General features: G+C 38.2%; 1 protein-coding gene and 1 long non-coding RNA gene across 5 annotated transcripts; one reads left to right on the plus strand and one right to left on the minus strand.

Moving 5' to 3' along the window:
- The first annotated feature begins 8,013 nt into the window (after positions 1–8,013).
- On the plus strand, positions 8,014–110,148 carry SYCP2L (synaptonemal complex protein 2 like). Of its 4 annotated transcripts, XM_025444539.3 has the most exons (28): positions 8,014–11,228; positions 11,600–11,624; positions 18,886–18,971; positions 19,075–19,163; positions 21,110–21,144; positions 22,008–22,150; positions 23,887–23,939; positions 24,549–24,594; positions 26,178–26,270; positions 26,370–26,430; positions 40,291–40,436; positions 42,254–42,293; positions 42,855–42,952; positions 43,885–43,942; positions 44,043–44,124; positions 68,296–68,344; positions 70,504–70,651; positions 71,529–71,578; positions 73,767–73,869; positions 74,845–74,918; positions 75,063–75,132; positions 89,221–89,322; positions 90,365–90,471; positions 91,370–91,461; positions 94,292–94,391; positions 94,487–94,545; positions 101,844–101,906; positions 109,613–110,148. In XM_025444539.3, the coding sequence occupies exons 1-27, from the start codon at positions 11,124–11,126 to the stop codon at positions 101,866–101,868; spliced, it is 2,139 nt and encodes a 712-aa protein (XP_025300324.2). In that variant the 5' UTR covers positions 8,014–11,123; the 3' UTR covers positions 101,869–101,906; positions 109,613–110,148. The 4 variants fall into 4 exon arrangements, 3 of the variants coding, with proteins under 3 accessions (XP_025300324.2, XP_025300339.2, XP_048961938.1); XM_025444554.3 differs by lacking the exons at positions 70,504–70,651; positions 71,529–71,578; XR_007408411.1 differs by lacking the exons at positions 91,370–91,461; positions 101,844–101,906; positions 109,613–110,148 and having other exon boundaries at positions 94,487–94,536.
- LOC112658407 (uncharacterized) lies at positions 68,063–90,308 on the minus strand. The gene is made up of 5 exons (XR_003135671.3): positions 90,143–90,308; positions 75,039–75,150; positions 74,405–74,491; positions 73,799–73,881; positions 68,063–68,184 (listed from the first exon to the last, which is right to left on the minus strand). It is a non-coding gene; the product is annotated as an uncharacterized LOC112658407 (long non-coding RNA).
- Positions 110,149–116,474: the final 6,326 nt, after the last annotated feature.

Genomic DNA, 116,474 nt, shown 5'->3' on the forward strand with positions numbered 1-116,474 from the left:
CCCTGCGTGGAGCCTGCTTCTCCCTCTGCCTGTGTCTCTGCCTCTCCTTCTCTCTCTCTCTCTCTCTCTCATTAATAAATAAATAAATAAATCTTTTTTAAAAAGTCCCATTTAAGTTGGGATCTTTTTTTTCTTCTTCCTCCACTACTGTCGCCTCGCCTCTGGAGTTTCAGATTGCGTTTTATTTTCTTTTATTTTTTTTAAAGTCAGAATCATCTGGAATCTGACAACATTCTCTCTCTCTCTCTCTCTCTCTCTCTTTTTAAAGATTTTATTTATTTATGAGAGAGACACAGGCGGAGGGAGAAGCAGGCCCCATGCAGGGAGCCCGACGTGGGACTCGATCCCGGGTCTCCAGGATCACACCCTGGGCCAAAGGCAGACGCTAAACTGCTGAGCGACCCAGGGATCCCCTCGGATTGCGTTTAGATGGAAGGTGTTGAGACGGGCTTTGCCGCGGAGGGCCCTGAGAGCGATCGTCCTTCCCGGGCGCGCTCTGTAGGACCCCGGCCGGTGCGCCCCGGGTCTGGGTGCGTGCGCCCCCCGCAGCTGGCCTTGGGCTTCCACGCTCGGCTCCGTCGTCGCGGTCGCGAGTGTGCGGAAGCCTGTGCTGCTGGTCTTCTGGGGGCGGGGGAGTGTGGTCGGAAGGAACGCCAGAGGTCCCCGCGAGCTCGCGGGCCTGGGGGCACCTGTGCTCCGCGGGGGCTGCGCCAGGGACACGGCCCAGTGGGACTAGAGTCCGGGAAAGCGAACCCGGAGAAGGTGGGGGGGGGGGATGGAGATTACCTAAGGGTTGCTGGACCGGGAGGGGTGGAGGCGGGCTCGGCGGGGCCCGGGCGCGCGAGCAGGTCGCTGACTGCGCTCTCCCTCTCCCTCCTCCTACCCCACTCCCCCCACCCCCCCTCCTGTCTCGGCTCCCTCTGAGCCTCAGTTTCCTTGTCCGCTTAAACAGGGGACTGGGACTCCGCGTTCTCAGTCGCCGTCCACTGGAGACAACGTTTTAAAGATCGTTTTTTATTGCTATTGTCGCGACCATCCCCCCCTTCCTTCTAGGGAAGTTTTCTAGAGCCGGGAGGAGCCCGGTGAGGGGGGCGCGGGATGCTGCGGATTCCCCGGGACCCACACCCAGTCGTCTCCGTCTGCTCATCCGCCTCCTGAGGGTGATCCCCGGGTACCTGGAGGCGTCCAATAAAAGAAATCGTTGGAAATAACCCAAATCGCTCTGTAGCCGCTCTGAGCGGCGGAGGAAGGGCGTTTCCAGATTTTTCTTTCTCTCCGTGCCTTCTTTCTGCAGGGGGGCAGCTTCGGTTGCCAGCCCCGTGCAGACGAGAGGCGCCCCCAAGGCCAATCGCGGTTAGGGGCGGGGGGGGGGGGCGGGATGCTCGGACCTGTATCCTGGCAAACCCGGCCCGGCAGCACCTCCTGGGACCAGTCCCCTCGTTGGACCAAAGGCTTTGGGGGAAAAAGCAGAGGCGCCTCAAACGCACAACCTGGGCTAAATAACCACCCACGCTCGCGGTGCCCTGACCTCCGGGTCAAGGGCGCGGTCGGGTGGGTCCGTGGCGCTGCGGTTCAGGGCCGCCAGCCGCGCGCAGCGGACGCTCGGGGACGGGGATGCCAGCGTCGGGCAGTGCCACGAATTTTCTTCTTTCTCTCGTTTGGAGCTAAATTCTCCTCCCAACCAGAGGCCAAAAGTCCCCGGAGATGAAAGCGACTTGTTCATCCCTCAGCCTCTCCCTCCCCAAAGTTCACTTTTCAGAAAGGTCTTGTAGGTCAGGGTTTTCCATTAAAGTCCCTCTTGCCGTGTCGCCCGGACTGTCGGAGACGAAACCAAGGACCTTCCACTCTGCCCCCCCCCCCCCCCCCCGCAGGTTCATCACGTTAACCGACGGCCAAAGATCCGGCCACTCCCCATCCTTCAGTTGTTTTTTATGCTGTTTGTCTTCCAAACGTTAACATCCTTCACGCTTCCCTCTTACAAATACACATTTCGTTAATTGTGATAAGTTGAGATAATGTAGACTTTAAAATGGTCTAACGTGACTTCGAAAAAAAATTTAAAATCACCTCGGATGCGGCAGAGAAGTTCATTTCGAGGCTTTACTGTAAAGGTTGTTAGAATCTTCCTTGTCTCTATAATCTTGGAATGTTCCTAGAGGGTCTTTACCCTTCAAACATACAAATACAATTCTTGACGCTAAAGCCAAATCAATGAATCATATACCTTTTTTTTTTTTCTAAATGGATTCTGGTGGCCAAAGAAATATCATAGAGTTCCCACCGTACTTAGTTTCAGAAGAAATAAAATCTTTATCCCAAGTTGCTCTAAAATTATGTCCCAGTAAAATATGTTGGTAAAAGAAGCTAATTGAGCGGCACCTGGGAGGCTCAGTTCGTTGAGCATCTGACTCCATCTCAGCGTAGATCTTTTTTTTTTTTTTTAACATTTTATTTATGTATTCAGAGAGAGACAGAGAGGCAGAGACACAGGCAGAGGGAGAAGCGGGCTCAGATCTTGATCTCAGGATTGTGAGTTCAAGCCCCATATTGAAGAGCCTACTTAAAAGAAAGAAAAATAGATTTAAAAAGGGAATCGAAGTGAAAATGCGGAAATAAAAATAAGTAGTGATGTTGTCTTACATTTCTCCAGAAGATTTGAATGCACTAGCAACTCTATAGTTTGGAAGGATATGTTTTCCCCCCAAATTCTGTAAATAATTGAGGATAAAATGCTTTTGCCTATTATTAGGAAAACTGTAACTTTATTATATTGTTTATTCTTATTCTGTAAAATCAAATGCATTTAACCTGTATTTTGATTACTGGTTACCATTCTTCCTTTTTTTTTTTTTTTTTTTCCTGCACTGGTATTTTCATTGATTCAGAACACTTTATATTCACAGCTGGCTCTATCTTGATTGATACTTTGGTCTAATAAAGGCTCATTAATTCAAAAGCAAAGGCTTTGCATTTGCTAGGCTTAGTTGAAAATCGATAAAGTAATGTAAGTATTTTACATCATATTGGCCAGGAAACAGATTTCATGATCTTGAAGCAAGTATCATTTTGAACGACCAGCAGGTGTGTGCACAGACCTGGGCCGACTAGCAGACATTCTGGTTCTACTGGGTCTCGCTTTGATGTAAACAAGTATTTTCTGTAAATGTCTTGCCATGAAATACCCCATAGCTTGTGATTATAACACAAATTAATTTCTACACAAGGAATATTTGGACCTGAGGGGTCGTTTTGTTTGTTTTTAAGAAAACACTAGTCCAGTTTATTTATGGGTTTTTTTTTGGGGGGTGGTGGGTTTTGTTTTTTGTTTTTGTTTTTTGTTTTTTTTTTTTTGCCTCAGTGGTCACCTGAAACAAGCTACTTAGCGGAAAACCTGGCCATTAGTACCCACTCTCGGCGGGTTACAGGAAGGTAGGAAAAAAAAATTAAAAATAAAGAAGTTAGGTAGAAAACAAGCAATGCATGAAAATATTGACTTTTTTTCCCCCAATTTGGTTTGGTTTTTGAGTGTACCGTTATTATTATTATTATTTTCAATCTTTTTGCGAATTCAGAAAGAGTCTCACAATTCCGGATACCAAACTGCTCGGTCCGGGACAGATCCAGGGCTGGCCCGTGTGGGCGTGCAGGGCCCAGAGCCCGCCGCGCAGCTCTAGCGGGTGCGGGGCAGCCAGCGGCTCCCGCGAGGCGGCGAGGAGGGGGTCGCCGGCGTCCGCGGAGGAGATGCTCCGAGGTGCGCGCGCCCAGGTGGCCCGAACACCTGGGGCCTAATGAGGGCTGCGGGGATGTCCGGGGCGGGTGCGCGCTGGTGGGCGCAGCGGGCGCCGCCTGGGAAGCGCGGGAGGCTGAGCCCGGCGCACTGGCCAGGCGCACCCTGGGCCCGGCCTCGGGATGCTGGCGGTGAGTGACCCGGGGTGGGGGTAGGGGTGGGGGGTAGGGGTCGGGGTGGGGGGTCCAGGTCCGGGTGTAGCGGTTCCAGGGGGGCTGCGAGAGCGCACGGTCCGCGGGGGTCCCCCCAGACCCCGCACTGGCTACCTCGGGAAGAGCTGGCGTTGGGGGGGGGGGGGGCTGGAGCCCTGCAACCTTCTTTTTTTTTTAAGTTTTATTATTTATGTTTTTTTTTTTTTAAATTGGTGTTCAATTTGCCAACATATAGAATAACACCTGCAACCTTCTTAGATTTGCTTGGCGTCCGCTAAGGAGCGTTCAGGGAGGCAGCTGAGCAGGATAGAAACCTCTGATCCCTGCTCAGAAAAGAGGAAGCTGGAGAATCCGCATTTAGAAGGCAAGGAGATGGGCACTGGGTGATTGCTATATGTTGGCAAATTGAACTCCAATAAAAATAAATAAATAAAATGAGGACGTGAGCAAGAACAGAAAAAAAAAAAAGAAGGCAATGAGATGGTGCGTCTCGATTTGTTGCTGCTGCTGCTGTTTTCCCAGGCCCTCTTGCTGCGTAGACCCCGCAATGACAGGAACCCACCTGGGCCCCAGAACTGTGGTCCCGATTGCTGGGACTTGGGCTACCTGCACTGTAAGGGAAGGTCCCTCAAAGACAACTCCCCCCACCCCCCCACCCCGGATTTGGAGGTGGAGCCAGTGCCTCTGCTTCTCAACATTCCTTTAACCAAAATCACTATTGGTGAAAAAAATAAGTCTGGATTTGGGTCTTTGAATTCACCTAACTTTTCATATTTGTAAACAATGAGGATAGTACTGTGACATATGCTGGCACTCAAGGATTTTGGTCACGTACATATGGAAGGGACTTGGACTGTGAGCCCAAGGTAGATTAAAAAAAAAAAAAAAAACCCACATACAGAATAACACCCAGTGCTCATCCTGTCAGTCAAGTGCCCCCCTCAGTGCCTGTCACCCATTGAACACCAATAAAAATAAATAATTTTAAAAAAACCTCTTTAGAAGATAATTTGAAGTGTATTTTTTTGCGTATTGTACTTTTAAATAGTTGTTGGGATGAAGTTATTTAATGTAGCAAAATGTGTTGTGAAAACCAAGGTGGCAGACCCAGGGATTACTCTTGAAGAAAGGATGTAACCATCCACTACTTAATGTTTTGTAAATTCTCTTTGGTGGTCGGTGGTGAATATTTGACCCTGGAAGTTGCAGTAAAAGTCCTAGAGAAGTTCATTTAAAACTCACTGAAGTCAGAAACCTATAGCTTGATCTCCTGACTGGGCTTGAAACACACTTGCCAAAACTTCCATTTTATAAACTCTCATTCTAAAAATGGGTCATAAAAAAAAGTAAAAAAAAATAAAAATGGGTCATTAACCCAAAGCTTCCTATTATTAGTTGTCACTATAGTTTGTCTACTTAGTGTGACTGTTACAACGTTGTTGCTTTGCTTCTTGTGTTAGGTGTACTTGTCACAGGGCTAAAGAAGGTGCTTCCTAGTATGTTGCTTAGGCCTATTAATTGTATGAGCAAACAAAACCTTTTTGTTGGGGCTGACGATCTGAAGCTTCGTTTCTTTTATTTTTAAAACGTGAGATGCCCTTCTTTGAGACATTTTCTTAATCTTTTTGTACAGGACGAGGAAGATCCTTTGCAGTCCCTTAAGGAAGACGATGGGAGTGGAATTGCCTTGGATGCTTTCTATGTAAAGATCAAGCGTATTTTGGGGAGGGGAGGGAGGAAGCGGGTATTGTGTGCATGCTCTCTTTCTAGTTCTGTTTGCTGTGCTGTCCTCACAATCCCTCCTCAGTTGCTCAAACCAGAGGCAAAAAAAAAAAAAAAAAAAAAAAAAAAATCTTTGCTGCTTCTCTTTCCCTAATCTACTACATCCAGTTTATCACCATGCCTTCAACTATCCTACCAATATTCTTAGACTAAAGTATCTTGGGCCAGGTACTATCCCAGGTAGACAGTATTGAACAAAACAGATACAATTCCTGCCCACATGGAGCTTACAGCCTGGCACAGAGCCAAAGAAAAAGAAAGGAAGGAGTGGGGAAAAAAGAGGTAGAGGGGATCCTGGTGGAGAGTGGCACTTGCCTTAACTTGAGAAAGTCCTGGAAGACCAGCCTGAAAAGGTGATATGGAAGCTGAGATCAGAGGGTGATGACGAGCCAGCCAGGTAGAGAGTGGTGAGAAGAAGCAGTCTAGGCCTAGAACAGTCAGTGCAAAGGCCCTGAGGCAAGGAGGAATTTGATTTTTTTAAAAAAACTTATTTTTTATTAATTAATTCATACATATATACATACATAATTATCAGTAGGGAAGTCAGGCAAAAGAAGCTGATTGACCAAGTCATGCAGAGCCCTGCAGAGCGGAGCGCAGTGTCTGGAATTATTCTGAGTGCAAGGAAACCAGGTAGAAGCCAGAGCTTCTGAGTCCGAGCATCTGAGCAGGAATCTCTGCGGGGTGATCTCCTGCAAGTTCCTAACCTTTCTCAGCCTTGCTGTTCTCCCCCCACCCCGCACCCCCGCCCCCCCCTGCAGAGAATCTGTCCTTTTAGGATAAGGATCAGCAGTAAAGGTCTGTGGATCACTCAACACCCTTGGCGCCAATAAGGTTCACTTGAAAATGCACTAACTTAAAAATGCTCTGTTCACGTGTTTAATTTCAAATGCTATCTTTCCATTCAAATCACTAATCCTATGTGGAAATTGGGGCCATATACAGCACAATGCCTCCTTGTTAAAATAATAGCCTGTAGGAATGAGCTGAATTTTTTAAAATGAAAAAAAATAATCCTACCTTTATAGTCCAGATATGTAAGGAAGTGTCTCCTCAAATGTATGTATTTAGAAGTACGTCTTGGCTGATGTTCAGGTGGAAAAAAAATCATTATGACAATTTGCATACTTCGGTCTGTAATTGTTTATTTTCTTCTGTTCTGATCATTTATGTTACTTATGGTAGGTTTGCATTTTTTTAGCGTTTTTAGAATTTCTAGCATTACTGAGGAGAAAATCTCTTCTCCCACCCATCTCTGTGGGTCAAGTGCAGTTCTAAGTCAGTGGCTCTCACACTTAGCATGTGTGAGAAGCCCCCCCACCCCAGAACCCCCAGCCCAGGGTCTGATTCCTGCTCCATCCCCAGGTGGTGCCCATGCTGCTGGTGGTCCAGGAACCACATTCTGCAAACTGTCTTAAGCCAACGAGCTCAGTCATTGGCTAATTGATGATTTACTGTTCTAAGGGATATTTCCACATTGAATTATTGATAAGAATAGAACTATTACTATGAAATAAATGTCCTTGGGAGAAAATAATTTGCAAACTTTCAACTTGCCAGCTTCAATCACTCATTATTGACGCATGCCATGATAAAGGATTTCAGAAAATAAAGGAATATCTTCAACAGAGAGCAAGCCACATTCCTCAAAAATACAATCATCTTGTATTCTCTCATCTTGATGAATCAATAAATAAGGCAAGTAAAGTACTGTTGTTTTGTGGGTGGATAAGCAATGTGAAAGTATTTGTAAGGCTTCCCCTCACCCCAAGTTTTGAGATATTGACACACAGCACCGTGTAACTTTGACGGGTACAGTATAGGGATTTGACTTACATGTATTGTGAAATGATCACAGTGAGTTTAATTAACATCCATCATCTCCTAAAGATACAAAATAAGAGAAAAAATTCTTTGATGAGGGGCACCTGGCTGAGGCAGAAAAACTAGAAGTCATGAGTTTGAGTCCTGCTTGGGTGTAGCAGTTACTCAAAACTTACAAAACAAAACAAAAAAACCCCTGTGATGTGAACTCTTAGGATCTGCTCCCTTAATAACTTTCATTGTAAGGCTCTAACTTAGTGTGGTCTATTGCCCAGGAACTGGAGAAAAATGAATTTCCCTATGTTTCCCTGTTACTGAAATGTATTCAGCAATTCTTCATTGATGGCCTCAAAGAAGATGAGCCTTTGCTAATTCAGCAGGGACTGATCCCAAAGATAAGTGTCTTGTTTTCATTTTATGTGGCTTTGGGTGACAAAACCAGTTATCTATTTTGGTAGCTTCTGTTCCTTTGAAATCAGATTTGAAAAAAAGTTGGTAATGATGCTTTATGGCCAAGATCAGTCAAAAATGAAGTTCAGGGGGTGCCTGGTTGGCTCAGTGGTTGAGGGTCTGACTTCAGCTCAAGTCATGATCCCCGGGTCCTGGAATCGAGTCCCTCATCGGGCTCCCCGCAGGGAGCCTGCTTCTCCCTCTACCTGTGTCTCTGCCTCTCTCTGTGTGTCTGTCATGAATAAATAAATAAAATCTTAAGAAAAAAAATGAAGCTCAGTATAGGTTTCCTGATCCATGTGCCAAGCGCTTTGGGAGTGTGCGGAAATGAGTCAGGCCTACCCTCTTCTCCCCTTGACAAGCCAATGCTGTAATCACATGCTTTATTTTAGTGACTTTAACTTGGGACTACAGGAGGAGTAGGGATACTACTATACTGTATACTACCCACCAAAGGCTCCCTAATTATTTAAATAGTAACAAGATTGAATCTGGATAAATGATCAACTACTTCCCCTTGCCACAGCCTGCTTTTCCAACTTGGAAAATCTCCATTGAATCTGAAAAGCCAAAGAGCAGAAACATTTTTTGCTTATTCTAATTCATGCCGTTATGACATTTTATCCTGTTTCCTAGGTGTTAACCGAGGGCAATATGCTGAGGGCCTTGAAAATGGCATCTGGAAGCAGAGCAGTGTTTGTAAAATCTCCTGTTACACCCCTCTTTTCACGATGAGATCTTGCAACCCTTAGATACTCGATTTGTTGGTGAGATGAGGAAAGATAGAGGGGCAGGAGGGTGATCTGGCTGGTTCTAAAACCTTTGATTTTTTTTTTTTTTTTCACCCCCTGGACTCGAGTACCTGAAGTTTGGTAAAACCAGGTTGACTCAGAGAGATCTGTCTGTACCCTTTTTTTTTCTTTTACTGTAAAATGCCTCTAACTATGTGGCACCTCTATGGGGAGACTGCATAAACACCAGGCTTTCCCTAATTCCTCTCGGTGACTTTAAAATCATTTGCAGGGTGGGGATAGAGCTAAGGATTTTGCTTAGACAAACTGTATATATTTCATTTTGCTTGTAGTGCCACCTTACTCCCTCATGTATTTACTCCTGTAGGTAATAGAACTTAGGGAAGAGGAGGTAAAATGATTTTAAAGGAAATGGAACAGGATGTCCCTGGGGGTAACTTAGAACTTTAAACTTATTTTTTTGGTGTGGAGATGAGTTGGGATCTGCCTCAATCTGAATTTTCTATTTAGATTTTAAAATGCCCTTCCAAGATCAAAGAGTCTGATCAGATCTCCATTGGAGTTCTGAAATCAAATAGCATTTTCCGTATTCCATTGGAATTCCAGTTGGTGATAGAAATTTCAGAACCAGAGCTTGAGACATCTTCTTTTTTTTTATTTTTTATTTTTTTATTTTTTTATATATATATTTTTTGAGACATCTTCTAAATCATGTTCTGTTTCATGTAGGTTTTGGTCCAGGAAACTAGGTGGATACTACCAAAGTAGATGGGATACTGGATTCTAAACTTTTAAAGCTGTTTATTTTTGCAGGTCAACACAAAATATACTGAGAAGTTCTTCTCCCTAGAATAAGAATTTCTTATGGAAAGGAATGTATTTAGTCCTGTACCTTAAGTCCCGGAGGATTAAGCAACTTGTTCTAGATTGTATGCATGATGGATAGTACCTGTTACATCTGTAAATAACTATTATGGCTTCTGGTAATCACACAGCCGTGGGGAGCATGTATGATCGTGGCACATAAATAGGTCCAGAGTGTGACTTCCTAGTCCCAAGGCTTGATCAAATAATGTGGCATTGGCCCCACTTCTCCGTATTTGTGCTCAATATATTTTGGAGTGCTGGGAGGGGGATAGGATTTGGGGTGGTAAATAGAATAGTGACCAAAACAAGTACTTAAAAGCATAGAATTCAGAGTATGAATATAGGAAGGGAGGAAGTATTGCCTTAGTGGTGAGTTCTGTTGTATAGAAGATTTTTTTTTTTTTTTTTTCCCCATTACACTGTTGGAGAAGAGTTTGCCTCAGAAAGTGAATAATGCAATCTGGTGCAAATCATTGCCTGATTTGAGATAAAAGAAGCATCACTTGGAACTTAGTAGTGGCCCTCCCACCTTGCTGTGCACTAGAATCACCTAGAGAGCTTTAAGTATTAGAATCCCCTGGAAAGCTTTAATGAGCACTGCGCCTGGGTCCCACCACCAGAGATTCTGATGTACTAGGCCTGTGGTGGGTGCCGGGCAGCAGGGTGTATCAAAGCTTCCCAGGTTTTCCTAATGTGCAGCCCAGGTTGAGGACGGATTGGTTTGTCCGTGGTCTCCAGCTGGTGCTTTGGGTTCTTGGCTCCAAAGTGGATGAAGTTTCCAAGACTCATTCCCATAAGCTTTTTTTTTTTTTTTCCCATTACAAACTCCTCTTACTGAACTAACATTCAATTGATAATTTCAACCTACGCACCCAGGATTTTCTTTTTTATAAGCAAAAATGGTCCAAAGGTGGCCTTTGCTTCTCTGATTAAATATTGTAGCAAGGTTTCTATGAGTTTATTTTGAATCCTACCAATCCTACCAACTTAATATGAACGTGGATATATGTTTCTATAGAAAAACAAATCTCCAATTAGCTGGAAGCTTTTGACCAGAGAAAGGCTTGAGGCATATATACTGTACTAACCAACTTCCAGAGAATTTTCCAAATTCTGCATCTCCTTTGATTCGTTTGTTTTCTGCAGCCTCCCAGATGACAAGACTTGCTCCTGTGTTGAGGCTCATTTACTTGTAATCTTTAATCACTAGCCCCTAGATAGGCCTGCATCAATCTTGGCCAAATCTCTATCTCTTGCTGGTATCTGAGAACTTACTAGCACCAGCCCTGGACCAGTAGGACCTTGATTCTAGAGAGTTCTAGATGGAGGCATTAGAGCCAGGTCTAATTGAGATGTTATAGAAACTGGTCTTTAAAACTATTTTGCTTTAAAAAAAAATAAAAAATAAAAATAAAACTATTTTGCTCCAGTAAAATATTTATGAAACTTTACTGAATAGGCAGTAGTGATACAGTCACAGGTTTCATCAGTGTTTCTTTTCTTGCATACATGGTTTCCTGGTTTGAAAAAACAACACAATTTCTGACCACGGCAGATCCAGCACCCGACACATCCCTGATTGATGTTACAGAAGACTTCTTTGACACAGCCTTGGTAAGGATGGGGGTGGATGCATTACTGAACAGATACCATTGGGTATTTGGAGGAATCTTCAAGTTATTTATACAAAATCTGTGTTTTCTAAGATGTGGGTTTTACTAAGACTCATTTTTTGTTAAACAATGAAATGGAAACTATATATAAGCAATGCTGTAGAAAAATGAGGTTATTTTCATATACATGTTATTCACCTTTCTAAGGGTGATAAGCTGATCATAATAGTGATTGAAGGTCAAATAGGATTTCTCAATTTTTTTCAACTAAAGTCAACTCCTGCCTGTTAGAGAAATATCAGTATTAATCAATTAATCCTATTGGTGATAATAAAAAAAATAATACAAGCTTTACTTTTTTCTTTTTACTAGATTATTTCCAGGAGTAGTAGTAAAGGTAAGTATATTATTTACCACTAATTGATTACTTACTCTTCATTAGAATATTCTGGTATAAATATTTGTGTAAATGACATATAAAAGTAAAACAGATTTCAGTATTTGGGTTTATTGACTATCTCCTATGGCAATGCAGAGTTTTTGTTGTGGGGTATGTCTCAGTTTGCCTGAAGTGCATTTCATTTTAAATATTTTTAATGCAAGTACAGTTGACATACAGTTTCAGGTATGCAGCATAGTAATTTGACAATTATGCATATCACTTAGTGATCTCTTGATAGATGTAGTCCCTCTATCATCATACAACATTATTGCAATATTATTGTTTATATCCTCCAGTCTGAGAAGGCACTCAAGGACCAAAAAACGAAGCAGGCACTCCATACTGTTTACTCAGTTGTATTCAGGGTAATTTACTGATGAGGGAGGGAAAGGGGGATCAAGCAAATATATGATCCCTGAGCTATGCAGCTATTCACTGCCAAGTCTGCACCTTAATCCCCAGCTTTTATAGAGTGAGAGACATGGTGGTCAGGTCACAGGGTAGTTATCTAAAGTGGTGCCATCTGTGTGCCAGAGGATATGTATTTTCTGCAGTTGGATCTGCTGTGCCTCACTTTAGGAAGATCAGAACAACACATCATGCATTCCAGTCAGGCCACACATTATCCTCCCTGGGGCATGGAACACATACCGCAAGGGAGGTCATTGTGAGGATACGAAAAAGACACAAGGCCAAAGAGGGAGTTGGTGTTGTCAGCACTCCTACACCTGTGACTTGTGACAGGAAATTTGTAATTCTTAATCCTCTATTTTGCCCATCCCTCCACCCACCTCGCCTCTGGCAACCACCTTTGTTCTTTAAGAATCTGTTAGTTTTCTTCATTTGTTTGGTTTTCTGGATTTCACATAGAAGTAAAATCAAATGGCTCTGTGTGTGTGTGTGTGTGTCTCTCATGAATAAATAAATTTTTTTTTTAAAGTAAAATCAGAGGAGGCGGGGGGTGGGAGTGAATGGGTGACGGGCACTGGGGGTTATTCTGTATGTTAGTAAATTGAACACCAATAAAAAATAAATAAAAAACAAACAAACAAAAAAAAGTAAAATCAAATGGTATTGTCTTTGATTAATTTCACTTAGCATAATACTCTTGAGGTCCATCCATGTTGTTGTAAATGGCAAGATCTCATTCTTTTTTTATGTTTGAGTAACATTCGATTAGTATATACCATCTCTTCTTGATCTCTCATCTACTGATGGACACTGGAGTTGCTTCCATGTCTTGGCTATTGTAAATAATGCTGCTATAAACATCGGGGTGTGTACATCTTTTCAAATTAGTGTTTTCATTTCCATTGGGTAAATACCTAGTAGTGAAATTACTAGATCATATGGTTTTTTAAATTTTTTGAGGAACCTCCATTCTGTCTTCCACAGTGGCTGCACTAATTAGCATTCCCACCAACAGTCCTCAAGGGTTCCTTTTCCTCCACATCCTCACTAACACTTGTTGTTTCTTGTGTTTCTGGGTTTAGTCATTCTGACAGGCATGAGGGGATGTCTCATTGTGGTTTTGATTTGCATTTCCCTGATGATGAGTGATGTTGAGCTCCTTTTTGTGTGTCGGTTGGCATCTGTATGTCCTATAAACAGAATATTAGAAATATTCTGTTTATGTCTTCTGCCCATTTTTCAGTTGGATTATTTCTTTGATGTTGTATAGTTCTTTACATATTTTGGACACTGACGTTTGCAAATGATATATCCAGTAAAGGATTAGTTTCCTTCACTGTGCAGAAGCTTTTTATTTTGATGAAGTCCCAGTAGTTTATTTTTGCTTTTGTTTTTCTTGCCTCAGGGGATAGATCTAGAAAAATGTTATGGCTGATGTCAGAGACCTTACTACCTTTGCAACCTTCTAGGGTTTGTATAGTTTCAGGTCTCTCATTTTGGTCTTGAATCCATTTTGAGTTTATTTTTGTGTATGATGAAAGAAAGTCATCCAATTTCATTCTTTTGCATGCAGCTGTCTAGTTTTCCAAGCACCATGTATTGAAAATATTAGACTGGGATCCCTGGGTGGCTCAGTGGTTTAGCACCTGCCTTTGGCCCAGGGCGCGATCCTGGAGCCCTGGGATCTTTTCTTTTTTGTTGCTTCATTATTAGCGTATAGAAATGCAGTGGATTTCTGCACATTGATTTTGTTTTCTGTGACTTTACTGAATTCATTTATTCTAGTGTTTTGGTGAGGTCTTTAGGTTTTCTATATAGAGTATTGTCATCTGCAAAGAGTGTGTTTTCATCCTTACCAATTTGGAAGCTTATTATTTCTTTATGTTGTCTAATTGCTGTGGCCAAGACTTCCAGTACCATGTTAAATAAAAGGTGAGAGTGGGCATCCTTGTCTTGTTCCTGACCTTAGGGGGAAAGCTCTCAATGGGTTTCCCCCATTGAGTATGACATCAGCTGTGGGTTTTTCATAAAAAGCCTTTATTATATTAGTGTTCCCTCCAAATCTACTTACTTGAGGGTTTTTATCATAAATAGATGTTGTACTTCGTCAAATGCTTTTTCTACATCTGCTTAAAATGTTTTTTGCTGATGTGCTCTAACCCTTTGATTTGTGAATTGAATCATGCTTGTATCTCAGGAATAAATCTCACTTGATCAGGATGAGTGATTTTTTTTTAATGTATCATCAGTTTCTCTTTGCTAATATTTCTTTGAAGATTTTTGTGTCTGCGTTCATGAGAGAAAATTGGCTTGTTCACGCTTGTGGGTGTATTTGGTATCTTTATCTGGTTTTGGTATCAGGGAAATGTTGCCCTCATAGAATGAAGTTGGAAGTTTTCCTTCCTCTTCTATTTTTTGGAAAAGTTTGGGAAGGATGGGTATAAACTCTTTTTTTTCTTCCCCTTTTAAGTGTGAGTCATTGGCAGGGGGTGGGGAGGAGAGACAGAGGGAGAGAGAGAATCTTAAGCAGGCTCCATGCCCAGTGCAGAGCACATCACCAGGCTCGACCTCACAACCTTAAGATCATGACATGAGCTGAAATCAAGAGTCAGCTGTTTAACCAACTGAGCCACTCAGGCACCCCAGTATTAGTTCTTCTTTAAATGTTTGGTAGATTCTCCCATGAAGCCATCTGGTCCTGGACTTTTGTTTGGCAATTTTTTTTTATCACTGATTCAATTTCATGGCTAGTAAGCAGTCTGTTCAAATTTTCTATTTTTCCTGATTCAGTTTTGAAAGATTGTTTCCAGGAATCTATCCATTTCTTCTAGGTTGTTCAGTTTGTTGGCATATATTTTTTTATAATCTCTTACAATTGTTTGTATTTCTGTGGTGTGAGTTATTTCTCTTTCACTTGTGATTTTATTTGGGTGCACGTGAGTTTTTGTTATTGTTTGTGAGTCCAGCTAGAGGTTTATCAATTTTGTTGATCTTTTCAAAGAATCATAGTTCTTTGATCTGCTCTATTTTTAAGTTTCTTTTTTATTTCTGCTCTAATCTTTATTATTTCTTTCCTTCTGCTGGTTTTCAGTTTGTTTGGGATTTCTTTTTAGCTCCTTTAGGTATAAAGTTATGTTTATTTGAGATTTTTCTTCTTGGTATAGGCCTATATTGCTATAAACTTTCTTCTTAGAACAGTTTTGCTGCATCCCAAAGATTTTGGACCATTATGTTTTAATTTTCATTTGTCTTTATTTCTTCCTGGGTTTATTGGTTGATCCATTCATTGTTCAGTAGCATGTTACTTAATTTCCATGTACTTGTGCTCTTTTTCAGATTTTTTTTCTTGTGGCCAATTTCTTGTTTTCTGACCTTGTGATTAGAAAAAGTGCATGGTAGGACTGCAGTCTCTTTGAATTTGTTGAGAGTGGTTTGCTTTTGTGACCTTATAGGTGATTTATTCTGGAGAATGTTCTGTGTGCATTTGAGAGTGTATTCCACTGTTTTAGGATAAAATGTTCTGAATGTATTTGTTAAGTCTGTTTGGTCCAGTGTGTCATCCAAAGCCACTATTTCCTTATTGATTTTCTGTTTTGATGATCTATCCATTGATGTAAGTGGAATGTTAAGTCCCTTGCTATTATATTACTATCCATTACTTCCCCTATGTTTGTTAACTGATTTATGTATTTGGGTGCTCCTGTGTTGGTTGGATAAATATTTACAGCTGTTACATTTTCTTGCTGGACAGTTCCTTTTATGATTATGTAGTGTCCATCTTGGTCTCTTATTGTAGTCTGTTTGAAAGTCTATTTTTTCCTGTATAAGCATTGTTACCCCAGCTTTTTACACCCATTTGCATGAGAAATGTTTCTACATCCCCACACTTTCAATCTGCTGGTGTCTTTAGGTCTGAAATGAGTCTCTTGTCAGTAGTGTATAAGTAGGTATTGTTTTCTTTTTATCCATTCCATCATCCTATGTCTTTTCATTGGCGTTTCTAGTCCACTTACAAAGTAATTATTGATATGTATTTATTGACATTTTGTTACTTGTTATGGTGGTTTTGTATGTTTTTTCTGTGTTCCTTTCTTGTGCTCTTCTCTCATAATTGTCCTTCTTTAGTGATACGTCAAACATAGAATGGAATCCAAGTGTATCTATTACTAGTTTTTGATTTGTGATTTCCATTAGGTTTGTGTTTAACATCTGCATGCAGTGGTCTATTTTAAGTTAATAGTTGCTGAAAAATAGGCCTATAGCCTTGTGGGGTTTCCCTTATATGTAATGGTATTCCTTTGCTGCTTTTAAAATCCTCTTACTCCTTTTTTGCCATTTTTAGTATTTATGTGTATTGGTGTGGACCTTCTTGCATTCATTTTGTTAGGATTTCTCTGTGCTTCCCGGATTTAGGTGTCTCCTTCTCCAGTTTAGGGAAGTTTTCTGCTCCTTTCTTATCTCCTTCTGGGATCCCTACAATGTCAGTGTTACTATGCTTGATGTTGCTGAGTTCCCTTAACCTATTCTCGTTTTTCATTTGTTGCTGTTCAGCTTGGTTCTTTTCCATTACTCTGTCTTCCAGATCAGTGAGCTCTTCTTTTGTCTCCTCTAATAAGCTATTGATTCCCTCTAGTTTTTTTTTTTTTAACTGAATATTTTTTTTAATATTTTCTATCTTTGTTGATGTTCCCATTCTCATCCACTCTTCTCAAGTCCAGTGAGTATTTCTAGGACCATTACTTTGAATTCTCTCTCATATTGCTTATCTCCACTTCTTTAGCTCTTGTGCTGTGATTTTTGTCCTGTTCTTTCATTTGGGACATTTCCTCATTTTGTCTTTTTCTATGTGTTAGGGAGGATAGCTATATCTCCTAGTTTTGAAAAGGGTTGCCTTGTGTAGAAGAAGTTCAGTGGTTCCTTGTAGTGCCATGTCCGCCGGTCATCAGAACCTCACAAGCTAGGGGTATCTTCTATGTGGGCTTCATATACCTTATTGTTGTGTCTAGCTATGTTTGTTTTCAGCCCAGTCAGCTGCAGTGACCCACTTTGCCTACTGTAGGTACACTGGGCAGGATTTGGTCCATGCAGCATTGATGGGCTTGTAGGTGGGCAGGGTCAGCAGTCAGGCTAGTTGTCTGCAATTATCCTCTCTGTGTGAGTGTATCAGATGACCAGCCTTTATAGCTGTGTGGCTCAGAGGCTTTCACTGATGTGTGGGGTTGGCAGTCAGACGAGATATCAGCAGTCAGCCTCTGTTGCAAGTTCATCTAATGGCAGGATTTTCTCCCTGTGTGACCAGTTAAAAGGCTTGGTTACTAGAACTGTGGGCAAACAGGTATGGTGGGATTATCCCCTCCTCTCTCCAGGGTAGTAGTTGCTTTGGAGTGGTGCAGCTTGCATGGTGTGATAGAGTAGTAGCCACTGTGTAGGGATGGCTGTGGAGGGAGGTGGGTTGGCTGGGGCAGGTCTGTAAGGGTGCATTGGGGGTGGGACACGTGGTGCCAAGATTGGAGGAGAGAATCACTGCTGGCTCCAGCTATGTAGGCTGAGGGAGGGGAAGAGAAATGGTACCCATTAGCATTTTTGTTCTTGGAGAAGTCTCCTAAAGATTCCAGTCTCTCCACCACATATTCTGAAATTAGTAAATAAATCTCTGCAGTGCATGTCCCAGTACTTTTGAAACGGTTTTGTGCCGTGTCTTAGGCCAGATTTTTTATTATGCTGGAGCCTTAAGGGTGGGGATTCTTTCACAGAAGTCATATTCTTTTGAGTTTTGGTGATAAGTCACATGCTTCTTAACTCTTTGTTTCCTGAAGTAAACACTTTCTAAAAAGTCCCCTTTCTGCTACCTGATGGCCGTGTTCCTCTGTCCCTTGTGTAGGGCTGTATTTGTTAGTTTCTCTTGGCTATTTCCATGAAAAGATTGATGTTTGATAGCTGCTGATTAACAGGGTCCATAAATGTCTTTAGGATCCTCTGCTGTCCATCTAGGCTGTGTTGAAATCTTCTCAAGTTTTAAACTGGCAGGCAAGTTGTTGGCACAGCTCCTAGCCGAATTTCTGGATTCCAAAGATCATCCAGCAGGATCAGTGGCTTTTTTGATGGAGGAGGAATGTTTTTCCCTTCCATTTTCTGGTTTGGGTTCTTACAATTTCATGAGTTATATGGGGAGTAAGTATATGACATATGATAAATAATCCATATATCAAATTGCTCATTTGAACCTATCAAAGTAATGTTATGACCTTACCATAAATTTTTGTACTTCTCATAAGTTTGCAAAAACATTTTGTACCTTAACATAATGTACATAAATGAAATAATATAGTTTAATAAGCATAAAGGATAATCACAAATGCTTTTGTTAGCTATATACTGACCTATAATAACTGAAGTTTCTAGAATTCTGCTATTTAATAAAGGCCAATACTTTATTAAAACCCTACTTCTGTTATCATAAGGTCTTAACATTTTTATTTTAAAAAATATGCAACTGTCAGAGACAACAGAAAACTGTGCAGGAGCGACCCTTTGTATATCTCCGTCCCTCAGTCTGGACCAAAAAAAGTAGCTTTACTTGGGATAGAGTCATCACACACAGTTCCACTTTGTGCATGCTGCTCTTTTCTTCAAAGAGGGTCTGTACAATACAAGTGTATTTTGTCCTTGTTTTATTGTCTGGGACTATTTTAATTTCTAAAATGTTTACTGCTTTCATGGCTTTTCCAGACTTCTTCCTGTTTTGTGGGAGTCATTTCCTTATTTCCTTAGCATCACTTTGATTCTTTTAAAATTATGCTTTCAGGGAAAATTCAGATGTTGGATTCCTTCATATTTGCCTTAGGATTTCTGGTGACAGAAAAGACTGTAAATCATTCGGTCAAACAGGAGGTGAGTTGCAAATAACAAAAGTGACAACAGTTGCTCTGAAGACCTTAGAGAGGACTGAGCCTCCCCGTTTCTTCCTGTAAATACTTTCTCCAACTCCAAACAGGCTTTGAAAACTTTGAACTCCCTTTTGCATGCCATGCCTCAGGAAGAGAGAAGACGACTCCCCTTGTTGGAAGGCCCATATCGTCTTATGTACGTGACCTTGTACTTGATTATGGGGTAGTGGAAGGGTAAAACCCCTCTGGATTGTACTACCTTTGTCCTGGTTCTCCGTAGACCTGTTGCCTTCGTGGTTCTCGTCAATGAATGTTTTGTGCACCTACTGTATATAGGCACTGTGCTAAGCGGTGAAGGAGGACTAAGGGAAAAAGCTAGACTTGGTTACATTCTTCTTTTTTAGTAGTATGTTCATCAATTTTGAGAGCTAAAATGCTTTCTTGGGCTCTGAGTTTTTTTTTTTTTTTCTATGAGTGTGAATTAAATACATGAATTAAATTAGTGATTCATGGGAGGATGTTAAGGGTACAGACTCTGGAGCCAGACAGCTGGGCTTCAGATTCTGGTTTTGCCACCTCTCTTTGCTCACCTGTACAATGGAGCCAGCCCTAATCCTTGACTGATAGTTATTATACAGGTTGAATCAAGCAACCCATTGAAAGTGATGAGCAGGTTACCTGGTAGAGAGCAAATGCTCAAAGACTACCAACCTTTCGCTATGCCAGTAGAGTTCGTGTTGCTTTTCAACAATGGGAAAAAAATCAGTGGATTTTTTGTTGTTGTTTTTTGATGACCCAGTTACAATTCTGTAGTTCTTGGGACCTTGAAAATTGGAGGCAAGATGATAATGTGTGGCCATGGAAAGAGCAAAACCAGCATCTTATTTTAAAATTTGAACCTAAATCTGTTACCGTGCCAACCACTAACCAGCATCATTGACCTCATGTGGCATGTCCTCATTCATATGACATGGAACTATAACTGATGAGAGGAAGGCAACCAAGTTTGTCCTATTGTAGGTCTGAATGTAGAGATTGGTGAGCATGGAGCCTGCTGCTCTCATGTTTGCCTGTTTAACTGGTGTTTGCAGGATGTGTTTTTCTACTGAATCTTTACTTAAAAATATTTGGCTGCATTAATTTAATTATTATTCTTAATGTTAGATTTGGAGAACAATTGGCCTGATGTTTTCTCCTAAGTTTTCAAACTAATCCTATGGCCCTGCCTTATTTGTGTGTTCTAGAAAGTCTGGAATGGTCTGAACTCTAGGCCAGATGTGAAGTCAGCAAGCATAAAGTGGTACTATTTTAAGGCTTCATTTTAATAGTAACAAGTCAATCTGTTTATGAGAAACTGAACTACGAGATTACTTGGCCAATCTATTCTTTAAAATGGGAGCTATTTCAGACATTAAAAGACCAAAATCATACTTATTACCTTTTAACTGAAATTATTAAATGAAAATATAATATGGGAGTCTGTTGTTAGATGTACTATGGGTATTACATTATAATAAATGATAAATTTATCAACTTTTAAAACCAGGTCAAAAGCTTGTTAGAAAGACCAAGCACCTACTACATCATTTCTTCCAGGTGCCAACTATTTAAAAAAAAAATCATATGAAAAATATATTCATACAAGTTGGTGAGGTGACAATAAAATTCCAGAATCTTAGCATTTGATAATTTTCAGACTTCAAGTGAATTCACTTTACAGAAGAAGAAATAGAACCTCCAAATATATAACTCTAACTTCTTTTTAGAAGTGCATTTAAATCATTAATTATAAACAATTTTTCCATAAAGATGTATTCTTGACATTTAAGAAATTCTGATGCTGAATTTGAAATAATTTAAGAAATATACATCTTCGAGGACACCTGAGTAGCTCAGTCAGCTAAGTGTCTGCCTTCAGCTCAGGTCAGGATCCCAAGACTCTGGGATCAACTCTGTGTCAGGCTCTCAGTAGGGGGGCTGCTTCTCCCTTTCTCTCTGCCCCTCCATTCCATTTGTGTACTCTCTAATAAGTAAACAAAATCTTAAAAAATATTTACATCTTGGTTTTAAATTTTGATGCCAATATAGTAAAGTCTTATATGTGTTCACTTTAGTAAAATGTAATTTATCTAAATGTTTCAGGAAAGACCTTGCAGGAACAATCTTGACTGTGGGTGGTAAGACATGTTTAGAATTTTAACTATTAGAGTATTGCATATTGGATACTTCAGGGTTTGTGAGTATCTTGGAACTACAGGTAATAAATTGTGGTCAAGTTCAAGATAGGAATTAGCATTTTAAATTTTTTATGCAAAGTTTTAACATAGTGAAAACCTTAAAGAATAATTCATGAATATTCATTTCCTCACCAACCAGCCTAGTCAAACATTTACTTCAAGTCTTTTTTCTATGTAAAATAAGAGTTACACTTGGATTTGGTTTTCATTCAAAAGCATATTTTTCTACTTTTATTCTATGTATTCATAAACAACATACATTGTTTTTTCTTTCCAAATTTTTATTTAAATTCTAGTTGGTTAACATAGTGTAAAATTCGTTTCAGGAGTAGAATTTAGTGATTCATCACTTCATACATTGTTTTGCAAATTTTAAAAGCATTCTAAAAATATCCTCCTGTTGTACATATCTGGCTGCAACTTGCCTTTTACCCTTAAAGTTATTTGAAATGTAAATATGTTGTATGTAGTTTTTATCAGTTGTGAAATACCTCAATTTGTCTTGATTTTATTTTTGTAGTAGAAATATTTTTAAACCTGTTTGAGCTTTTGATGAATGTTTTAATATATCTAAAATATAAAATGCAAAAGTATATCTTAATTGACATATGCTGGCTTATGTAAATTTTCTCCTAATGTTTCTTAAATATTGAATTTAAACAATCTCTAAGATACATCTTATTGCTTATAACTGTAACATGCCATGCTAGTCTTCTAAGATGGAATTTCTTAAAGCAAGGATTCATTTTTATCTTCTGCTTTATGCCCAGCCTAGAATGATCTACCATGTTTTTAATCTCTAGATTATGACCAGCAAGTTGCTCTTTCTGAAGCATTGTGTAGACTGACCTTGAAAAAATCAAGGGGTGGCCTTGTCCATGAGTGGTTTGAAGATGATGTCATTGCTGAAGCTTTCAAAGAAATTAAGGATCGAGAATTTGAGACGGTGAGATTCCTGGTCACCAAAATTCCATTTAATCAATTCTTAGTAAACATCCTCACAGTGTTTTCCTCGACATCAAGCTCAGGGGAGGAATTTTTCTTAAAAATAAAAAATGGTCGAGTAATGAAGTTGCCATTCTTAAGCTTTCTATTTCCCATTTCTATGAAAGGATTTGAGGACCGGATGAACAGAATATCTGTGGGCCAAATAGGGGCTAACAGATAAAATTTCTTTATAGGCAATTTGGACTGGAGACAGAATGATGTGAATAGGATGTATCCAGTCAGAGAAAACATCATGGAGAGGGGGAAGCAATTTTCAATGAACCTCAGATGTAGGGAGAGCTGGAGGAGTAAAGAATGTGCGTTTCAGCCTTGCACAGAGCAGCTCCAGAGAGGAGGGGAGGCTGAAAATGACACGGGGTTTCTAGTTGCAGAGGAGTATTATGGGTAGATGTGTTTTGAGCCACCTGGCTTCTGTATTTTGGAAGAATAATTCCCAATGTCTTGCGTGCAGTCTGGGCTCACGGTGATTGTATCCTCAAGGTGCCAAAAATAGCTTACACCTTTGCTGCATGCTCACCTTCACCCATAAAAGCTAAATTGTTTTTCCTCTTCTTTCAAAAAGTTCCTAAAATGAGGGCTAGGCCCTGGAAAGAGGTAAAATTCTTAATAACCATGCTCATGTAGAACCAAGCCTTTGCAGTCAAAACTGCTCGGCAATTAGAATTGTATTAAATCTGAAAATTTAAATATATTAAAAGTAATACATTTAACTTTGAGCCGACTGCCAGATAGGTAGTAGTTGTTCAATCAGTATTCCAGTTGATCTCAATAGAAAGCTTCAGGTTTGAGTACCACCTCCATGGCTTATATGATGTATATGCATTTTGGTTAGTTGACTTAGGAAACTTTAGTGTCATTATCTGTGAAATGGCAATAAAACCCGCCTTAAAACTGTGAGAACTGAATGAGCGAAACCAAAAGTGCCTGGGATGATGTGGACCCTCAGATGTTAATTTCCTTATTCTTCTGGGTCATTCCCTCATGGGCAGGGACATTTCATGAAAATAGGTAATATTTTTCAAATCCTTTCCCCCACAGAGCCATCGACTTCTTAATTGAACTCCTTTTAAGTTAAGGCTTACATTACTGCTGTCTGTTTAGTGCTGCATAAAGAGGCAGAGTGTAAGCATGGACTAAAGTAGCCAGTCCTCCCTAAGAAAAGGGACAAAAGCCTGAGTCAGTTTATTAACCTTTAGTATTTTGGAGGCAACAGATGTACCTCCCTACTTGCTTCTGGTCGGGAGAACCTAAAAATAATCCTCATTCTCTGCAACTGTATGAGGAGAGAGAAAACAGGAAGGAATGGGAGAACTTCTCATAAGGAAAATTGGCAGAAGGTAATGCACCCAGAATAAACCCAAAGTTGGTAAGTTTATTGGTTTATGGTTGGCTCATGCTGGGCAGATATTAGTAAGCTGGATGCCCAATGGGTCAGAAAACCTATAATCTATGTCACAAGTTATAAATGTAGTTCTTTTCCTCTTAACCCAGCTGAAATGTAACTGTGTGTATAACTTTTAGAGACTTAAAGCATTCTTCAGCTGAAAGTCTCCTAGCGTGGAGGTTCCTTCCAGAATTTGGGTCTGAAGCCACCTCTTTATGACACATGCTGGAAAAAAATAGTACTTAAATAAAACCTATTTTTTTTAAAGTTTGTATTATTTTTTTTTGAAGGATTGTAGACTGTTTCTCAATCACCTAAACAACAGACTTGGTGATGAAAGAAAGTAAGTATTTGGGTGTTATTTTATTGACTAATCTTATTTTGAAAATATCTAATACTAAAAATCTAGGATCTGCTTTATTTCAGGAGAGAATGGAAGATATATAACTTATTGATCACTACTGGATTATCCATTGAATAGAAACATTGGGAGATTAGATCCATTCTCCCTAGTGATTCATTGTATATGTTTAAAAATGATCTCTATCAGTTTTCTTTTTTAGCATATTTACTTATGATCTGGAATATTTGTAACATGTTCTCTGGGAGATTCTATAAAGTGACTTCCTGAAGATATGAGGTCATTGGAGATAGGTAGATTACAGACAAAGTCGTTGATGAGAATTAGCTAAATTCATTTCATTGGAATGTTGCTAAGCAAGGAGGCAGAGAGATAATACCAGTAAACCTGGCTTGTAGACCTGGCCAGATGGAGATTGGAAATCTACTTGGAGTAGCATCCATTTGCAGATTTGAGACTCTCTTCTATACTTTGTGCAAAGAGATTTAATCGCATACCCTAGATATAAATGCTTGTTATGGAATATCTGTAGGTTGTGCTTGGGATCCACCCAAATTATATTTTACTTTTTAATTGTGACATGTTTTGCAGGGTCTTTTCATTTCCATGTATTGCTGCTTTTGCTGATGGGCATGAGGTATGTTTATCTCTGGGGGTCCTGAGAGTGGTATATAATGAAACCCAGAGTTCAGTGTACATAATCACTAGGCCAAACTGCCCTTCCTGCCCAGAAAGGACTTTTAGAAAAGGAAGCTTACTTCTTTTAGAGGCCTCAACGCTGAAGCCTTTCTTTGCCTGTCTTCTCTCTTACCATAATTGGAATGCATGACTAATAAGTTTAAGGGCCCTACTGTTAACTACAAGATTCAGGAATTTAGGATTGATACTGTGTTTGTGAGGTCAAGGATTCTGGCCTTATTTTACCCTATTAATGGGCAGTTCCCTTCTTTCCATCCAACGATGCTCCCCACTTTGTCCACAGAAATTGGGGGCACTCTGTTTTCTCTAGATCATTCTACCTTGTACTTTATAGTCTAAGCATGAGCTGTCCCTTTTCATCATGTTCTTTGGTTTCTAAATGAACAAGGTCAACTACAGCATCTCCATGGGGGAGGGGGAGGTAAAATCTTCAAAGATTTCTGAACCTTGACTCTGCTGAGGTTTCCTGGACCCTGTGTTCAAAATGTCCTCATCAACCATTTCTGTTTTGGGTTTAGAGCCCCTTTCCTGGCCTCTGTGAACTAATAAGCCTTCATCTCTTGACTACACATATCTTCTCCCTGGGACTGATTTTAATAGCCTGATTGATTCCTGTATCTTCCTTCTGGTTATCTGAAGGTTCTAATATCTGGTTGATGGTGGTTTCTTATGTGGACTACTAAATTTCCATCAGCTCCAATCTGGGCCTTTAAACTGGCTTCGAGTATGTACATTATAGGTTAAAACCTTCATTCAGCTCTATAGAGGTTAAAAAATAGGCACATATGATAGAAAGATGTCTAAGAAATGCTGTTTTCAGAAAAGCAAGAGGACAGGTTAAGTCTAGTGTCTTTCCATTGTCAAGGAATAAAAGCTCTTCAATAAACTTCCTGATAGGTCTAGAAAACATCTGGGAGTTAATGTGTCTCTGGGAAAGGTACCTATCGGAAGTTGAAGGCCAGAGAAGGAGACATTTTCTGTTTCTATAAACACAATATTGTTTGAAGCTTTTTTTCTTATTATAAGCACATATTTATTTAGCAATCAATTAAAATGCATGTAATTTGAAATCTTCAAGTCTTAGCTCTACTATAGTGGATATGGCACAGTAGATGGCAAATAATCACTTATATTTCATAATACCTCCTTCTCTAGAAGTTTCTATTCATATGCAGGATATGACTATTATGACTATTAATATATGACTATTTTCTCATGATTCTCTCTAGAGAAAAACAAAAAAGTTTGTGTAGATGGAGTCCTCTGACATTTTTAAACATCTTTTAAGTGTTAAGGATAGTGGTTGTGTGTTTGTTTTTTTTTTTTTCCTTCCAGAAATAGCTTAGTTCTATAAAGTTGAGTCCTTCCTCCTGTTCTGCAGAAATGAGTATGGCAATAAAGATATCCTAAAATATGAAGGTAGTGTTTTTGTAAGGAAAGCAGACATTTTTAGTGGGATAATTACCATCTGACCCTTTAACATGATACATAACTTCAGAATGAATTGTGTTCATATTACAGATGAAAAAACCAGAAGATGAAAAACTAGAGAAATTTTGGATTGATTTCAACCTCGGAAGTCAGAGTATAACTTTTTATATAAACAATACTAAGGTAACTGTGTTTGATTCCTATGTAAACCTAAGTGCTTAGAGATTGTTCATATGCAAGTGTGTTATGTACTCATGAGTGTAACTTTTTTTTTTTTCCAAGAGTGCTCTGTGGGATTCAGTAAGACTTTTGAAGGAAGCAGTGAATAATTTCAGTGTAAGAGGTAAGATGATGATTCTAAACTATCCCACGTTTAGTTCTGATTCTAGAATAGACTTGGTTCTTTGAGGTAGAGGGAGATGGTATAGTGGGTGGAAGGAACACTGTGCTCAGGGCCAGGATGCAGAGGTACAAGGCTGAGGACTCTTTTTGTTTTGTGACTTTAGGATTCAATTACTTGCCTGGTTTTTCATGTGAAAATAGTTATAGTTAAACACTTCAAAATAGAATACCATATGAGACAGCAATTTCATTTGTAGATACATATCCAGAAGTGAAAGTAGACTTGAAGAGATATTGGCATACTGATGTTCATTGCAGTATTATTCACAATCACCAAGAGGTAGAAGCAACCCCAATGTTCATCTATGGGTGAATAAAGAAAAGTGGTATATATGTATGATGGAACACTATTCAGCTTTAAAAAGGAAGGGGAGTCTGACACACGCTACAACATGGTTTGAACCTTCAGGACATCATGCTAGGCACAAAATGACAAATATTTTATGATTCCACTTATGGGGTATCTAGAATAATCAAAATAATAGAGACAGGAAGAGTAGTGGTTATCAGGGGCTATAGGGAGGAGGAAATGGGGAGCTTCTGTTTCATGGGTAGAGTTTCAGCTTTGCAAGATAAAGTTCTGGAGACCTGTTATACAATGATGTGAATATACTTAATGCTGCCTAAATGTATATTTTAAAATGATTAGGGATCCCTGGGTGGCGCAGCGGTTTAGCGCCTGCCTTTGGCCCAGGGCGCGATCCTGGAGACCCGGGATCGAATCCCACGTCGGGCTCCCGGTGCATGGAGCCTGCTTCTCCCTCTGCCTGTGTCTCTGCCTCTCTCTCTCTCTCTCTCTCTCTCTGTGACTATCATAAATAAAAATAAATAAATAAAATGATTAAACATGGTAAATGTTTTATGCCACAATTAAAAAAATGTTATAGTACCTGCCCTTTTCCTCCCAGAAATTTATAGTAATTATTGATGAGTTCATATGGGTATGTCCATCTGTATTTAAATATCAGTCCTCTGACTCCCCTCTTAAAACTGTCACTCAACTTTCTTCTTGCCTTAGTTAGAAATGTTGAAGGGCATGAAATCATGAGTTATCCTTTTTTGAGTGGGTACAAGTAAGTTGTTAGTCTAGTTTGACATTTTAGCTATAACCCTATTAGATCAGAATTCCTGAACTGGGTTGCTTAAAAAAAGAAAAAAGAGGAGGGACTTTTTGAAAGTAACTCAGTATATATAACATTTTTAAGTAATTAGGTTTATGAAAGAATTAAAGGTAAATATTATGTAATTATATGGATATAACACTTCACTTTTTTCCTTCAAAGAATTTAGGTCAGCTTGCATATTTATACCAAAATGATAGAAATAGAAAAATGGAACCACAGACAAAATAAAAGTATCTTTCAGGAAGGCTAATTTAAAGTGGCTACCATGGAGATTCACATGTCATGGTTAGCTTCCTGCAAGCCAGGGTAAAAAGTGAAACATGATCTGTAATATGATTTTCCTCCGATAAGCTCTTGGGAGAACAAATAAATCCTTTTTAGCCTTAAACTCGGACTGTAGTTTCTCCAGTGGGGTTATTTAGAGGAAGGTAATCATTTTGCAGCCCTGAGTTTTCCTTGCTGTGATTTCTTGTGTCCATAAGCTAACTTCAATGTTCTGCTAAAGGATAATTTTTCAAAAAGGAAAATTATGACCCTCAGAACAAACATAAATGTGAGTTGGAAATTTTAACTTATTAATGATGTAATTGGTAAGTTGTGAAACAAGACTTGTTTACTTACAACCCTCCTGACACCAAACATATAGAGGTTTTCTCCTCACATTGATCAATTCTGACACTGCTCAAGTTAGCACATAACCGCAGGTTAGAGCTTAGCCACACAAGACTGCCCCCACTTTAGAGGCTAATATCAAGTTCTGAGTTACCACCTGCACTTCTGACCAACCAGCTACCAATTGGGAGCTCCCACAGCTGCTGCCTCAGGTGAGACAATTAACTATACTGGCCCACGGAACTCAGGGAGATGCTTATTTATGTTCTACTAGTGTATCCTAAAGGCTATAATAAAGCCAGATGAAGAGATACATAAAGCAAGATCCAAAAGGGTCCCAAGCCCAGGAGCTTATGTCCCTGTGGAATTGGGGTGCACAACCCAGCAGAGGGATATGTTCACCAACCCAGAAGCTCTCTGGACCCCATAGTTTAAGGATCTTTATGGAGGTTTTATCATATAGGTATGATGGATTATTAACTCAATCTTTAGCCCAGGTACCTTCCCTGGAGGTCAATCTTCTAATCATGCCTTAGTCTTTCTGGGAGCAGCTCCCATCCTGAAGCTATCTCCTACTGCTGCCCACCCCACCAACCCCCTCAGTCATCTTATTAGCAGACAAAGACTGTCATCATCCTGGATTCCAAGGGAATCTAGCTCTTGTGTCAGGAACCAGGGTCAAAGACCAAAAATCAGAACAAAAGCTGCCCCTAGAACCATTACTTAAAATTATAAGAATTTTTAGGAGCTCTGTGCCAGAAAATGAGGCAAAGACCAGATATAACTTACGGTGTCACAGAAGGGAGGATGTGGAAGCCAGCAGTTACGCAGTCACAGAATTAGAAAGATAGTATACGGTGAGTTGGAAGTGCCTCCAATCTGTAGTAAAGAAAGGAAATTGATAAACATCTCACTAGAAATATTAAAATGCAATTATAAATGTGAACGAGAGTGTTTATGTAGTCATTGCTTGTTACTCTTAAGAAACGTAAAATGTCTTTGCTATTTTCTCCAAGGTGGTATTTTATAAGGACCTCCATGGATTTTCTGACTACGATACTCCTAACATTGCTTTCCAGATCTTAAACTCCTGAAGTGCAAACTTTGCTGATGTAGGGGTTTTCAGTAACCAATCTGCCACTTACTACCCTATGCGTCCTTACTATATCATGTATCTATGAGACTTCATAATTTACAGTATCTAAATGAGGTAGGTGTTACCTGATATTTTTGGAAAAATGGAAGATTGTCTGGCAAACTCTACAAGCAAGACATGAGTCTTGTATGCATAGACCTTCTTGTGAAGGAGTTGGCAACATTTAAGTAGCCTGTGGAGGGCTGGGTGCAGCCCTCAGGCTTTTTCTTCTGACCCTTTAGGTTTGCATTAAGCCGTGCAAACCCAACTATTTACTTTTTCAGATACCCGTTTAGAATTACTCCTATTGCCAAGTTCTAGATTTTACCTGCACTGAATAAATATTGAGTAAGATCAGTATTTGGGGGGATTGCCTCCCCCAAAACTGCCCTTTGAAAGTATGGTGGGAGACACATATTCTTAATTTTAATCATTTTAACCCCAGTGCAGGTAACATATAGTGTTATTGTTTCAAGTGTACAGTATGGTGATGTAGCAATTCTGTACATTACTGAGTACTCATCACAGGCGTATGCTTAGTCCCCTTCACCTACTTTGTCCTTTCCCCCACTCACCTCCCTCTGGTAACCACCAGTTTGTTCTCTATAGTTAGGAGTCTGTGTTTTTGGTTTGCCTCTTTTTTGTTTTCTTAAATTCCACATATGGGTGAATCATGGGGTATTTGTCTTCCTCCAGTTCATTTTGCTTAGCATTATACTTTTTAGATCCATCCATGTTGCAAATGGCAAGATCTCATTCTTTTTTAATGGCTGAATAATAATCCATTTTGTGTGTGTGTGTATACACACACACATTTATACATGCACATATATACACATATACATATATAATACACATATATACACACATGTGTATATAAATAAATTTATGTGTGTGTATATATGTATATATATACATACACACACCCCCCACATCATCTCTATCCACTCATGTTTCAGTGGATATTTGAGCTACTTCCGTAACTTGGCTATTGTAAATAAAGCTACAATAAACCTAGGGTGCATATGTCTTTTTAAATTAATGTTTTTGTAATTTGGGGGTAAATATGCTGTAGTGGCATTATTAGATCATATGATAATTCTATTTTTAACTTTTTGAGGGATCTCTGCACTGTCTTCCCAATGGCTGCACCATTTACGTTCCTACCAACGGTGCAAGAATGTTCATTTTTTTCCCCATATCCTCATGAACCCTTGTGTTTTGTGTTGATTTTAGCCATGCTGACAAGTGTGAGGTGATAGCTCATTGTGATTTTGATTTGCATTTCCCTGATGAGTGATGTTGAGCAGATATTCAATGTCTGTTGGCCATCTGTATGTCTTCTTTGGAGAAATATCTATTAATGTCTCCTGCCCATTTTTAATTGGATTATTTGTTTTTTTAGTGTTGAGCTTTTATCAGTTCTTTATATATTTTGGACACTAACCCTTTATCAGCTTTGTCATTTGCAAATATCTTCTCCCATTCAGTAAGTTGTCTTTCAGTTTAGTTGATTGTTTCCCTCTCTCTGCAAAAGCTTTTTATTTTGCTGTAATTTCAACAGTTGATTTTTGCTTTTATCTTCCTTGCCTTTAGATAGGATACCTATCTAAAAAAAAATGTGGATATGACTGATGTCAGAGACCTTACTGCCTGGGCTCTCTTCTAGGATTATTATGATTTCAGATCTCCTATTTAGGTCTTTTTTTTTAAATAAATTTATTTTTTATTGGTGTTCAATTTACCGACATACAGAATAACACCCAGTGCTCATCCCGTCAAGTGCCCCCCTCAGTGCCCGTCACCCATTCACCCCCACCCCCCCCCCTCCCCTTCCACCACTCCTAGTTCATTTCCTAGAGTTAGGAGTCTTTATGTTCTGTCTCCCTTTCTGATATTTCCCACAAACTTCTTCTCCTTTCCCTTATATTCCCTTTCACTATTATTTATATTCCCCAAATGAATGAGAACATATAATGTTTGTCCTTCTCTGATTGACTTACTTCACTCAGCATAATACCCTCCAGTTCCATCCACGTGGAAGCAAATGGTGGGTATTTGTCGTTCTAATGGCTGAGGAATATTCCATTGTCTACATAAACCACATCTTCTTCATCCATTCATCTTTCGATGGACACCAAGGCTCCTTCCACAGTTTGGCTATTGTGGACATTGCTGCTAGAAACATCGGGGTGCAGGTGTCCTGGCGTTTCATTGCATCTGCATCTTTGGGGTAAGATACCCAGCAGTGCAATTGCTGGGTCGTAGGGCAGGTCTATTTTTAACTCTTTGAGGAACCTCCACACAGTTTTCCAGAGTGGCTGCACCAGTTCACATTCCCACCAACAGTGTAAGAGGGTTCCCTTTTCTCCGCATCCTCTCCAACATTTGTGGTTTCCTGCCTTGTTAATTTTCCCCATTCTCACTGGTGTGAGGTGGTATCTCATTGTGGTTTTGATTTGTATTTCCCTGATGGCAAGTGATGTGGAGCATTTTCTCATGTGCATGTTGGCCATGTCCATGTCTTCCTCTGTGAGATTTCTCTTCGTGTCTTTTGCCCATTTCATGATTGGATTGTTTGTTTCTTTGGTGTTGAGTTTAATAAGTTCTTTATAGATCTTAGAAACTAGCCCTTTATCTGATACGTCATTTACAAATATCTTCTCCCATTCTGTAGGTTGTCTTTTAGTTTTGTTGACTGTATCCTTTGCTGTGCAAAAGCTTCTTATCTTGATGAAGTCCCAATAGTTCATTTTTGCTTTTGTTTCTTTTGCCTTCGTGGATGTATCTTGCAAGAAGTTACTGTGGCTGAGTTCAAAAAGGGTGTTGCCTGTGTTCTCCTCTAGGATTTGGATGGAATCTTGTCTCACATTTAGATCTTTCATCCAGTTTGAGTTTATCTTTGTGTATGGTGCAAGAGAGTGGTCTAGTTTCATTCTTCTGCATGTGGATGTCCAATTTTCCCAGCACCATTTATTGAAGAGACTGTCTTTCTTCCAATGGATAGTCTTTCCTCCTTTATCAAATATTAGTTGACCATAAAGTTCAGGGTCCACTTCTGGGTTCTCTGTTCTGTTCCATTGATCTATATGTCTGTTTTTGTGCCAGTACCACACTGTCTTGATGACCACAGCTTTGTAGTACAACCTGAAATCTGGCATTGTGATGCCCCCAGATATGGTTTTCTTTTTTAAAATTCCCCTGGCTATTCGGGGTCTTTTCTGATTCCACACAAATCTTAAAATAATTTGTTCTAACTCTCTGAAGAAAGTCCATGGTATTTTGATAGGGATTGCATTAAACGTGTATATTGCCCTGGGTAACATTGACATTTACACAATATTAATTCTGCCAATCCATGAGCATGGAATATTTTTCCATCTCTTTGTGTCTTCCTCAATTTCTTTCAGAAGTGTTCTATAGTTTTTAGGGTATAGATCCTTTACCTCTTTGGTTAGGTTTATTCCAAGGTATCTTATGCTTTTGGGTGCAATTGTAAATGGGATTGACTCCTTAATTTCTCTTTCTTCAGTCTCATTGTTAGTGTATAGAAATGCCACTGATTTCTGGGCATTGATTTTGTATCCTGCCACGCTACCGAATTGCTGTATGAGTTCTAGCAATCTTGGGGTGGAGGCTTTTGGGTTTTCTATGTAGAGTGTCATGTCATCAGCGAAGAGGGAGAGTTTGACTTCTTCTTTGCCAATTTGAATGCCTTTAATGTCTTTTTGTTGTCTGATTGCTGAGGCTAGGACTTCCAGTACTATGTTGAATAGCAGTGGTGACAGTGGACATCCCTGTCTTGTTCCTGATCTTAGGGGAAAGGCTCCCAGTGCTTCTCCATTGAGAATGATATTTGCTCTGGGCTTTTTGTAGATGGATTTTAAGATGTTGAGGAATGTTCCCTCTATCCCTACACTCTGAAGAGTTTTGATCAGGAATGGATGCTGTATTTTGTCAAATGCTTTCTCTGCATCTAATGAGAGGATCATATGGTTCTTGGTTTTTCCCTTGCTGATATGATGAATCACATTGATTGTTTTCGAGTGTTGAACCAGCCTTGTGTCCCGGGGATAAATCCTACTTGGTCATGGTGAATAATTTTCTTAATGTACTGTTGGATCCTATTGGCTAGTATCTTGTTGAGAATTTTTGCATCCATTTTCATCAGGGATATTGGTCTGTAATTCTCCTTCTTAGTAGGGTCTTTGTCTGGTTTTGGAATTAAGGTGATGCTGGCCTCATAGAACGAATTTGGAAGTACTCCATCTCTTTCTATCTTTCCAAACAGCTTTAGTAGAATAGGTATGGTTTCTTCTTTAAACATTTGATAGAATTCCCCTGGGAAGCCATCTGGCCCTGGACTCTTTTTGTCTTGGGAGGTTTTTGATGACTGCTTCAATTTCCTCCCTGGTTATTGGCCTGTTCAGGTTTTCTATTTCTTCCTGTTCCAGTTTTGGTAGTTTGTGGCTTTCCAGGAATGCGTCCATTTCTTCTAGATTGCCTAATTTATTGGCGTATAGCTGTTCATAATATGTTTTTAAAATCTTTTGTATTTCCTTGGTGTTGGTAGTGATCTCTCCTTTCTCATTCACGATTTTATTAATTTGAGTCTTCTCTCTCTTCTTTTTAATAAGGCTGGCTAATGGTTTATCTATCTTATTAATTCTTTCAAAGAACCAACTCCTGGTTCTGTTGATCTGTTCCACAGTTCTTCTGGTCTCAATTTCATTGAGTTCTGCTCGAATCTTTATTAACTCTCTTCTTCTGCTGGGTGTAGGATCTATTAGCTGTTTTTTCTCTAGCTCCTTTATGTGTAAGGTTAGCTTTCGTATTTGAGTTCTTTCCAGTTTTTGAATGGATGCTTGTATTGCGATGTATTTCCCCCTTAGGACTGCTTTTGCTGCATCCCAAAGATTTTGAATGGTTGTATCTTCATTCTCATTAGTTTCCACGAATCTTTTTAATTCTTCCTTAATTTCCTGGTTGACCCTTTCATCTTTTAGCGGGATGGTCCTTAACCTCCACCTGTTTGAAGTCCTTCCAAACTTCTTGTTGTGATTTAGTTCTAATTTCAAGGCATTATGGTCTGAGAATATGCAGGGGACGATGCCAATCTTTTTGGTATCAGTTCAGACCCAATTTGTGACCCAGTATGTAGTCTGTTCTGGAGAAAGTTCCATGTACACTTGAGAAGAATGTGTATTCAGTTGAGTTTGGATGTAAAGTTCTGTAGATATCTGTGAAATCCATCTGGTCCAGTGTATCATTTAAAGCTCTCGTTTCTTTGGAGATGTTGTGCTTAGAAGACCTATCGAGTATAGAAAGAGCTACATTGAAGTCACCAAGTATAAGTGTATTATTATCTAAGTATTTCTTCACTTTGGTTATTAATTGATATATTTGGCAGCTCCCACATTCGGGGCATATATATTGAGGATTGTTAAGTCCTCTTGTTGGATAGATCCTTTTAGTATGATACAGTGTCCCTCTTCATCCCTCACTACAGTCTTCAGGGTAAATTTTAGTTTATCTGATATAAGGATGGCTACCCCTGCTTTCTTTTGAGGACCATTTGAATGGTAAATTGTTCTCCAACCTTTTATTTTCAGGCTGTAGATGTCCTTCTGTCTAAAATGAGTCTCTTGTAGACAGCAAATAGATGGGTTCTGCTTTTTTATCCAGTCTGAAACCCTACGCCTTTTGATGGGGTGTTTAAGCCCGTTCTCGTTCAGAGTTACTATTGAAAGGTATGAGTTTAGTGTCATCATATCTATTCAGTCCTTGTTTTTGTGGATTGTTCCACTGAATCCTATTTAGGTCTTGAAACCATTTTGAGTTCATTTTTGTGTGTGATGTAAGCAAGTGGTCCAGTTTCATTCTTTTGCATGTGGCTGTCCAGTCTCCTCGATCTTGTTTGTTGAAGAGACTGTCTTTTTCCCAGTGGATATTAATCATAACCCAAGAGTAATTAACCATATAGTTGTGGGTCCATTTCTGGGTTCTCTCATCTGTTCTCTTGATCTCTGTGTCTGTTTTTGTGCCAATACCATTTTGTTTTGATCACTACAGTTTTGTAATATAACTCGAAGTCTGGAATTATGATGCTTCCAGCTTTGCTTTGCTTTTTTCAAAGCTGCTTTGGGTACTCAGGGTCTCCTGTGGTTGCATAGAAATTTTAGGATTGTTTGTTCTAACTCTGTGAAAAGTGCTATTAGTATTTTGATAGGGATTGCATTAAATCTGTAGCTTGCTTTAGGTAGTATGGACATTTTAACAATATTTGTTCTTCCAATCCATGAACAAGATACGTCTTTCTGTTTCTTTGTGTCGTCCTCAATTTTTTTCATCAGTGTTTTAAATGAACTTGGAAGTTTGCCTGTTTTTGTTTTTAATAGTTTGAGAACACTAGGCATGAACTACTTAAATGTTTGGTAAAATTCACCTGTGAGGCCTTTTGGCCTTGGACTTTTTAGGGAGTGCTTTTTGATTACTGATTCAATTTTTTTTGCTGTTTATTGGTCTGTTCGAGTTTTCTATTTCTTCCTGTTTCAGTTTTGGTAGTTTCTGTTCTAAAATTAGAAATTTATCAATTTATTCCAGGTTGTCCAATTTGTTGACATATCATTTTTCATAATATTCTCTTATAATCGATTTGTATTTTTATGGTGTTGGTTATTTCTCCTTTCTCATTTGTGATTTTATTTGGGTCCTTTCTCTTTTCTTTGTGGTAAGTCTGATCTAGGGGTTTATCAGTTTTCCTAAATCTTGAAATGTACCAGCTACTGGTTTCATTAACCTGTTCTATTGTTTTTGTAGTTTCTATATCATTTATTTCTGCTCTAATCTTTATTTCCTTCATTCTGCTGGCTTTGGGCTTCATTTCTTGTTCTCTCTCTAGTTAGGTATAAAGGGCAGAGGGGACAAAGAGGTGGAAATGGGGGAGGGAGGAGTAGAGGAGTGGAAGGAAGAAGAGGCGGAGAGGAGGAGGAGGGGGGAGGGGGAGTAGGAGGGGTAGGAGTAGGGGATGAATAGGGGGCAGTGGCTGTAGGAATGGGAAAGAATCTGTTGGCACTGTGCTTATGCCAAAGGCAGGGAAGAGAAATGGTGCCAGCTAGCTCCTTTGTTCCCAGAGAGGTATCTCCATGAACACTGCCTTTCAGGAACACACTCTGAGAAGAATTTCCCTCCCCTGGGCTCTGGGCATTTTTCAGATTGCTCTTTCCATGCTACCTGTCCCTCCCCCCCCCCACCACCTCCCCCCCACCCCGCTTGTTTTCCTGCCTCTCTCCAGAAGCAATCCATGCCCTCGGGGCTCTATCCCAGCCAAGCCCACTGACCTTCAAAACTCTAGACTTTAAGCTGTGCTGGTTGCATGACCTCACAAAATTCAGCCTATCTCACTTTCCAAGCCTGTGACTTCAGGGGAAATGGCTTCCTTGGATGCTCCCTTATGTATTATTCCTGTGTGCTCCTCTCTCTTGCCCTTCATAAGACCATGGATCCCTCCCTTCCCCTCCACAGTGCAAGGATCCATGTCTCCCCTAAACCATCCCTCCCTGTTTCCTACCTTCTTCAGTGTGATCTCTTCTTCCCCTTCATTGTGGAGTTTGTTCTGTCCATCTTCAGGCTGACTTGGGGGGGGGGTGGTATTGAGGATGATTGGATAGTTATCTAGTTGTGTTTGCTGGGGTGAGACAAGCCTAAGGTCCTCCTATTCCACCACCATCTTTTGTCAGAAGTGTGTGTTCATAACCTCATTCCTCAGATCCTGGAGGGAAGTACCCAGTGCTCCTCAGGGGCCACACAAGGAGGTCACGGCAGAGTGCAGACAGAGCAAGTCTTTGTTTGAAGATCTATTTTGTCAAAAAGAAGCACTGCTACCCCAGCTTTCTTTTCACATTCATTTGTGTGATAAGTGCTTTTCTACCCCTTCACTTTTAATCTGCATGTGTCCTTAGGTCTAAAACGAATCTCTTGTAGGCAGCATATAGATGGGTCTTGCTGTTTTATTCATTCTGTCGCCCTCTTTTTGATTGGAGTGTTTAGTCCATTTGCATTCAAAGTAATCACTGATAGGTATGTACTTACTGTGATTTTGTTGCTTGTTTTACTGTGGTTTATGTAGTTCTGTGTTCCCTTCTCTTCCTCTTCTCTCTCACAGTTTGCTGGCTCTTTTGAAGCATATGCTTGGATTCCTTTCTCTTTATTTTTTTATAAATCTATTATTGGGTTTCAATTTGTGGTTACCATTAGGTTTATAACATCGTATGCATATAGTAAAGGTAATGGTTACTTATGTTTGAATCCATTCTTTACTCCTCTCCCCTCCTTGTTTTAGGGATATGGCGTCATACTTAACATCCATTTGTTTTGTGAATCTCTTGACTGGCTTTTATAGATGTACTTGATTTTACTAATTTTGTGTTTCCCACTTTTCTTACTCTTACTTATAGTCTTTCCTTTCACTCAGTCGTTAACATTTCTTGTAGGGCTGTTTTAGTGGTCATGAATTCCTTTAACTTTTGTTTCTGGGAAATTCTTTTATCTCTATCTACTCTGAATGATAGCCTTGCTGGATGGAGTATTTTTGGTTGAAAGATTTTTCTTTTAGCACTTTGAATACATCATGCCACTTTCTCTGGCCTGCAGAGTTTCTGCTGAAAAATCAGCTGATAGCCTTATGGGGTTTCCTTTGTATGTAACTGTTTCCCCTTGCTGCTTTTAAAATTCTCTTTATCACCAATTTTTGCCATTTTAATTATGTATCTTGTTGTGGACCTCATTGGGTTGATTTTGTCAGTGACTCTATACCTCTTGGCTCCAGATATGTTTCCTTCCCCAGATTAGGGAAATTTTTAGCAATATTTCTTCAAATAGATTTTGTGCCCCCTTTTCTCTTTTCTCTTTATGGGATCCCTATAATGTGAATGTAGTTACACTTGGTGGTATTGCTGAGTTCCTTTAGTCTATTTCATTTTTTACTATTTTTTTTTTCTCTCCTGTTCAACTTGATTGCTTTCCATTACTCAGTTGTCCAGGTCACTGTTCTATTCTGCTTCTTTTAGCCTACTATTTATTCCATATAGTGTATTTTTCACTTCAGTTACTGAGATCTTCATCTCCAATTGGTTGTATTCTTTTTGTTGATAGTCTCACTGAGGTCTTCCACTCTTTTCTCAAATCCTGGGAGTATCTTTATGATCATTACTTTATCTTTTCTATCAGGAATATTACTTATCTGTTGCATTTAGCTCTTTTGCTATAATCTTATTCTTTCATATGAGACCTATTCCTCTGTAACCTCATTTTGTCTAACTCTCTGTGTCCATTTCTCTGTGTTAGGAAAGTAACTGTGTTTCTGCTCTGGAAAGTAGTGGCCTTATGAAGAAGAGGTCCTGCAGTGCAATGCCCTCTGTTCACGAGACTCTGATACTTCCCGAGTATCCCCTTTATTTGTCGCATGTGTCCTATTGTTGTGGCTAAGCCTTCAGTCCAGGTGTCTGCAATGGCTCTCAGTGCCTGCTGTGGCAGAGTTTGATCCCTGTGTTTTTAGTGGGCCTATCTGAGGCCATCTTGGCCTTGAGTTGAGTCAGACCAGGGGTTTGTAAAATGGCCTAGTACCAAACTGCAGGGCACTTTCCCTATATTTTCATTTTCCTAAAAATGCTTTACTGGTGGGTGGGCCTGCAGTCAGACTAGATGTCTGTTTCCCATCCCCATCATGGGTGGCCCCACAGTGGGATTGGCATATGTGGTTATCTTTCTCTCTCCCTAGAGCAGGAGACACTTTGGACTGGTGGTGGTTCCTGTTGAGGCTGCTTGCACACTGCCAGACTTGTGATACCTCCTTGTGTGGGCTCCAGCCAAAGGAATATTGGAGTGAGCAGGTCTGTGGGAGAATGCAAGGGTGGGATGTGTGGTACCATTGAGTCAGCCACACATTTAGAATTTTATAGTAGCCTGATAAAAAGGTAAAAAATAGATTAATTTCAACATATATTGTGTTCCACCCAATATGTCCTAAATATTAACATTTTAACATATCACTATAAAAAGTGAGATACTCAGCCTTCTCTTTTTGTTGTGAAGTCTTCACAAACTGGTTGATGTGTTTTATGTTTATCGCACATGTCAGTTTGCACTAACCATGTTTTAGGTGTTGAGTGGCCACAGATCCAGACCCAAGTGTGTCTCACTCTTTCTTCTTCTCTTCATTCTCCTCAATTTGTGACCTTTAGTTTTGCTTGTTCTTTCAGGCAGTTTACTCTTTTTTTTTTTCTTCTGCTGCTTGTGACTCAGCTCGTAGTTACTATAGCTTATCCTTGAACTCCTTGTGAATTTTGGTCTAAACTGTTTTCCAAAACCAATTGCTGTTTGGCAGTAGAGAGTTGATCTCCTGGTAGGAGACCCTCAAGGAGGTTGTCATCTGAGATACAGGTGCCTCCTCCTTAAGTGGAGTCTATTGAAATGAAGGAAGATTATTCCATTTTTGCATATGGGGAATAGTGAATTTTATTTTGCATTTTTAGGAGTGAGATCTGAAAGAATGAGAATGAGTGTTGTGTTTAATGAGTAATGTGTTTAAATGTAAAATACCTGCTGCAGGTGAAAGTGTTGTATTAAAATACTCTTTAAAATTCAGATTGCATTCAAGAAGTCAAAACCATCTCCATTGCTTTGCTGCTAAAGTAAGTTACTTCTATCTTTGCAAGATCAACCACATAGTTATATTGTATTTGTATAAACACTCAACAATGTGCATCTAAAAATAATTTCAAAGTAACTTTATTTAATACAGTTTCTTTTCAGCTTATTGCAGAAAAATCTGAACTGCTGACAAATATTTCAGTGCAGTTATTTATACTTACTGAAAAATTTTAAGATTCTTTATGCTGATATGCATTTGTATAACTTTTTTTGTTGTTAGAAACAGAAAATATGAAGATCCTCATCATTTTCCTCAAGAAGCCTATTAATGTTGGCAACAAAGAAGTGATGAAAATAGAAATCCATTTTGATTTGCAATTCAACATATCACAGACTTCCATTAAAGCTTTAGGAGAAGACAAACAGGTGGCAGATTTAGTTCTTCTTGAGTATTTGAAAATGCTTTTTAGTATGTTTTCCTGTCTCTAACTTCCTTGTTGGATTTTGATGTGAACCTTTGCTCAAGTGGATAGCTTGATCTTTGGAATAGCATGTAATGAGAATTGAGAAATCTGGGTTCTAATATCAGTTCTTTTTCATATATCATTGCCTTATGTAGGACCCAAAGCCTCTTTGTGCCTCTAAATGCTTTATTCCATTTATTATGAACAGTTGAAAACTTTCTAGGATAACATAACCACCTTACCACATTCTTGCTGAAGTTTTTTCTTTTTTTCTGAAGTTTTAAGGATACTTGCTGTGGGTTTCTTACCATTTCCTTCTCTCCCTCCACCCCCTCCCCACAGTGACCCTTGAGAATTGAGGAGATTCACTAGAAATAGCCTCTCTTAGGGAGTTTTTTCTGAAGTTATGTCTCCTGGTCTTAGGGTGAAATGGTCTGTGCCTCAGTATCACTGACTATAATGTGTCCTGATATATATATATATAAGAGCACAGTGCCTTCCTCTATCACGTACAGCAAGCAGAGCCAAAGACATCTGTGACAAAAAGATCTAAGATACTGTGGTAGTGGCCATTAGAAGGTTGAACTCTAAGAGGTCAGAGTCCTGAGGGAGGAAGCTGAGGGCAACTTTTGGCCTTGAGTTTTATATGAAGACATCTTAGATACTGTAAAGCCATTTTATATACTCTACTGTGGTAGAGCTTCCAAAGAGCTCTACCACCTCATGAAAAGATCATTTCATGGATGGGAAGTAGAGTAGAATCAATCACTTAATAAAAAAATACCTCTTGTATCATGTTACATATTAATTGGCCCAACATTCATGCTCTATGGGCTGAAGCCCCTCCCCTGGAAGGAGGGCCTCCAGCTCCTCACCAAGTGGGTTCTTGGCTTCGTGGGGCAAAGAATTTCAGAGCAAGCCATTTGAGAAGGGGACAAAGATTTATTAAGTCTAGAAGTAAGAAAGGAGCTACTTCACAGACAAGCGAGTGGTCTCCCCTCCCAGATGAGGAAGAGGACCCCTCTCTGCCCCTGACAAAAGTTTTGTGTTTTTTAAATTTGGGCTTATCATTTATGCTGGGCAGAAATTTTCCCATTTTCTTTGGGTTGTGAGACTACCTACAAGGAGCAATTTTAACAATGGCTTTTTTGCCTTTTACTGCCAGAGGGAGTGGAGTCCTCCATGAGTCAGACCTTATGACTCTTTATGACATGCTGACTTAAGGTTAAGACGTCAGCCTAAAACAAAAATGGCCTTATTTTGCTGAACTTGTCTCCTGAGCCTCCCTGCCTGCCTCAACACTCTAAATCTGCCTTTACTCAATGAAAACCATCAGAATAATATGCCTTTCCACATCTCCCCAAATGAATAAAATGTTTTGGGGGTAGAATTGAGGTTTGCATGTGAATAAGCTGGGGGGCTGTGAGGCCCTTGTGAGGAAGGAGTAGGGTTGAAAGGAACTCGCTGTGGACTCCTCCTGTGGGGTTGTCTAAGAGTGAAGCAAGAGTTGGAAGTTAACAAGGGGTCAGACTTGGGTCAGAAGGAGAGGCTGTGAGGACAGGAGGATGGAGTGAGTGAGAGCAGGGAGGTGGTCAGCCAGGGCTAGTTCTGGAGGGAAGGGGGTTAGAGGTGGAAACACTAACATTATCCTTCAAAGGAGGACAAACAGAAGACTAACTTCTAATTTGTTTGCTATGTTCTGAGTGTTAAGTTTTCTTTAACCAAAATTTTAAGAGTTTACCCTTTTCAAAGTCATGCGGATCTTGGCTTGTATTTCAGATATTGCCCCATCAGACAAGAAGCTTCTCAGAACTTTCTGGTAAGCTGGAAACTTTCTGGTAAGGTTTTATCATTGTTTTTGAAGGGAATTCAGAGGGGCGCCTGGGTGCCTCAGTGGTTGATTTGGCTCAGGTCGTGATCCCGGGGTCCTGGGCTAAAATCTTACTTGGAAGAGGTCATTGAAACCCTGTGGTCCTGTAAGAGTAATAAATACACCATTATATCTAGAGAACGAAGTTGCTGGCCGCCAAGAATCATTTTCTCTACCCAGTACATTGTCTTGTGGATCAATTGGAAATGACAAGGGAGAAAAAAATAATAGGTGTGGCTGGAGGCAGAAGATGAGGGCATGGAAGGGCCTGGCTACCCACAAAGCTGACCCTGCACAGATCCCTTACCTATCAGGAGACATCCAAAGTTGTTCCTCAAAGAGCCCAAAGATTTCGGACGGGAGATTTGATGCAGGATGTAATTACCAGCTTTTATCAGTAGATGGTGATGTACTTGCAGCGTGTGGTCCCAGGAAGAGCAATTGGAGAATGAGTTCACCGTGGTTCTGGTTATTGTTACCAGTGTTAATGCTCTTTTCTCTATTGTATAGACCAAACAGAGGACTCCACCAGGCTGGCGGAGTTAACGAGTGCCGGAGATGACCACAGCCCAATAACTCTCCCCTTAAATGACCAGCCTGAGCCTGTCGTGAGTACGGGATGCTGGGTACAAGATTCTGAACTGTGTCCACCAGGACGCTGGCAGGTGGACGCCACCTCTCCTGGCTTATAGTCTATTTTTTTTTCCCTGCCCAACTATTTCTCCATTTTTTGGGCCATCATCTCCTTTAGATTACTTTTGCCTGACAAGTTTATGTGTTCTCTTCTTTCACACAACTTGGCTTTTCCATGGAACGTGTGACTTGGCTGGCTCTGCCTCATTCCCTCACTTGGAATCCCGGAGAACAAGACAGAAGGAAAAGAATCTAATGTTTGGAGTCAGATCTGGTTTTCACTTACTAGATATAGGAATTTGGGAAAATTAATATCACTCGGTCTGAGGCTTCTCATCTGTAGAATGGGGGTGATAGCTGGTTCATATTGTAGCCCTCTTAGATACTATATGTGCATTTTGTTTTTAATCCTGATAGGGATCCCTGGGTGGCGCAGTGGTTTGGCGCCTGCCTTTGGCCCAGGGCGCGATCCTGGAGACTCGGGATCGAATCCCACGTCGGGCTCCCGGTGCATGGAGCCTGCTTCTCCCTCTGCCTGTGTCTCTGCCTATCTCTCTCTCTCTGTGTGACTATCATAAATAAATAAAAAAAGAAAGAAAGAAAGAATCCTGATATACTGCTTGGCATATGCAGGTCCTCAGACAAGTCCTCACTTTCTTCTACTTAATCACATGGAACTTATACAGAATGATGGTGTTTTTGGTGCTGAGAAATCATCTCCTGAGGACAGACATCAATTTTTTTGGAATAGCCAACAGCCATGAGGAGCCAATTCTAATGAATAAAAAGCCTGGTATCTTAGTATTTGGCAGAAATGCTGAAATGCTTTTATTTGGAAGTGGAAAATAATTCCAAAAGAATTTTAAAAGAGGGACTTCAGAGTCACCATAATTTTTTTTTTCTACAGCAAACAAATACAGCAGATAGTTCACCTGAAAAATTGATACTGGATGACTTACAACAAGGTAAGCTTTTAAAAAAATCTATTGTAAGACTTGAGTAGTATACTTAAATGTTTACTTGGGAAGCTCAACAATTTTTGTTTTTAATTTTCATGACTGGAAGTCACTTCAGAACATGAACATTCTTCAGATTTACAAGAACTGTCAGTAAGAAGTCCGAATCCTAAATTAAATGACAAATCTAGGTATGAAATTTTGAAAATTAATAAACCACGTTGATTGCTATTAATATGACTGGTTAGTGTATAAATGTCTGGACTTTCCATCTTTTGTGCATCTGGCCACACCCCACATGAGGAGAGAACATTGCATACAGTTTTCTGTAGAATGATTTGAGCAGTGCTGGGATGTTCTCCTGACCTGTAGATCTCTACCATTATACCCCCAGTGATCTGTGGGGTGATGTATTTTTCCCCAACCAGGAAACATGTATCACCTGGCATTAATTTCCTGCTTTTCCGTGGAGGCCTATGAAGAATAGGTCATAGGACAAGTAATTTTTTATAGCTTTATTGAAGGAGACAATTGGAATAAAATGTACATAGTTAAAGCATGCAATTTGAGTGTTGACATGTGTCTACACCTAGGCCATCAGCACAGTCGAGATAATGAACATTTCTATCATCTCCAAGATGCTCTTGCCCCTTTGAAATCCTTTTCTCCTGCCTTTTCTCTCATCCACCTGCCCCTTAGAATCACGGATTTGCTTTTTGCCACGATAGATGGGTTTGCAGTCAAAAAAAATCTGATATAAATGGAATAAAAGTATATGCACTTTTTTCTACCAGCTTCGTTCATTCAGCATAATTATTTTAAGATTTATCCATATTGTGTGTATCAATAGTTAATTCTTCTGTATTGCCAAGTAAATACTTCCTTCATGGATATACCACAACTTGTTGATCCATTCACCCGTCAATGGCTATTTGAGTTCCCAGTTTTTTGTTATAAGTAAAGCACTTGAGATCGTGTATAAGTCTTGGTATGGATGCATATTTTCTCTTGAGTAAATACATAGAAGTGGAATGACTGGATCATTCTTGGTATACATTTAACTTCCCCCAAACCCCCAAAACAAAAACACTGCCAAAAGGTTTTCTAAAGTAGTTAAATTATTTAACATTCCCACCAACAGTCGTTGAGAGTTCTAGTTGCTCACATTCTTACTACTACTTGCTAATGTTAGTCTTTTTAATCTTAGCTATGCCAGTGAAAGTATAGTGATATTTCGTTGTGGTTTTTATTTGCATTTCTGTAATGACTAATGGTGTTGAGCATCCTCTCATGTGTTTATATCATTCTACATCTTCAAATCTTTCACTATTAAAAATGGATTATTTGCTTTAAGTGTTCTTTATTCTACACACAAGTCCTTTATTAGATATGTTTTACATGTATTTTCTCCCTGTCTGTGGCTTACTTTTTATTAATTAATTAATTATTTATTTATTTATTTTAAGATTTATTTATTCATGAGAGACAGGCAGAGACACAGGCAGAGGGATAAGCAGGCTCCATGCAGGGAGCCTGATGTGGGACTCAATCCCGGGACTCCAGGATCAGGCATTGGGCCAAAGGCAGGTGCTAAACTGCTGAGCCACCCAGGGATCCCCATTTTTGTCTTTTTTTTTTTTTTTTTTGCTTTCATGCTTATTTTTGTTAGACACCTAATATCCTTTACTAAATGCATTCAATTCCATATATTACTCAATCTTCACCATATCCCTAAGAAATGTATTTTTACCTCCATTTGCTAAAGAAGGACATGAGGACAACAGAACTTACTCAAAGATGTATCCCTAGAAAACATTGGTTTAATTTTTTTATTTATTTATGATAGTCACAGAGAGAGAGAGAGGCAGAGACATAGGCAGAGGGAGAAGCAGGCTCCATGCACCGGGAGCCCGACGTGGGATTCGATTCCGGGTCTCCAGGATCGCGCCCTGGGCCAAAGGCCCGCGCCAAACCGCTGCGCCACCCAGGGATCCCCATTGGTTTAATTTTAACAGTGTCTTTAAAAAATAAAAGTTCTTAATTTTTATTAAGCTCAAGTGATTTGTTTCCAATTGATTTCTTTTTTCGTTTATACTTTATACTTTTTTTTGTGATGTGCTTAAGAAATCTTAGGCAATGGGATTCCTGGGTGGCTCAGCGGTTTAGCGCCTGCCTTCAGCCTGGGGCATGATCCTTGAGTCCCGGGATCGAGTCCCACATCAGGCTCCTGCATGGAAGTCTGCTTCTCCCTCTGCCTGTGTCTCTGCCTCTCTCTCTCTCATGAATGAATAAATAAAATCTTTAAAAAAAAGAAAGAAAGAAAGAAAGAAAGCAATCTCAGGCAAAACTCATGATCAATTTCCCTACATTTCCTTTTTTCCCCTACATTTTCTTCTAGGAGTTTTATAGTTTTAGATCTTATTTCAGTTATGGACCATTTTATGTTAATTTTTATATATTGTGTGAAGTAAGGGTTGAGGGTTTTTTTTTTCCTTCTTTCTCTTCCCACCCTCCCTTCAATTTTCTTTCTTTCATATGGCTGTCCAATTATTTTAGATCATTTATTGCAACAACTATTTTTTCCTGTATTGAATTTTCCTGGAACCTTTGAAGAAATCAATTGACCATATGTATGTCGGTCTGTTTCTGGACCGTGTACATGCCCGCCTTGGAGATACTGCAAATTCAATTCCAGATCATCACAATAAAGGGGATGTTGCAATAAAGCAAGTCAAATGAATTTTTGGCTTCCCAGTGCATACAGAGATTATGATTACATTATTACTGTAATCTATTAAGTATGCAGTAGCATCCTGTTAGGTGCACTGTGTGTGTGTGTATATAGCAATAACCTATTTCTCACTGAGTTTTCAGTGAGTCATTACCTTTTTGTTGGTAGAGGCTCTTGCCTCCATGTTGATGGCTGCTGACTGGTCGGAGGGGTGGTTGCTGAAGTTGGGGTGACCATGGCAATTTCTTCAGATAAGGCAACAAATGAGGTCTTCATATTAATCGACACTTCCTTTCATGAACAATTTCTCTGTAGCATGAGATGCTCTTTAGTAGCAGTTTACTCCCAGTAAAACTTATCTCAAAGTTTGAGTCAATCCTCCCAAACCCTGCCTGCATTATTAAGTTTATGTGATATTCTAAATCCTTTGTTGTCATCTCAACAATCTTCATAACATCTTCAACATGAGTAGATTCCATCTTGGAAAACCACTTTCTTTGCTCATCCATGAGAAGCCACACCTCATCTGTTCAAGTTTTGTCATGAGATTCCAAAAGTTCAGCCCCATATTCAAGCCCCACTTCTAGTCCTCTTGCTATTTCCACCACATCTGCAGTTACTTCTCCACTAGAATCTTGAACCCTTCAAAGTCATCATGAGGGTTGAAATCGATTTCTTCTAAACTCCTCTTAATGTTGTTATTTTAGCCTCTTCCCATGAATCATGAATGTTCTCACTGGCATCTAGTGAATGGTGAATCCTTTATAGAAGTTTTTCAATGGACTTTTCCCAGATCCATCAGAGGAATCAATATCCATGACAGCCATAGCCTTATGAAACATATTCTTATAGTCGATCAAGTCAAAATGACTCCTTGATCCATTGGCTGCAGAATGGATTCTCTTAGAAGTCATGAAACAACATTCATCTTGCTGTTCATCTCCACCAGAGCTCTTGGGTGACCAGGTATATTGTCATCAACAGTTACATGTTAAAAGGAATCTTTTCAGGTCTCAATAGTGGGCATAAAATATTCAGTAAACCACGCTGTGAACAGATGTGTTGTCACCCACACTTTGTCTCATCCACTTTTGACCACCTCTACCCGACCACCTTCCAACTTCCACCTCTGGTAACCACAAAACTGATGTCTTTCCCTATGAATTTGGTGGTGTTTTTTTGAAATACAATTACTATACAGTGTCATGTTAGGTTCAGGAATACGATATAATGATTCAACAATTCTATACATTTCTTAGTGCTCATCAAAATAAGTGTTTTCTTAGTCACCTTTATCTATTGCATTTATCTCCCCACCTCCCTCCCTTCTGCCAACCACCAGTTCTTTATATTTAAGAGTCTGGCTTTTGGTGTCCTTCCTTGTTTCTTAAATTCAACATAGGAGTGAAATCATATGGTATTTGTGTTTCTCTGACTTCTTGCACTTAGCATTGTACCCTCTAGGCCCACCCATGTTGTTACAAATGGCAGGGTTTTTTTTAATGGTTGAATAATACTCCAACCATAAAGTATACGAACTTTATACTTTAGGTATACACCATGTATACATGCTGTGGCACGTACATATACACCACATTTTCCTTATTCATCTATCAATGGACACTTGTGTTGCAGTTTTATGTTGGGCTTTTAAAAACTCCACATATAAGTAAAATCAAATAGTATTTGTCTTTGACTTATTTCACTTAGCATAATAATATGTATATGTGTGTGTGTGTGTGTGTGTGTATATATATATATATATATATATATATGTTTAACTTACCATCCTTGACCTTCAGATAGCATTGTATTGCTTTACACATAAGCCCTTAAACACAACTCCAAGTTTTTGCTACTTTTACCATACAATTTACTTTTACATTTTTTGTTAACCTCTAATTTTATTATTGCTTTTTAAAATAATTATAATTTTAAAACACTTTAGAAATAACAAACCTTACATTGCCTTACCACATATTTACCATTTCTACTGCCCTATCCTTTGTACAGATAGAAATTTTCATCTGCTATCATTTTGCTTTGCATGAAAGATTTAATATTCTGTGAAGATTTCTTGGTGATTAATTCTTACAACTTTTACATATCTGATAAAGTCTGTTTCAACTTTTTGAAAGCTGTTTTCACTGGGTATAGAGTTCTGGGCTAACAGGTCCTCCCCCCCACCCCCCATTAATTTAAAGATCTTGCTTCATTGACTTCTCACTTAATTATTTCTAATGATAAGTTTGGTTTTCTTTAAGGATTTTATTTATTTATTCATAAGAGACACATAGAGAGGCAGAGACATACAGAGGGAGAAGCAGGCTCCCTGCAGGGAACCTGGGACCATATCCCAGGACCCTGGAATCACGACCTGAGCCAAAGGCAGATGTTCAACCACAGAGCTATCCAGGTGCCCTGAGAAGTCTATTTCTTATATTTGTTCCCTTATATGTAAGGTGACTTTTTTCCTTAAGAGTGCTTCTCAGACTTTGTTTTTGTTAATAATTTTAAGCAATTTGATTGTAATGAGACTTGATATAGTTTTGGCTTTTTTTTTTTTTTTTTTTGAGCTTAGGGGTTGTTGAACTTCTTAGAAATGTTGGTTTTTTAGATTTTATTAAATGTGGAAAATTTGAGGATTGCCTGGGTGTCTCAGTAGGCTAAACATCTGCCTTTTGGCTTAGATCATGATCCCAGGGTCCTGGGATCAGCTCCCACATTGGACACCCTGCTCAGCAGGGAGCCTGCTTTCCGATTCCTGCTGCTGCTCCCTCTGCTTGTGTGCATGCATGCATTCTCTCTCTATATATATAAAATATTTTTTAAAAATTTTAAAGAGAAAATTTCAGCCACTATTTCTTCAAAGATTTATTAGTCTTTCCCTCCTGAAGTTTCCAATTATACGTATATTGTATGTGTATAACAGATTTTTTCCTGTTTTAGATAATTTTTACTGTCATATCTTCGAGTTTACCAATTTTTTCTTCTACAGTTTCCAACTGTTCTTAATCCTAATAGTGTACTTGCCACTTCTGAGATTGACATTTCTAGTGTCCTTTTTGAAGTTTTCATCTTTAATGCCTTAACATCTTCAAGCTATCCTCAACCTTCTTCACTGTATGGAATACAGTTATCATAACTGTTTTAATATACTTGTCTGTTAGTTCTATCTCTTGTGACATTTTTTTTATTTCAATCGGTTGGTTTTTCCTTTTCATGATGCATGTTTTTCTGCTTTTTTGCATGCCTAGTAAGTTTTGACAATAAAATTGGTGAGTTTCTATCTGGTTAGTAATTGGATATTTGTGTATTCCAGTAAATTCCTTGTACTTTGTTCTGGGATGTGGCTTAAGTGTTGTAAAGCCAAATGATCCTTTTGAGGTTTACTTGTAAGCCTTGTTAGGTGAGAATAAAGCAGGCTTTAATTTAGGGATAATTTTTCCCCACCACTGATGCAATATTCTTGTGAATACTATACCTAATGCTCCATGAGTTAAAAGGTTTCTCCATGACTAATAAAAACACAAACTATTCCCAGTCCCTTGAGTTCTGGGGATTGTTTTGTTGTCTTTCTTTGAAATTGTTCTTTTCCCAGCCTCAGGTAGTCTTATATGCATGATTGGTACTTCTATTAGTCAGGGCTCTCCAAGGAAATGGAACCAATATGATGAATATATAGGAAGAGAATTATTATGGGGAATTAGCTCACATAATTGTGAAAGTTGAGAAGTCCTACATCTGCCATCTGCAAGCCAGAGGCCCAGGAAAGTCAGTGGTGTAATTGCAATTACAAGAGTCCAAAGGAGGCCTGAGAATCACGTAAATGATTTGATTTGTGTTCCAGCCACTTACTAACCACACATTACTTAACACTTGTGAATTCAGTTTTCTCATCTGTAAAGTGGAACAATTAAATGAGAGGCTTTATATATTTAGCATAGTGCCTGGGTTTTAGTAAGTGTTCAGTGAATGGTACCTTATATTTGATAAGGGAAATCTGCAAAACAGTAATATTAATACCCTTCATGGGGTTGTAAATAATTAAAAGAATTAAGACCTGTGAAGGGCTTAGAACAGTGTTTGCTCTATATGGAGTCAGCAATAAATGTTAGCTATTATTATTGTTACTATTGTTATTAGTACATATGATATGCTTATTACTGTGTACGCTCTTCTGAAGATTTCCTGTGATGACCAGGGTTAGCCACATTTTTGCTGACAGGTATTTAGTGACTTCCTAGTTTTCAGGTGATGCCACTGTTGAACAGTGAACCAGGTGGAACAGGCTGTAAGTTCTGAAAGTACAATGGGAGATATTTAGAATATCAGGTTCAAAGGTGACCATTCAGAATGCAAGCTGATGTTTTTATTCTTTAAAGATTTATATTTAATTGAGAGAGAGAGAGAGAGCACGTGCTCATAGAGAGGGAAAGGGAGGAGGAGAAGCAGACTTCCTGCTGAGCAGGAACCTGACTCAGGACTTGATCAAGGGTCTTGATCGCAAGTGCTCCCTGATTTTTTTTTTCTCTTTTTAACCAAAAATTTCATCTAACTGAAACAAAAAATATTTAATGATTCTGTTACACTTGATAGAAGAAAGGCTCCCTGTGGCTCAAGGACAATGCTTAGCTAACATGGGATTTTGGAAGCAGAAGACCCTTTCTTTGGAGAATCCTGGCAAAGCAGTTGTGAGACTACAATCAGTATCCTTATGTGTACATATTCTTTTCTGTTTGAGGCTTTGACACAAAAAACTTTGTTGATGTTCGTAGGAGTTCTAGGTTACCTGGCCAGCCGTGAACCATGGCTGTTGCTAGTTCATCATTGATGTGACAATAAGAAAAGAGTTTAGCCTTCCCAGACAAGATATGTATTCCTGTCAATGGGACTTCATGTCACCAGCCCTAGTCTATTACTTATCAGCCCTTATAAAAGCTTTATGGGATGTTTGCTGAAAGAGTAGGAGGAAAGAAATATTAAAGAGAATGTTTCAATATATTCATCCAGAATTTTTTGAGTACCTAGCATATGGTAGCAACTAAAGCTGTAATTCTCAAACTTTTTGTTTCAAGATTTTTTTTACACTCTTAAAAAATTAGAGGAACCAGAGAGCTCTTGTTTATGTGGGGGTTATATTGATGTTGTGACTATATGGAAATCTTTAAATGTGATATTTAAAAATACTTTATTAGTTCATATAGTTCATAGAGATAATGAAACTATTGCATGTCAACATAAATAACACTTTTATGAAAAAGAACTAAAATTTTAGTGAGAAGACTTGTATTGATTTACATATATTCAAATATCTTTCATATCTGGCTTAATAGGAAACAGCTGGTTTCTTATATCTGCTTCTGTGTTCAGTTTGGTACTCTAAGGTTGTCATTAAGTACATAATGAAAATCCAACCTTGCCACAGGTATGTTACAGGAAAGGAGAATAGGACCTTCATAGCCTTTTGAGAAAATTGAGTATTCTTATTTGAAATTATATCAAAATTTAACAAGTAGTAATTTCAGAAGTTAGTTGCACTGAGAAATCTGAAGTGATATCCATGAACTTTTTAATTCAAATGTAATTAACATACACTGTTAGTTCCAGGTGTTACAATATAATTCAACAATTCTATACATTACTCTGCATTCATCACAATAAGTGTACTCTTAATCTCCATTACCTATTTCACCCATCTTCCAACTCAGCTCCCCTCTGGCAACTACCAATTTGTTCTCTGTATTTAAGAGTCTAGTCTGTTATCTTTTTTTTTTCTTTGTATCTTAAATTCCACAGGTGAATAAAATCATATGGTATTTGTCTTTCTCTGACTGAATTATTTCATTTAGCATTATACTCTCTAGCTCTATCTTGTTGCAAATGGCAAGATTTTATTCTTTTTTATGGCCGGGTAATATTCTGTTGTATAGATATATACAACAACTTCTTTTATCCATTTGTCTACTGATGGATGTGGGTTACTTCCATTATTTGGCTATTATAAATAATGCTGCAATAAACCTAAATCTTTTAGAATTCGCATTTCCATTTTCTTTGGGCAAAGTGCCCAGTAGTGGAATTTCTGGATCATTTAATAATTTTATTTTTAATTTTTTGAGGAACTTCTTCCATACTGTTTTCTACAGTGACTGTACCAGTTTGAATTCCCGCCAGCAGTGCTGGAAGGGTTCCTTTCTCTCTACATCCTCACCAACAATTGTTTCTTGTGTTTTTCATTTTAGTCATTCTGACAAGCGTAAGGTTTTGATTTGCATTTACCTGATGATGAATGATGTTGAGCATCTTTTCATGTGACCTTTGGTCATCTGTATGTTGCCTTGGAAAAATGTCTATTCAGGTCCTCTGCCAATTTTTTTATCAGATTATTTGGGGTTTTTTGGTGTTGTGTAAGTTCTTTACACATTTCAAATATTAACCCCTTATTAGAAACATCATTTGGAAATATCTCCCATTCAGTATGTTACCTTTTTGTTTTACTAATGGTTTCTGTCACTGTGCAAAAGCTTTTTATTTTGATATAGTCCCAATAGCTTAATTTTGCTTTTGTTTCTTTTGCCTAAGAGAAATATCTAGAAAAATGTTTCTATGGCTGATGTCAAAGCACTGCCTATGTTTTCTTCTAAGAATTTTATAGTTTCAGGTCTCACATTTAGGTCTTCAATGTCTTTCAGGTTTATTTTTGTTTATGGTGTAAGTTTCATTCTTTTGCATATAGGTGTTCAGTTTTCCCAAAATCATTTATTAAGAAACCATCTTTTTCTACTGTATATTCTTGCCTTCTTTGTTGTAGATTAATTGACCACAAAAGCATGGGATTATTTTTGAACTCTCTGTCTTTGATCTAGATCTATACTTGTATGTCAATACCATACTGTTTTGATTACTATTGCTTTGTAGCATATCTTGAAGTCTGGGATTGTGATATCTCCAGTGTTCTTCTTTTTCAAAATAGCTTTGGCTATTTGGGGTCTTTTGTGTTTTCATATGCATTTTAGGATGCTGTTAGTATTTTGATAGGGATTTCATTGAGTCCATAGATTATTTGGTGTAGTAATGGACATCTTAACAGTATTGGTTCTCCCAATCCATGAGCTTGGAATACCTTTCCATTTGTTTCTGTCATCATTGTTTTATAGTTCTCAGAGTACAAGTCTTTAACCTCCTTGATTAAGTTTATTCCTGGGTATTATATTTTTTCTTTGCAGTTATAAGTGGGGTTCTTAAGTTATCTTTCTGCTACTTCATTATTAGTGTATAGAAATACAACAAATTTTTGTATATTAATTTTGTATCCTGTGACCTTACTGAATTCATTTCTCAGTTCTAGTAGTTTTTTGTTAGTCTTTAAAGTTTTCTACATATCATCTGTAAATAGTAAAAGTTTTACTCTTCCCTACCAATTTGGATATCTTTTATTTCTTGTCTGATTGCCATGGCTAGGATTTCTATTAATACATTGAATAGACGTGGTGAGAAGGGACATCCTTGTCTTGTTCCTGGTTTTGGGAAAAGTTCCTGGTTTTTCACCATTGAGTATGTTAGTTGTGGGCTTTTCATATGTGGCCTTTATTATGTTCAGGTATTTTCCCTACTAACCTACTTAAATATTTTGATCATGAATGGATATTGGATTTTATCAAATGCATTTTCTGATTCCGTTGATAGGATCATATGGTTTTTATCTGAAAGGAATGTGATGTATTATGTTGATTTGTAAATATTGTAAATATTAGTAAACATTTGTAAATATTGAACCACCCTCGCAGCCCTGGAATAAATCCCACTTGATCATGGTGAATGATTTTTTGTAATGTGTTGTTGGATTCAATTTGCTAATATTTTGTTAAAGATTTTCACACCTATGTTCATCAAAGCTATTGGCCTGTAGTTTTCCTTTTTTGTATTGTCTTTCGTTTTTATCTGGCTTTGGTACCAGGCTAATATTTGACTTCTGGCATGCATTTGGAATCTTTTACTCCTCTTTATCTTTGGAAATAGTTTGGGAAAAATCAGTATTATCTGAACTTTAAATGTTTGTAGAATTCACCTATGAAGCCATCTGGTCCCAGACTTTTGTTTGTTGGTACTGTTTTTTTGTTTTGTTTTGCTTTGTTTTTATACGACTGGTTTAATTTCATTGTTAGTAATCAGCCTGTTCAAATTTCAATTTCTTCCTGATTCAGTTTTAGGTTATATGTTTCTAGGAAGTTATCCATCGTCCAATTTGTTGGCATATGATTTTTCATAATATTCTCATACTCCTTTGTATTTCTATAGTGTTATTTATTTTTGATTTTTGAATTCTGTTTCTCTTTTTATTTTATTTTCTGTTTTTGATGAGTTCTGGCTAAAGGTTCATCAATTTTGTTGATCTTTTCAAAGAATCAGCTCCTGGTTTCATTGATCTGTCTATTGTTTTTTTTTTTTCTGTCTCTATTTCATTTATTTCTGCTCTAATTATTATTTCCTTCCTTTTGTTGATTTTGGGCTATGTTCATCTTTAACTAGCTCTTATAGTGTAAGGTTAGATTGAGATTTTTTCTTATTTTTTGAGGTATTGCTATAATCTTCACTCTTGGACAGCTTTTTCTGCATCTTAAAGATTTTGGACTGTTGCGTTTTAATTTTCATTTGCCTCCATGTATTTTTTTAATTTCCTTTGACTTTTCAGTTGATGCATTCATTGTCTAGTGGGTTTTTATTTAACCTCCATGTATTAATATTCTTTCCAGATTTTTTCTTGTTATTGATTTCTAGTTTCATATCATTGTAGTGGGAAAAGATGCATAATGATTTCACCCTTTTTGAATTTGTTGAGACTTGTTTTATGGCTTAACATGTGATCTATTCTCAAGAATATGTGCACTTGAAAAGAAGTGCAATCTACGGTTTTAGGATAGAATGTTCTGAATATATATATATGTTAGTTCGATCTGCTGCAGTATGTCACTCAAAGCTACTGTTTCCTTGTTGATTTTCTATCTGGTTGATCTACCCATTAATGTTAGTGGTATGTTAAAGTCCTATACTATTATTGAATTACCGTTGTTGTTTTCCTTTATGGTTGTTATAAGCTACTTTGTGTATTTGAGTGCTCCTATGTTGAGTATATAAGTATTCATAATTATTTTATCTTCTTGTTGGATTGTTCCCTTTGTCATCAAGTAGTGTCCTTTATCGTCCCTTGTTATAGCCTGTTTTACAGTCTATTTGTCTGAAATGAGTATTGCTACCCTAGCTGTGTTTTCATTTCCATTTGCATGATGTTTCTTTGTCTTTTCTCTGATTCTGCATGTGTCTTTAGGTCTGAAGTGAGTCTCTTATAGGCAACATATGACTAGATTGTGTTTTATCCATTCAATTACCTTATGTCTTTTAATGGAAGCATTTAGTCCACTTATATTCAAATTATTGATAATTATGTACTTATTGCCATTTCATTACTTATTTTATGGTCGTTTTGTAGTTCTCTTGTGTTCCTTTCTTCTCTTGTGGTTTGATGGCTTTCTTTAGTGACATGCTTGGATTCCGTTCTCTTTATTTTTAGTATATCTATTACAGGTTTTTAATTTTAGGTACCATTAGGTTTATATATAACATCCTGTGCAAATAGTGGTCTATATTAAGTTCATGGCCACTTAAGTTTTAATGCATTTTAAAAGCACTAAATTTTTACTTCCTCTCCATGGTTTTTGTTTTGTTTGGATTTATTAGAGAAGGCAAGAGAGAGAGAGAAGGAGGGGAGGGCAGGGAGGGGAGGGGTGGGGTGGGACGGGACAGAGGGAGAGAATCTTTAAGCAGACTTCCTGCTGAGTGCAGAGCCTGTTGGCAGGGCTTGATCTCACAACTCATAAATCATGACCTGAGCTGAAACCAAGAGTTGGATGCTCTGTCAACTGAGCCATCCAGGTGCCCCTAAACCATCCCCTTTAATTATTGTATCTTGGTGTGGGCCTTCTTGGGCTGTTTTTATTGGTGTTTCTCTGTGCCTTTTGGATCTAGATGTCTGTTTCCTTCCTAAACTCAGGGAAGTATTTTTTCATCTATTATTTGTTCAAATAAATTTTCTGCCCCCTTTTCTCTCTCTTCCTTCTGAGATCCCTATAATGCAAATGCTATTAAACTTGATCATGTCTCTAAGTTCCCTTAACCTATTCTCACTTTTTATTTTTCTTTTTGTTAGCCAGCTTGATTGCTTTCCATTACTCTGTCTTCCAGTCCACTAATCTGTTCTCTTTTTAAAAAGATTTTATTTGAGAGAGAGATTGAGAGTGAGCACACACAAGCAGGGGAGAGGGGCTTAAGGGAGAGGAAGAAAGAGACTCCCCACTGAGAAGGAAGCCCAACTCAGGGCTCAATCCTAGGACCTTGAGATCATGATTTGAGCCAAAGGCAGACGCTTAACTGACTGAGCCATCCAGGCCCTTCACTGATCTATTCTGCTTTCTCTAGTCTACTATTCCACATAGTATATTTTAATTTCAGTTGGATTCTTCATCTCTGATTGGTTCCTTTTTATTTTCTCTTTATTAGAGGTTTCTTTGATGTAAGATGGCCATGAATGGGCCAATCATAAGAGTCTGTTAGCAGGTACAGATCATAACTGACCCAAATGTATGCAGGGGGAGTTAATATAAAAAGAAAATAAGAGCTTAAAGGAAACAAATCTAACACCATTTTCATTTCTTCACAAACCCAAGGGCAACTTTCTAGCCCATTCTGACCATATATGTGCAAATATCAACTATAGCATCTTGTTAAGAATTTGGGTCCCTGGGTAAAAGTACCTGGAGTCAAATCTTGCGTTTATGTGTAGCCTTGGACACAGTACTAATCACTCCAGACCTTGATGTCTTCATCTGTAATATGGGATAATAGCAGGATCCCTCTCCTAGTGTTGTTGAGAGGACATAACAGGATCACACCCATAAAGTGCTTGTTACAAGTTTTCTGTCACATTTGCACGGCAGGTGAAAATTCTCTTTCCTGTAAATGCTCCCTGATTCTTTCAAGTTGTTTAATTTTTATTAAAATGTAAATGACATACCACATTGATATGCAAATATTGAATCACCCTTCCATCCCAGGAATAAAATCTACTTAATTGTGGTGTATGCTTATTTTTAATGTTTTGTTGGATTTGGTTTGCTAGTAATCTGTTCAGGATTTTTACATCTATATTCATGAGAGATATTTGACTGTAGTTCTCTTTTTTGTGGTGTCTTTATCTGGTTTGGGAGAAGGGTGATATTGGCCTCATAGAATGAATTTGGAAATTTTCCTTCCTTTTCCATTTTTGGAATAGTTTAACAATAGGAATTAACTCCTCTTTTTTTTAAAGATTTTAATTATTTATTCATGAGAGACAGAGAGAGGCAGAGACACAGGTAGAGGGAGAAGCAGGCTGCCCGCAAAGAGCCCGATGCAGGACTCAAACCCGGATCCCAGGATCATGCCTTGAGCTGAAGGCAGATGCTCAACTGCTGAGCCACCCAGGTGTCCCAGAAATTAACTCCTCTTTAAATGCTTGGTAGATTTTGCCTGTGAAGCTGTCTGTCTGGTCTTGGACTTTTTTTTGGAGAGGGAGTGTGGGGGGCATGTTTTGGATTACTGATGCAATTTCATTGCTGGTGATTGATCTGTTCAAATTTTCTATTCCTGCTTTAGTTTTGGTAGATTGTTTTTAGGAATTTATCCATTTCTTCTAGGTTGTCCAATTTGTTAGCATACAGGTTTTCTTTTTTTTTTTTTTTTTAATTTTTTTTTATTTATTTATGATAGGCACACAGTGAGAGAGAGAGAGAGGCAGAGACACAGGCAGAGGGAGAAGCAGGCTCCATGCACCGGGAGCCCGATGTGGGATTCGATCCCGGGTCTCCAGGATCACGCCCTGGGCCAAAGGCAGGCGCCAAACCGCTGCGCCACCCAGGGATCCCAGCATACAGGTTTTCATAATATTCTCTTATAATTGTATTTCTGGGGTGTCAGTTGTTATTTCTCCTCTTTCATTAGCAATTTGGCTTGTGGCCCCCGCCCTCCTTAATGAGTCTTGCTAGAGTTTATCAACTTTATTCATCTTTTTGAAGAAGTTCTTCTGGTATCATAGATCTGTTCTATTGTTGGTTGTTGTTGTTTAGTTTCTGTATCATTTATTTCTGCCCTAACCTTTATTATTTTCTTCTTTTTGCTGGGCTTGGGCTTTGTTGCTTCTTTTTCTATCTCCTTTAGGTGTAAGGTTGGGTCATTTATTTGAGATTTTTCTTCTTGGGATAGGCCTGTATTGCCAAAAACTTTCCTCTTAGGACACTTTGGCTGCATCCCATAGATTCTGGAGAGCAAGGTTTCCATTTTCACTTGGTTTCATGTAATTTTCTATTTCTTCTTTGATTTCTTGGTTGAGCCATTCGTTGTTTAGTAGCATATTATTTAACCTCCATGTATTTGTGTTCTTTCCAGACTTTTTCTTGTGATTGATTTCTAGTTTCATACCACTGTGGTCAGAGAAGCTGCATGGTAGAACTTTTTTTCTTTTTTAAAATTTGTTGAGATTTGTTTTGTGGTCTAATACATGATCTGTTCTGGCAAATGTTCCATAAGCACTTAAAGAGTATGAATTCTGTTTTAGGATGGAGTGTTCTGAATATGTCTGTTAAATCCATCTGGTCCAGTGTGTGGAAATCTATTGCATTTCTATACAATAATAATTAAGCCAGAGAAATAAGAAAACAATCTCATTGACATTTGCACCAAAACCAATAAGATATTGGGGTGCCTGGGTGGTTCAGGTGTCTGCCTTTGGCTCAGGTCATGATCCCAGAGTCCTGGGATCAAGCCCCACTTTGGGCTCCCTGCTCAATGGGGAGCTTGCTTCTCCCTCTCACTGTCCCTCCCTGCCACTCATGTTCTCTCTCTCTCCTCTCAAATCTCTTTAAGAAAGCAATAAGATATTTAGGAATAAACTTAACCAAAGAGGTGAAAAACCTATACTCAAAAAAACAAATCATTAGTGAAAGAAATTCAAGATGAAGCAAAAAAAAAAAAAAAAAAGGAAGGACATTATATGATCATGGGTTGGAAGAAGAAATATTTTTACGTGACTGTATTAGCCAAAACAATCTACAGATTTAATACAATCCCTTCAAAATGCCAATGGCATTTTTCACAGAACTAAAAGAATCCTAAAATTTGTATGGTAACCACAAAAGACTGTAAATAGGCAGAGCAGTCTTGAAAAAGAAAAAAAACTGGAGGAGGTAGCACAATTCCAGATTTCAGTTTATGTTACAAGACAGTAGTAATCAAAATAATATTGGTACTGGTATAAAAATATCCACAGATTAATGGAATAGAACAACACCCAGAAATAAACCCACAATTATGTGGTCAATTAATCTTTGACAAAGGAGAAGTGAATATACAGTGGGAAAAAGTCTCCTCAACAAACGGTGTTGGGAAAACTGGATGGGCAGCCACATGTAAAAGAATGAAACTGGACCACTTTCTTTGACCGTATAGAAAAATAAACTCATAACAGATTCAACTATAAAAATCCTATATAACTATAAAAATCAACTATAAAAATCCTAGAAGACAGTACAGGCACTAATCTGACAGTGGCCATAGCAACATTTTTCTAGATGTGTCTCTGGAGACAAGAGAAATAAAAGCAAAAATAAAAACTATTGGGACTATAGCAAAATCAAAAGCTTCTGCACAGTGAAGGAAACCAACAAAACTAAAAAGCAACTTATGGGAATGGAAGGAGATATTTGCAAATGACCTATCTGACCTATTAGTGTCCAAAATGTATAAAGAACTGATAAAAGCTCAACACTCAAAAAACAAATAATCCAATTAAAAAATGGGCAGAAGGTATAAACAGACATTTCTCCAAAGACAGTATCCAGATGGCAAATAAACACATGACAAGATGCTTATCATCACTCATCATCAGGGAAACACAAGTCAAAACTACAATGAGGTATCACCTCACACCTGTCAGAATGGCTAAAATAAAAAAACAGAAGACACAGCAAATGTTGACAAGGATGTGGAGAAGAAGGAACCCTCTTGCACTGCTGGTGGGAATGCTAAATGGTGCAGCCATTGTGGAAAACCATATAGAGGAGCCTCAAAATGCTAAAAATAGAACTACCCAGGATCCAGCAATAGCACTATTGGGTATTTACTCCCAAAATATAAAAACACCAATTCAAAGGGATATATGCACCCCTATGTTTATAACAACATTATTTATAATAAACTATGGAAGCAGCCCAAGTGTCCATCAATTATGAGCTAATAATTTTCAGATAATTATATTTTTTAAAGTTTTAAAATATACAACATAAAATTATCTCAACCATTTCTAAGTAGCATTGAGTACATTACATTGGTGTGCAATCATCCCCACTAGTCAATCCACAGGACTTTCATATTGCAAAACTGAAACTCTTTACCCATTGTTTTGTATAGTTGACATACAACATTAGTTTCAGGTGTACAACATAGTGATTCAATAATCACATGCATTACAAAATGTTCACCTTGAGTGTACTCATCTGTCACCGTACAAAATTATTACAATATTTTTGACTATTTCCTGTGCTGTACTTTTCATCCCCATGATTGACTTTATAACTAGGAGGTTGTACCATTTCACCTTCTTTACCTATTTTGCCTCCCCCTGCCCCCCGACCAAATACCAATTTGTTTCTGTATTTGGGAGGCTGTTTTGTTATTTTCTGTTCCACATTGAAGTGAAATCATATAATATTTCTGTTTCTTTGATTTATTTCACTTAGAATACTCTCTGGGTCCATCTGTATTGTCACAAATGGCAAGATTCCATCATTTTATGGCTGAGTAATATACATCTTTATCCTTTTATCAGTGGACATTTGGATTGCTTCCATATCTTAGCTATCATAAATAATGCTGCAATAAACATAGGGGCACATGTATCTTTCAAATTAGTGTTTTTGTTTTATTCAGGTGAATACCCAGAAGTGGAATTGCTGGATTGTATGGTATTTCTATTTGTAATTTTTTGAGGAAACTCCATACTGTTTTCCATAGCGGCTGCATCAATTTACATTCCCAACTTCTATCTACATCCTCACTAACCCTTGTTATTTCTTGTTGAGCCTGGCCATTCTGACAGGTGTGAGATGATATCTCATTGTTTTGATTTGCATTTCCCTGATGATTAGTGATGGTCATCTGTATGTCATCTTTGGGAAAATGTCTGTTCAGGTCCTCTACCCATTTTATAATTGTCTTTTTGGTGTTGACTTATATGAGTTCTTTATATATTTTGATTATTGACTCCTTATCAGATAAATCAGCTGCATATACCTTCGCTCATTAAGTCAATTGTCTTTTCCTTTTGTTGATGGTTTTATTTGCTGTGCAGAAGCTTTTTTTTTTCTTTTTTAAAGATTTTTACTTATTTATTCATGACAGAGAGAAAGAGTGGCAGAGACACAGGCAGAGGGAGAAGCAGGCTCCATCCAGGGAGCCAGATATGGAACTTGATTCCGGGTCTCCAGGATCATACCCTGGGCTGAAGGTGGCGCCAAACCGCTGGGCCATCGGAGCTGCCCTTTGCAGAGCTTTTTATTTAGATGTAGTCCCAATGGTTTGTTTTTGCTTTCCTGCCCCCCCCCCCCCCCCCCCCGCCCCGGCTTAAGGAGACAGATCAAGAAAAATATTGCTATAGCCAGCGTCAAATAGTTTACTGCCTATGTTTCCTTCTAGGGCCTTTATGGTTTCAGGTCTTCTATTTATGTCTTTATTCCATTTGAGTTTCTTTTTGTATGGCATAAGAAAGTGGTCCAGTTTCATTGTTTTGCATATAGCTGTCCAGGTTTCTCAACACCATTTATTGAAGAGACTGTCTTTTCTCCATAGTATGTTCTTTTCTCCTTTACTGTAGATTGACCATGTAAGTCTGGGTTTATTTCTGGACTGTCTGTTCCCTTGATGTATGTGTGTATTTGTGTGCCAGTACCATACTGTTTTGATTACTACAGCTGTGTAGTATAGTTTAAAATCTGGGCTTGTGATACCTCTATTTTTCTCCTTAGTTCTCAAGATTTTAGCTATTTGGGATCTTTTGGTTTCCATACAAATTTTAGAATTATTTGTTCTAGTTAAAAAATACCATGGTATTTTGATGGAGATTGCATTGAATCTGTAGATTGCTTTTAATACTATGGAAATATTACTATTATTCCAATTCATGAGCACAGTAGATCTTTCCATTTATTTGTGATATCTTTATTATCTTGCATTAGCGTTATATAGTTTTCAGAGTACAGGTCTTTTACTTCTTTGGTTATAATTATTTTGGGATTTTTTTTTTTTGGTGCAATTGTATATGGGTTGTTTTATTAACTTCCCTACTAGTTCATTATTACTGTATAAAAATGCAATATATCTTTTTATATTTTTGTATCTGCAGCTTTGCTGAATTCATTTAGTAGTTCTAATAGTTTAATAGTTCCAATAGTCTATAGTTTCTATATATAGTATCTTGTCATCTGCAAATAGTGACAGTTTTATTGTTTTTCATTAATTCGTATTTATTTCCTGTCTGATTGCTGCTGCTAGGACTTCTCGTATTATGTTGAATAAAAGTGGTGATGTGAACATCCTTATTTTTGTCTTGTTTCTGATCTTAGAGTAAGAGCTTTCAGTCTTTCACCATTGAGTATGATATTAGCTGTAGGTTTACCATATATAACCTTTATTATGTTGAGGTATGTTCCCTATAAACCTATTTATTGCGAATTTTTATCATAAATGGATATAGAATTTTGTCAAATGTTTCTTCTGTATCTTTTGAGATGATCATATTGCTTTTATCCTTCATTTGGTTAATGTACTGTGTATCACAGTAGTTGATATGTGGATATTGAACCATCTTTACATCCCTGAAATAAATACCACTTGATTGTGGTCAATGATCCTTTTCATGTATTGAATTCAGTTTGCTGATTTATTTTTTAGCATTTTTGCATCTATATTCATCAGGGATATTGGTCTGTTTTTTTTTCTTTTTGTAATGTAACTCTGTACCCATAAAACTATAAAAAACTATATATAAAACCCTATTTCTCCCTCCCCCACCCCCTGGCAATTACCAATTGATTTTCCATCTCTGAATTTGACAACTACATGTATACCATGTAAATGAACTCCTACAGCATTTGTTCTTTTGTGTCTGCTTATTTTACTTATGGCCTCATGCTTCAAGATTCATTCATGTTATAACTTTTGTTAGAATTTCCTTTCTTTTTAAGATTGGGTAATATTCCATTGCATGTTATATGCTACATTTTGTTTATCTTTTTATCCTTTAATGGACACTGAGGTGTCAAGTGTTGCTTCCTTTCAGCTATTGTGAATAATGCTGCTATGAACATGGGTGTTCGAATATCTGTTTGAATTCCTACTTCCAATTATTTTGCATATATTCCAACGTGGAATTGATGTATCATAATGTATCACATGGTAGTCTAGTTAAATTTTTTTGGGAAACTGCCATGCTGTTCTCTATAGCAACTGTATCATTTTACATTCCTACCAATAGTAGAGCACAAAGGTGTGAATTTCTCCACATCCTTGCCAACACTGTTTTCTCATAGCAGCCATGCTAATGCACGTAAGGTGGTATCTGATTGGGGTTTTGAATTGCATTTCCCTAGTAATTAGTGATGTTGAGATTCCTTTCACATACTTATTGACTATTTGCATATCTTCCTTGGAGAAATATCTATTAATTTTTTTTTGCTTATTGTCGTCAAGTTGTAGGAGTCTTTGCATGTTTTGGATATATACTCTTTATCAAATAGAGGATTTGAAAATATTTTATCCCATTCTGTGGGCCGTTTATTCACTCTATTGATTATATCTTTTGATGCACAGAAGTTTTTTATTTGATAAAGTGCAGTTTATTTTTTTTCTTTTGTTGGCTATGTTGTTGGTGTCCTAGTCAAGCAATCACTGCCAGCCAAGTTCGGTGTCTGAAAGTTTTTCTCTTTTCCTTCGAGGAGTTTTATTGCCCCAGTGCTTACATTTTGGTCTTTGATCTATTTTGAGTTTATTTTTCTATTTGTGTAAGATAGGGTCCAACTTCATCCTTTGACATTTGAATTTCCAGGTTTCTCAACACTTGTTGAAGAAATTATTCTTTCCCCCATTGAATGGCATCATTTGGCATCATTGTCAAAAATCATTTGACCATATGTGAAGGGGTTATTTCTGTGTACTCTCTTCTATTGTTTGTCTATGTGTCTCTCTTTATGGCAACACCACACTGTTTTGACTGTCATTTTGTAGTAAGTTTTAAAAGTAGGAAGTTAAAAAATAAATAAATAAATAAAAAAAATAAAAGTAGGAAGTTTAGGATCTTCAACTTTGTTCTTGTTTTTCAAGATTGTTTGGCATTTCTGAATCCCTTGGGATATCATATGACTATTAGGATGGGTTCTCCTCTTTCTGAAAAAAAATTAGGATTTTTATAGGAATTGTATTGAATTTGTAGGTTGCTTTGTATAGTGTTGATATCTTAATAATAGTGTCTTCCAATCCATAAACATGAGCTGCCTTTCTATTTTTCACTTCCTTGAGTATATGCCTAAGTACTTTATTTTTGATGCTATTGTAAATGAAACCGTCGCCTTAATTTCCTTTGCAGATTGTTGGTGTATAGAAACACAACTGACTTTTGTGTGTTCATTTTGCATACTGCAACTTTGTTGCAATTAAGTATTAAAGGACTAATAAGTAAATTCAACAAAATTGAAGGATACAAGATTGATATACAAAAATCAAGTTTCTATATGCTAGCAAAAAAAATTTTTAAGAAGCAACACCATTTATAATAGTATTAAAAACTACATACTTAAGGATTAATTTGGCATCATATTTGTAGGACTTTTACAATGAAAAGTACAGGGTATTGCTGAGAGCTATTATGGAAGATCTAAATAAATGGAGACAGCTACGGTGTTCATGGGATGGCAGATTCAGTTAATATTGGTAAGATGCCAATCCTTCTCAAATTGACCTCTAGGTTTAATACAAACCCAATTCAAATTCCAGCAGAGATTTTTATTTTTGTTTTCAGGAATTGGCAAGCCATTTTTAGATTTCAGATAGGAACCCATAAGTCCAAATTAAATTTCAAAATAAATACAAAATGGCTAATACACTATGTGTTTGAAGACTTAGTATAGAGCTACAGTAATGAAAGGAATGTGTTGTTACCATAAAGGCAGATAAAAAAAAGTGGAACACAGCAGGGAGTCTTCCTATGTATAGATGGACAGCTGGCATGTGACAAAAATGCAAAGACAGTTTAGTAGAGAAATGATCATTTTTTTCCCAACAAATGATGCTAGAACCATTGACTCTCTATATGTGCAACAAAATAATCATCTTAAGTCTATAGTCCATAACATAAAAAAATAACTAAAATGGATTCAAATGTAAAAACCTGTTTGAAAGCATAAGAAAAAAATCCTTGTGACTTTCCATTAAGCAAAGATTTTTTAGATATAACACCAAAATACAGCCCATAAAAAACAAATTAATAAATTGAACTTAATCAAAATTAAAAACTTACACTTTTCAAAAAAAACACAGGAGAATAAAGGGAATGAACCACAGACTTAAAGAAAATATTTGTTTTTGAAGATTTTATTTACTTATTTGAGAGAAAGAGAGAGAGAGGTTGGGAGGGAAAAGGAGAGAGAAGCTGAAGCAGACTCCACACTGAGCATAGAGCCCAACATAAGGTTCAATCCCATGACCACAAGACCTGAGCTGAAACCAAGAGTTGGACACTTAACCAGCTAGGCCACCCAGATGCTCTGAAGAAAATATTTGTAAAGCATATATTTGATAAAGGATTTATACCAAAAATATATTTAAGTACTCTCAAAATTCAGTAACAAAGATACAACTCAATAAAAATATAGGCAAAACGTTTGAATAGCTACTTCACTAAGGAAGATCTGCAGATGATAGGTAAGGACTTATTCAACATCATTAGCTATTAGGGAAATATAAATTATAATAAGATACCACTACTCATGTAGTAGAGTGGCTAAAATGAGAAATACAGACTATATCAAATGTTGGTGATGATGTGGAGCAACTGCAACTTTATACACTGCTGGTAGTTCTTTAAAATGGTAAATAAGCCCATATCTTCTGGCCTGGCTATTCTAATCCCAGCTGTCTACCCAAGAGAAGTAACAAGATGTGTCCATACAAATGAATGTTTATAACAGCTTTATTTGTAATTATCCCAAACTGGAAACAACCCAAATGTCCATCAGTAGATGAGCACATAAACAGATTTTGGTATATCCATATGATGGACTATTACTCAAAAATAAAAACGAATTAACAACTGATATATACAACATGAAATTATCTCCAAATGAAAGAAGCCTGACAAAAAAACAGGAGTACATGTTATATGATTCCATTCATATAAAATACTAGAAAATCCAAACTAATTCATAGAGACAAAGTAGATAAGTGGTTGCCCACATATATGGGTGCATTAACTTTTCATTTATTTTTGTTTTTGTTTTTCATTATGGCAAGAACACTTAACATGAGTTCTATCATCTTAACACATTTTTAAGTGCCAAACATGGTATTGTCAACTGTAGGCACAATGTTAAACAATGGATCTCTAAAACTTACTCATCTTGCATCTTGCAAATGTTGAACAACAACTTTATACATGTTGAACAACTCTATATTTCTCTCTCCAGCCTCTTTTACTCACCTTTCCATTTCCAATGTTTGACTATTTTAGATCTCTCCTATAAGTAGAATCATGCTGTATTTGGCATTGATGGATATTTAAATGGTTTCCATAATTTGGCTATTGTAAAAATGCTTCTTTTGGATATATACCCAGAAGTGAAGTGGGATGCTGCATAATTTGATAGTTCTACTTTTTAATTTCTTTTTGAGCAATTTTTTTCCATGGTGGCTATACCATTTGATATTTCTATAAACAATGTGTAAGCGTGCTAATTTCTCCACATTTTCACCAACACTTGTTATCTTTGGGGGCTTTTAAAAAATACTGTCCTACCATATAGTAATAAGTGAATGTCCAAAGTATCTAAGGAACTCCTACAACTCAACAGCCAAAAAATCAGCCAGATTTTAAAAACCAAGTGAAGGACTTGAATAGACATTTCTCCGAAGACCTACAGGTATATGAAAAATTGCTCAATATTCACGAATTAGTGGGAATACCTTTCTTGTTAAGCTCTCCCTGTTGATTTTAAGGAAAAGCCAGGCAGGAAATACCACTCTGTCACATTACCACACCTAGAGAAGGTCTCAACAAAGGTTGCTTTATTTTAAATTACCAGTTGTTGTCTGGCAGAGAATCTCTGGAAATTGATTGTAAGAGAACCTTGTCGGCAGGATGGGATATTTCCCATTCACTGGGCTCCTGATCAGACAAAGGCACAGAAAGGAAAAAAAAAAAAGTTAAGGCTGGACGATGAGGGAGGGAGAAGGTAGTGTTGGTGAAGTTCTGTTCATTTGACCTGTTTTGTTTTAGGACAGATTCTGCTTCCGAGGGTGAGAGAAAACGAAAAACAAGGATATTGGTAATGAAGTTACTCTTCTTGTTTTAAGGCAGTACTTTCTAAATTATGTGTGTGTCATCTTTAAAATTTGTCACTGCTCTAGTCTTTATTATCTCTAATTAAATTGATCTTAAAGTTATTATAAGAGGAATTATTTCACTTTTAAATGAAAAATTGGTTCTTGCTTTGTTAAAAAAAGATTAAGTAAAAAGAAACGTGTTAAAGACCCTCTCATACCTGAGATTTATCCTGAATAGAACCAGAAGCGTTAATGAGTTGAAAAGAAATTACTTACTCTGAGACAATGATATGTTTTTTTTTTTCATTCCTATGGGCATTCTAGGTTTATAGTCAGTGCATTTTTAATGAACATTAAATGAATTTTTTAAAATTGAGATAATGGGTTTTAAATGAGTTACGGTTCCTTCTGGCTTGCTTTTAGCAATGGTTCTCACTCTCTGCTGCTCAGTCTTGAGTTGGAATCACATCAGGGAAGTTGATGAGACTATTGGAGGCTAGATATGTGCCGCCCTCCAAAGATTCCAACTTAATTGACCTAGGGTGATGCTCAGGCTTTTTTTTTTTTTAAGCCCCTTCTGATGATTCTAATATGCAGCCAAATTTAAGAGCCACTGCTCTAGATTTTTGTTTTGTAGATAACTTTCAATACCTTTTTACATAAATCAAAGAAACGAGCAAAACCTTGCTGCATGTTTTTTTAACTTGTGCGCATAAAATGAAGTAATGTTTGCTCTTAACATGACTTTGGGCTGAACTGTGGAACAAATCTGAGGGCTCACCGAAACTCCTCCCCCACCATAAATGTAAAATGCAAATAGGCCTCACTTATAAGGTACCCTTTAAAAATGACATTCTCTAGAAAAATGTTGAACTGCTAAACATTTTAAAGTAGGAGTAATTGGGTCTTCAACAACAAATTCATTTCAAAAGTAGATCATTCACCATGACCCACCTTAAAAGTTGTGGGTCATGCTGTCATAAACAAGGAGGGTACTGGTTTTCATCTGGATGTAGTGATGGCCTTGGGAGATGACTGTGCATTTTGCTATTCTAGGCACAGGGTGTCTCTTCCAGCTGATGCATTTCATATTTGAGAAGACTATGTGAGAGACTGTCACCACTTAATACATTTGTATTCATAAGAACCCTCCTTGCCTTAAAGTGAGAATGAGCTGTCACCAGCTGAATGGTGGAGTTTCTGTTGAGGCATTGATGATTTAGGACAGGGCCCCCTGGAGGGGCACAACAGAGTTCAAATAGAGGGTTCTTTTAATTAAAATCAAGACAAATTCCACATTGAAATTGAGCATAAACATTATTTGTCACAGCATTTGTAAAAACTAATCCCAAACCAGAAAAACTTAAAAATATATAAGTAATCAGAGTACAGTTAAACCATCAGAAGAGGTTAAATTTACCTTGGTAGTCTGGTCTTAATTTCAGAATACTTCAGGTTTATTTATTTTTTTTTTTTTTTTTTTTTTTTTTTTTTTTTAGAATACTTCAGGTTTAAATAAAAATGATCCCCTTGTTTTATTTTAACTCCTTTCAAATGTAGACAAGGTTGTCATTGCAAAAGTTATCTTTTAAATTCTTTTGTCATTTGGGTTAATATTTCAAAGGTACAGTGTTGACATGATAGTCAGGTGCATCGGCTTTTTTTTTTTTTTTAAAGATTTTATTTATTTATTCACTGAGAGGCAGAGAGAGAGAGAGAGAGAGAGAGAGAGAGGCAGAGACACAGGCAGAGGGAGAAGCAGGCTCCATGCAGGGAGCCCGATGTGGGACCTGATCCTGGGCCTCCAGGATCACACCCCGGGCTGAAGGCAGGCACTAAACCACTGAGCCATCCAGGGATCCCCTGCATCAGCTTTTGAACAAATAACTATGATCTCTTTAGTTGCAATATTTGATGAGAAAGAATTCTTCTTTTTTTAACCATCCTTTACAACAGCAACTTAGTTGAGAATTGACTAAAGATATCTGTTTCTTCTTTTTTCCTCCTCTCTCCTTACTACTGTGCCTTTTTATTATATGAGAGCCCAGGCTTCTAGAAGTTACTTCTCTTTTGTCTAACTTTGTAGTGATATGTTTAGTTGTATGTAAAGAGAGCTAAAACCTTTTTAATAGCACACATTTATAATCTGTGCTTGTAAAAGTTTAATTATAGGAAACACCTCTTCTCGGATAGTAATCAAGATTCGAGTACTAGTACCAGTGAACGATCTTGGACCAGTAACCAAAAAAAGAAATCCCTAAAACCGTATTCTAGTAGGAAAAAGACAAGAACCAGAAATAGTGTAAGACGTAAGTTTGGTACATGTCTTCTTTCAAGTCATTTTTCAGATAAATCAGGTATTTTTCAGTTATGCAATGGAAGGGAGGGTACCAAAGAAAAAATGATTATATGATCCCTCTTCCTGGGTGCAATTACATTAAAAAGGTAAAATGTACATACATAAAACAGTACCAAAGAAAGTGGAATTGACCAATAATTGTTAAATATATAGGTAATATATTTATTTATTTATTTTTAAAGATTTTATTTATTCATGAGAGATACAGAGAGAGGCAGAGACACAGGCAGAGGGAGAAGCAGGCTCCCTGTGGGGAGCCTAATGTGGGACTCAGTCCCAGGACCCCAGCATCATGACCTGAGCCAAAGGCAGATGCTCAACCACTGGGCCACCCAGGTGGTCCTCTATAGGTAATATTTAGATGTTATAGATAATATACATATATCTATATATCTATAAATATATATAGATAATAGATAAATGGAGTGGGAGTTCAGGTAAGAGAATCTAACATGAGGTGGCATCCCAAGGAAAAGCTTCAAGGAGGAGCCAGGTGGGATTTGAGCTAATCTCTGGGAAAGAATAGTACTCAAAAAGATGTGCAGAAGGGGAAGCATTCTAAATTAGATAAAGCTCCAAGGACAAGTTGACATGAGGAGAGGATCAGAGCAGAGTCTGAAGCAGAGAATTCACACTGAGGGCGGAGGCTCAGGAGCAAGGTGGAGAATTAGAAAGGGATCCTAAGAGCTAGACAGTTGAGCAAGCTTCAGGACTTGGAAATTGCTTCCAGCACGGACATGTATAATTGGGGGAGGGAGAAATGAGTCTTTGCACTTCTCAGAAGCAAACTTATCCATAATATACTTCTTTTTTTTTTTTTTTTTTAGTTTTGCTATTTACCCCTCCCAGCAGTGGCAGTGAGCATGAGAAAGACCATGTAAGTAAATTATATCCGGGTGTCCTCTATGGCTTTAAAATGAAACAGGTCAATCTGCTTAGTGTTAAATTTCATTTACTTCTCAAAAAAAACTCCTCCAAGGATTATGAGGATAGCAAACCAGTGGTTTGCTGGTACATAAATCACTGTCAATAGAAACTGCAAGGATTTGTAAACATTTAGTATGCATCTTAGCTGAAGACTTCGGATCTTTCTTCACTGTTCCCAAAGTTGTTGCAAGAGGTTTATTATGAATGATGCTCACATCTGGGCTACGTTCCTGTAAATATATGCTCTTTGAATTTACATCTTAAAATAAACTTCTTGGTTTAATTCGTCTCTCAGTTTTTAGTTTGCTGACATGTTATTTCTAAAGCTTTTTAATGATTTAAACATTTAAATCTTTATTTTGTAAGTGGTTGAAATGACTTCGGGCTTATATAAATATTGAATAAATCCTCAAAGTTTCTTAATTCACTTTGGTTATCCTTGTTTTTTTTTTTTTTAATTTTTATTTATTTATGATAGTCACACACAGAGAGAGAGAGAGAGGCAGAGACACAGGGAGAGGGAGAAGCAGGCTCCATGCACCAGGAGCCCGACGTGGGATTCGATCCCAGGTATCCAGGATCGCGCCCTGGGCCAAAGGCAGGCGCCAAACCGCTGCGCCACCCAGGGATCCCTTATCCTTGTTTTTGAGTTAAAAATAGGAACACGGGTGTTGTCCAGATGAATTCAAAGCCAGATTTTCCTCTAATAGCTGAATCACCCCTCTCAGCAGTTGATTTTTGTCCCTTGTCAAGTGAGATATATAAAGACTTACAGATAGAGTGCCAGGTATATGAGTTTTCTAAGGGGGTGGCTGCTGGAATTTGGAGGGCATCACCCTACTCACCCATGCAGAAATATAGTGTGGTTAGTACTCTAATCCCAGTTTTCTGCCCCTACCTCTGCCCTCTTCTATTCCCTGCCCTCTGCGAATCTAAGGGGCTGTCATGTTCCATACCAACAAAGATAGTTATAGTTTAAACCTGTGAGCCAGAACAAGGACTTAACTATTTGTCGAAGAGTTCAAACTGATTTATCAGTTAGAAATAGATCAGAAGAAAATTTTAAATACAGCTTTTGCTTCAAGGAAACACTAAAGGAACATCAAAACTTTGAGAATCCATGCATTTAAGCTGTGCAACTGGCAGGGAGTCTGTTGATGTTTCAGTGAGAACAGTGCTGACTTTGTACAAATATTAGCCTTCAAAATCCACTCCTCTGTGTTGGAATATAAGAGAATAATTTATCGGGCAAAAGTCAGCAAACTTGGGATCCCTGGGTGGCGCAGCGGTTTGGCGCCTGCCTTTGGCCCAGGGCACGATCCTGGAGACCCGGGATCAAATCCCACGTCGGGCTCCTGGTGCATGGAGCCTGCTTCTCCCTCTGCCTATGTCTCTGCCTCTCTCTCTCTCTCTCTCTCTCTCTCTGTGACTATAATAAAAAAAAAAAGTCAGCAAACTTGTTCTGTAAAGGATCAGATAGTAAATACTGTAAACATTTTAGACACAGAAGATCATAAATATTTTCTGCAGTGACTATTCAACTCTTTCATTGTAGCATGAAAGCAGCCATGGACTAAGTGAATGAGTGTGTTGCATTCCAATAAAACTTTATTAGAAGTCCAGTGAACTGTAGTTTGTGAATTCCTGATTTAGAGCAGTGGTTCTCAAACTGTAGTGATCATCAGAATGACTGACATGGTTTGTTTAAATGCAGACTGCTAGGTTCTGTCCTCATAGTTTCTGACTAAGTAAGAGACGGCTTTGGAATTTGCATTTCTGTCAAGTTCCTGGGCGTCGCTGATGCTCTCTTCTGGTATGGGGGCCCTACTTTGAGGACTTTGATTTCGAGTTATTTTTGAGTTAGAATTGTGAATTGATTGATTCATAATTGAATTAATTGAACCGAATTAATGTGCTTCCAACTTTGGGGTCATGGTCTTAGTGTTTATTTTCAAATGGAGCAAATCCAGTACTTAAACTGCTTGAAAGGATATTAGAAATATACTGGAAGTTTTTGAAAGCTATTTTGAATGGTTATGGATATTAACACTCTTTTATAAATACTATATTTTATTTATTATATATATATTTTATTGAAGTTCGATTTGCCAACATATAGATAAAATACTATATTTTAGGTAAAACCTCTAACACCATTATGGAAAGATACCTCCAAGCAGAGTAACTCCATGCCTCCAGAAGTTTCTGGAGATTCTCCTGAAGATTCTGTTCAGAAAACAGGTGCGTGATTTTCTGTTGATTTACATAGAAAAAAAATTTTAGGAACAGTCATTGGGACTAAACAAGAGTTTTTTCTTTTAATATCTGTTGAAGAAAGTATAAATATATGATCTTTCCTTTAATGTCCTCATTAACAAAATATAGAGGACATTGTGTTTTAACTTTGCTTTTAACATTGGAGATTAGCTCGTGTTCCTTCCACTTTTAAAGAAGCAAGAACACTCAAATGATGACTTATAGCAGGGATTGGTAAACTATTGCTGTATCAGATGGTATTTTTTTGCTTTTTTCACCTCTATAGTTTCTGTTTCAACTATTCAGCTCTGCAACCTCAGTCCCAGCCCAGATGTAAACCAGTGCACATGCCTGCATTTCCATTAAAACTTTATTTGCAAAACCAAGTGGTAGACTGGTTTTGCCTGGAGGGGCCAGATTTTGCCAACCCTTGTCCTGTTAGGTGTGTATCTTAACCTCCATCGCATTTTATTGAAACTATTCACGTCTTTTGTAAGGCTAAGGATTTTGGTGTGTTCACCTTTATCATTCTGCAGCTGTGCACATTGCCAGGCACGTGGTAGCAGTCAGTAAGCAGGTGACGGACCACTTCTTAGCGTGGCTGCCACTGGAAGAAAAGGAGTAAGGAAAAGAGAAAATGTGGCAGTAGACAGCAAGAGGTAGAACTATGAGAGAGAAGAAGGAAGGGTCACAAGCTTAAGGTGGTAGGAACCTTGTCCGTATGTTGGGAGCCAACTGGGAAGCTATGAAAAGTGCTGATTTAGTTGAGGCTCTTCATTTTACCTACAGATCTACAAACCTAGTAACCACACATGCCCTGAAAGATACAAAGGGACTTTTTTTTTTTTTTTTTAGTATCTTTTTTTTGATGGTAAGATTTAACATAGAGAGTGATAGAACATTATTATCTGAAATTGCTTCTTCGCATGTTTATTCTCTGGAATCTGTTCTAACGCCTAGAACTTCAAAGTCCCCACCCACTGAGCGATCTGTCTTCCTTGGAACACTCAGAAGTTGAAGAAAATGTATCTAAGGTACTATTTAATTGTTGGTTATTCATCTGGTTTTTCCAGAGCTAATATCCTATTTGTATGATGTGCTTTATTCCTTCTTTTGGGTTGATGTAGCACTTTTTGTGTCTTATTGTAACATACCTTTATGGCCTTTTTTTTTTTTAGACTGTAGACCAAGAGTCATTGATGAAGAGTACTAGCTTCAAACACAAACTGCAAAACTTGGAAGACGGAGGTGAGGAAATACTAAACTCTGCAGAAGAAAGCAAATAATAATTTGATTTTGGTAGGCTGGACTGTTACTCCAATTGCAGCAGATAAAAATCACTTTACATAGGGACACCAGGCATTGGAGAGAGCAGTACAATCTGCTTACCATCTCTAAAAGTGTGTCAAGGTCAAGGGGAGGGACAGGGGGCTCACTCAGGAACAACAAGGGTCTTGTTTCAAGAAGCATGTAGTCTGGGACTGGCTGCCTCCTCTCTGGCCTCAAAGGAGGGCTCAGTGGGGGCCCTTTCCTAAAGATCTGGCCCAGAGGCTCTTTCCATCCCTGAGTGAGTAGGTCACTTGCAGTTGATAAAGCAATGTTCTAAAAAAATGGCGTGGCCAAGTATGGAAACTTCCCAGTTTGTTTTCTCATGGTAACCACAGTAAGATTTTCCAACAGTTCACAGGTTTGTGAATTAGTGTTAGCACCTAGCTACTCTTTAGGATGTTCCCGAACCGTTGGTTTTCTCTTTACATTTTAAGTGAAATATCAGGAAGATTGAAATAGCTCTACATTAAGGAAATAAACAGATGTTGGCAAGGATGCAGAGAAAGGGAAACCCTCTTACACTGTTGGTGGGAATGCAACAATTGATAGAACAATCAGACTGAAAAAAATGAACATAAAATATTTGATGAACCTGATTTTAAGTGACCTAATGGACATACCTTTATATAGATGTTACAGTGATCATGAATTATACTTTTTGACCATAAGCTACCTCTAAAAAATTGACCTCTACTGGGTCAGAGTACATGTCAAAACTTCAAAGGTTTATGTGATACAGACTATGTTCTCTAGCCACAATGCAATCAATCTAGAAAATAGTAACAGAATCATAGCTTTAAAAAATCCCTTACTATTGAGAATTAAGAAATATACTTCTGAGTAATCTTTGGGCCAAAAAAGTACAAGCAAAAAATAGAAAATATTTTAAATTGAAAATATATATTATACCACGTGGCACTTACCTCTAGTGGTACTCAGAAATGTACCACAGTAAATATATATGATATAGGAAATATTACGTGAGAATATCTTTGACTTTTGGTAGCGAAGAATTTCTCAAGATCAAAAAGTGCTAGCCACAGAGAAAAGATGAATAAATTAGAATTTATTAAAATTAAAAACTTTATTTAAAAATCAGCCATAAAGACATACACTGAGAGCATCATACAAAGAGAGGTACAAACCATACAGTGGAAGAAGACATTTACAAGACCTATAACCAAGTCCTGGATATATGAAGAGTTCCTAGGAACTGATGTAAAAAGAATCCTCCAGACAAATGGGAAAGATGTTTTAGATACTACACAAAAGAGGAGATTCAAATGGCTAACATGTAAAAATGATTCTTAACCTTAATCAGGGATATTCAAATTAAAACTTCAACGTCTACACACACACACACACACACACACACACACACACACACACAGAAATTTTAAAATCCCGAGTGTTTGAGAATGTGAAGCAACAGGACTCTTACATACAGCTAATGGGAAAGTAAATTGATACAACCGGTTTGGAAAAACAATTTGGCACATCTAAAACTGTTAAAGATACATAAACTCTGTAGCCTAGCAATTCTGTTCTTAAGAATATATCTAGGGAACACTTTTCACATATGGACAGGGAAATGTAAATCATTCTGCATAGTGGCATTATTTATAACATCCCAAACTGCAAACAATCCAAATTTCCCACAGCCTTAGAACAGATAAAATATGGTCCATTCATATAACTGAATATGCTGTGATTAAAATAAATCTATTTCACCTACATCCCTCAGCATAAATAGATTTTACAAATGATTCTGAACAGAAGCAGGCCACACAAAATTTACACGGTATGATGTCACTTGTTTGCATTATACACTGAAATAAAACTGAAATGCATATTATTTAGGGCTGCAAACAAAGAATGAATTGTAAAGAAAAGCAACAGCTGCAGTGAAATGAGGGGGCACCTGCACCCCAATGTCCATAGCAGCAATTTCCACAATAGTCAAACTGTGGGAGGAGCCAAGATGTCCTTCAACAGATGAATGGATTAAGAGGATGTGGTCTGTATATACGATGGAATATTACCCAGCCATCAGAAAAGACGAATATCCACCATATACATCGATGTGGCTGGAACTGGAGGGTATTATGCTGAGTGAAATAAGTCAGCTGGAGAAAGACATTTATCATATGGTTTCACTCATACGCAGAATATAAAAAACAGCACAGAGGACCATAAAGGAAGAAGGGGAAACTGAATGGGGAAAAGTTAGAGAGGGAGACCAAGCATAGAGACTCTTAGTCATAGGCAACAAACTGAGGGTTGCTGAAGGGAGGTGGGGGGACGGGTAACGGGGTGGCAGGCATTATGGGAGGGCACGTGATGTGATGAGCACTGGGTGTTATATGCAACTGATGAATTATTGAAAACTACATCTGAAACTAAGGATGTACTATATTTTGGCTAGTTGAATTTAAATTAAAAAACCAAATATCTTCTCTCATTCAGAAAGTTGCCTTACATTACATTGATGGTTTCTTGTGCTGTACAAATGCTTTTTATTTTGGTATCGTCTCACTAGCTTATTTTTTGCTTTCATTTCCCTTGCATCAGGAAAAATATTTAGAAAAAATGTTAAAAAAAAGAAAAAGAAAGAAAGAAAAGAAAAAAAATGTTGTTTTGGCCAGTGTCAGACACATTACTGCCTGGGCTCTTTTCTAGGAATTTTATGGTTTCAGGTCTCACATTAGGTCTTTGAATTTATACATTTTGAATTTATTTTTGTGTATGGTGAAAGAAAGTGGTCTAATTTCATTCTTCTGCATATAGCTGTCCTTTTTTCCCCAAACACCATTTGTTTAAGAGACTTTTTCCCATTGGATTTTCTTTCCTGCTATGTTGAAGATTAATTGACCTTATAATTATGGGTTTATTTTTGGGTTTTCTGTTCCATTGATATGTAGTATCCATTTTTATACCAGTCCCAAACCATACAGATCACTCGGCCTTATGATATAACTTGACGTCTGGAATTGTGATACCTCCAGCTTTGCTCTTCTTATTCAAAATTGCTTTGGTTATTTGCTATCTTTTCTAGTTTCATACAAATTTTAGGGTGGTTTGTTCTAGTTCTGTGAAAAATACTGCTAGGATATTAATAAGGACTTCACTAAATGTGAAGATTGCTTTGGGTTGTATAGACATTTTAATAATATTCCTATCCTTGAGCAGGGGATGTTATCCCATTTCTTTGTGTTGTTTTCAGTTTCCTTCATCAGTGTTTAATAATTTTCAGACTATAGATTTCTCACTGCTTTGGTTAGGCTTATTCCTAGGTATCTTATTATTTTTGGTGCAATTGTAAGTGAGATTGTTTTTTTTTTTAATTTCTTTTTCTGCTGCTTCATTATTAGTGTGTAGAAATGCAATGGACTTCCTTCCATTCAATGATTTTTGTATCCCGAGATCTTACTGAATTTATTTATCAGTTCTAGTAGTTTTTATGGTGGCATCTTTAGGGTTTTCTGTATAAATAGTATCATGTCATCTGCAAACAGTGAGAGTATTTTTCTTCCTTATCAATTTGGATGTTTTTTATTCCTTTTACTTGTCGGATTGCTGTGTCCAGGACTTCTAGTACTAGGTTGAGAAAAATGGTGAGAATGGATATTCTTGCATTGGTCCTGACCTTAGGGGAAAAGCTCTGTTTTTTCCCTATTGAATTTGATGTTAGCTGGGGGTTTTTCACATAAGGCCTTCATTAATTGAGGTAGGTTCTATACAAATCTACTTTGTTGAGGGATTTTATCATGAAAATGATAAAATTTTATCATGAAAAGCACTTTGCCAAATGCTTCTTCATCAATTTATTTTTTTCTCTTTTTTTCTTCATCAATTTAAATGATCATACTTTTTTTTATTCTTGCTCTTACTACTGTGTTGTATCAAGTTGGTTGATTTGCAAATATTGAACCACCCTTGTATCTTGGAAATAAAGCCTGATCATGGTGAATGATTTTTTTAAATGTATTATTGGATTTGGTTTGCTAATATTTTATTGAGAATTTTTGCATCTATGTTCATCAGAGACACTGGCCTGTAGTTCTCTCTTTTTAAGTGTCTTTATCTTGTTTTAGTATCATGGTAATGCTTGCCTCATAGAATGAGTTTGTAAGGTTTTCTTTCCTAATTTTTGGTATAGTTTCAGAAGAGTAGATATTAACTCTTCTTTAAATGTTTGGTAAAATTTACCTGTGAAGTTATCTGGTCCTGGACTTTTGTTTGTTTGGAGTTTTTTTTTACTATTGATTCAATCTCATTGCTGGTAATCAGTATGTTCCACTTTTCTAGTTCTTCCTGATTCCATTTTAGGAAGTTAATATATTTCTAGGAATTTATCTATTTCTTCTAGATTGTCCAGTTTGTTAGCATATAATTTTTCATAATATTCTCTTATCCTTGTATTTCTGTGGGATCAGTTATTTTTCCTCTTTTTGATTTTGTTTGAATCCTCTCCCTCTCTCCCCATGCAAAGTCTGGCTAGAAATTTATCAATTTTGTTGATCTTTTCAAAGAGCCGGCTCCTGGTTTCATTGATCTGTTCAATTTTTTTTTATTAGTTTCCATTTTGTGTATTTTTGCTCTAATCTTTATTATTTCCTTCCTTCTACTGATTTGGGTTGTGTTTGTTCTTTCTCTAACTCCCTTAGGTATAAAGTAAGAATGTTTATTTTACATTTTTCGTCCTGAGATAGCCCTGTATTGCTATAAACTTCCCACAGAGAGCCACTTTTGCTGCATCCCAAAGGTTTCGTACCATGGTTTTCATTTTCATTTGTCTCCATGTATTTTTTGATTTGCTCTTTGATTTCTTGTTTGATCCATTCATTACTTAGTAGCATGTTATTTAACCTCCACATATTTGTGCTCTTGCAGATTTTTTTCTAAGATTTATTTTTAGAGAGCACAAGTGGGGGGAGGGGCAGAGGGAGAGAAGAGAGAGAGAATCTCAAGCAGACTCCCCACTAAGTGTGAAGCCCAACATGGGGCCCTATCCCACAACCAAGAGATCCTGACCTGAGCTGAAATCAAGAGTTGGACATGTGGTGCCTGGGTGACTCAGTTGGTTAAGCTTCTGCCTTCAGCTCAGGTCATGATCCCAGGTCCTATGATCGAGCTCCACATCAGGCTCCCTGCTCAATGGGGAGTCTGCTTCTCCCTTTCCTTCTGCTCCTTTCCCTGCTCATGTTCTGTCTCTCAAATGAATAAATAAAATCCTAAAACAAAACAAAACAAAAAAAAAGAGTTGGACACTTAACTGACTGAGCCACCCAGGTGCTTCTTGCAGATTTTTTCTTATAGTTGGTCTTTAGTTTCATAGCACTGTGTCCAGAAAAGATGTATAGTATGACTTGGATCTTTTTAAATTTATTGAGTTATTTTGTGGCCTAATAGGTGATCAGTTCCAAAGAATGTTCCATGGGCACTTAATTTTTTTTAAGATTTTATTTATTTATTCATGAGAGACACAGAGAGGCAGAGACACAGGAAGAGGGAGAAGCAGACTCCATGCAGGGAGCCTGACATGGGACTTGATCCCAGGTCTCCAGGATCAGGCCCTGGGCCGAAGGCGGCGCTAAACCGCTGGGCCACCTGGGCTGCCCATCCATGAGCACTTGAAAAAGAATATGTATTCTGCTGTTTTAGGATAAAATGTTCTGAATATATCTATTAAATTTAGCTGGTCCTATGTGTCATTCAAAACCATTGTTTCCTTTTGATTTCTGTTTGGATGATCTGTCCATTAATGTAAATGGGGTGTTAAATTCCCTTGCTGTAATTAATTGTATTACTATCAGTTCCTTTATGTTTGTTATTAACTGCTTTAAGTATTTGGGTACTCCCACGTTGAGTGCATAAATATTTACAGTTGTTATGTCTTCTTATTGGATTGTCCCCTTTATATAGTATTCTTGTTTTTCTCTCGTTACAATCTTTATTTTAAGGTCTATTTTGTCCAGTATAGGTGGTGCTATTCAGTTTTCTCATCGTTTATGGAAGAGACTCTATCCACTAAGTATTCTTGGCTCCCTTTGTCAAATATTAGTTGACTGAATATACAAGAGTTTGTTTCTGAGCCCTTGATTCTGCTCTATTGGTTTATGTGATTATTTTCTTGCCAATACTATACAGTTTTTTAAAAAGATTGTGTAGAGAGAGCATGCACATGTGTGAGTGGGTGAGAGGCTGAGGAAGTGGGAGAAGAAAAGCAGACTCCTTGCTCAGTATGGAGCTAGAGGCAGGGCTGGATCTCATGACCCTGAGATCATGACATGAATCAAAATCAAGAGTCGGAGGCTTTACTGACAGAGCCACCTAGGTGCCACTACCATACAGTTTTGTTTTTTTTTTTTCATACAGTTTTTTAAAAACTTTTTATTAGGGGCACTGGGTGGTATAGTCAGTTGGTATCTGACTCCTGGTTTTGGTTCAGGTTGTCATCTCAGTGTTATTAAATGGAGCCCTGCCTCCTGCTCAGTGTGGCATCTACTTGGGACTCTCTCTCTCCTTTTCCCTATGCCCTTCCCCCTTCTCTCTCTAAAAATAAATCTTTTTAAAAGTCCTTTTTATTATTTTTTAAATTCCAGTATAGTTAACACACAGTGTTATATCAATTTCAAGTGTGCAATATAGTGATTCAACAGTTCCATACGTCATCCAGTGCTCATCATGTAAGTGCCCTCCTTAGTCCCCATCACCTATTTTACCCATCCCCTCATCCATCCATAAGTTTATTCTCTAGAGTTAAGAGTCTGTTTCTTGGTTTGCCTCTCTTTTCCCCCCTTTGCTCATTTGTTTTATTTCTTAAATTCCACATGAGTCCAATCATATGGTATTTGTCTGTCTCTGATAGACTTATTTCATTTAGCATTGTGTTCTCTAGATCCATCTCTGTTAGAAATAGCAAGATTTCATTCTCTTTTATGGACTGAATAATATTCCATTGCATAATACCATACTGCTTTGATTATTATAGCATTGTAGTATGGGTTGAAATCTAGATATGTGATGTCTCCAGCTTTGTTCTTCTCTCAGAATTTCTTCTGCTATTCTAGGTCTTTTGGGATCCATAATGCTTTTGGAATTTATTTTATAGGTATTGTATTGAGTCCATAGATGGCTTTGGGTAGCATGCATATCTTAATACTCATCCTTCTGATCCATAAACATGAGATATCTTTCCAGTTATTTGTGTATTCAGTTTCTTTCATCAGTGTCTTACAGTTTTTAATGTATAGATATTTCAACTTGTTGGTTAATTTTATTCCTAAGTATATTATTGGTTTTGATGCTATTGCAATTTTCTCTATATAAAATCATATAGCCTACAAAGAGACAATTTTATTTCTCCTTTCCAATTTGGATAACCTCTTTTTTTTTTCTTATTTAATTGCTCTGGCTAGAATTCCTAGTACTATCTTAAATAGGAGTAGTAGGAGTGGGCACCCTTGTCTTGCTCCTGATATTAGAGAAAAACTAAATTTTCACCATTGAGTATGACATTAGCTGTGGGCCTGTCATATCTGGTCTTCATTATATTGAGGTACATTCCCTCTATTCTCAATTTGCTGAGCTTTTTTTTTTTCATGAAAAGATGTTGAATTTTGTTAAATGTGGGGTTTTTTGCATTTATTGAAATGATCATATGATTTTAATCTTTCATTCTATTAATGCGGTTTATCACATTTATTGATTTGTGGGTGTTGAGCCCTCCTTGCTTCCCAGGGATAAATCCCACTTGATTGTGGTGTATGATCCTTTTAATGTGCTGTTGGATTCTGTTTGCTAGTCTTTTGTTGAGAAATTTTGCATCTATATTTATCAGGTATATTGGCTTGTAGTTTTTTTGTTTGTTTGTTTTTGTAGTATCTGGTTTGGTATCAGAGTAATAATGGCCTCATCAAATGATTTGAGAATATTTACTTTTATTCAGTTTTTGGATGTTTGAGAAGGATTGGTGTAAATTCTTTAAATTCTTGGTAGAATTCACTGATTTGATTTCCTCATTACTAGTCTATCAAATTTTCTATTCATGATTCAGTCTTAGTAGGTTGTATGTTTCTAAGAATTTGTCCATTTCTTCTAAGTATCCAGTTTTTTTGGTGTATAACTATTCACAGTAGCCACCTATAATCCTTTATATTTCTGTGGTATCAGTTGTAATGTCTCTTATTTCTTATTTTGAGTCTTTTTTTTCCCTTAGTCTAGCTAAAAGTTTGTCAACTTTATCTTTTTCCAAAAACAAACAAACAAACAAACAAACAAACAAAAACAGTTCTTAGTTTCATTGATTTTTTTTTTCTGGTCTCTATTTTATTTATTTCTGATCTGATCTTTCTTTCCTTCTGCAAATAAGGCTTAGTTTGGTCTTCTTTTTCTAGTTTTAAGATGTAAGGTTAGGTGGTTTATTTGGATTTTTTTCCCTTAATGTAGGCATTTATAGCTAGAAATTTCTCTCAGTACTTAGTTTTACTGAGCTCCAGTTTTTGTAGATTGTTTCTGTTTTCCTTTGTGTCAACATATTTTTTGATTTTCCTTTTGATTTCCTTTTTGACACAAATGTTCAGGAATGTGCTGCTTAATCTCCACATATTTGTGAACTTTCCAGTTTCTTCCTGGTATTTCTATTTTCAGATCATATTTTGTATTATTTCAATCTTCTTAAATTTCCTGGGACTTGTTTTGTGACCCAACATGTGGTGTATCCTAGAAAATATTCCACATGTACTTAAAAAGAATTGCTATTCTGCTGTTGAATCTGTATGTGTCTGTTAGGTCTATTTGGTGTAAAGTAAAATCAAGTCCAGTGTTTTCTTATTGATTTTCTGTCTGTATAATTTATCCATTGTTGAAAGTGTGGTATCAAGGTCTACTACTATTAATTCATAGTATGTTTATCCCTTCCCATGGGTTAGTATTTCCTTAATATATTTATCTGACATTGGATACATTTATATTTACTGTTTCTATATCCTCTTGATGAATTGATCCCTTTATCATTATCCAGTGATTGTCTTAGTCTCTTATTACTACTTTTGACTTAAAGTCTATTTTGTCTGATGTAAGTATAAGCTATCTCTGTTTTCTTTTAGTTTCTATTTGATGGAATATTTTTTCCTTCTCTTTGAGCACATCCTTTTTCTTTTCTTAAAGATTTTATTTACTTATTCATGAGAGACAGAGAGAAAGACAGAGACATAGAGGGAGAAGCAGGCTCCTTAAAGGAAGCCTGATGCGGGACTTGATCCTGGACTAGTATCACACCCTGAGCCAAAGGCAGACGCTCAACCGCTGAGCCACCCAGGTGTCCCTAGCCTATGCACATCCTTAAAGTGAACTAAATCTCTTGTGGGTAGCATATAATTAGGTCTTTTTTTTTAATCCACTCAGCTACTTTATTCCTTTTGATTGAAGAATTCAATCCTCTTGCACTTAATTTAATTCAAAAAAATTTTGAGTATACTTGGCATACAATATTACATTAGTTTTAGGCATACAACTTAGTGATTTGACGAGCTTATATATTATGCTATGTTCATTGCAAGTACGGTTACCATCTGTCACCATACAGAGCTATTACAATATCGTTGACTGAATTCCTTATGCTTTGCTTTTTATTCCTGTGACTTATTTGTTCCATGATTGGAGACCTATATCTTCCATTCTTCTTTACCCATTTTGTCCAGCCCCTTCACTCTCCTCTCCTCTGGCCACCATCAATTTGTTCTCTGTATTTATAGTTCTGATTCTACTTTTTGTTTGTTCATTTTTTTTAGATCCCATTTGTAAGTGGAATAATATGGCATTTGTCTTTCTCAGTCTGACTTATTTCACTTAGCATAATACCCTCTAGGCCCATTTATGTTGTCTCAAATGGCATGATCTCATCCTTTTTTATGGCTGCATAATATATGTGTGTGTGCATGCGTGTGTGTGTGTGTATACACCACATCCTCCTTATCCATTCATCTATTGATGGACACTCAGGTTGCCTCCAAGTCTTGGCTGTTGTAAATAATGCTATAATAAACATAGGGGTGTATAGATCTTATTGAGTTAGTGTTTTCATTTTCCTTGGGTAAATCCTCCCCAGTAGTGGAATTACTGGATCATACAGCATTTTAAAAGATTTCTTTTATTTATTTGAGGAAGTGAGAGACTTTGAGCAGGGGGAGAGAGAGGAGCAGAAGGAGAAACAGACTCCCTGCTGAGTGAGGAGTCTGACATGGGGCTCAGTCCCAGGACCCTGAGATCATGACCTGAGCCAAAGTCAGATGCTTAACCGAATGAGCCACTCAGGTGCCCCTATATGGTATTTCTATTTTTAATTTTTTGAGCAACCTCCATACTGTTATCTACAGTGGCTGTACCAGTTTACATTCTCAGCAGCAGTACGTGAGGGTTCCTTTTTGCCACATTCTCACCAACACTTGTTGTTTCTTACCTTCTTAATTTTAGCCAGTCTGACAGGTGTGAGGTGATATCTCATTGCGGTTTTGATTTTCATTTCCCTGATAAGTGATGTTGAATGTCCTTTCATGTGTCTGTTGACCAATTGTGGAAAAATGTCTATTTGGGCCTTGCCCTCTTTTAATTGGTCAGTCCACTAACACTTAAAGTAGTCATTGATTGGTTAGGAATAACTAATGTCATTTTATTACTTTCTGGCTGTTTTATAGTACCTTTGTTAATCTATTCCTCTCTTTTGTGAATTGGTGATTTTTCACCATGGTATATTTTTATACCTTTTACCCTTTGTGTATCTTTTGTGTAGGTTTTGCTTTGTGACTTTTGTGTAGGTTTTGCTTGTGACTACCAAGACTACATATAATGTCTTAGATATCTAATAATCTATTTCAAAATGATGGAATTTTTGCATACAAAACTCCACCCTTTTCTTCCCCCAAATTTTATGTTTTTGTCATCACAAGTACCTCTGTTTATATTGGGCATACATTTACCAAATTATTATAGGTATAATTATTTTCAATATTTGCATCCTTTATACTAGAGTCAAGTAATTAACACACCGCCACATTACAGTATCCTGATATTAACTGTGTGCTCATTGGTGTGACTTATATTTCCTACGTTCTCATGTTACTAATTGGCACCCTTTTATTTTCCCTTGATAAACTACTTTTAGCATTTCTTATAAGGAAGGTCTTGTGATGATAAACTCCCTCAGCTTTTATTTGTTTGAGAAAGTCTTTACCTCTCCTTCATTTCTATAGTGCAACTTTTCCAGTTCAAATATTCATGGTTAGCAATTGTTTTCTCCCAGCATTTTATATATATGTGTGTGTGTGTGTGTGTATTTTTTCCATTTTTTCTCAGCCTGCAAAATTTCTGATGAGGCATCTGCTGATATATAACATAAAATAATTATATTTATAACACTTTGTGATATATGCCAAATATAAACTTACGGAGGTTCCCTTCTATGTGGGAATTTCTTTTTCTGTTGCTTTTATTTTTTATTTTAGTTCCAGTGTAGTTAACATACAGTGTTATATTAGGTTTAGGTGTACAATATAGTGATTCAACACTTCTATGTATTTCTCTGTGCTCAACAAGATTAAGTGTATGTGTAATCTCTTTGATCTGTTTCACTTACCTCCCCTCCGGTAACCATGAGTTTGTTCTCTAGAGTTAAGAGTCTGTTTCTTGGTTTGTCTTTCTTTTTTTCCTTTGCTCATTTGTTTCTTAAATTCTACATATGAGTGATATCATATGGTATTTGTCTTTCTCTGACTTATTTTGCTTAGCTTTATATTTTCTAGTTCCATCAATGTTGTTGCAAATGGCAAGATTTCATTCTTTTTATGGCTCAATATTATTCCATTGTGTATACACACCACATCTTTATCCATTCATTTATTGATGGACCGTTGGGTTGCTTCCATAATTTGGCTATTGTAAATAATGCTGCTGAACACATGGGGGTTCATGTATCCCTTTGAATTTTTTTTTTTGTATTTTTTGTATTTTTTGTTTTTTAAACACCCCGGGTAGTTCTGATTTTAACTTTTTGAGGAACCCTCATACTGTTGTCCACAGTGACTGCACCCGTTTGCATTCCCACAATAGTGCAAGAGGATTCCCTTTTCTCTACATCCCTGAACCTTCTAAGTAGAGGGCATGCTAGTAGGATGGTTAAAACTGAAGTAGGTGCAAGCTGGGGTGTCCTGGGATGCTCCATGCAGGGGGTAGTCTGGAGCCAAAGGAGGGATGGTCCTAGAGGGTTCAAGGGCACTCTGTGCAGAGGGAGGCGTTGCGGGGGTGCCCCTGGCAAATTGTCTAGAGGTGAAGTGATTCAGGCCTAAAGCGTTCTGGGATGTTTTGTGTCTTGATGAGATAGCTGGAGCCATAGTGACTGCTGGCCAGGGGTGTCGTGGTATGTGCTGCACTGGCTCCCTTTTGGTAGGATGGCTGGGGCTGGTATAGAAGTAGGTCAGCTATGGCAGCCACATTCCCTCTGTGCTATTAAGGTAGAGGATGAACATAAACCACAGTCCTCACCAGCCCCTCTGATCCAGAGTGAGTTCTAGTAGCTACCCCACTGTTTGGCAGGGTCCTAGGGCTTGATCTTTTTTATCCTAGTTGCCCTTTTAAACCACAGCCTTTATTCTTTGCCCCGGGCAGACAAATCTGCTCCCTGTTCCTTAGGACTATCCTTCCCCACTGCAGTTCACAGTGTGGGGGCTGGGGTCCCCTTCAGTACCATGTCTCCCTCTCTCTTGCTGTTCTCTATGTGGTCTCTCTCTCCTTTGCCATGCCCTCCATTCTTTAATTGCTCTATAGATGTGTGTGTCTATGAAGGAGGTGAATTCAGGGTCTTCCTATGTTGCTGTCTTGGGAACACCTTGGTTTATAATTTTCTTTCATAGGAACTTGGATATTGTGTAGCATTTATTTAATAAATATTAAATATTTATATTAATATTAATAATTATAAATAATTATAAATATTAAATATTTATTAAATAAGAGAAGGGGCAAAGCCAGATGACTTCACAGCTAGGTGTATATGTAGGGGTTAAGTGTATGGTGGGGAAGAAAGAGTGGTTTGGGTGGAGAAGGATAGAATAGAGTATGTTTTGAGATGGGGTTGTTGGCTAAGCAGTTGGAAACACAAATTTGCTGCTTAATAAAGGGAAGAGAGAAATTTGGGAGTTAACACAGTTGAAGGCATAGGACTGGTGAGGTCCTCCAGGGAGGATGGGCTTGGACGGGGTCGTGACATAGGAATGCAGAAAGAGGGATGAATTCATTCTGTATGCAGGACCTTGGCCTTTGGTGATGGAAGAGAGATGGGAGGATGGTAAGGAAAAGCAGGAGTTGGGCCTAATTCGAGGCCTCTATTGACAATGGTGGTGCCATTGATAAGTTTGGCGGGGGGCTCACATAGGAACAAGGACATGTTTGGGATAAAAGTGAACATCAATAGAAAATATTTAGTAAATGCCAAATTGAAAGAGGATCTATATTTAAAATCTCATAAACTGAGGTCTCAAAGTTTAGCTAGTGAGGAGCCAGCATGACTTCATTTATAAGGCAGCCCTCAGTACAGCACTAAAGCTCTAGTGTCGCCAGCAGGTGACGCGCCTTGCGGGGTGATCTCCTGAGCTTCCCATCTACTCAGATACCTTTTTCCCTTGCCATTTAGCCTGAGCCCTAGCAGTGTTGATGCTATATCCACTACTGTTTTGTTTGAGTCCATCTGTACTTTGCTAAGCAGATCATTCCAAATGTTACAGAGCTCATCAAAGGGATGCCCGTTCCCCTGTGTCCTCTTTCAGGCATCAGCAGACTTCGTGCTTTGATACTCGGGCTGTTCTTTGCATGCCAACTGATAAGTCCTTAGTAACCGGGAACAAGTTTTGCTTGCTACTTATCAAAGTTAGGTATTAACTGGTGGAAAGAGGACAAGATAAAATTGGGACAAGAGGAACGTGTGTGTGGTTATTGTGCTGTGCTTGCTTTCAGACCTATCAGATGGCAGCTTTGCTAAGTCAAAACAGTCAAAATTGGAAGAAGGGTCTGCTCCAGAGCCTCTCTGTTCAGTGACAGAAGAGACAGATGTAGCAGGTAACATTATGTGCCCAACCAGCTATTCAAGCAGGACTGTGATAAATCTGTAAGCACTGAATGTCCCAGCACACACTCCAAGGGGGTTACGGTTTGAAGATCAGAGGAGTTGCAGAACCCTAAAAGCTAAGCATTTTGTCCTTTCAAAGCCAAGAAAATTGTTGCACAAATTATAGATAATAGCAAACAAGCACCGTGTCCTTCTAGCATTTTGATTTTGCCTCTTCACTCCGCTTTATGACAATTTTCAGGGCCTCAGGTTCTCAAACTTCTAGATCTCTGCTTGGGTTGGTAGTTATTGACCAAGTTTTTGTAAGAAAGATCTACTCTATACCAAGGAAGGAGAATGATCCAAAGCATCTGCATATGTGGGGTTGGCCTTCTGCTAAATGATGTTACTCTGTTTCAAAATGGGAAGCCCCAAGAGGTCAAATTGGGAAGCCCAGGGGTACTAGCAGTTGGTGGTTAAGAACCAGTCAGCCTGGGTTCTAATCCTGGCACTGTTGGTGTGAGCTTGCACAACTTATTTGCTCCCTCTGTTCAATAAGCACAACAATAGTGCCTACTTCACATGGTTTTGTGAGGATTAAATAAGTCAATACCTACAAATCTCTTAGAATAGTATCAGAGCCCTCATGGGCCCTCATAAAATGCTGGGCACCCAGAGGCCATGATACCAATGTTACCCCCATAGAAATGTCCTTCCCATCACGTCCTCATTAAAACCTCCTGCAACACCTCCTTCAGGCTGCTGCTTAGACATAATAGCAGGTGCTCCAATTTAAAGTTCTGGGAAAGTTAGGATGAAATGAGCACTTACCAGAGAGTGAGTTTTGATGGGAAGCAGCATGAGGTGCTCACCGTGAGGACTTGATGCTTCAGGTGGGCCTTGTAGGCCAGAGTCAGGCTCCACTGAGGCTACTACCATGGATCGTACCTGTGCCTCTGACTGACTCTCCATCCTCTGGGCAGCTGATGGCCTGAGCACATCTACTTTGAGCACCGTGTTAGCTTTATCTAATGTTCTATTTTTATTATTCAGAAGGCATTGCTGCTCCATCCCTGGCAGTTGTGCCAGAGAACTTGAGTGATTCTGCTATTATCACAGCCCTGGAAAACTTCACTCAAGAACTGAAAAGAAAATCTGAGGTAATGGTTCACTAAGAATGAAGAGCTAGCTTGTTATGAGCTTAAAGTAACAAGTTCATATTATTCATCAGTACTGTTGTTGCTCCTGAGGCTTTGGGAGGGGGGAGATATGTTTGCCACTGACTTTAGTGCCTTTGTGAACTGTGGCTTGCATCTATAAGATAGCTATTCCATGTTCGTTTGCTACAGGGGGGCCGGATGGGCCTCTGTGGAAATCAGACTCATGATTTGGTTTCAGGGATAGTCACTCTCAGACCACGGAAGCACCAGGAAGCCATGATTTGGTCATAACGATAGACAAGGAGGAGAGGGGATCATGGGGATGAGAGATGTCCTGGGCAGAGGTGGAGGTGGACTTTGGGTGGACGGTCAACTGAGTGGTGGCAAATCTTTGAGCAGTGCAGATGCAGGCTATCCCAAAATCTTGTCTGCAAGATGAACTTTGGAAGCATTTCAGTGTCCTCCTTTTATGTCCTATTGTTTATAAATCTTTATAAATTTTTTATGAAAGAGTTATTTATTAGCACATTCAGGGAAAAAACCTTACCCTGACATATATTCATTTAACTAATTTAGGACATCTCCAAAGTCTGATCCTATTTTCTGCAATACCAATGTAAGCTAGTTTATAATGGAAATTTGTTCAAAATATTCAAAATGTGTTTTGATAGCATGAATATAAGTTTTCCTATTTTAGCTTATTGTTCTTTATTGGTACTGAACCTGATGTAATACATAGCAAGTGTGTAGCATGGTATCTCATCACAATTGTTTAGCAGTCATGTTTGCTATGAATTTTAGGTACTGGCAGCATCTTTTTCACACAAAGCCTGAACTCCATTTCTGTAGTTATGGTTAATTCAAACGTGATCATTTTGTTATTGTTGTTATGGTTTAGCTTAGGTACAGAGGGAGTCCACTTTATTCAAATAATGCAAAGCAAGCACCAGATTGCTTAATCCAGCTTTTAAACCAGATACATCAATGCAGGTAAGTATTGGGTTTCGAATCAAGTTCATAAAAGTGTGATGGCTCACAAACATTTGTGTCGTGACCACCGTGCTAGGGTCATTGAGGAACTGAAGCTTGAGAAGATGTTAGGTTGGTACATTACCTAACCTGTCTAGGTTTCTTGTTCTTCATTCATAAGATGATGGGGTAAGGCCTGCCTCAAGCTTCTTCATGATCTGCCATGCTATGATCCTAAAACACTATTTAAAAAATATTTACAATCCAGTTATGAGAACAGAGTAAGCACATATATATGTGTGTAAAAATGCTGGGTGTCATACATGTGCAGTGGAAGGACGTTATGCACAGTGAAATAAGCCAGTTACAAAAGGACAAGTAATTGCATGATTTCAGTATATGAGGTACTTAGGATAGGCAAATTCCTAGAGAAGGAAAGTAGAATAGGGATTACCAGGGGCTGAGGCCATGGGAAATAAGTTATTGTTTAATCAGTATGGAGTTTGTTCAGATGATAGAAAAGTTCCAGAGACGAATGGTGGTGATGGCTGTACAACATTGTGAATGTACTTAATGCTACTGACTTGTACCCTTAAAAATGCCTAAAAGTGAAATTTGATGTTATATATATAGATATTGCTACAATAAAAAATGCTAGGCACTCCCACATAACGCATGTACACAAACACCCTGATGACCATGGAGCAAGAGGGAAAGAGGTGCAAGATTTCAGAGAGATGTGAAGGATAGAAAAGATGTTGGGATCCCTGGGTGGCGCAGCGGTTTGGCGCCTGCCTTTGGCCCAGGGCGCGATCCTGGAGACCTGGGATCGAATCCCACATCGGGCTCCTGGTGCATGGAGCCTGCTTCTCCCTCTGCCTGTGTCTCTGCCTCTCTCTCTCTCTGTGTGACTATCATAAATAAATTAAAAAAAAATTTTTAAAAAAGGATAGGAAAGATGAGTGGAGATGGGGTTCTGTGGCGATTAGAGTTAATCCAGAACCATTACAATGGAAGTGCTTCTGTAGCAAGATTTTGGAAACAAAGGTTTGAATTGTGTAGGGAAGGTATGTGTAGAGATTGTTCCTTGTTGGAGAGAATGGCCTGCAGATGAAGGACAGGAAGAAAATAATGGTGGGTTGGTTAGCTTAACTGAGGGAGCAAGTTTCTTAGGGCAGAAAATATAATGTCAATGAGAATTTGATTTTTTTCAAACTTTTGTACATGCAATGCCATTTAATTCTCAGAACAAACCCATGAAGGGCTTTAGACTTGTGGAACTTCCATCGTCTTTTAGGGGTTATTTATTTTCCATGTTTCATTCAGCAAAAACACACTGAGTAGCACTAGGTGCCAGATCCAGTGCTAAGTACAGGACAGCAGTGCCAACAAGCTTTAGGAGCTTCTTGCCTCATAGAGCTTTCAGCCTAATGCAGAAGACAGACAATAAGCAAGCAAATAAGCCGTTCATGTGGTAAATGCAGAATAGCAAATGTTGGAAATCTCAGAACTAATAGGTAGAGGAGGACCGAGTTTATTAGCCAATTTCAGCTTTCAGGACCAGCATAAGGCAATAGAAAAGGGAGCAAGTGGAAGGTAGGAAGTGATGGGGAGCCATGGTTGGTGGTATAGTGGCTTCGAGGCCAGCTCTGGCCTCTGTGTCTTTTTCCCTGGAGTCACCTCTCCTTTGTTCTAAGGATGATTCTGAAACACCAGCTCCATCCAGACTTCTGTTGAAAGGCTAAATCAGAAAGTTTGCATAGTTTCTGGGGGTGAGGATGGTCACCCCCAGAGAGGGGAGGGAAGAAGAGGTATGTGTTCTTAAAAGTTGGTGAGGATGCAAACGAAGGGGAACCTGCTTACACTGTTGGTGGAATGCAAGCTGGTGCAGCCACTCTGGAAAACAGGATGGAGGTTCCTGAAAAATAGGGGCGCCTGGGTGGCTCAGTGGTTGAATGTCTGCCTTTGGCTCAGGTTGTGATCCTGGGGTCCTGAGATCAAGTCCTGCATTAGGATCCCTGCAGGGAGCCTGCTCCTCTGCCTATGTCTCTACCTCTCTCTGTGTGTCTCTCATGAATAAAGAAATAAATAAAATCTTTTTTAAAAAGTTGAAAATAGAGCTACACTAACACCCAGCAATTGCACTACTAGGTATTTATCCAAAGGATAGAAAAATAGTGACTTGAAGGGGCACCTGCACCCCAGTGTTTATAGCAGCAATGTCCACCTTAGCCAAACTATGGAAAGAGCCCAGATGCCCATCGACTGATGAATGGATAAAGATGTGATACAAACACACACACACACACACACACACACACACACACACACACACACTGGAATATTACTCAGCCATCGAAAGGAATGAAATCTTGCCATTTGCAATGATATGGATGGAACTAGAGGGTATCATGCTAAGTGAAATAAGTCAGTCATATGTGCATTTCATAGGATTTCACTCATATGTGGAATTTAAGAAAAAAACAGATGAACATAGGGGAAGGGAAGGAAAAATAATATAAAAACGGAGAAGGAGGAAAACCATAAGAAACTCTTAACTCTAGGAAACAAACTGAGGGTTGCTGGAGGGGTGGGGGCGGGCAAATGGTGTAAGTAGGTGATGGGTAATAAGGAGGCATGTGATGCGATGAGCACTGGGTGTTCTATGCGACTGATGAATCCCTGAATTCTACCCCTGAAACTAATAATACATTATATGCTAACTAACTTGAATTTAGATGTAAAAAACAAGCATCTAGAGCAAAATAAGAAGTATTCTTGTAATAAGAGGATTGTCTTTTGTTGTAGTCAAGCAGTCCCAATGAAATCTGTTGCTTTTTACATTTATCAGACTGAATAAACTAGAGAAGTTTCACAATTTTATTCTTCAAGAGTTGAGCAATCTTGAGAAGGATATTCAGGCTCTGAAACACCTTGAGGAGGATGTTCTGGTAAGTATCCTCCACACTTAAAAAAAAAAAAATCCTCTGTGACTGAAGAGGATCTGTTCCAGAGTAAAATAACAAAAACTTTTGTTCAATTTTAGGAATTTTGGGGGAAACAGTCTGATGATTTGAAATCATTCTGTGATCGGCAAGTGCTAAGGTATTTTTTCCAAAGTATTCTTTCCAGACGTATCTTAGTTGAAGAATGAGGGTAGTGCTTTAGCTATATATAGTACAGGTGGTTGATGTTGATAAGATGGCATGTAGGTAGCTATGAAGCTGCATCTCTTCAAACCAATTACTTTTGTGGCACTCCCTGAGCAAAGAGCGTGGCTTAGGGATCAATTTAGAAGTGTAAATTTTGCAAAGCATTTAACAAGATCATACAAATATCAGTGATTTTGATCTAAAATGTTTTTTTTAAGCAATATCTCAAAAAATTAAAATGAATATATTCTGAGAAAAACATATTGAATTGTCTTGTAGAATATATATGTATATTAAAATTTAAAGTATATATATTTATGTGTGTGTATTAAACAATGGGTTTATTTTGCTGCACATTCTTTTCAGTGTGATTACTCAGCGAACATTCTGAGGCTGTTGTTTCTATGGGTGTGGAGTACTGTGATTCTCTGAAGTGTAGGGAATAGAGAAATGGGAAAGTAGAGTCCTCCACTCCTCTGCTTCTGCCGTTCGAGAAATTCTAGGGTTTTTGTTTCTGCTTGAATAATAAAAAAATAATCCTTATAGAAATCTGTAATTGCCTAGAGCTTTATCTACCAGTTCAGAATCTGCTTCTGTCACAGAAATCTAAATCAAAGTTTTAGAAAGGCTATTATTCTGATCACACCACAGAAAGTTTAAAATTTGAATTATCCATTCTTCTGTTACGCCAGTTAACACAATTAATAACAATGAGAGTATGTAAATAGATTTTCAAAACTCAACACACGATTAAAGGAGATATCCTTGTATAACCTCTTCACTGAATGCTTCCGGTTGGTTGTGAAAGGTTCTCAAACTTCTTGGAATGAGGACCTCTTAACACTTTGAAAATTTATTCAGATTCCCCCAAAGAGCTTTTGTTTCATGGGTTATATCTATGAATATTTTCCATATTAAAAATTGAGACTGAGATTTAAAATATGTATTTATTTAAAAATAACCGGGGCACCTGAGTGGCTCAGTGGGATCTGCCTTTTGTTCAGGTCATGATCCTGGGGTCTTGGGATCGAGTCCCACATCGGGAATCCCCACGGGGAGCCTGCCTCTCTCCCTCTACCTATGTTTCCATTTCTCTGTGTCTCTTATGAATAAATAAACAAAATATTTTTTAAAAAAATAACAGAAGTATGCCAACAAATTGGACAATCTGGAAGAAATAAATGAATTCCTAGAAAATTAAAATCTTCCAAGAGTGAATCAGAAAAAAATAGAAATATAAACAGACCAATTACTAGTAATGAAATTGAATCATAGTAACAAACTTGAATTGGTAATTTTTTTTTTTAATTTTTTATTATTTTTTATTATTTTTTGTTTTTTTTTTGAATTGGTAATTTAAAAACCCATACTATTTTGATTACTACAGCTTTGTAATATAACTTGAAGTCTAGAATTGTGATACCTCCAGTTTTATTTTTATTTTTCAAGATTGCTTAGGCTATCTGGGGTCTTTTGCATTTTCATACAAATTTTAGTGTTCTAGTTCTGTAAAAAAATGCATAAATTGGTTGGTATCTTGATAGGAATTGTATTAAATCTGTAAATTGCTTTGGGTAATATAGAACTTTTAACAATATTTGTTCTCCCAACCCATGAACATAGAATGTCTATTTCTTTGTATCTTCAATTTCTTTCTTTCATCAATGTTTTATGGTTTTCAGAGTACAGATGTTTCACCTTTTTGGTTAAGTTTATTTGTAGGTATTTTATTATTTTGGGTGCAACCGTAAACAGGATTGTTTTCTTAATTTCTCTTTCTGCTGCTTCATTATTAGTGTATAGAAATGCAACCGATTTCTGTACATTAATTTTGTATCCTACAACTTTACTGAATTCACCTATCAGTTCTACTAGTTTTTTCGATGGAGTCTTTAGGATTTTCTACATATAGTATCATATTATCTGTAAATAGTAGAAGTTTCACTTCTTCCTTACCAATTTGGATGTCTTTTATTCTTTTCTCTTGCCTGATTGCTGTGTCTAGGACTTCAAGTATTATGTTAAATAACAGTGGTGAGAGTGAACATCTTTGTCTTACTCCTGATCTTAGGGAGAAAAACTTTCAGTTTTTCCCCATTGAGTATGATGTTAGCTGTGAGTTTTTCATAGAAGTCCATTATTATATTAAGGAATGCTCCCTCTAAACCCTTGTTTTTTTTTTTTTTTTTATTTTTTTTATGATAGTCACAGAGAGAGAGAGAGAGGCAGAGACATAGGCTGAGGGAGAAGCAGGCTCCATGCACCGGGAGCCCGATGTGGGATTCAATCCCGGGTCTCCAGGATCACGCCCTGGGCCAAAGGCAGGCGCCAAACCGCTGCGCCACCCAGGGATCCCTAAACCCTTGTTTTTATCATGAATGGATGTTGTACTTACTCAGATCATTTTTTTTTTTGCATCTACTGAAATGAGCATATGGTTTTTATCCTTTCTCTTATTGATGGTGATGTATCACGTTGACTTGCAAATATTGAACCACCATTGCATCCTAGGAATAAATCTCACTTGATCAGGACGAGTGCATTTTCTATGCTGGATTACAGCAATACTTACAAATATTGCTAATATTTTGTTGAGGATTTCTTGCATCTACATTCATCAGACAGTTTGGCCTGTAGTTCTCTTTTTTGTGTGTGTCCTTATCTGGTTTTAGAATCAGATTAATGCACAATTATATGGTCAATTAACCTTGACAAAGGAACCAGGAATATGCAGGGGAAAAAGACAGTGTCTTCAACAAATGGTATTGGGAAAACTGGACAGTTACATGCAAAATAATGAACCTGGACCACTTTCTTACACTATACACAAAAATAAATTGAAAATGGATTAAGTACCTAAACGTAAGACCTGAAACCATAAAAATCCGAGAAAAAGAGCACAGGCAGTAATTTCTCTGATACTAGGCATAACATCTTTCTAGATACATCTCCTTAAACAAGGAAAACAAAATAAAAAAGCAAAAATAAACTATTGGACTTCATCAAGGTAAAAAATTTCTGCACAGTGAAGGAAACAACCAACAAAACTAAAAGACAACCTACTGAATGACAGAAGATATTTGCAAATAACCTATGTGATAAAGGGTTAGTGTCCAAAATATCTAAAGAACTTCTATAACCCAACACCCAAAACAAATAATCTAGTTAAAGTGAGCAGAAGCTCATGAACAGACATTCTTCCAAAGATGACATACAGATGGCCAATGGATACATGAAAAGATGCCCACCATCACTTATCTTTAGGGAAATGCAAATCAAAACTACAAGGAGATACCACCTCATACCTGTCAGAATGACTGAAATCAAAACCACAAGAAGCAACAAATATTGGTGAGGATGTGGAAAAATAGTAACCCTCTTGCATCTTTGGTGGGAATACAAACTAATGTAGCCAACATAGAAGACAATATGGAGGTTCCTCAAAAACTTAAAAATAGAACTACTAACTAATTGCAAATAAACTAATTGCATATAACTAATTGCAAATAGAATACTAATTGCATTACTGGAAATTCACCCAAAGAATACAAAAACACTGATTCAAAGGAATACATGCACCCCAATGTTTATTGCCACATTATTTACAATAACTACTTTATGAAAGCAACCTAAGTGTTCATCAATAAAGAAGATGTATATGTGTACAGTGGATTATTCAACCATAACAAACAATGAAATCTTGCCATTTACAACAATGTGGATAGATCTAGAGAGTATACTGCTAAGCAAAATAAGGCAAAAAGAAAAAAAAAGAGAATCATAGGCTGTTATCCCTGATGGATATAGATGCAAAAATCCTGAAAAATATTAGTAAACTGCATTCAACAGTGTATTAAAAAGATTATTCACCAAGATCAAGTGGGATTTATTCTAGGAATTCAAGGATGGTTCTATATGCACAAATTGATAAACAGATATACTACATTTATAAACTGAAGGATAAAAATCATATGATCATCTTAGTAGATGCAGAAAAACCATTTGACAAAATTTAACTCCATTACTGATTTTAAAAAAAACTCTCAAGTGGATTTAGAGGCAACATGCCTTAACATAATAAGGGCCATATTTGACAAACCCATAGCTAATATCATAATGATAAAAAAACTGAAAATGTTTTCTCTAAGATCGGGAACAAGACAAGGATGTCCACACTCACTACTTTTATTCAACATAGTAATGAGAGTCTTACCCAGTGATCAGAAGAAAAAGAAGTAAAAAGTACCCAAATTGGTGAGGAAAAAGTAGACTTGTCACTATTTGCGGATGACATGATACTATATCCAGAAAATCCTAAAGATTCCACCAAAAAACTATTAGAACCTATTTATGAATTCAGTAAAGTTGCAGAATATAAAACTGATATCCATAAGTCTTTTACATTTATATATACCAATAATGGAATAGCAGAAAGAGAAATTAAGAAAACAATCTCATTTATGATACATCACAAAGAATAAAATGCCTAGGAATAAACTTAATCAAGGAAGTGAAAGACCTGTCCTCTGAAAACTATAGAACATTTTTGAGAAAAATGGATGACAAAAACAAATGGAAAAATATACATGCTCATGGATTGGAAAAATTAGCTTTGTTAAAATGTGGATTGGATGGATTGGAAGAATTAGCATTGTTAAAATGTACATACTACCCAAAACAACTTACAGATTCAATAGAATCCTTATCAGAATACCAACAACATTTTTCACAGGCATAGAACAAATAATCCTAAAATTTATATGGAAACACAAAGACCCTCAATAGGGAAAGCAGCCTTGAAAAAGAAGAGCAAAGATGGAGGTATCACAATCCTGGTTTCAAACCATACTACAAAGCTATTGTATTCTAAATAGTATGGTACTGGCACAAAATTAGACATATAGCTCAATGGAGCAGAATAGAGAGCCCGAAATCCATGCTTGGTCAATTATTTTGTATGAGAAAGAAGGAAAGAATATACAATAAGGAAATGACTATCTCTTCAATAAATGGTGCTGAAAAAACTGGACCACATTCTTACACCATACACACAAATAAACTGAAAATGTATTAAAGACCTAAGTAAATGTGAGACCTGAAACCATAAAACTCTTGAAAGAACACCTAGGCAGTAATCTCTTAGACATGACCCTGTTCCTCAGGCAAAGGAAACAAAAACAAAAAATGGGACTGCACCAAAATAAAAAGGTTTTGTATGGCAAAAGAAACTATCAACATAATGTAAGGCAACCTACTGAATGGGAGAAGATACTTGCAAATGACATCTGATAAGGGGCTAATATCCAAAATATATGAAAAATTTCTACAACTCCACACCAAAAAACAAAACAAAAAACAAATGCTCCAATTAAAATATAGGCAGAGGACCTGAATAGACATTTTTCCAAAGAAAACATGCAGAGGGCTAACAAATACATGAAAAGATGCTCAACATCATTAACTACTAGAGAAATGCAATTCTAAATCCAAATACCTTATACTTGTCAAAATGGATAGTATCACAAAGAAACAAATAACAGGTGTTGGAGAAGTGGAAAAAACAGAACCCTCATGCACTGTTGGTGGGAATGCAAACTGGTGCGATCACTATATATATATTATTATAGGTTTGTCCTGGATTCCCTCTCTTAAAAAGCCTGTCACCATATATATGTGGGTCACAATTCAGATGAATGAATCCTTTGCACTCGTGGCTGAATATATTCAAAAGACTGGTTTATAAAAAATAGAATGACTAATTAAAAAAATAACCAAAACAAACCTTTACATATTGATGTCAGTAACAGATTTTTATGAAAATAACCAGACTCTGCAAAACAAACATGTGGGTAGAGTAGCATTGTTTTATTGTTTTATTTTTATTTTTTAAAAAGATTTCATTTATTCATGAGAGACAGAGAGAGAGGGGCAGAGACATAGGGAGAGGGAGAAGCAGGCTCCATGCAGGGAGCCCGATGCGGGACTCGATCCCAGGTCTCCAGGATCACACCCCAGGCCAAAGGTGGTGCTAAACCACTGAGCCACCAGGGCTGCCCACATTGTTTTATTTTTGCAAATCTCTTTAATGCCAGACTTCACAGGAGGTAGCTTCTTTGTCATATTTGCTTCTGAATTCAATCTGCTGTGATATCACACATCATGTAATGGAAAACTCCACTGTGTATTTGTGAGAGTAAGAATGAAAAAAAAGCAAACGAGATCTTAGCATTATTTGCCATTATTACGAAAATAGTTTTGGACTCACAGAACCTTTGGAAACTTAGAGACCTCCAAGAAAAGCAGTCCCTTAAGGGTCCCAAACGTTCACACTCTGCGAACTGCTGATATAAAGCAATGCTATATTAAAAATTAGGGAAGTTTATACCCCTTCGTCTTCTGAAACCTGGGGAATTATTTTGACTAAACCCCAGATTTTAGATAACTGTCTCTTCAGTTCATACACATTACACTGTAGGATGTTAATTACTATTTGCTTTCATCTCCTAATAACAGGCCCCTTATGTGAATTTAGAATACCTTAAAGAACAAAAATTCCTCCAAAATATGTATCTCCCTGGGTTTTGCCTTTGCTCTCTTTTCTTCCAGACACCTAAAGAAACCACCCTGCAGCTTGCAGTAGAGAGATGATGGTGATGATGCTTGTAGCTCATGCTGGGTGCTGACTGGGCACCAGGCTGCAAGTATCTATGAGACTTAGGTTAACGAGCTTGACTGAGATCCAGTATCTGGATCTGGTTGGTATTCAGTGTCTGTCCTTTTGGCATGTTTGCATTATCATGGTGCAAACGTGGTGGTTTTATGTATTTTGCTAGGGAAATGCAAAGGACATTCCTCACACGAGATTAGCCCCTAGCACAGGGCTGCAAGAACATAGGAATTCAATATATTTTTTTATTTTATTTAAATTTATCTATTTATCTCTCTCATCTATCTGTCTAACCAACCAGGATATTAGGAAGGGATTCGTTACTTTGAATGGTTGTCATGAAATATCTCTGCCTATATTGTAGGCTAGTAGCTTTGACAGATACAATGCATAAAATAGAATCAAGTAAAAATATTAATAGCTTAGGCTGATATTCTGCATTGGCCATTGATCCTCTTCAGGTAACATCCAAGTAATGCAATGATCTATGAAATAATTCATGTATGGACATAGGTACATAAATGTGTATTCTTATTTTTAAATCCTCTAATGTAAATGTAATGAGATAGACTAATTTCTTCCAGGCTTAATCCAGATCAGCCTTCATGAGGAAAGCCAAAGCCCCGTGTCACTACTGCATTCATGGGGTAGGTATAAAGGTTTGCTTTGATGGAATTGGAGTGAGGGAAGTAAGCCCTAAAGGATACCCTAACACTTTGTCCATGTTCCACAATGCTCTCTCCCCTTTCACAATATCTCCCATCCTAGAAATTATCCTTTTGGATCTGGTCTTTCATTAAGTAAATATTTATGATTGAGTGTTTGCTCTGTAATAGGCATCACACTAAATGTGAAGATACAACGGTTAACACCCAGACCTGTTCTTGCCTCCATCATAAAAATAAACTCCTTGAAGGAAGATAGAAAAAGACAAGTGAAGAAAGAAAATAATCACAAATTTCCTAAGTGCTTTGAGGGATACTGGCAAGGTGCTTTGGCAGAGAGCAATGGTGTGGAGTCGGTTTCAGATAGGATGGCCACCAAAGGTGTCTCTGAGGAAGCGACATTGAAGATGGGGTGTCAAGCATAGGAAGGAACCAGAGGGCAGCCCTGGTGGCTCAGCAGTCTAGCGCTGCCTTCAGCCTAAGGTGTGATCCTAGAGATCCAGGATCGAGTCCCACATCACGGTCTCTGCATGGAGCCTGCTTCTCCCTCTGCCTGTGTCTCTGCCTCTCTCTCTCTCTCTCTGTATCTCTCATGAATAAATAAACAAAATTTTTTAAAAAAAGGAAGGAACCAGACTTGGGAGCAGTTTAAAGCAACAGGATTGGGGAGGGGAGGACATGACATGTTTGAAAAACTGAAAGCTCTTGGCTCAGAGTGGTGTCCGAGGGGACAGTTACTTGAAATGAAGCTGGGACCATGACAGACTCTCAGTGTTGAGGAGTTTGAATTTGATACTGTAGGTGAAGGAAAATTGGGGTGGTTCTGAGCAAAGGCATTGGGAGTGAGAGTAATGTAATCTGATTCATATTTTAAGAAAATCATCCTAGCTGCCATGTTGAAAGTTAACTGGAAAAGTGAGAAGCAGAAGAGGGGAGCTGAACTGGATGATGGACTTGGGAGATGGTGAGAAATGGGGAGACTTCAGGTACATTTGGGGGCCAGAATTAATCACTGGCAGTTGGACATGATGGGTGAAAGAAGGAGAAGTAAGGATGACTCCTGGGTTTCTGTCTTCTAGCAGTTAGATGGATAGTGCTGTCGGTTAGGAAGACAAGGGGAAGACCTGGGGTAGGAGGAGTATGTGGGTGAAGCAGGAAGGAACTAAGTTAGTTTGTTAACCTGTTAACTTTCCAATGTCCATGCATGTCCAAGGTTTGATGAAAACTTGGAATAATGAACAATTTTCCAGGAAAATATAACTGAATAAAATGGACTCCTGCATAGACGGGAGATATTCATAGAAGTAGACAGAGTTGATGAACTACCATGCAGATGTGTATGTTCAGATTGTGTCACAGAGGAATTCTACTGGTCCCTTAGCAAAGGATAACCTCAGTGCTATTGACTAAATGGGACTAAAGGGTAACTTTAGTATTATTCTAATGCATGGATGAATGAAAATTCCCCAATTCTTTTTATGCATCTTGCATTACAATGCCAAAATCAAATGAAAATTACACAAAGAACAATAGAGCAATCTCACTCAAAAGCCAAAATTCAAAGTAAAAATTTTGGCAAACATCATTTCACAGCTTATTAAAGGAATAATATGTCATGATCAAGGGAGATTTATTCCAGTAACACAAAAATGGTTTGATATTAGGAAATCCGCTAATAACACCAACTACTAATCAATCTAGGGAGAAAAATCACTATGATTCTCCCCATAGATTTCAAAAGGCATTGAGAAATTGCTACATCTGTGTTTAAATTTGTATAAACCCACACAAATAGTCATAACTAGGGGCCTCTGGGTGGCTCAGTTGGTTAAGCATCTGCCTTCGGCTCAGGTCATGATCCCAGGGTTCTGGGATCAAGCCCTGCATCCGGCTCCCTGCTCAGTGGGGAGCCTGCCTCTCCCTTTCCATCTGCCTTGCCTCTCTCTTGCCTTTTCTCAAATAAAATTTTTAAAAAGTCATAACTAGATATTCTGTAGTATGAAAAATCTCAGTCCAAAAGCCACTACTATGCTCAATAGAGAAACTCTAAATGCATTACTAATTTCAGGACCAATCGATGGGGAGACTCCGGTAACATAAAGATGTCAGCTCTCACAGGGTGGAGAGCAGAGAAAGCAAGCTCTCTCCTGACTCTTCTTAGAGCACTAATCCCACTTGTGAGGGCTTCATCTCATGACCTCATGTCATCCTGACTACCTGAGACCCTACTTTCTACATCACTTGGGTGCAGGGGGAATTGTAGCAACTGAATGGGGCACAGACATTCCATCCATAAATGGTGTCAATGGATTGACAGTTTCAGTGGAATCAAAAGTTAGGACAGTGAGGGAAGGAGAGCAGGTGACTTGGAAAGGCCCAAAAAGTGTGGTCAGAAAATGGGATGTTGAGAATCAAGATTTCAGAGGTGGGAAGTGATGCCAAAAATCTGAGAGTGCCTAGCTGTGGTGAAACTGAAGAAAATGCTAGAGGAGGTGAGGAGATGAGGAGATGAAAAAACTGAGAAGCCAAAGCATGCAGATGGGTCCCTCATGACGGAGTTTCAGTTACTACTAAGGCTGATGGGAACCAGGGCCAGGTGAACAGAGGGGCCAGGATGATGGATGATAAGTTAGGTGGTTGGCATAAACATCAGCAGAGAGGTGTCTAGAGGAGAGAGAGTAATCCCTATGTTTGGTAGTTTAGAGAAGGAGAATACCCAACTCTCCACCTGGCCAGGAAGTAATAGGACAACAGAGAAAAAAAACCCACAAAAACTTTTTAATTGACAGAGCAAATTGGGGAATGTGGTACCCTAAGAAGTCTGCTGCATTTTAGTGAAAAGTAGACAGGGAGACATTTTCTTTCAAGAAGAGGCAGAGGACGTTGGGGAGCAGACCAGAGCAGAGGAGAGCTATAGGCATCACTGGATGAGAATGTGGCTGATAAGGGCTGCCTTTTAGCAGCTGCGAAGGCAGAGAGGGATTTGAGACAGGATGGGATTGATTCAGAGAGATTTTTAAAGGAAGGAGTTTGTAGAATTATTGCCGTGAGCCCTAATGTTTCCCCAGATGGTCCAGCAGCTCTTGGGGCTATCGCTCTACAAGCTTTCTGCCTGTGCTGTGAGCCCTACAGAGTAAATAAACATGGAATGTGTTGAACAACCACCAACTATTCTGTTCTTGGATCCGGTCACTTTACAGACAACAACCTTCTTGCTCAGTTGGGTTCACTGAACATTGTATTGTTCATTTCCCCAGTATTTAATAATGGGGCTTTTTATACAGCTCTCAACTTGAAAGTCTCTTCGACTTAGAGGTCTAAGGTAGGTTCCCTAAGTAGACCGTGTCCAACTATATTTTCATAAGAATAACATTCCATGTATCTTAAGCTATAGTGTTATTTTAAAAACATGGGTTTTGTTTCATTTTATTTGAGAATAACTGAAGTGGGTGACTTTTTTCTTAAATTCCAGTGTCCAAAGTTGTGCTTTGTGATTTTTGACGCAGCAATTCCACTTCCAGGAAATTATCTTTAGGATTCGATTGGACTGTGCAAGGATATGTACAGTGGTGTGTATCACAAGCAGTTCTAATAAGGAGATGTTGTAAATTGCCTGAATGCCCAGGTAGAGCTTGGTTAAAGAGATTGATAGATTTACATGATATGCCACATGGCCATTACAAAAAAGAATAGTTGGATTAGATTAATTGACTTGGGAAGACATTTAACAGTGAATGAAAAGTAAAAGCTTGTTGCAAAGCATTGTAGACCACATGATTCCATTTGTTTTAAATGCTAATGAGGATGTATATGGTCATTCACTTAAGAAACTGCTGAGTCTATTAGATGCCAGGTACTGTCTCTGATGCTGGGGCTGGTATGGTACCCAAGAGGTCCTTGGCTGCATAGAGGGTGTGCTTTAGTAGGATGGACAGACAGTGAAGAGTAAATAGGTAAGAATTCATGGCAGTGGTAAGTGGTCAGAAGGAAAGAAGTGTGATGACAGAGACTGATGGCAGTAGAAAGAGAATCAAGTCAAGCCTCTCTAAGGAAGTGACATATGAGCTAAAACTCAAAGGGTGGGTGGAGCCAGCAATGGGGAGACTGAGGAAGGGCATTTCAGAGGGAATGACCAAGACCAATGTCTGAGGCCAGAAGCAGCTTGATAGGTTCTAGGAATTCAGTGAGGGCCAAGCAACAGGAGTGAGGGCAGAGTAGTATGAGAGGAGACTGGGGGGTGTGCTGTGTGTGGGGATGGTAGTCACCTTATGGGCTGTAGAAAGACTTTATTCTAGTGGCAGTGAAAGGTGTAATAGTAAAGGAATGCTATTTAAAAATGTGTTTATTTATTTATTCATGTGAGACAGAGAAGCAGGCTCCCTGCAGGGATCCTGATGCAGGACTCAATCCCAGGGCCCCGGGATCATGACCTGAGCCAGAGGCAGATGCTCCACCACTGAGCCACCCAGGAGCCCCAGTAAAGGACTACTTTTAAGGCCCTCTGCATATGTGTTGAGGTGGGAGATCAGGTGACATGAGCAACAGAAAGTGAGCTGGAAGGGTTTCCGATGAGTCGGGAGGGGTGTAGGACAAACTTCCAGGGTTGGGGTTTGAGCAACCCTGATGGACATTGGTGTCACTGAATGAGATCGTGGAGACTATGAAAGGCCTGGTTTAGCTGATAGGGTGATGAGGAGGTTGTGGATAAATATTAAAAGCTTAACTTGGAACATATATTTGTGATTTCAGCATCTGAATGGAGTTGGCAAATGAGTGGATAGTTGAGACTAAGACTCATAGCAGAGGGCAACATGAGACCAGTGGAGTTGACTTAGGGAGTGAGTATAGAGAAGAGTGTCAGGAGAAAGTTCTCGGGCTGTTCCAATGTGTTAAAGTAACTTAAGGGAGAGTTTGTGTGTGTATCTATATGCATGTATACACGGTGAGAGGTCTAGAGTCTAAAAGATATCACCCAAATGTCAACTGTGGTTATTTCTGTGTGGTAACATTTTGGGTGAATCATCTTACCCTAGGCTACTTCTGTATTTTTAGAATTTAGTCCAAGATATGAATCACTTTTGTGGAATGAATTTAAACAGCATAACATTTATAAATAATTATTTTTTCCTTTCCCTAACCCTCCTTATCTATGACCCTGAGGTAACTACCTCTTTACAGTTTGACAGCATTTAAGCATTGACAGACACTTTGTCCATATATATAAATATATGGACATATAAACATATATAAATATATATATGTTCATATAAGGATACGGACAATATCCTATAAATGTATAAATGTCCATATAAGGATACATATGTGTATTTTTATTTTTTTTTATTTTTTTTTTTTTAGTTTTTTTTTAACTTTTATTTATTTATGATAGTCACAGAGAGAGAGAGAGGCAGAGACACAGGCAGAGGGAGAAGCAGGCTCCATGCACTGGGAGCCCGACGTGGGATTCGATCCCGGGTCTCCAGGATCGTGCCCCGGGCCAAAGGCAGGCGCCAAACCGCTGCGCCACCCAGGGATCCCCATATGTGTATTTTTAAGTAACACAAAGCTATACTAAATATTAGGCATATTTTGTTCTCTGAGCAAAAGTAGGATTCCTTTCCAAGTCAGTAATATGAGTCTACTTTTTTTAATTAATTGTAAAATATTGTAGTTTATGGACATGCTATAACTTATACATTTGATTCCCCATTGATGCACATCCAGGTTATTTTAAATTACTATGGCAAATAACTCTGTCGTGAATATCCTTTTACATATACCTTGAATTACTTTATCAGGAAAAAATTATTTTCTTTTTTTAAAAAAAGATTTTATTTATTTGAGAGAAAGAGCATGAGCAGAGGGGAGGAGAAGAAGGAGAGGGAGAAGCAGACTCCCCACTGAACAGGAAGCCTGACTTGGGGCTCCATTCCAGGACCCCCAGATCATGACCTGAGCTGAAGGCAGATGCTTGACTGACTGAGCCACCCAGACACCCCAGGGAAAAATCACTGTTTTCTTTTGGGAAAACAAAAATAGCAAATCTTCAAATCAAAATAGCCCTAAAAGAGGATATAGAGAAAAGACTAATCTGAGTTAAGAATATTAGCCTAATTCCCAGCCCTAACAGAGAATTGGATCAAATGTGAATTAAACGTACATGTTACAACTGGTCACATGTAAGCGGAATCAGGCTCCAGCAGCTAAACCAAGTAGGGATTTTATTTTTCCCCGGTAAGCAGCAGCCCAGAGGGAAAGAGGTTATCCAGAGCTGGTGATGCAGTAGCATTAAGTAGCCATCAGAGACCAGGTTCTTTTAGCTTCCTGCTCAGCCATCCTTCATATGGCTTTAGGCTTTATTTTTTCCTTCTATAGATTTTATTCATTAATTCATGAAAGACATAGAGAGACAGAGACATAGGCAGAGGGAGGAGAAGCAGGCTCCATGCAGGGAGCCTGATGCAGAACTCGATCCCAAGACCCTGGGATCACGCCCTGAGCTGAAGGCAAGATGCTCAAGCACTGAGCCACCCAGGCGTCCCAGGCTTTGGGCTTTAGAGTGATTGTCTGCTCTGCTTCTAGGAATCTCTTCTAGACTCCGGGCAGGAAGGGGGGGAATTGAATGAAAGGTAAAAGATGTGTGCCAGCAGAATCTACCTTCACCTTCCTTTTATCCAAGCTAAGAAAACAGTTTTCATGGAAATGCAAACCAACAGACATTGGTCTCCATCTTACTGACCTGACCTAGGTCACTTGGCCCTCCACAGTGGAAAGGGAATATAGGGAGAATTGAACTCTTACTGTTTCTCAAATAGTGGATTCCGTACATAGGAAAGGGAGGACAGATGTGGAGGAAGTATCTAGTAATGTCTGTCAAGCCTGAATCAAATTACATGTGCTGAACAGAGAGAAAAAGAGAAATAACTTAAATCACACGGGTCATTCTGTTGGCCATTCTTGGCCATGAGCATGCACCTTGGTGTTTGCATCAGGATGGGAAAATCTCTTCCTTCCTGGGCGGCAGCTCTTATCTACCTCTTGTTTCATGAGGAGTGAACTGGGTTCAACCCAGTCTGGTTATTAACCACGTGCATTTTTCATACAGCATGACCCCGACAGCCAGCCCAGCCACTGCCTTGGGCTCCATCCAAGAAGTACCTGTCTTTCCTCCAACACTAGAGGGAAAAATAACCTGCGGTGTTCAACTATAAAGAGAGAGAAACAGCTTCAAAGCAGCACGTGTTTAAGCCTTTTTTTAAAAAAAAGGTTTGTTTATTTATTTAAGAAAGAGAGAGAGAGTAGAGGGAGAGGCCAAGGGAGAGAGAATCCCGAAGCAGACTCCCTGCTGGCTGTGGAGCCCCATGCAGGGCTTGATCTCAGAACCCTGAGATCATGACCTGAGCCAAAATCAAAAAATTTTGAGCCAATCAAAATCAGGCTGCTTAACCAACTCAGCCACCCAGGAGCCCCGGCTAAGCCATTTTTGAGGGTGATTTTGACTCTGGCCAGCTTTTTACCTGGGGTACTGACTAGCTACCACTGGCCACAGAAGATGCAACTGCACTGAATGTCTGAGTAGTGATGTAGCTGATTGGTGATGTTCATGTTGGCTCTCTGAGGGACAAAGAGGCGGGCATTTCAGGCTGAGCTAACTACTGTTCTCTTTCTTTTTTCTTTCTTTCCACCAGTCTGAGCCACCTGGAGATGATAAATCTGGCTTGGACCACACAGTGGTGCTTTAGTGCTCTGGCTTCTTGATTTTGCTTCACTCCAAATGGGATCCCTGAGAACTGCTGCGTCGGAATAGAATGGAATAGGCTGGTAGTTTGCAGTTGTGTTATTGTCCATTTGTTCCCAAAGTTAACCTTCTGTATCAAAGTGTAGCCAGAAAATAGGAGGTTCAGGATGTTTACCAACTTAAGAGTATTGCTTTAAAAAAAATTTTTTTAAGTAAAATTGATTTTGAGAACGGTTCTCAAGTTATATGGGGGGGAAAATCTGAACATCTGTATACATGCTATTTGTTTATCTCTTTGGGGGAGAATTTAATTTGTGATGAAAATAGCTCAGATGAAAATGGTGTTGTATTTTGAAATAGTTATTATTTCACTTGATCTACAAATATTCTAGTTTTTCCAGCACATTCACAAAACTACTAGCTTTAGCAGAGGAGAAATACTCATGTGATAATTATAAAGGCTCCAATAAAGCCTGCATGTATGAAGACTGCCTATACAGTTGAGTGAATTTATTTTGGGAAAATAAAATCCATCTAATTTGAGGCTGTTTACAAAGTAACTGTTCATAGATTGGATAAGTGCAGTTAAAGACTGCAGGCTGAAAACAGTTTATTCAATGTAGAACATAACTTAGGGACATAGTATATCTTATGTATTATGTATTTAATCTGCCCAAAACAGATGTTTACAACCCCAATGTGTCACCTTTTTTTATTTAGAATTTTTTAACGAGCTATGGTTTAGTCTATTGTAAGCTTTACAGAGCACAAGAGCACTTTTTTAGCCCAAAGGATCCAATTAACCTCGTTTCATTTGGGTATATGCCAGTTAGAGCTCACAATTCCTGGTGACCTGGAATTTTATGGATTTCAGCACCATTACATTGACTGTCTTCACTGAAGGACATCTACAGGATACATAGGACTTCTGATAACTGGTAGACATATACTGGGGAACTGTTGTCTCTAACGCCTTCAGTTAGCTCATGTGGTGGATGTTAGTTAGGACAGATAAGGCATGATCTTAACTAGTAAGAACTTAGTCTTAAGACACCAGGTAGCTGAAAGATGTCCAGGCCGTGTGAGACATGTGCCATAAATGAAGTGTAAACTGAGCTCCAGCAAGGTTGTAAGGAAGGACAGGTGCTTTTGGTTGGCGTGATCAGTGCCAGCTTCCTGGAGGGAAAGCACCGGTTGAGCTCTTGAAAGATAGGGAGGGTTTTTCTAGGGTTAGCAAAGAGGGTCTGATGTGACTAGTGGAACAGAGGCAGAGGGGTGCAGGATTTGTTCGAGGCTGGAACACTATGGAGTGTTAGTGGAAATTAAGTTTGTGTAGGCCCAAACAGAAGTGCCTTTACTGGCTTGATTAGAAGGACTTTATTCTGTTGGTAAGAAAGAGTCCTTGAAGACTCACTAGAGAACGATAAAGGACCATGGTGGTTTAGGAGGATTAGTCTACTCTCAGTATGAAGACCCAGTGCAATCCACCAGGAGGTTTTAACAGCAGTAAAGGCCTCCCCTAGGACAGAAGGTAAAGGAGGGAACAGGTGTGCTAGCTCGTGGCAGGTATAGGGTTTTTCCTTTTTTTAGAATTTAAATTCAATTTGCCAACATATAGTATATCATTAGTTTCAGATGTAGTTTTCAGTAATTCATCAGTTGCATATAACACCCAGTGCTCATGACATCCTATGACCTCCTCAAATGGCCATCACCCAGTTACCCCGCCCCCCACCCACCTCCCCTCTAGCAACCCTCAGTGTGTTTCCCAGGTTCAAGAGTCTTTCGTGGTTTGTCTTCCTCTCTGACTTTTTCTTATATTCCGCATATGAGTAAAGCCATATGATAAAGGTATAGGTATAGGATTTAAGAGCTAAGTTTAAGGATGAGCTGATATAAGTTGCAAAAACCGCAAACTTGAGATATTGGGGGATATCTCTTTAGAAATATTCCCCCACGGCAGCCCTGGTGGCTCAGTGGGTTTAGCACCACCTTCAGCCCAGGTTGTGACCCTGGAGACCTGGGATCGAGTCCCACATCAGGCTCCCTGCATGCAGCCTGCTTCTCCCTCTGCCTGTGTCTCTGCATCTCTCTCTCTCTATGTGTCTCTATAAATAAATAAAATGTTAAAAAAAAAGAAAAGAAATATTCCCCCAAATGTGTTCAGTCAATGTTGTCTTATTAGCGAATCCTTATTGAGCACTAACTGTATGCACAGCCAAGCTCTATGCTTGGTGTTGAGGGTTCAGTGTTATTGTCAAGGGACTCCAGGAGCTAGCTGTCTGATGGGGACAATTACACAAACCCAGAAAGCAGCATAGACCAGTGTCCACCTCCTCTCCTGGGAGCAGCCCTGTGTCCCACCTCAGTGAACTCTGACCAAGCTGTGGTGTTGGCCTCATTTGTGGTTTCCAATATTCCTCTGCGCTGTAACCTTCATCTTCCATAGGGGATCTTTGCAGGATTTACTGTGGTCCTCACCTCCCTTCCATACTGATTATCTCCTGGCTTTTGTCGTGTGTGTGTGTGTGTGTGTGTGTGTGTGTGTATGTAGTTGACACGTTACGTTAGTTTCAGTTGTGCACTGTAGTGGTGTGACAACTCTGTACGTCATGCTGTGCTCACAAGTGTAGCTACCACCTGTCCCCATTACATCACTACTAACAGTACCATTGACTGTATTCCTTATGCTCTGCTTTTCATTCCTGTGACTTACTCATTCCGTACCTGGAAGCCTGTATCTCTCACTCCCCTTCACCCATTTTGCCCAACCCCCATCCTCCTCCCCTTTGGCAGCCATCTGTTTGTATTTATAGTTCTGATCTTTTTGTTCATTTATTCATTTTTTTAAGATTCCATTTATGAGTGGAATCATATGGCCTTTGTCTTTCTCAATCTGATTAGTTTCATTTAGCTTGATACCCCCAGGGTCCGTCCAGGTCTCAAATGGCATGATCTCATCCTTACTCATGGCCATGTACTATTCCATTGTATATGTTTTATATACCACATCTTCCTTATCCATTTATCTATTAGTTTTTTAAAAGATTTTATTTATTCATGAGAGACACAGAGACAGAGACAGAGAGAGAGAGAGAGAGAGAGGCAGAGACACAGGCAGAGGGAGAAGCAGGCTCCATGCAGGGAGCCCAACATGGGACTCGATCCTGGGTCTCCAGGATCACAACCTGGGCCAAAGGTGGCACTAAACTGCTGAGCCACCTGGGCTGCCCCCATTTATCTATTATTGATGGATACCTGGTTTGTTCCCACAAACCCCTGTGCTTATGAGCTACAATAAGCACAGGGGAGCATATATCTTTTCAAGTTAGTGTTTTCCTTTTCCCTGGGTAAATAACCCCCAATGGTGTAATTATTGGATCAGACAGTATTTCCATGTTTAATTTTTTGAGGAGTTTCCATATTCTTTTCCACAATGGCTGCACGAGTTGACATTCTCACCAACAGCGCACAAGGGTTCCTTTTTCTCCACATCCTCACTTATTGTTTCTTTTTTGATTTTAGCCAATCTAATAGGTGTGAGGTAATATCTCAGTGTGATTTTGATTTACATTTCCTGGATGATGAGTGATGCTGAGCATCTCTTCATGTATCTGTCAGCCATCTGTATTTCTTCTTTGGTGAAATTTCTATTCAGGCCTTCTGTCTATTTTTTAATCAGATTTTTGTGTTTTTTTTTTTTTTGGTGTTGCATGAGTTCTTTGTATATTTTAGATATTAATCCTTTATTTGATGTATCACTTGCAAATATCTTCTACTCAATACTTTGTCTTTTTGTTTTGTTGATGTTCTGTGCAAAAACTTTTTGATTAGTCTCAATAGTTTATTTTTGCTTTTGTTTCCTTTGCCTTAGGAGACATAACTAGAAAACTAGAGCTATCGTTAATGTCAGAGAAATTACTGCCTGTGTTCTCTTCTAGGATTTTTATGGTTTCATGTCACATTTAGGTCTTTAATTCATTTTGAGTTTATTTTTGTGTATGGTGTTAGAAAGTAGTTCCGTTTCATTCTTTCACATGTAGCTGTCCAGTTTTCCCAGCACCACTTATTGAAAAGCTATCTTTCCCCCGTTGTATATTCTTGCCTCCTTTGTTATAAATTAATTAATCACATAAATGTGGGTTTATTTGGGGGGCCATTATTGTGATCCATTGATTTATGTGCCTGTTTCTGTACCAGTAATATACTACAGATTTGTAGTATATTTTGAAATCTGGAATTGTGATGCCTCCAGCTTTGTTCTTCTTTCTGAATATTGCTTTTGTCATTCAGTCTTTGGTTCCATACAAATCTTAGTAGTATTTGTTCTAGTTCTGTGAAAAATGCTATTGGTATTTTGGTAGAGATTGCATTGAATCCATAGATTGCTTTGGCCCTGGGTATTTTGATAATATTCTTTAGACCTGTGGGTATGGTATATCTTTCCATTTGTTTGTATCAACTTCAATTTCTTTCATCAGTATTTTTTTATAGTTTTCAAAGTATAGGTCTCTCCTCTCTTTGGTTAAGTTTATTGCTAGTTATTCTTTGTGGTGCTATTGTAAATGGTATTTTAAAAAGTTCTCTTCAACTTTGTTGCATATAGAAATGCTACTAATTTCTGGGTATTACTCAATGCATTTATTCTAATATTCAACTTTAGTGAATGCATTTATTCCAGTATTTTCTAAGTATAGTATCATGTCATCCGCAAATAGTGACAATTTAACTTCTTTACCAATATGGATGCCTCTTATTTTTGTAGCTCTTTGTTCCTTTCTTCTCTTGCTCTCCTTCTTTGTGACTGATATGTATCCATCATGTTCTATTTGGCTTTCTTTCTCTTTTTATGTATCTATCACGGTTTGAGGTTTGCAGTAACCATGAGGTCCATATATAGCATCCTAAGTAAATAGCAGTCCATATTATTTTGATGGTAATTTAAGTTCAAACACATTCTTAAAAAGAAAAAAATATTTGTCTTTTCCTCCTTCTCTTCCCTTTTTACTCCCTTCTCCACATTTTATGTGTATGTTGTAATAGTTTACATCTTTTTATTCATCTTTCTTATGTCTATGGCCATTTCCTTTTCACTTAAAGAGGTCCCTTCAACATTTCTTGTAAAGCTGATTTAGTGGTGATAAACTATATTTTGTTTGTCTGGGGGATGTTATCTCTCCTTCAAATCTGAGTGATAACCTTGCCAGGTAGAGCGTTCTTGGTTGTAGGTTCTTTTTTTTTTTTCTTCTCAGGACTTTGAAAACACCATGCGGCTCTCTTCTGGCCTACAGAGTTTCTGCTGAAAAACCAGCTGATAGCCTTATAAGCTTTTCCTTTTAGGTAGCTTCTTATTTCTCTCTTGCTACTTTTAAGATTCTCTCTTTACCCTTTGACATTTTAATTATTATGTTCCATGGTATGGACCACCTTGGGTTCCATCTTATATGCAACTTTGCTTCTTGGACTTGGATGTCTGTTTCTCTCCTTAGGTTAGGGAAGTTTTCAGTTATTATTTCTTTAAATAAGTTTCTACACCTTTCTCTCTCCTTTTTCTGGGACCCATGTAATGCAAATATTTGTTTGCTTGATGTTGTCTAAGAGTTCCCTCAGTCTAGCCCCATTTTTAAAAGTTCTTCTTTGTTTAGTTTGTATGCTTTCCATTACCATTCCAAATTGCTAATACATTCTTCTGCATCCTCTTCTCTGTTCATTCCCTCTAATGTGTTTTTATTTCAGTGAATGCATTCTTAGCTCTGCTTGGTTCTTTTAAATATTTCCTATCTCTCTCTTTTTTTAAAGATTTTATTTATTTGAGAAAGAGGATGAGTTGGGGGAGAGGAAGAAGCAGACTCCCCACTGAGTGGGTAGCCTGACATGGGGCTTGATCCCAGAACCCTGAGATCATGACCTGAGCAAGAGGTAGATGCTCAACTGACTGAGCCAGCCAGGCATTCCAATATTTTCTGTCTCTTTGTTGAAAGTCTCACTGAGTTCTTCCACTCTCTTCTCTAGCCCAGCATCTTTACAATTATTTAAATTATTTATCAGGCATATTGCTTATCTCTATTTCATATAGTTCTTCTTCTGAGATTTTTTTTTCCTGTTCTTTCTTTTAGATCACATTTTTCTGTCTCCCCCATTTAGGCTGACTCTCTGTTTATTTCCATGGGTTAGGCAAAATAACTACTTCTCCTAAAGTTGAGGAGTGGTCTCATGTATGGTGACACCTATGAAGACTGCGTGTGCTTGGTGACATTTGCTGGTTGGCTGGAACTGTGGTTATATGTGCTAGTTACGCTTTTAAACAATGGTTTTTTACCAAAAAATAAAGAAAAAATACGATAAAATTTTCAAAAGAAAATAAGAAAAAGAACAAGGCCAAAAAGAAGAAAATCAAAACAAGATATGACAAATTTTAAAAAGTAAAAAAAAAGAGATAAATGAAACAAAACCACAGCTTGTTTTCTGCACCCCAGCACCACCCTGTGGCTGATCTGAACTTTTGAGGGGAGGGGATAGAACATTCTCACAGTTCCTTGGCTCTTTCAAACCTCGGCTTTTTTACTGTGCCCCAGCTGACTGAAGTTGGTGTGGGCTTCAGAACCCCAGGCTTGCTGAGGGCACCAGCTCCCTGTGATGAGCAGAGCCACCAGCGGTGGTGTCAGGACCCTGCGGTAATGACATTCAAAACCACCCTTATGGCGGCCAGACCTTGCTCCAGTTTGGGCCTTTGAAGCAGGAGGGAGAGGAGAGGGTTCCCATAAATCCTCTGCCCTTTTAAACCATGGCTCTTTTTCTATGTCCCAGCACAT

The sequence above is a fragment of the Canis lupus genome, chromosome 35 (assembly GCF_003254725.2).
Source record: "Canis lupus dingo isolate Sandy chromosome 35, ASM325472v2, whole genome shotgun sequence".
Taxonomy (NCBI): domain Eukaryota; kingdom Metazoa; phylum Chordata; class Mammalia; order Carnivora; family Canidae; genus Canis; species Canis lupus.

What these genes read in the sequence shown, in the direction of transcription:
- SYCP2L (XM_025444539.3), top strand. Translation starts at nt 11,124, where the DNA reads ATGGTTTCCTGGTTTGAAAAAACAACACAATTTCTGACCACGGCAGAT. An exon ending in GAATAATTTCAGTGTAAGAG is followed by an intron (nt 26,431 to 40,290) that starts GTAAGATGATGA and finishes TTTTGTTGTTAG; the next exon opens with AAACAGAAAATATGAAGATC. An exon ending in AACCAGATACATCAATGCAG is followed by an intron (nt 91,462 to 94,291) that starts GTAAGTATTGGG and finishes TACATTTATCAG; the next exon opens with ACTGAATAAACTAGAGAAGT.